This window comes from Littorina saxatilis, linkage group LG9 (assembly GCF_037325665.1).
Source record: "Littorina saxatilis isolate snail1 linkage group LG9, US_GU_Lsax_2.0, whole genome shotgun sequence".
Taxonomy (NCBI): domain Eukaryota; kingdom Metazoa; phylum Mollusca; class Gastropoda; order Littorinimorpha; family Littorinidae; genus Littorina; species Littorina saxatilis.
Window position 1 is genome coordinate 14,180,374 of NC_090253.1, and position 132,646 is coordinate 14,313,019.

At 43.4% G+C, this 132,646-nt stretch overlaps 5 protein-coding genes and 1 long non-coding RNA gene across 7 annotated transcripts; 3 read left to right on the forward strand and 3 right to left on the reverse strand.

Annotated features, from left to right (window-relative positions):
- Positions 1-3,875: 3,875 nt before the first annotated feature.
- On the reverse strand, positions 3,876-4,310 carry LOC138977100 (ubiquitin-conjugating enzyme E2 variant 2-like). The gene has a single exon (XM_070350010.1). The coding sequence runs from the start codon at positions 4,308-4,310 to the stop codon at positions 3,876-3,878; it is 435 nt and encodes a 144-aa protein (XP_070206111.1).
- A 6,336-nt stretch (positions 4,311-10,646) lies between these two features.
- Positions 10,647-34,753, forward strand: LOC138975367 (inactive peptidyl-prolyl cis-trans isomerase FKBP6-like). The gene is made up of 14 exons (XM_070348028.1): positions 10,647-10,856; positions 14,353-14,455; positions 15,484-15,714; positions 16,876-16,965; positions 17,383-17,514; positions 25,594-25,664; positions 26,317-26,376; positions 27,258-27,317; positions 27,667-27,864; positions 28,291-28,400; positions 29,068-29,159; positions 30,132-30,222; positions 32,485-32,611; positions 33,019-34,753. The coding sequence occupies exons 1-14, from the start codon at positions 10,833-10,835 to the stop codon at positions 33,070-33,072; spliced, it is 1,443 nt and encodes a 480-aa protein (XP_070204129.1). The 5' UTR covers positions 10,647-10,832; the 3' UTR covers positions 33,073-34,753.
- On the reverse strand, positions 18,952-23,437 carry LOC138975373 (uncharacterized). Of its 2 annotated transcripts, none has more exons than XR_011458631.1 (5): positions 23,005-23,437; positions 22,392-22,507; positions 21,364-21,426; positions 20,916-21,009; positions 18,952-19,156 (listed from the first exon to the last, which is right to left on the reverse strand). It is a non-coding gene; the product is annotated as an uncharacterized lncRNA (long non-coding RNA). The 2 variants fall into 2 exon arrangements; XR_011458630.1 differs by having other exon boundaries at positions 22,392-22,494; positions 23,005-23,435.
- Positions 34,754-36,848: 2,095 nt separating the features above from the next.
- On the forward strand, positions 36,849-77,461 carry LOC138975368 (inactive peptidyl-prolyl cis-trans isomerase FKBP6-like). Its single transcript, XM_070348030.1, has 14 exons — positions 36,849-37,058; positions 40,326-40,428; positions 43,124-43,354; positions 44,629-44,718; positions 45,693-45,824; positions 53,189-53,259; positions 53,922-53,981; positions 55,511-55,570; positions 71,632-71,829; positions 72,574-72,683; positions 73,330-73,421; positions 74,036-74,126; positions 74,843-74,969; positions 75,741-77,461. The coding sequence occupies exons 1-14, from the start codon at positions 37,035-37,037 to the stop codon at positions 75,792-75,794; spliced, it is 1,443 nt and encodes a 480-aa protein (XP_070204131.1). The 5' UTR covers positions 36,849-37,034; the 3' UTR covers positions 75,795-77,461.
- A 418-nt stretch (positions 77,462-77,879) lies between these two features.
- LOC138975348 (ribosomal protein S6 kinase-related protein-like) lies at positions 77,880-109,150 on the reverse strand. Its single transcript, XM_070348013.1, has 14 exons — positions 108,916-109,150; positions 107,955-108,143; positions 107,472-107,555; positions 106,537-106,605; positions 97,855-97,927; positions 97,132-97,239; positions 95,977-96,017; positions 95,548-95,575; positions 94,682-94,771; positions 94,254-94,342; positions 91,655-91,765; positions 89,360-89,461; positions 87,705-87,806; positions 77,880-86,815 (listed from the first exon to the last, which is right to left on the reverse strand). The coding sequence occupies exons 1-14, from the start codon at positions 108,967-108,969 to the stop codon at positions 86,756-86,758; spliced, it is 1,200 nt and encodes a 399-aa protein (XP_070204114.1). The 5' UTR covers positions 108,970-109,150; the 3' UTR covers positions 77,880-86,755.
- Positions 109,151-115,825: 6,675 nt separating this feature from the next.
- Positions 115,826-121,673, forward strand: LOC138975369 (zinc transporter ZIP1-like). Its single transcript, XM_070348031.1, has 2 exons — positions 115,826-117,726; positions 118,264-121,673. The coding sequence occupies exons 1-2, from the start codon at positions 116,961-116,963 to the stop codon at positions 118,740-118,742; spliced, it is 1,245 nt and encodes a 414-aa protein (XP_070204132.1). The 5' UTR covers positions 115,826-116,960; the 3' UTR covers positions 118,743-121,673.
- The last annotated feature ends 10,973 nt before the right edge of the window (positions 121,674-132,646 follow it).

Sequence of the window (132,646 nt, forward strand, 5' to 3'; positions counted from 1 at the left end):
CAGAAGCTGTTTAAATACAAGCATGCATTTCATAGTATGATGTAAAAAAAAAAACCGCCACAGACTGATGATGGCACAATATTCTAATAAGCAGTGGCATAGCAAAAGAGTCTAACAAAGTCAACTTAGTTCAATACATGTACAGTGGTACCTGTGCTGTGAGGCCCCTCTGATGAGTGGACACCTCCCGTGAAAGGACACTTTCTTGAGTCCCTTTGTCTATTATCTTTACCAAAATCTACCTGTCATGACAGGCCACCTGCAATGTAGGGACACGTTTAACCGGTCCCAAGGGCGTCCTTTCATCGCAGGTACCACTGTGTTCTGATGCCTACTCCTTGGCGAAGAGTAAGACTGTCAACTCATGCTATGTGTTCACCTCAAAAGTAATCTCTGATAGTTCGCAAGATGATACAGTGTGGAAGGGCACATTTTCCCTGCAGTCAACCCACGTACCTTTTTAGACCTTGCTTTTTTAGACTTTCATTTCATACTCATTTCCTCTGTAAAATGTTCTCTATTTTAAGACTTTCTCCCTTTTAACCTTCGGCGGATCACGCTTTGGACTACACAGTCCGGATGATGTGGGTAATGTACGACCCATACTTTCCAAAGAAGGATTTAACGTAAAAAGTATGGGTCGTACATGACCCATGCCACCCGAGTAGGAATAAACGTTTTTCCGCCTCTTTGCAGACCATAGGTCGTACACGACCTACGCCATCCGAATAAGGATAAACAGCGTAAAATTCCTTGTGTAATTCCATATGGGTCGTCCACGACCCACATAATTCGGACTGTGTAGTTCAAATTACGTCATCGTTTATTTACAAAGATAATCGTTCAAACGTTGGGCAATGGGAAGGTCATATGGTGATTGGAGATTACATGAAGTCTCAATTAAAAACGCCAAATAGTTTCAGAGATAAAGACGTCCACGACCCACGAAGCACACTGAAGGGCTTAAGGCATGATTTTCTCAGATTTGTTTAGCTTTCAAAAAGGGATTTCAACTTCCACTGTACAGCTATCAAAAAAGAAAAATAAGTACTATACACAGATCAGTTTCACTTTTCTCCCACCAATAGGGATTTATGCTAAGTAAAATGTATGCTTAGCTTTTCTCCTTTCTTGTTGAAGTTTCCCTACTTAAACCAAACAAAAATTACTTTTCCTATACTTTTATGAAGCAGACTTCATCAATGACTCTTCTTTCACTAGTTTTACTAGCAGTGCAACAGTTACATTTCAGAATAACAATTTAAATTTACTCAAGCATACACCTGCCATAAAACAAAGAAACAACAACAAAACCATTCAAAAACAAAACAAAACAAAATAAAACAAAACACATGTTACATATTAATTCATCAAGCAGCATAAATATCAAAGCAAGAAAAAAAACAGTGCTAGAGTCTTCCCATCATCTCTGACAAACACATTATTTTAAAAGTAAAACACCAAAAACACACCCAAACAAACAGAAAATTAAGAGAGAGAGAGAGAGAGAGAGAGAGAGAGAGAGAGAGAGAGAGAGAGAGAGAGAGAGAGAGAGAGAGAGAGAGAGAGAGTGTGTGTGACTGTGTATGTCACTATGTGTGTGCTGTGAGAGTATAATTTCAATACCAGACTGAAGGAGGTGTCACCTTTCTTATTAGACTGGACAAGGCTCAAATAAACAAGAAAATCACAAAAGAAAACAAAGCAGAAAATCAACAGCCAATGGATGAAACACTGCAGTGGTGTCAGTGAGTGTTTCATTGTTTTACACAGCAAAAGAAAGAAAGAAAGAAAAAGAAACCAAAAGTCATCTTTAGCAGAAAAAAGTGACATGACAGGCATGCCCTCCTTTCCGTCATTGTGCAATAATAATAAACAGCTAGGGTAGGCGACCATAATTAACCTTTTCGATACCTGTTTATGTGTCCATGAAGCATAAGGCCAAAAAAAAAATTGTCTGTTTCTGGTCACCCGACGGACCCTAAATTTCGGCGCCGACCCTAAACTTTTTTTTTCCAAACTCAAAATGTTTTATTTTTATTTTCGGTGGTAAAGGACAGGGTGAGAATATGAACAACAAAAACGTGTGAAAACGAAAGTCCGCTGACGATTTGTAAATGTGTTGAGTGTCTTGTCTCTATGTATAGTGAATCCAGTCTCTTTGCGCGATTTTTAAAGTTAGTTTTATTGGTCTACATTTGGGGTAAAAAAAAAAATAAAAAATAAAAAAAAATCCCTACCTACCGACCCTATTTTTTTTAGCCATGTTACCAGAAACAGACAATTTTTTTTTTGGCCTAACCTGTATTGTCAACTAACAGTGTGCCCTTGATGTATCTGAATACATGTAGGAAGGTTTCCGCCAGTTATCTCTCTGAGGGTTTGGGTGCGTGCCCCTTGCGGGGACAAAAAACATCGAGGTCACAAGCAGGGTCAAGGGGAAGGTCGGCTGGGCGGACAGGAGTATGACGGCTTACTAGTGCCAAAACATGGTGTGACCCATTATCACGTGATAATTACTAATTAACGCTGTCACTGTCAGTTACTGTTTTCATCTGTTAGTTACTAATTTTCACGGGAAAATTACTAATTTTTAGTTTCGGCACTAGCAATCCATCAGGAAGTGAGCCAAAACTAAAAATTAGTAATTAACAGTAATTTTCCGGGGAAAATTAGTAATTAACACGTGAAAATGGTAATTAGGCCTAAAAAAAAAATAGGTGTGGTTACGGTAACCCGACCTACCCTATTTTTGGGGGCCGACCCTATAACTTTTTATTACATTTGTCAAAAAAAACAAACCAAAAAAACCAACGAGTGCAGAAAACGCAATGAAAGCGACAGCGCTCGAGTCGCACACTTATTTCCCTGTCAAGTAGGTTTAATTTGTACACATTAGAAAAAAAAGTTAAAAAAAAAAAAGTGATTGCCTACCTTCGTACCCTATTTTTTTTTGCTATGTTACCTTAACCACACCTATTTTTTGTGTGTGCCTTATCCCTTAGGTAGTACGCCGTCATACAGGAGACTACAATAGGAAGGTTTCCGCCAGTTATCTCTCTTTGAGGTTTTGGGTGCTTAGAGAGTACCGTACCCCTTGCGGGGGCAAAAAACATCGAGGTCACAAGCAGGGTCAAGGGGAAGGTCGCTAGGCGGACAGGAGACTATTATAAATGAATACAATACATTATACACACCCACTGTTTGTTTGTTGCTGTTTTTTTGTTGTTTATTCAGACCGAGGTTTGTTTCCTATGAAGCAGTTTAAGCAGGCAGCAAAAGGGTAACTGCATTTATTATAATTAGATAAGGGAGCAACGGCCATACATATTTCATGAAGATCTCACTCTTCACAAAGCCAATCATAGAGTGATACACATAACAACAGTCTATGGGCCAGTATGGCAGGCTTGTGTAAACAAACAGGTTTTCCATGATGCTATAGTGTATCTTAAGCTGCTAATTGTGTGAAAGAGCCTGCAAAGCAACACCCTGGAGTAATTATTTATAAAACATTGGTGATTTGATCTGGTTACTGCAGTTCTGTCATTGTCAAGACCAGACACAGAACTCCGAGTCTGAGTGTCCATTATTTTTGTCAATGAAATATGACAAGTTTGCAAGGCTTGTATTACTTCACGTGCATGGAAATCTACCCAAGGTAACACTCACAGCATCCAACACTGTTTCCAGAGGCGCACTATTCTAAATTTAGCTGATGGATTAGTAGTGGTACAAATTCGCGACGCTTTCACTGTGATGTTCCCAAGTCCCATATGCTGCACGCCGTCGCTAGAAGTAGAACATGTGGGGAGAAGAAAAAATCGTTGCCGTACTCTGGAACTCGTTAGTACCAGCAGAAGTCGAGAGTCAGTTCAGTACGTCACCCCTTCGGCCGGTTGAGGAAGCTTGTAATTCTCCTTCATTGCCATCGTATCACGAATACTCGCCAAGAGGATCTGGATTGTCATTTTGCGAGACCACTGCCTCAGCGCCGGCACCTTGGATGGGATGATCGCTCCTGTATCCTTGTTGACGCAGGAAAGATTAATACGGGTTTTGAAACGAGCGATGGGAGGGTCGTCGGGGTAGTTGTCGCCACAGATAACTTTCAGCTGATAGATCCGACCTTCAAATGTGGTCCTCAGAGGGCCGATGATGGAGCAAGTCCAATGTGTAAGTGTCATGTCTTCATCGTTGTCTATCCCCCAGCTCACCATGCCATCATTAGCGCCTCCTTTCTGCCCTTCTTCCAGTTCATCGAGCAGTCGAAAGTTGCGAGGAACGACGAAGTCGCTCGAGTTAGCCATGTTGCGTGTTTTGGACACTTCCTCCCGGAAGCACTTCAGAGGGGTAGTGATTTTTTCCAAAATGTAGCGAAATGTAGCAAAAAGTAGCGAAAAGTAGCAAAATGTAGCGAAAAGTAGCGAAATGTAGCGAAATGTAGCGAAATGTAGCTCACCAAATGGCCCTGTCACACGACCGTTTTAAAGCCTGCGTATGCCGACGTATGGGACATTTGAATAAGTACGCTGGCGTACGTCGAATACGTTATGGGTACGTTTTGTATACGTTAAGAGGACGCTGAAGCACCCTGGCATACGTCGTAGTACGCTGAGCACGCAACAAAGTTTTGTGCATGCACAAAAATTCTCGACGTATGGTCAGCGTACTACGACGTATGCCAGCGTGCTTCGGCGTCCTCTTAACGTATACAAAACGTACCCATAACGTATTCGACGTACGCCAGCGTACTTATTCAAATGTCCCATACGTCGGCATACGCAGGCTTTAAAACGGTCGTGTGACAGGGCCATTAAAATACACGATTTAAATGCTATTCGTAAATGGTTTGCCCCAAAAGGGATCAACAGTAGTGAAACTGTTACTTGTTCTCATGAGCTGAGTTTTGTGATGATGATGATGATGATGATGATGATGATGATGATGATGATGATGACGATGATGATGATGACGATGATGATGATTTCCGTGAAAACAATGTAATGCCCAATTCCATGAATGTTGTGCTAAAGGATGATGATGATGATGATGATGATGATGATGATGATGATGATGATGATGATGATGATGATGATGATGATGATGATGATTTCCATGAAAACACGGTAATGCCCAATCACATGAATGTTTTGCCAAATGGCAAATTTCTTGAAATTGCAAAGTTGATTCATGTTCTCCAGAACACGGCAATGTCAGACAGAGTTGAAAACGTCCCCCCTGGTCCGAAAGAAAATTGTCTTCTTCATTGTTGATAATGCAGAGAATGTGACCAGGAGGGCCCAAAACAAACCTTCTCAATTTGTCGATGACAGAGGTGCTTGGGGTAGTGGCCCAACCAGCAAAAGTGTTTGTGTGCAAACTGATGGTACTTTAAAGCACGTGAGCTTCAAAAATGGCATGTATTGTCGTGAAAAGACAGTGCAGAAGAAGAGAGAGTATATCCCCCTTGTACCCCAACCAGCCGACCAGAAACAGTAGTCACACTACACACTACTACGTAAAACACAAGACATACACTGTTGATGAACCATACGAGAAGCGGGTATCATGGCTGTCAGGTAATGTACCAACAATAGCTGTCCATGAGTACAAAGGGACCAATCCTCCACAAAGAACACATGGCAGGACGATCACTGGAAATCCTGGCCCTTACGTTAGAATTCACCCCAAACAGATGCATAAAATAAAGACTGATCTTTTGAGCAAACGACCAGCTGAAGTGTATGCAGGCAATCCTGAAAGTGACACGGAGGTCTTTGAAGGACCGAGAAATAAACGCTGCATATATAACGCGAAGGCTGGGATGAGAAAAGAAAATCAACCCCATGCACACAACGACAATTTCTCTGACCAAGTAGCTGGTGTCGAAGAACTACAACATGTCTTACCTTTCATTAAACTGGTTGTTCGCCAAAGTGGCAAAGTGCCGTGCATAGTTTTGTACACAGAAGAACAAATCAGTGATCTACGACGCTTCTGTTGTTCACCCTGCTGCGGCACAAGCGGACAGTTTTGGGTGTGGACAAAACTTTTAATCTCGGGAGCGTCCACGTCACTGTTCTTGTGTACAAAAACCTGGCATTAATTAACCGCAAGACGGGAGACCATCCTCTATTTTAATTTGCGGGCCTTTATTTTTACACGGGAATAGTGACACTGCCACATTCAGTGTCTTTTTCCAGTATCTGGCAGGCCTTTTTAGCAGATTGTAAATAGTTACCTGTTCTTGGCAGTGATGAGGAAACTGCGATGAGAAAAGCAATGGGGATGGCGTTCCCCGGATCTCTGCTTATGTGTTGTTCGCTTCACCTGCAGAAAAACTTCTCTGCGTCATTGAAAGACAAAGTGGGTTTGCCGAAGTCACAAAGGCAGCACTTCGAAAATTTGATTTTCGGGCGCAATGGAATCCTGGCGTCGACTGATGACCAGGTCGAAGCTGAAGACAGTTTATGCATGGTTTCTCCCTCAGACTCGGGTGTTCAGAAGTATGTGGACAAAATGACACCACTGCTTTTGCAGAATGTTGCTGCATACACAGGAATGAAAAACCTACTCTTGGCACCCCATATTAAACTATGTGTATCTATGTTTATATCAATAGTAAATGTCTATGTGTTTATTGTTAGTAAATGTTCTACGTTACATGTATTATGAGTGTATCTTAGGTCTACATATTAATCTAGCTGGATGATCTCGGCATAGCACACCTTACTTCATTAAGCTACAAACTATTTGCTATTACTATTATTATTGCTATTATTATTATTATTATTATTATGAACCAACCACTTCCTTCGCTGCACCTGCCCACCTGCCGTGTTTTCCGCCGACGGGGCCGAAATCGCGTGTGGCCCGTGCACTTGTAAGTTATTCCTTACTCTTTAATTATTTACTATTATTATTATTATTGTTATTACTATTATTTTTATTATGAACAAATCATTTCCTTCGCTGCACTCGCCCACCTGCCGTGTTTCCGCCGGCGGGGCCGAGGTCGCGTGTGTCCCGTGCGCTAGGCTTATAGTTAATGCCACGTTACATTCATATACTCCATGTGTCACCTTAGGTGTATATATTAGATTAGACAGCCAGCCTCTGCCTACCATATCTGAGACGTCCGTCTCTTTTGGGAGGAGGAGGGTGGCCTTTGTAGCTGTGCGAGAGTATGCGAACGACTGTGTATGACAGTGTAAATAGCCTATCCTCTTTTTCTCACCCCCACCCCAGAGGGGGTTACAGAGACACATCTCTGGCCTCCTCACCTGACCCCCTTCCCATGCCTCTGTGGACAGAGGGTGCCATAAAGGCGTTGATGAATAAACCGACATAAAGTCGCAGCCCTGTACATATGTTTTTAACCGGCCAGTATAGGTCCTAGGGAGGACCGGGTTTGCTTTTCGCCAGTTGACTAGCCGCCGAATCCACAAGTACGTAGAGGGTGCCTCGGCTTCTCCACCACGACCCTCCTTGGTCTGACACTCACTCCTTTGCCATGATCAGTCGGATGCCACTTTCACAATTTTATTCTAAAGTACCAACAAATCAAATCAATTCCCTTCCGGAATAGCAACGTTCCACGTTTCTTGAATACAAAAGCATTTCTGCCTCGGAATGAAAGAATAAATCTCTACAATCGTGTATCCCCTGCAAGGAATTGATTTTAAATCCTGTTCTTCCAGCATTTCCATTGCGGAAAGTAAAAGGTTTTTTTTGTTTTTTTTTGTTTTTTTTTGTTTTTTTGTTGTTGTTGTTGTTGTTGCTCATCTTCACCCAGGCACACATCGTAGAGCTTCGGCTCTGATATCTTTGACCCAAATTGCTCTAAGCAGAGAGGTCGTTAAACTGTATTTTCGTCGGCTACTCTTGGCAAACGTTCGCTGGACAAACAACTGCGAGAGCATCAACCATGTGGCGTGCTCAAACAGGCTGTTAGCTGGAAGTCTCTCAAACTTGTTGAGTTGGTGAATAAACTGCATGCGGTTGTTCGCCAACAATACCGCGAAGTAAAAAGGTCGTTCGTAAATGTTGGGGAGTTTTCTTTGACGCCACAGTTTGACAGATTTGTTGTCTCGCGGGACATTTGGTTGTTTGAAGATCAGGGCAAAAGGAGCAAACGTTTCAAAAATTTCATGTCTGCATTGGTACTGACAGACGAACAAGTAGTCAGGAGCACGGACGGATGCAGAACTGACATCCCGTGCACCAACATATAAAGGCAAGAAGCCAGGTCAAGTTATACGGAAACAATGTGCCAAAACCACAAGCACACCGAAGAAAAGAACAAGTCGCGAAAGGCGAAAATACAACATTTAGTCAAGTAGCTGTCGAACTCACAGAATGAAACTGAACGCAATGCAACGCAGCAAGACCGTATACTCGTAGCATCGTCAGTCCACCGCTCATGGCAAAGGCAGTGAAATTGACAAGAAGAGCGGTTTAGTAGTTGCGCTGAGAAGGATAGCACGCATTTCTAGTCTGTACCTCTCTTCGTTTTAACTTTCTGAGCGTGTTTTCAATCCAAACATATCATATCTATATGTTTTTCGAATTAGGAACCGACAAGGAATAAGATGAAAGTGTTTTTAAATTGATTTCAAAAATTTAATTTTGATCATAATTTTTATATTTTTAATTTTCAGAGCTTGTTTTTAATCCAAATATAACATATTTATATGTTTTTGGAATCAGAAAATGATGGAGAATAAGATGAACGTAAATTTGGATCGTTTTATAAATTTTTATTTTTTTTTACAATTTTCAGATTTTTAATGACCAAAGTCATTAATTAACCACCACCCAGCTGAAATGCAATACCGAAGTCCGGGCTTCGTCGGAGATTACTTGACCAAAATTTCAACCAATTTGGTTGAAAAATGAGAGCGTGACAGTGCCGCCTCAACTTTCACGAAAAGCCGGATATGACGTCATCAAAGACATTTATAAAAATAAAAAAATGAAAAAAACGTCTGAGGATATCATACCCAGGAACTCTCATGTCAAATTTCATAAAGATCGGTCCAGTAGTTTAGTCTGAATCGCTCTACACACACAGAGACAGACAGACAGACAGACACACATACACCACGACCCTCGTCTCGATTCCCCCCTCTATGTTAAAACATTTAGTCAAAACTTGACTAAATGTAAAAAGGTCCCCTTCTTCTCCCAGTGGTGCACTCTGTGCCAACAAAAGGGTTAAAACCATAGACAGTGACTTTGACTCTGTGACACACATTACACACAGTACATGAGCGAAGCAACAAGAGGCAAGGGGGGTAAGATTCCCGGTAAAAAAAACGCTCACTGTGCAGAAACAGACTGTCACATCAAGCAAACAATATGCCAAAACAAGTGCAAACAAACGGGTTGAAACCAAAGACTTTGACTCTGTGACATCACACATTGCAACAAAAGACAGGGTGGTCAAGATTCCTGGTCAAAAAAAGGTCAAGACCGCAAGCACACAGAAGAAAGGCAAGGGGGTCAAGAGGGACAAGTGCAGGAAGTACACAAAGGTCATCACCATGATTGACCAGTCGTCATCAGACCTAGAGTGAAAGTGATCGTAAGCCGATTGCTAGCCAGAGTGCTTACGGGCACTCAAAGCCAGCCTGTGGTGGTTGTTGCGAGTAGCAGCAGAGGGTAGATTTGACTGATCCTTTAGTGTTTTTTTGGGTTTGTATATATTTTGGATTTCGTGGATTTGTCAATATTGTGGCTGTTGGATTTGACTGATCCTTTAGTGTTTATTGGGTTTGTATATATTTTGGATTTCGTGGATTTGTCAATATTGTGGCTGTTGGATTTGACTGATCCTTTAGTGTTTTTTGGGTTTGTAGATATTTTGGATTTGAATGATCCTTTAGTGTTTTGGGGGTTTGTACATATTTTGGATTTCTTGGATTTGTCAATATTGTGGCTGTTGGATTTGACTTATCCTTTAGTGTTTTTTTTGCATGTATTATGTACTCTGATCACTTATTACTATATATTGGAACGGTGATAGGGACAAGTTGTAAGCCATACTTGTATGGTCTTATGCAGAGTCACATATATCGTATACGACTAATCAACGTCCATCCTTTTGAACTACACAATAAGGCCAAAAAAAAGAGGTCTGTTTACGGTAACATAGGCCAAAAAAATAGGGTCGGTAGGTCGGGATTTTTTTATTTTTTTTTCCCCCCAAAACCCATATTTTTACGTTATTTTGCAAAAAAAACCAAATTTTTTTTTCCCAAATGCCCCAAAAAAGTCTAGGGTCGCGCAAAAAAAATAGGGTCGGTCGGGTTACCGTAAACACACCTATTTTTTTTTTGGCCTAAACAGTATCAGTCTCTCAGTCTCTCAGTCTCTCTCTGTGATCTCAATGTGTCAACTCCATATTTTATACTTTGGATTTAAGCCTTATCACTTACCTGGGCATGAAAGTCAAGTGTTCAGTATTACAACTTGATAATCTGAATCGATAACTACGAAAATTGTTGGAGCTCCAAATTTTCGAAAAGTTCGTTTTTATCATGTTCCATTTCGCTACATTTCGCTACATTTCACTACATTTCGCTACATTTCGCTTGATTTCACTACATTTCGCTAACTACCGCTTCAGAGTTGAGCTTGCCTTCAGAGTTATCTTTCTTCTTCTTGCCCTGGACAGCACTTGATCTCTTTCTTCTTCTTGCCCGGCGGGACAGCACTTGATCGACGTTCTATTCACTGTTTCAATGTGGTACAAGATTGCAGAACTTTGTTGATTGAGAAAAAACCCTGCTTTTACTGCTGTGAGAACGAAGTGCAACTGTTTCAACATGGACCCATACGGATATCTTGCGGTATGTTATACTGATTTCAATGCTTACACTGAAAGTTTGATACCTGAACTTGCAGCTAGAGGGAGGACGTCAGCCGGCTTCGTTTATCCCACACAAACTTAATACTGACTATTCCCCTCCCGTACAAACTGCTGCTGGTCGAACTTTGGAACAGCTAAAGTTCAAGATTACCTGGGTGGAACATGTATTGCCCCCTTGGATTTTAATTTGTGATGAAAATTAAGATAAAAAAGATCATAACTGTACTGCTTGAAATTGGCGGGGAAACATTCAGTCTAAAGTTAATTTTGGCTGACGCCTGGCTGACGTCCTCCCCATATAGCTGCATGTCTGATACATCAAATGATGCACGATAATTTGGACACGCCAGTAAATATACAGCCTATACTCATGTGACATTGCTCGGTGCGTTTTTGGATAAATCGAATTTGGGTGATAGGCTTAGTCACATACATGTCACATGAGTATTGGGTGCTGTATTTACTGGCGTGTTAATTGGGGAAGAAACATATTATATATATCCCCCTCCTCTCACTACCCATCAAAAGGGAGTGTGGGTTATGTTTTATCATTGTAAATTGTTAATTCATAGCTCAGAATCCACTACAATTTAAGCCTCCAATTTTGCAGAACCTACTCTTGTAGGCATAACAAGTCATTTTAGATACCTTTGAAGTTTTGGAATGATCTGTACAGATGTGTTTTATTTACATGGGTTTTAGAAGGAAGAAATCGGCACAGCGATGTTTTCGAAGAGAGCAAGGCAACTCTGTCGATACTACTTATGCATTTGCTCGTCATTTTTGTTGATCAAATCACCAAATTAATTAATTATGCTTGAATTTGGAGCTCAATCCCTCAATTGATTTCATGATAAATTCTCTTTGGTTTGATTAAAAGGACTTACATACATGTATCAAGAATAAGTCAATACTGCCACTGGATTGTGAGCTATGAATTTGAATTACAACGCCTAAGTTCAATATTACGGAAGTCTGATCCTAGTTCTTGTAACACTGATTCACACATGTACAAAGTTCCCTGAAAACAGAGTATGCATGCATCAATCTTTTTGAGATTCACATTTGTTGTCCAGGCAAAATGAATGTATACATACTAACATAGTGATGTACAAACTATACAACATGCACAGAGAAAACAGCGAGTTACTGAGTTATAGAAGTATTTTTTCTTTATTCTTTATAATAAATAAAACAAGAGGCGAAGCCTTCAAGGCTCACGTAAGAAATCGACAAACAGTAACACAAACTCAATCACTTCGTCACACATACACACACACACACACACACACACACACACACACACACACACAGTAAGCGGCATAGGTGACACTGTGCAAGAAAGCGAGACACTAGATCTAGATCTGAATGGCCGATTTCGAAGAAAAAACTAGTCTCGGCCCGCTCATAATAACAATGACCGAGACTTTCAGTAATTCCTTCGCGTGACGTCTAACCCTCTTACGTCATGTGATGTCTTCAAATGTTGTGACGTCTTCAAATGTTAAAGTTTCTACCACAGACATACATACATACATACACACGCACGCACGCACGCACGCACAGACAGACAAAAGTTAGCATCGCATAGGCTACACTTACGTGAGCCAAAAAGCATACTTGAAACGAAGTTACAGTTAGACTGATACATGCACAGGCGAATCGCTTAATGAGTTAATCTGACTAGTATCCTCATTGCATTTCTATCTTGTGTACCGTCTAACTTTGAATTTCCGGTATTTGCAATTGCACTGATTGAAAACAAAATTGGCACTGGCTGATTGATACATGACATTCTACTTTTACTTTTAGTCTCAAACTCAAAGTCAGAGTTCATTAAGAAAGAGAATTGTTCCTCGAATATATATGGTTAAGAAATACACATGTTTGATGTATGTAAAAATTGTAATTGACATGAATACTACAGACTGTTTCCTGGCTTGAATCTTCGACTGGTCACTGTTGACTAGTTTCTGGACGAGGATTTGTACTTCTGTAGAAATAAATGATCTATCTATAAAGGGTATAAAGCCACCCTCCGGTGTGTGGTTTACGCACGCTAAGTAGCAATTATGCAAGAGATCTGTAAGTTTCAATGAAATGTTGTTGAATGCTATTGTGAAGGTGTCCCATAAGGCTTTTAGTGAAAGATGTCATCGTTCTGTAAACATCTTCAGGGCCTAGCATTGTATTTGTAAGCCGTTCGGCTTACTTTACGCCGAAATAACATCTCCAGTACGCGGAACTCGATTTGGTGTACGCCGAAATGCAAAAACCTGTTATTACCAAACGGTAAACCCAAACAGTCCCAGCTTTCGTTTTGTGCGCCGTTCGGTTCAATTCTCAATCGGTTTGACAGTTTGCTTGAGCACGAACTTCCTCTGGCATCGCACGAGCTTGCTTTGTGCCGGTGTTTTGTGGCTCTAGACTTGAAATAATGTCTCGAAGCGACATTGTTGAACGTGGTCAGCCATTCAGTGACAAAGAATCCAGGTATCCTGGAAGTGGGAAGTGCGCTTTCAGGCCAAATGACACAAGATTGTCAGTTTTCTTTCTGTGTTTTGCTTGTTGGTGAAGGCATAATTTAGTTGCTCAATCTTCTTTGGGGGTTGTCATTTTAGGTAAAAAATCGCAAAAAAATCTTCAAATTTTCTATTTTCAGAGTTTTTTTTTCTATTTCACCACTATTTATATTTCTTCTTTTTTTTCCCCCACCAGGGGCCAGACCCCCGCCTTTGTAAGCTGAACTCACTTTTTCCAATGCTAGGCCCTGCATCTTGTGAGCAGTGATGGCGCTAGTACTTTTTTCAAACCAGTACGCAAACTTTCATGATGCAAACTGTCCAGAAAAAAACGGTAGGCAGGTCACGGGAACCAGTAAGAATCCAACTCAGAGTACTGTTTGGCGGGGCTGTAGCTCAGTCGGTAGCGCGCTGGATTTGTATCCAGTTGGCCGCTGTCAGCGTGAGTTCGTCCCCACGTTCGGCGAGAGATTTATTTCTCAGTCAACTTTGTGTGCAGACTCTCCTCGGTGTCCGAACACCCCCCGTGTGTACACGCAAGCACAAGACCAAGTGCGCACGAAAAAGATCCTGTAATCCATGTCAGAGTTCGGTGGGTTATGGAAACACGAAAATACCCAGCATGCTTCCTCCGAAAACGGCGTATGGCTGCCTAAATGGCGGGGTAAAAAACGGTCATACACGTAAAATTCCACTCGTGCAAAACATACGAGTGTACGTGGGAGTTTCAGCCCACGAACGCAGAAGAAGAAGAAAGAAGAGTACTGTTTATAATGTTTTACCAGCAAAAAAACCCGGTAGGCGGTAGTTCTAAAAATCAACCGGTAGGTCATACCGGCAGCCAATTTTGTTCCGGTATTTTCTCGTTTCAACTGGTAAAATACCGGTAACGCCAATACTATGTGAGGCGGAGTGGGTCTTTAATGAAGGCAATCACCACATCTGTTTTGACAGGATGAGGGATCGGTGGACCTGAAAGAAGGCATCGACCTGCAGGACCTGAGGGATCCCAACAAAGGGGCCGACTTTGAGATTGACATAAGCAGCGTCAAACCAGGTTAGCGTTGTGTGTGTTAGGCAAAATAAAAAAAATAGTCTGTTTACGGTATCCCGACCGACCCTATTTTTTCGCGCGACCCTAGACTTTTTGGGGGCATTTGGGGGAAGAAAAAAAGTCTTTGTTTTTTTGCAAAATAACTTAAAAATATGGTTTTTGGGAGAGAAAAAAAATTTATAAAAATCCCGACCTACCAACCCTATTTTTTTTGCCTATGTTACCGTAAACAGACTATTTTTGTTTTGGCCTTATATATAATATAAATTCCTTCTGTTCCTGACTCACAGCTCATTAATCAAAGGCATTCCAATGGATATATCATCATACGTTTCAAGATCTCGTCCATGTTAAAGGTTAAACATGAAATCTTAATGAAAATGTGGTAAAACTAAGTACATTTTAACGGACTTCATTAGCTTGAAACCAGGTATGTGCTGAATCCCTTGGATTCATGACTCGCTCAGTCGCTGCTGATGGATAAATGTCATTCAAGTGGACATCATCATAGATTACATGATCTCCTCCATACCAAGGCTGAAAATTAAATGAAAATCTGCTTAAACCAAAAGTTGGGAAGAAAATCAAAATGGGTAATTAACTAATTTCAATGGACTTCAGCAGCTTGAAAGTGAAACAAGGTAAGCGCTGAATTCCTTAGATTCCTGACTCGCAGCTCATGGATAAATCATTAAATGTCATCCGAGTAACGTATATTTCAACATCTCATCCATTCTAATTTAAAGGCTTAAGCTGAAAATTAAATGATAACCTGGTAAAACCAAAAGTTTGGAGGAAAACAAAAATGAGTATCCTGTATAAATTCCTTGGATTCCTGACTGGCAATATCTCATGGATAAAAGTCATTCAAGTGGATAGTCATAAATTTCAAGACCTCATTAATTTTGTATTCTGAATCTGAAAATTGGATAATAATCTGGTACGTGTAAAACCAAAAGTTTGGAGGAAAATGAAAAGGTGCTGAATTCTTTGGATTCCTGACTCGCAGCTTGTTGATAAATGTCTTTAAGTGGATAAGTCTGACACAAGCAACAAATACTTCCCCGGGGAGGAGGTGTACCATAATCTCCTGAAAGTGGACCCCGAGGTGGGGGATACGTGCGATCGCGAGGGACTGGAGACGTTTGAGGTACTGGAGCGCCGCATGGAGGACGTGACGGAGAACAAGGACGGCGGTGTCTTGAAGATGGTGCTGGAGGCTGGCACCGGCTCCGTGGCACCGCAAGGTGCTCTGGTCAGAGGTGAGTCGTATGTGGTGTTCTACGTTCTCGGACCTTCTTTATACCCCATAAGTGGGGGGAGGGGGTGTTAGGTTCACTTTATCTGTCTGTTAGTTAACTCTTTTTTGTTGTTGATTGGCATCACAAATAAGTGTAAGCGTCGTATGCAGGACCAGTGTTCTAATAGAGAGTAAAAGTCTTTCAAGAACGAGACCACCTCAGAAAACACAAAACAGAACAAACAAGAAACAACAACAAAACAGCCAACAGAAGAAAACTAAGATATTAAAAACAAAACGACATCAACAACAAATGTTGAAATGAATACACTTTCAACAAGAAAAAAACAAAACAATACACTTTCAACAAGAAAAAAACAAAACAACCCAAGGAGGTAAAAACAAACGTGAATAAAGAAAACAACGGCTGTTGGTAAGCTGGACTAGCAATACATCATTTCATGATCTGTCACGGCAAGGTTGTGTCAACCGCAACACGGTGGCCTAGTGGTAAGGTGTCCGCCCAGTGAGCGGGAGGTCGTGGGTTCGAACCCCGGCCGGGTCATACCTAAGACTTTAAAATTGGCAATCTAGTGGCTGCTCCGCCTGGCGTCTGGCATTATGGGGTTAGTGCTAGGACTGGTTGATCCGGTGTCAGAATAATGTGACTGGGTGAGACATGAAGCCTGTGCTGCGACTTCTGTCTTGTGTGTGGCGCACGTTAAATGTCAAAGCAGCACCGCCCTGATATCACCCTTCGTGGTGGACTGGGCGTTAAGCAAACAAACAAACAAACAAAGGTTGTGTCAGTGTATTCAGAAAAACTGTGGCTTAAAACATGAATAAAAACAGCAATATTCCAATGTAGCTCATGTGAAATTCACTGTCTCACCGTGTGAACTGAATCTCAAGTGTTTTCTTTCAGTATGATGCAATACAATAGAATAATACTTTTATAGCTCAAAAGAGAAATTACATTGTGGCTGAATAAACATACAATAACATCAATACAAACAACAATCACACACACACACACACACACACACACACACACACACACACACACACACACACACACACACACACACACTTCCATGGGGCCAATTCTGAAGTGTGCCATCAAAATGTGAGACTTTCATTTGATTGTTCAGTCTGGGACCTGTGATTTTGCTGTTCTTTTCAGTGCACTACAATGCCTACAAAGAACTGGATGACGAACCGTTCGACTCCACAAGGCTACGACATGAAATTGAAAAGTTCCGCCTGGGCATAGGTTTGTTGCCTTGCTAGTTGTGTATTGTCTTGATTCCTATACCTTGATTTGAGTCTGTGTCCACATTAAAATGTTCTTTTTAAGATTTTGTTTTTATTTCAGTGTTTTGAAGAGGATTTGTATGATCGTATTTGATAATTCAGTGGAAAATTGAAGGAAAAAATTCGGAGCATTGGTCCAATTCCTGGAAGAAATGTATTTCACTTCTCAGACGTAATTTACAATTTTAACTTTTTACCCAAATGCGACTCGTGTAGTGATGTACACATACTGATCAAAAGAGGGATTAAATGTTATCTTGACTTTTCCCGGGTAAACGTAAAATCCCTGATAGAACATTAATGCTCAGTATTAATTTACTGTTTTCCCAAGGTATTGCACTAAATTTTCCCAAGCTCTTTTTGTTGTTGTCACCAGATGGCACTGTGGCAGGACTTCACGTTGCTGTGGCGACCATGAAGAAGGGAGAGCGCTCTCGCTTCATCTTCAAGCCGAACTATTACTACGGGGAGCTTGGCTGCCCTCCACGCATCCCGCCCAACTGCGCAGGTTGTTGATTGCTCTCTTGTCAAGGTTTTGTCTTAAGCGGGGCTCACACACAGGCGGAGCAAGCGGAGCAGGCTGCTCCGATCCTGCTCCGCTCTCCACCTGCCCTCTCACACACAAACTCCGGTTCCGGAGCAGGCTGCTCCGATCCTGCTCCGGTAGGGGATTCCCCTATGATATGACGTAGTTTCTCCACTCGCGCTGTCTGATGAAAAATATTTTTACACGTGGATAAGCAGTGGCGGGAAAAAACACCGTGATGTTTACCAAAGGAGACAAAAGTCTTGTCTTTTATCGCAATTACTGAACATATTTCTAAATGGACTCTGTATAAGTCAGTGTGTGTGCGTGTGTGCGTTTTACTTTTAGAGCTTTTCAGACACAAACTATGTGAGTGTGGGGGTCGGGTGAAGAGAGAGGTGGACTAACAACTGTCAACGGTTGGGACATGTTTTAAGTTTTGGTTCTTTTTTGTTTTATCGAGTTATATCCGAAGCTTCAAAGATGTTCAATGTGTATAGTTACACGAGCTTCCATGGAATCCATTCTTTTCTTTTAGATCTACTCTTGCAGACGGTTAGACTGTTGCTTTATGTTACGCGCAATATGGCTTTGATTTAGATTTAGTTTTTTTTATTTTGTGTGTGGTTTGATTTAGCTTCATTCTACTCAGAAGAAATGTTTTAAACATGATTAACAAAATATTACTTTATGGATGTTTGCAAATAGAGACGTACGTGTGTCAACAGCGCAACAAGTTTCTAAAGAGGACGATATAGAACGCTCAATCAAGGGCGGATCAATTCACTTTGGAGGGGGGGGTTACAAAACGACTGCGAAGATACAAGTTGACGGCGCCGAAGGCGCCTAAGTCTCTAGGGGGGTCCGGGGGCATGCCCCCCCGGAAATTTTTTTAATCCAAAGAAGCAAAATAGAGCTATCTGGTGCATCCTGAGCCAATAAATTACCTCTTTTTTGGGGGGGTGGGGGGGTTACGTAACCCGTGTAACCCCCCCCCCCCCAGATCCGCCCTTGCCTCATGGCCGGACCGTATCAGGTTGGGGGGGCCCCCAATTGTGTTTGGGGTTCATTAGTTGAGGGCGCTAGGGAGGTCTGGACGTTTTGAAATGTAGATGAGAATATGTGGAATCTAGCTGGCGCGTTCTCCGAATATTTGTCATGATTTCTATTTCATTTTCACCCTTGGAGGAGATACATGTTCAGGCCGGGGGGGGGGGGGGGGGTGACAGGAACCCCCCCCCCCCCTCCCGGATCCGTCCTTGACGCTAGACAAAAAAGTATCTGTGCTGTAGCTTTTTTTATGTTTTATCTTACCCTCATTTTTGAATGTTGTTTTCACACACACACACACACACACACACACACACACACACACACACACACACACACACACACACACACACACACACACACACACACTTTTGATCCCATTCCATGTACTGCGAAGACTTTATTCAGGGTTTTAGCTAGTACTTAAACATCCAATTTCAAAGCACAAGTCTGAGCTGAGAAGAGATATGCGTAAATGTGTAAAATAATGGTGATTTGTGATCAAAACACTTCACAGGGAAGTCTTATGTATGTGTCTTCCATCGCCCTGGCAACATCAGAACTCCACACCAGCCTGCAAAAGTATAAACATAAAGGGTGACCTGGAAAAGCTGTTATGTAAAATAAGATCATCTCTGCCCTTAGACACATACACCAACAAAAACAAAAATTTGATTTTGTTTTTATTTAATTAAGAAACAAATTTAAGATAATTTTATTCCAGCTGAACAGAACTGCTTTCAAAATAAGGACTGGGCCTCTAACGGTATGTTACTCCTCATATTACAGACACCACATGTTTGTCTAGGTATATATGGGTAAAATAAGACCATCTTTAACATGGGCACATACTTCTGACTTATTTCAGTGAAGAGTGGAGGATGTGTGATTCATTACCTAACAGACACTGGTGTTAACATGTGAAATTCATTAAGCCAAAGATTCCCACTATGCACAGAACACTACCAGGCTATCATACTTTTGGTATGCGTTCCGGTAGAAGGTTACCCTCATTTTGTTTAGTTAGAGAGATCTATGATAGCTGACATTTTGGTTCAAACGTCATGGAATGTATCTTTAAGCTCTTATAAGGAAAGTTTGTCTTGTCACAAACCATGCAAATCACATTCCTACCTCCCAATGTAAGACTTTCTTTAATCTGAGTATCTTCCATTTAATAGTACGGCAATTAAACAAGAAAAGTCACACTCTGCATAGCGACACAACTCGATGCAAGTCTTCTTCTTCTTCTTCGTTCGTGGGCTGAAACTCCCACGTACACTCGTGTTTTTTACACAAGTGGAATTTTACGTGTATGACCGGTTTTTACCCCGCCATTTAGGCAGCCATACGCCGTTTTCGGAGGAAACTCGATGCAAGTCACACATTGCATAATAACTCTCTGCAATTTAACCTCACAATCTGAATGGAGATAAATACCCTGACATTTAGTGTTAAAATTTTGTTTGCATGAAAAAAACACCTGTACCGTAAACTACCTTGTATTCGCCAATCCCCCGTATGCACTAATTTTGCTCAAAAGTAGGGGCTCGTGAAAAATCGTGGTATTTGATCACTGGTTATGAGAATGATAGTAGGATTTGTTAATGTGCAAAACATGTCTATACCCTCATGTTTCTCACTATGTGATACACTCGTTCGTGTGTGTGCAAGTGCTTCGCCCGAATGGAACATGGACACCTAAACAAAGCAATACCTGTGTGTCATAGTTTTAGAACAAATGCTCATATGACATATCGCAAATGAAAATTATGACTGAAGATCTGCTTTGCATATCTAGCGTTACGAGCAGCAGCCCTTGTGTCGGGACAAAAGTCATAAACTTGCACAATGAAACATTATAACTGCATTCAGTTCCGTTTTCCTGATCAAAGAGGGGGGAGGGGGGAAATGTAGGCTATGTGTCAAACACAGCAACGTTTTATTAGAAAATAAAAAAATAAAAACCCACACAGGTCAGTTTACTTGATCTCTTTAAATCCCCCAAGGTCGACCTCGTAAACCTTCGATGAGTCTCTCAAATATTTGTCCACTTTTGACATGGCTATCCAAAGACTACAGTGGCAAATGTATGAACTCAGCAGTATGTCTGCATTGCAGCCTCTTGTCATTATTCACTCGGCCAATATCTCTGTATTTTGTGAAGAGGATTAAAAACAAAATAAGCTGTCGGGTGTTTTTTTTTTACACCTTTGGATGTGGGGGTGGGTGATTACAAGGTTTGCTCGATACTGGGCGTTTACAAGGAAGTTGACTGTAATTGTATATTTGAATTCATCAGTTTGTTCAGCTCTATGTGTTTAAAAGTTTACCTTCATCATTTTGACATTCTCGTACTCAAGTCACACCTCAGACAATGTAGTAGACTCCATTGATAGGCGATGTGGTGCATGGGAGAACTGCAATCTGAAGAAAAGATTAAGAAAGAATACACAGAGGAAGAATAGTCACAACAACATTAGCATTACATGATTTTACTCAAAGAACATTTAATCATAAAATAAAGATCAGTGTCATGTCAGTGATCTAATGAGTTTGGGGAGATGGAAAGGGTGGGGGCTGTAGAAGGGTAGTTCGGGAACTGATGGAAGTACGGGTGGGGATAAGCTGGCTATGTACACAGTTTGAAACTAATCAGCATGGTCATCTATAGATGTAGTGACTGGTGCAATATTTAACGAATTTAAAAGGACGACTCTGAAATGTATCATGTGAACCAACTTCTCAATAAACTAAATGAAGACCAGTTTAAAAAGTTACCTGTTTCATGTGTTGGAATACTTTTGGTCCCATCACATCTCTGATGTACACTCCATAGACGCACTGTAGTAATAAAAAAACCTGTTTAAGGAGAAAAAAGATTATGCAGGGAGGAAGAACAGTAAGAACAACAGAATCAGCAGGAACATTCACTAATCTTACTCCACATAACACATAACACTGAATCTCAGTGAAGAGTTAGTGATCCAAATATTTTAATGAAACAGAGAGACACAGAGAGATTGAGAAGGAGACAACAGCTATGTGCATGTGCGTGTGTGTTTGTGTGTGTGTGTGTGCATGTGTGTGAGGGGAAATTTAGTCATTGAAAACTAAACACTTTCTACTCTTCAATATCAACAGTCATGGACATAAGATTAAGAGCCACTGGGAAAGTTGGACATGAACATGTTATGTTGCAGGTGAGGAGGGGGGGGGGGGGGGGGGGGGGGGGCTGGAGGGTCTTTGTTGTTTGTAGATTATAACTTAGCACAAATTCCTGTTTTGTAACACTGTAATGTATAAGCAGAAATGACTGTGGAATAACTTTCTTCTGTTATATCAGTATGATTATTTGCAAAGTTACCCGGATCATTGTGGCATCCTCTTGATCCAACACGTCTGAGACTTTAGTAGACGTGCCTGTAGAGGGAAGGGAAGGGGGTGGAGGGTGGGCATAGAGAGTGTCGGTGTAATATGAAGGAGGGAGGGAGAACCATTGGTAAATACAACTCTTATGATATCAACAGTTCTGAAACTATTTGAGCACGAGTTCCCCATTACCACACAAAGGTGCAGATAGCAACAGATGTTACACCGAGAGTGGGGGGGGGGGGGACTTTTAGAGGGTTAGTTGTTGGACTGTAGTATCTGAATAGCAGTGCTATGGGGTGAGGGTGGTGCTGGGGCGGAGTATGTATCGTATGTAACTTGAATTGGATATTAAATAAGCATGATCACTCAGACTAGAGCTAAAAACGGTGTTAATCTTCACAGACATTACATAATATGAATTCACAAGCATGTACCTTTTGTTTTGCCCTTGAGTTTGGTAGAAGGCAATATTGAGTGTCGAACACAAGTTGCATTGATCACTGACACTGCGTCACACTGCGGTCAATCTCCTCTGATCTGCAGATTGCACCTGCACAAACCCAAACAATGTTATGATCGCAAAAAGCCTGCATGCATAGCCAATGGATCTAAGAACACAAACACTCGATGGATCTAATTAGAGAGTCTGCAAACGAGTCATTTTACGTTGGAAATTCAATGACAATCTGTCAGTCAATGAAGCAGATAGATCTGTCCCTGCGATTGTTTTTGCAAGCAGATAAATGTTTGAACTTCACTTATCCCCTTATCATTCAACAAATTGATATCTTGCATGATGAATTTTGTGCCGAGGAGCTGAACAAACAATCAAAATCAAGCAAGTGGTACATTCAGAAGACAAACTTCAGTCGCAAAAACAAACTGACGAGAAAAAACCTAGCTTAATTACTGCTGTATTGATTTCGGCCAAACCAACGCATTTGCATACCGAAGTCAATCCTCCTTTGATTCCAATCATTGTACATGATCTTAATGCAAAAACACTGATATACGAAAACGAGCTGATCGAAATGGGTAACATCGCACCTGCATTGACTGTACTGCGAAAGCGAAGGTCGTCTGCGACTGGAGGTTTCGAAGTTGAACAGCAGCGTTTCTTCACACTCAGCTGTTGGCTTCCTCGGAAAAGTGAAAAGCGTGACTTGAAATCTAGCGGAAACCACATTCTATTTTTCCGTTTCGGCATTCTTGTGTAAAATCCATGAAAAAGTTCTTTAAAAAAAGGCGGCCGTCGTTATTTGGGATGCCACCTAGTGTCACAATACTATTTCCGGAGAAAGTGATGAGTGCGCTGATTGGCTGCACCGCTGCACCGGAGCCAAAAAATAGAAACGTGTCCTATTCCTTGCTCCGCACCGCACACACAACTTTCTCCACTCCTGCAACGGAAGTAGCGTCATCTCTCCGCCTGGTGCAGCCTGCTCCGCTCTTGCTCCGCTTGCACCGCCTGTGTGTGAGCCCCGCTTTAGGCTGAGAATAATAATTCAATCGTTCCAATTTCTTGACTGACCCCTTTTGTTTTTTACGGACCCTAGAACTCACCCTTTCACACACCAAAAAATAACAAAACAATGAAAAAGGACAAAACTCGATTCTTCAGACTTTAAAAGGAAAGTTACTTTTTTCTGACTTCCAGGGGACACAGCTTGCACGATTACCAGCCAACAAAAAGTATCGTGTGCCTACCCGGTAGTGTAAATAGGAAAACAAAAGTTGATCAAAATAGTTGCTGACCTTTATTTTTGGAGCCTTGTCGTCAGAAACAAACGACGTATATTTTGGAGCCTAATTGTCTCGTACAACCCCAGCGCCGCAGTTTGGCCACAATATATTTCAGCAGTGATGACTCACACTTGATTTCCTTGCCAAAGGAAAGAATAACTCTTTAGCTATGATTTAGAGAAAAAAGTCTTCAAGGTCGCTGGTTCAATAGATATTATTATTATTATTATTATTGTGATCATTTTTATGCGCCTAATCTAGATATAGCCCTAGGCGCTTACATATTAATTTCTGCCGTTTGAAATGGAATTTTTTACAGACAGACAGACAAACAGACATTTTTTACACACAATATATAACGCATTCACATCGGCCAGTAAAGCTCAGTAGCCTATTAGGCGAGCATTCACCTTTCACGGCCTTTATTCCAAGTCACACGGGTATTTGGTGGACATTTTTATCTATGTCTATACAATTTTGCCAGGAAAGACCCCTTTGTCAATCGTGGGATCTTTAACGTGCACACCCCAATGTAGTGTACACGAAGGGACCTCGGTTTTTCGTCTCATCCGAAAGACTAGCACTTGAACCCACCACCTAGGTTAGGAAAGGGGGGAGAAAATTGCGGCCTGACCCAGGGTCGAACACGCAACCTCTCGCTTCCGAGCGCAAGTGCGTTACCACTCGGCCACCCAGTCCATACGGCCACCCAGATATAAGCTCCTGAAGATCGAAATTAAGAATGTGTGGGACTGGTAGTTCAGCAGTCCCTGTAAATATACTAGACTGATATGACTTTTGTTATGTGTGAATTAGTATACCTTTGTGTATGCATGTGTGTACAAGGGAACGCCCCTTTTAAGACCGAAAAAAAAATCTGTCTCAGACAATCAAGTCTTAAGAAGGAAGGAGTCTTCTTCTTCTTCTTCTTCTGCGTTCGTGGGCTGAAACTCCCACGTACACTCGTGTTTTTTGCACGAGTGGAATTTTACGTGTATGACCGTTTTTTACCCCGCCATTTAGGCAGCCATATGCCGTTTTCGGAGGAAGCATGCTGGGTATTTTCGTGTTTCTATAACCCACCGAACTCGGACATGGATTACAGGATCTTTTTCGTGCGCACTTGGTCTTGTGCTTGCGTGTACACACGGGGGTGTTCGGACACCGAGGAGAGAGTCTGCACACAAAGTTGACTCAGAAATAAATCTCTCGCCGAACGTGGGGACGCACTCACGCTGGCAGCGGCCAACTGGATACAAATCCAGCGCGCTACCAACTGAGCTACATCCCCGCCGGAGGGAGTCTTAAAATGGGGGTAAATTTACTGGGATTATGAACAGAAAACGGGGTCTTATAAGGAAGCGAGTCTAATCGGATCTAATCTAGTCTTTCTAATGAGACGAAAAACCGAGGTCCCTTTGTGTACACTACATTGGGGTGTGCACATTAAAAGATCCCATGATTGACAAAAGGGTCTTTCCTGGCAAAATTGTATAGGCATAGATAAAAATGTTCACCAAAATACCCGTTTGACTTGGAATAATAGGCGTGAAAAGTAGGATATGCGCCGAAATGGCTGCGATCTGCTGGCCGATGTGAATGCGTGATGTATTGTGTAAAGAAATTCCATCTCACACGGCATAAATAAATCCCTGCGCCTTGAATATGTGCGCGATATAAATTGCATAACATAAAAATAAGAAAATAAATAAATCCCTGCGCTTAGAACTGTACCAACGGAATATGCGCGATATAAGCCTCATATTGATTGATTGATTAATAATCGGATCATGTCTTATAAGGGAGTTTCTACTGTATATGTATTTATACCATCTCTGAAGTCCTCTAGCTTCCCTGTTGATAAACTGTTGCTTCTGTCTGTGTGTCTGCTAGTGCTGTTTGACATTGAGCTGGTGAGCTTTGTGGAACGTGAAGGGGTCGACGACTACTACCAGATGACAGAGGTGAGTTGACGTTCATTGTGACTGGCGTGAACGCCTGGAGGTAAGGACGTCTTGTCTTCATGCTTGAAGGTTCAAGGTTTGAATCCCGGCTCAACCTGCTGGGTTAAGGTTGGAGATTTTTTTCGATCTCCCAGGTCAAATTATGTGCAGACTGGCTTGTGCCTTATAATAATAATAATAAGGGTATTTATAGGGCGCAAATCCTAAAATAGTTCTAAGCGCCTTACAATCTTAGATATAATCATCTTAAAAACAGCAACAACACACAACGTAAGCGCCTTAAATCAATCTTAAGTATATTAATCCACCTTCGTGTTTACACACAAGGCTAGTTAAATATCCACTTTAAAGATTGTGTAATCTAGGTCAGAATTCTTATAGAATAATTGTCTGCCTACAATGGCCGCCGAAAAAACCCACAGGCCATACACGTATGCCACTCGGGCGTAAAAGCGAGTGCACATGGGAGAGGAAGTCCACTCAAACAAAAGAAGAAGAAGCTTTAGTTCAGTTTGACTTTGATGAAGGACATTTACGGGTCCACTATACAAATGATTGTTATTCATCAGTTTAGACATGCTTCATATTTCATCTTATGTTTTGTCTTGTTAGAAATGTCTTGGTACAAATGTCTGATGTCTGTTCTTTGCAGGGGGAAAGGAAGGGAGTGACCTTTGCTTTTGTGTGCAAGGTTTCCAAGGCGGAAAGAGAGGTAAGAAAAAAGATCCTCCCGCTCTCCACAGCACATAAAATTATACGCATGATTATATGTACGCACGCTCACACACACACACACACACACACACGCACACGCACACAAACACAAACAAACAAACAAACAAACAAACAAACAAACAAACAAACAAACAAACAAACAAACACACACACACACACACACACACACACACACACACACACACACACACAGACACACACACAAACACATTGATAGGTATATATTTAACAAAACCTTTTTAATTCGAAAAGATCATGTGCAAATCATCATACTACAAAGTATTGCAAAAATGTTCTTGAGATGACCCCAGAATTCTTGAAGGTACACATGTATCTCCCTTCCTGTTCAAACAATCTTATACACCATCTCACTTCTCTTTACATGGAATTCCTAAATTTTCCCACTTGGATACATGGCCCAAATCAACAGACTGTTTGCTTTTTTTTTTTTTTTTTAATTTCTTTTGGGCTGAATTAATTCGCGGATTCATACAGGTGTCGCCAAGACAATAAATTCGGAAAAAAAGAATAAGAAAAAATACCCTGCTTTCCACGGAAATTAGTCAGACTGCAGATTGTTTGGTGTGTGTTCAAGTCCAATTTCCTATCCAAGAACCCAACAGGTCTTTGATGATTTAATTCTGATATGGTTTACATGGGACGTTATATGTATTTGTATGAAGCCATCAGCATTCCTTTATCTTCTGGAGACTTTCTTTCTTTCTTTATTTGGTGTTTAACGTCGTTTTCAACCACGAAGGTTATTTCGCGACGAGTTCTGGAGACTGGTTTGAAAGACAAGCTGTTATATTCATGATTTTATAACTGTACTTGTTTGTTTGTTTGTTTTTCTTTCAGGAAGGTAATCAGCTCTTCAACACAAACATGATCCAGAGAGCTTTGGCTAAATACAAAAGGGTAAGTATTGTTTGGCTAGATACAACTAAGAGGGTAACTGCAATGAGGTCTAGGTACGACATGGTAAGTACATTGTGGCTTCTCTAACAAAGCAACCAGTCAAAGTAAGATTATATCTGTGCATGGCTCTCCCTTTTTTTGCATCGTTAGGTGGGAAGTTTGGGGGGAAGTTGGTTGAGTATCACTTTCTGTTTTTTATTATAATTGTTGTTAAAATGTTGTTATCATGTAGGCAAGGCAGCAGAGATCAGGTGATGGGGGAAAGTTGGTTGGAGATCACTTTCTGTCTATTTTTTTTTGTTTTTGATCATACAGCTGTCAGTTCTAATAACTTTGACTGGTCGCGCAGGCAGCGAAGATCCTGGACGACTACCACCTGAAGACGGACGAGGAGGAGGCGGAGCAGAAGAAGCTGCTGGTCAAGGTCTACTCCAACATCGCCCTGTGCTGTCTCCGGCTCAAGCAGAACGGCACCTGCATCACCTGGTGCCACAAGGTCATTGAACTTGACCCCAGCAATGTCAAGGCCTACTTCCGCAAAGGACAGGTGAGGGGGATTTGAGCGACGTACGCACTGCCGGGTTTACTGGCATGAGATTTTGCGGTGCGGATATCCGGCATTTAAAAGTTTCTCTTGACATCCTAAGATTTGAGGGTTTTGCATCTTTTTCTTTTTTTTAACATTTTTTTTTAATTTTTTAATTTTTTTTTTAGGGGGGTGGGGGGGTGGGGGAGTAGGGGAGGTGAAGGAAGGCAAGCTTTCAGGCTTTTGATTATCAGAGTTATCCCTGACAGCTTTCTTGGGGACAGAAGAGAGAGTTGGGTGAGGACCAGACTGTTCACGTCCATACCCACCCCCCCCAAAAAAAAGGGAGCTGCTGCCAGGTTTTGAAAGATTCCAGAAGCTGACCAGACTCCAGCTGCATGATAAATTGTTGTGTAGTCTGATTATTTCTTTTCTTTTTTCACACAGGCTTTGCACTCGATGTCAGAGTTTGAAAACGCCAGGACCATGTACAGGAAAGCACAGAGGCTCAACGAGTTCAGCCAGGAGATCATAGAAGCTTTATCCAAACTGGAACAGTGAGTGGGAATTTTTTTCAACCAAGCGCATCATTGAGGAGTATGTGTTTAGTCAGATAAAATGCATTTTTCCGTTCACAAAATATCCTCATGCTTTATTTATTTCTTTAAATTAAATTTTTAATTTGTTTAAAAATATTGTAGACCCTCTGTAGAGTTTTACAGTTTTACCCCCTTATTTACAAACACAGCTCCATGACCATGTCAAAGAATCACGGTGTGGTATGTTTAAAGGAAACATCAGTTGATCCCCTGGGTTGTAGAGACAAAACACAGCAACTACCAACCTCTCTTCTGGTGGCCTTGTATGATACCCAGGGTTGTAGAGACAAAACACAGCAACTACCAACCTCTCTTCTGGTGGTCTTGTATGATCCCCAGGGTTGTAGAGACAAAACACAGCAACTACCAACCTCTCTTCTGGTGGTCTTGTATGATCCCCTGGGTTGTAGAGACAAAACACAGCAACTACCAACCTCTCTTCTGGTGGTCTTGTATGATCCCCTGGGTTGTAGAGACAAAACACAGCAACTACCAACCTCTCTTCTGGTGGCCTTGTATGATCCCCTGGGTTGTAGAGACAAAACACAGCAACTACCAACCTCTCTATTGGTGAGACGACCAGAAAAATGAGCGTGTTACCTTGATTTGCCATCCAATGTTTCAGAGACATAAAGAAGTTTAGAATCCAGTCAGAAGACTACAGAAGGATGTGTCAACGTATGGTGTCACTGTCTGCTTCAGATGACAGCAGAACAGGTCTGTTGCATGAACATCTTTTATCGAACACATCCCCCCCCCCCCCCCCCCCCTCTATTTTAATTTATCTTTCAGGGTCCATGTTGACCAGTAACTTCGCCATATTTTATTAATAAATATGCCAAAATATCAGAAATGAAATCAGCCCTTTTCTTTCAGTATCTTGTTTTATTCGACGCTCTGTTCATAGTCAGTAAGTTTATGTTTGTTTTAGGCCAAAAGAAAATAGGTCTGTTTACGGTAACCCGACCGACCCTAGTTTTTAGGCCCGACCCTAATCTTTTTTTTGGATCGTCTGAAAAAAACCAAAACCGCATCCAAAATAGAGCTGTTTGCGCTCAAACAGCAGACGACAGAAGGGAGGTAAGCTCAAAGTACTGTTTATAGTTATGTTGGGCAAAAACAGGGAGTGATGAGAAGAAATGAACTGTGAAACATCATAGAGAGGGGAGAAAAAAAAAAGAAAAAAAAAATGAAGAAAAAAAAAGCCGACCTACCGACCCTATTTTTTCACCCTATGTTACCGTAAACAGACCTTTTTTTTTTTTTGGCCTTAAATCTCCATCTCTGTTAAGACCTACATTCTTCAGATTTGTGGATGTCTTAAAGATATAGGTACCGCTGTACTGCTCTGAATAATTACTAGTATGACCACTGTCTTTCTTTTTCTTTTAACTCATTGTCTCCCAGGTACGGATTTATCCGTACCCACTCATTACTCTATCTGACCAGGTACGGATATATCCGCTCAGACTGTTAGCTTCAGTCGCTTCCTGTAATGTCCATCTAACGCTTGCATTCCAACGTGTTGATACACAGTTACTACACAGTTTCTACAATTCTGAGTAACCTGTTGCAGCACAGCTGGTCTCGGCTAAAAACAACTTGGTCAACATAGGTGGGGTAGAAAGTGTTAAGGCGTCACAGAGATTCTGTTCAAATTTATTCATTCATTTATTTGTTTATTTCCAGCACCAGACAACAGGGAAAGCCAGAGAGAATCGAGTGACCCAGAAGAAGAATGTTCCGCTCGGTTTCGGGAAACGGTGATTGAAAAACTGGAGTAAGTTTATGATTGACATGTTTATTTTGAATGCTGAAAGCAATAGACAAGATTATGAGCGAAACAGTCGCACAAAGCGATAGCAAAACGTAATTAATCTGTCAGCTGTACCTCTCTTTTATTATTTTTAGGAATTAGATCATCCGCTATTAGGGGTATATCAGGAAATTTGAAAGAAAGAGACTAGATCTGGCATCCCCAGATTGCCCAAGATTTGCAGGATTTTTTTCAAACGTTTTCAATGAATCGTGCTTTCAAGCTTTTCTTAGCCTTTTTTTCTCCATTTTCTCAATCTAATGCCTGCCTTTGAAAGAAAGAGACTAGATCTGGCATCCCCAGATTGCCCAAGATTTGCAGGATTTTTTTCAAACGTTTTCAATGAATCATGCTTTCAAGCTTTTCTTAGCTTTTTTTTTTCTCATTTTCTCAATCTAATGCCTACCTTCAGATGTCACCGTGGATATGCTAAGCAAATAGACTCAATCAGGGTGCAAACAGATACTTAAAGGGCAGCTGTCGGGTTGCCTGGTCTCAAAAATGCGCGGAGTCGCGTGCAAAAACGCGTTTAAGAGTTTTCCGAGTTGATTCAACTTAAGACTGTTGATTTGGTCCAGAAGAAGACACTTTCATCATTAGTTTGAAACCATTAAAATGCGTGAAACTTTCTGCTAGTTCTCACAATCCGCAAAAGAACGAAGCAGTTGGCAGGCCGAAACGACTCAAAATCCGCGACCGACAACTCTGTCAGCACAAGAAAGACGCCGCAGCGTTAGACTGCTGTGACGTCACTCGAGGAAGCCGATAAGGCCGCTGTGAAGTTTACAGTACAATGTAGACTACAGCTGGACATCTGTAATGCTGTACGCGTGATTGATTCTTGCACAAAGTAAAGTATTAGGATGGTGTTATCTTCTCAAGACCCACGTTCCCATTTTCTCTTCTTTGATCTGACCGACTGCAACCTTTACAAGTCATTTCTAAAGTGGTTCACATGCTGTTGCTACTCCTCCAGTCCACCCGGTTAAACCATAAAGTTGCTCAACCACAGACCCTCGTGTCCCTTGTCAGCAGACACTGTACACTTATGAAGAAGGTCCGCTTGAGGTGTCACACCAATTACCGTGTACGTGTGAGGTACTGAATTCAAGACAAAAGCCAACTCTGTCGGTGGGAAAATCTAGGAAAGAGATGATGATAATACATCTTCAGTTACTCACTCAAGTAGATAGACGAGATAAGATAAAGGGAAGAGAGACGGAGACAAAGATGAAACAGTGGATCTAGTGTGGAAAATGGGGGAGGGGGGTTCGGCCGCAAAAAATCAAAGATGAATTTGTCAAACTGTGTTTGTGATGGTTATCGTGCGTGTGTGTGTGTGTGTGTGTGTGTGTATATGTGTGATAACACGTGTGTGTGTGTCTGTGTGTGAGTGTGTTTGTGTGTGTGTGTTTGTGTGATAACACGTATGTGTGTGTGTGTCTGTGTATATGTGTGATAACACGTGTGTGTGTGTGTGACGGTGTGTGTGTGACGGTGTGTGTGTGTGTGTGTTTGTGTGTGTGTGTTTGTGTTCCTCGACGCGTGACAATATCTGCCAATAAGTTGAACAAAAACAGGGTTCAAGTGGAACAAAAGCAGGAGGGGGACGGAAGACATGTTATGAACTCCGTTTTTTACTGCGAAATTTTGGCCTGGGAGAAGTCACCCCATCCTAAGTTTCTCTTCACCTACCCGTGAAGTATGCTTGAGGGCTTGACTAGACAACCCGATTGCGCCCATTACACGGCATAAAGAGAGCACCGTTCAACCCGGCCGATTCCGCGGCTGACGTCATGCGTCCAAGGGAAGTAATTTTCGAGCGGGCTGCATTGACTCGGCCAAGAATGCAAACTTTCTTCGATTAAAGACATTGTAGCATGTCTAAAGTCTTCGGACTTGTGTTATCAAGCTGTCAAAATCACCAAGTAACTTTTAAGTATAGTTTCAGTTACATGATAACTCATTCTAAGGAACAGATTTTGAGAGCCACAACCCGACAGCTGCCCTTTAAAATGTTTAAAAGGATGAAATCAAATAGCTCAATTCATTTGAGTGTATTCAGCTTTTTCTGGCCTTTCAGTTTTGTAAATGAAACAAGGTAAAGTTTTTTCTAATTTAACTTTGATTTTTGAGGAGCTGAAGAGTATGACAGTAAATATTTGTGGAGATGTTTTGGTATAGATTTGTCAGGCTCACTGACAGTTTGATGGGTTGTTTTTTCAGGAAATTTAAAAGCGATGCTGAAATAACAGAAATGCCGTTCCCTGAGCAGCCTCGTACTTTGCCAGAGATCGAGTGCATTGTGGAGGTAGCGGGTATCTTGGGTTTGAACATACAGCGACACGGAGCGGTAAGTCCCTGTTTGTGGGTCACAGTGTGTGTGTGTGTGTGTGTGTGTGTGTGTGTGTGTGTGTGTGTGTGTGTGACTGTGTGTGTGTATGTGTGTGACTCAGTGTTGTGTGTGTGACTGTGTGTGTGTGTGTGTGTGTGTGTATGTGTGTGACTCAGTGTTGTGTGTGTGACTGTGTGAGTGTATGTTCAAGTGGGTGTGTGTGTGTGTGTGTGTGACTGTGTGTGTGTTGACTGTGTGTATGTGTGTTCAAGTGTGTATGTGTGTGACTCAGGGTTGTGTGTGTGTGTGTGATTGTGTGTGTGCTTAATAATGTGTCTCTTTAAGAAAATAAGGAGAAAAATACAACAAAGACACTGAACATTGATGATGAAAGCCTTGAATTCTCTGGGTTTTTTTGTCCCCAGGGCAACGCATCCCGTATGGTGGTTGTGAAGTCAAAGCAACAGCTGCAGTTCTAGTGATGTGACAGTCTTCAGTCTGCCTCTGTTCATCACTGTCTTGTGTGTGTGTGTGAGTGAGTGCGTACGCGTGTGTGTGTGTATATGTGTGTGTGTGTGTGTGTGTGTGTGTGTGTGTGTGTGTGAATGAGTGAGTGAGTGCTTGAGTGCGTACGCGTGTGTGTGTGTGGTCAGTGTCCTTCTTTGGACAAGAAATCTCAGGTTTTCATTGCTGCTGTGTATGTATGTGGCATATTCTAACACTAGGAGTACCGGGTTACCGTGGTTGCAATCAGATCAGGCAATCTTGTAGACGGACAAGACAGACACACAAAGTGACTACTGAACATAAAATGAGTATTACTTTTTTGTTTTTATGTTTTTGTTTTTTGCAAGAAGCAGCAGAAAATACAATTTTTTTCTGTAAATACGAAAACAACATTCTTGGTGTCTTTGATTACTTTTTGTAGTTGTTCATTTTTCATTTTGTGTTAATTGACATTCACTCAGACATCATTGTGTTTGGTTTCTTATCACCAATAAGTCATCGGTGCTGAGAGATGACGTAGAGAATTAGCTCTTTTGAATGTGTGATTTTTGTATCCTTTTTGTATCGTTTTCGCCCATGCAAAAGTTCATCCAACTCAAATTTTGTAGATATGGCTGGGAATTTGGTTTATCAGAAAAAGTGTCCTTCTTCTTCGTTCATGGGCTTAGACTCCCACGTTCACTCATGTTTTTAGCACGAGTGGATTTTTACGTGTATGACCGTTTTTACCCCACCGATTTTGGGGGAGGCATGCTGGGTATTTTTGTGCTTTTATAACCCATCGAACTCTGACATGGATTACAGGATCTTTTTTGTGCGCATTTGATCTTGTGCTTGCGTGTGCACACGAAGGGGGTTAATTCACTAGCAGGTCTGCACATAAGTTGACCTGGGAGATCGGAAAAATCTCCACTCTTAACCAACCAGGCGGCAGCGACCGGGATTCGAACTCACGACCTCCCAATTAGAAGGCCGACGTCTTACCACCACGCCTCTGCGCCCGTCGAGAAAAAGTGTCAATGATGTTCTTGTTGACATTTTAGACTCTTGTGCCTTTTTTTAATTTTTAAAAGTTTTCCCAGAGAGATTTGTCCAGTTAAAAAAAAGAGAAATAAAAAAAAAAGATTGTTTATGGATATTAATGAAAATTACTATCAAAGTGGAAAAAACACAGTGTTTTTGTCCAAGATCTTCTTCTTCTTCTTCTTGTCGATCACTCAGATGGAAACGCCGGTTCTCTGCGCAAATGTTGCCGTGCGCTGTAGGTCGTCCAGACTGCCATAGAGCTTCCCTTGCACCGTGGTCGCCTCCGCCCAGATCTGGCTCCTGAGGCCATCGTGTAGTGGGCAAGTCTGCAGCAGGTGTTCCGTTGTCATGCTGCCTGTTTGACAAGGGCACTGGTCTGACTGGCCAATTCTGAACTTGGTGAAAAGATGGTGGTTCATTCGGTTGTGGCCTGTCCGCAGCCTGAATATGAGGACCTGCTCAGACCTTGTGAGCAGGTGAAAGGCATCGTTTTTGTTGTAGTGTGGGTGACACTGTCCAAGATAATTATCTCTTCTTGTACATTGTATGAGGTGAAAAAGAGATGTAAACACATGTAGTTTTTTTGTACTATTTTCTTCTTGTATTAAAAAACCCCGAAGATATTAATATGCATTTCAATTTGTGTTTTTATATCTTTTTTGCATTTTTTTGTGTTACTTTGGACTCTTCGTTTACTTCGAATTCTTTGTCAGTGAATCTTTAAATTGCTCACTCTCTCTTATCTCTCTCTCTCATTCCTGAACACACACACACACACACACACACACACACACACACACACACACACACACACAGAGACACACATACACTTTCTGTGCAGCTGATAACAAGACATAGACACTTTTTGCTGAGACTGTATTATGAATGCCAGCAAAACTTGCACAAAAAAAAAAAAGAAAGAAAGACCAGACGGTCTGTATTCAACTGTCTTTCTTGTAATAATACACAGATTCCTTTGGTTCACACGCTTCAGTAACATACATACAATGATTTCTTTCCTGAATACATTTCACAGCTTACACAGTGCACAACGAGAATCACAAAACATTCAACATTCAACATTTTTTTTTTTACAATTTTCAGATTTTTAATGACCAAAGTCATTGATTAATTTTTAAGCCACCAAGCTGAAATGCAATACCGAAGTCCGGGCTTCGTCGGAGATTACTTGACCAAAATTTCAACCAATTTGGTTGAAAAATGAGAGCGTGACAGTGCCGCCTCAACTTTCACGAAAAGCCGGATATGACGTCATCAAAGACATTTATCAAAAAAATGAAAAAAACGTCTGAGGATATCATACCCAGGAACTCTCATGTCAAATTTCATAAAGATCGGTCCAGTAGTTTAGTCTGAATCGCTCTACACACACACACACACAGACAGACAGACAGACAGACACACATACACCACGACCCTCGTCTCGATTCCCCCCTCTATGTTAAAACATTTAGTCAAAACTTGACTAAATGTAAAAAGGTCCCCTTCTTCTCCCAGTGGTGCACTCTGTGCCAACAAAAGGGTTAAAACCATAGACAGTGACTTTGACTCTGTGACACACATTACACACAGTACATGAGCGAAGCAACACGAGGCAAGGGGGGGTAAGATTCCCGGTAAAAAAAAAACGCTCACTGTGCGGAAACAGACGGTCACATCAAGCAAACAATATGCCAAAACAAGTGCAAAAAAACGGGTTGAAACCAAAGACTTTGACTCTGTGACATCACACATTGCAACAAAAGACAGGGTGGTCAAGATTCCCGGTCAAAAAAAGGTCAAGACCGCAAGCACACAGAAGAAAGGCAAGGGGGTCAAGAGGGACAAGTGCAGGAAGTACACAAAGGTCATCACCATGATAGACCAGTCGTCATCAGACCTAGAGTGAAAGTGATCGTAAGCCGATTGCTAGCCAGAGTGCTTACGGGCACTCAAAGCCAGCCTGTGGTGGTTGTCGTTGCGAGTAGCAGCAGAGGGTAGATTTGACTGATCCTTTAGTGTTTTTTGGGTTTTTATATATTTTGGATTTGACTGATCCTTTAGTGTTTATTGGGTTTGTATATATTTTGGATTTCTTGGATTTGTCAATATTGTGGCTGTTGGATTTGACTGATCCTTTAGTGTTTTTTGGGTTTGTAGATATTTTGGATTTGATTGATCCTTTAGTGTTTTTTGGGTTTGTACATATTTTGGATTTCTTGGATTTGTCAATATTGTGGCTGTTGGATTTGACTGATCCTTTAGTGTTTTTTTGCATGTATTATGTACTCTGATCACTTATTACTATATATTGGAACGGTGATAGGGACAAGTTGTAAGCCATACTTGTATGGTCTTATGCAGAGTCACATATGTGATATATATATATATCGTATACGACTAATCAACGTCCATCCTTTTGAACTACACAATAAACAGTATCAGTCTCTCAGTCTCTCAGTCTCTCTCTGTGATCTCAATGTGTCAACTCCATATTTTACACTTTGGATTTAAGCCTTATCACTTACCTGGGCATGAAAGTCAAGTGTTCAGTATTACAACTTGATAATCTGAATCGATAACTACGAAAATTGTTGGAGCTCCAAATGTTCGAAAAGTTCGTTTTTATCATGTTCCATGTCGCTACATTTCACTACATTTTGCTACATTTCGCTTGATTTCACTACATTTCGCTAACTACCGCTTCAGAGTTGAGCTTGCCTTCAGAGTTATCTTTCTTCTTCTTGCCCTGGACAGCACTTGATCTCTTTCTTCTTCTTGCCCGGCGGGACAGCACTTGATCGACGTTCTATTCACTGTTTCAATGTGGTACAAGATTGCAGAACTTTGTTGATTGAGAAAAAACCCTGCTTTTACTGCTGTGAGAACGAAGTGCAACTGTTTCAACATGGACCCATACGGATATCTTGCGGTATGTTATACTGATTTCAATGCTTACACTGAAAGTTTGATACCTGAACTTGCAGCTAGAGGGAGGACGTCAGCCGGCTTCGTTTATCCCACACAAACTTAATACTGACTATTCCCCTCCCGTACAAACTGCTGCTGGTCGAACTTTGGAACAGCTAAAGTTCAAGATTACCTGGGTGGATCATGTATTGCCCCCTTGGATTTTAATTTGTGATGAAAAATAAGATAAAAAAGAGTTCTGTACTGCTTGAAATTGGCGGGGAAACATTCAGTCTAAAGTTAATTTTGGCTGACGCCTGGCTGACGTCCTCCCCATATAGCTGCATGTCTGATACATCAAATGATGCACGATAATTTGGACACGCCAGTAAATATACAGCCTATACTCATGTGACATTGCTCGGTGCGTTTTTGGATAAATCGAATTTGGGTGATAGGCTTAGTCACATACATGTCACATGAGTATTGGGTGCTGTATTTACTGGCGTGTTAATTGGGGAAGAAACATATTATATATATCCCCCTCCTCTCACTACCCATCAAAAGGGAGTGTGGGTTATGTTTTATCATTGTAAATTGTTAATTCATAGCTCAGAATCCACTACAATTTAAGCCTCCAATTTTGCAGAACCTACTCTTGTAGGCATAACAAGTCATTTTAGATACCTTTGAAGTTTTGGAATGATCTGTACAGATGTGTTTTATTTACATGGGTTTTAGAAGGAAGAAATCGGCACAGCGATGTTTTCGAAGAGAGCAAGGCAACTCTGTCGATACTACTTATGCATTTGCTCGTCATTTTTGTTGATCAAATCACCAAATTAATTAATTATGCTTGAATTTGGAGCTCAATCCCTCAATTGATTTCATGATAAATTCTCTTTGGTTTGATTAAAAGGACTTACATACATGTATCAAGAATAAGTCAATACTGCCACTGGATTGTGAGCTATGAATTTGAATTACAACGCCTAAGTTCAATATTACGGAAGTCTGATCCTAGTTCTTGTAAGGCCAAAAAAAAAATAGGTCTGTTTACGGTAACCCGACCGACCCTATTTTTTTCGCGGGACCCTAGACTTTTTTTTGGGGCATTTGGGGAAAAAAAAAAAATAATCTTGGTTTTTTTGCAAAATAACGTAAAAATATGGTTTTTTTGAGAAAAAAAAAACAACAAAAAATCCCGACCTACCGACCCTATTTTTTTGGCCTATGTTACCGTAAACAGACCTATTTTTTTTTGGCCTAACACTGATTCACACATGTACAAAGTTCCCTGAAAACAGAGTATGCATGCATCAATCTTTTTGAGATTCACATTTGTTGTCCAGGCAAAATGAATGTATACATACTAACATAGTGATGTACAAACTATACAACATGCACAGAGAAAACAGCGAGTTACTGAGTTATAGAAGTATTTTTTCTTTATTCTTTATAATAAATAAAAAAGCATACTTGAAACGAAGTTACAGTTAAACTGACACTTTGTACAGGCAAATCTCTTAATCTGACTATTATCCTCATTGCATTTCTATCTTGTGTACTGTCTAACTTCGAATTTCTGGTATTTGCAATTGCACTGATTGGAAACAAAATTGGCACTGGCTGATTGATACATGTTCTACTTTTACTTTTAGTCTCAAAGTCAGAGTTCATTAAGAAAGAGAATTATTCCTCGAATATATAGATAGATGGTTAAGAAATACACATGTATGTAAAAATTGTAATTGACATGAATACTACAGACTTGTCACTGTTGACTAGTTTCTGGACGAGGATTTGTACTTCTGTAGAAATAAATGATCTATCTATAAAGGGTATAAAGCCACCCTCCGGTGTGTGGTTTACGCACGCTAAGTAGCAATTATGCAAGAGATCTGTAAGTTTCAATGAAATGTTGTTGAATGCTATTGTGAGGGTGTCCCATAAGGCTTTTAGTGAAAGATGTCATCGTTCTGTAAACATCTTCAGGGCCTAGCATTGTAAGCCGTTCGGCTTACTTTACGCCGAAATAACATCTCCAGTACGCGGAACTCGATTTGGTGTACGCCGAAATGCAAAAACCTGTTATTCCCAAACGGTAAACCCAAACAGTCCCAGCTTTCGTTTTGTGCGCTGTTCGGTTCAATTCTCAATCGGTTTGACAGTTTGCTTGAGCACACACTTCCTCTGGCATCGCGCGAGCTTGCTTTGTGCCGGTGTTTTGTGACTCTAGACTTGAAATAATGTCTCGAAGCGACATTGTTGAACGTGGTCAGCCATTCAGTGACAAAGAATCCAGGTATCCTGGAAGTGGGAAGTGCGCTTTCAGGCCAAATGACACAAGATTGTCAGTTTTCTTGTTTTCTGTCTGTGTTTTGCTTGTTGGTGAAGGCATAATTTAGTTGCTCAATCTTCTTTGGGGGTTGTCATTTTAGGTAAAAAATCGCAAAAAAATCTTCAAATTTTCTATTTTCAGAGTTTTTTTTTCTATTTCACCACTATTTATATTTCTTCTTTTTTTTCCCCCACCAGGGGCCAGACCCCCGCCTTTGTAAGCTGAACTCACTTTTTCCAATGCTAGGCCCTGCATCTTGTGAGCAGTGATGGCGCTAGTACTTTTTTCAAACCAGTACGCAAACTTTCATGATGCAAACTGTCCAGAAAAAAACGGTAGGCAGGTCACGGGAACCAGTAAGAATCCAACTCAGAGTACTGTTTGGCGGGGATGTAGCTCAGTCGGTAGCGCGCTGGATTTGTAGGCCGCTGTCAGCGTGAGTTCGTCCCCACGTTCGGCGAGAGATTTATTTCTCAGTCAACTTTGTGTGCAGACTCTCCTCGGTGTCCGAACACCCCCCGTGTGTACACGCAAGCACAAGACCAAGTGCGCACGAAAAAGATCCTGTAATCCATGTCAGAGTTCGGTGGGTTATGGAAACACGAAAATACCCAGCATGCTTCCTCCGAAAACGGCGTATGGCTGCCTAAATGGCGGGGTAAAAAACGGTCATACACGTAAAATTCCACTCGTGCAAAACATACGAGTGTACGTGGGAGTTTCAGCCCACGAACGCAGAAGAAGAAGAAAGAAGAGTACTGTTTATAATGTTTTACCAGCAAAAAAACCCGGTAGGCGGTAGTTCTAAAAATCAACCGGTAGGTCATACCGGCAGCCAATTTTGTTCCGGTATTTTCTCGTTTCAACTGGTAAAATACCGGTAACGCCAATACTATGTGAGGCGGAGTGGGTCTTTAATGAAGGCAATCACCACATCTGTTTTGACAGGATGAGGGATCGGTGGACCTGAAAGAAGGCATCGACCTGCAGGACCTGAGGGATCCCAACAAAGGGGCCGACTTTGAGATTGACATAAGCAGCGTCAAACCAGGTTAGCGTTGTGTGTGTTAGGCAAAATAAAAAAAATAGTCTGTTTACGGTATCCCGACCGACCCTATTTTTTCGCGCGACCCTAGACTTTTTGGGGGCATTTGGGGGAAGAAAAAAAGTCTTTGTTTTTTTGCAAAATAACTTAAAAATATGGTTTTTGGGAGAGAAAAAAAATTTATAAAAATCCCGACCTACCAACCCTATTTTTTTTGCCTATGTTACCGTAAACAGACTATTTTTGTTTTGGCCTTATATATAATATAAATTCCTTCTGTTCCTGACTCACAGCTCATTAATCAAAGGCATTCCAATGGATATGAGGCTGTGCCAAAAGGTGCTCTGTCAGAGGGGGACATTTTATAAGAAAATAAAAGTAACAGTATCATTTCAACACTTACACAATGTGAAAGAATAGTCATTTGGACATACAATTCCAGTCTTGAAAAGATAACTCAGTAAAGCGACTTTGAGAAAATGATGTGTAATCGTAATTTTTGGGAACCTGTCGGATGTAACAATGGACATGAAAGACAAGTAAAATTAGTTGTAAACCTATATCATTTGAGCAAATTTTTACTTTTTATTTTATTTTTTTCATTTATATAACCATGTAGCAGGTGTTTAAACTAAAATGTACTGATTGCTGATAGAAACTGAACACAATATAGTGCAATGATGATGTCATGTGTTGCATCCGACAGATAGCAATTACTAGCAGTTTGAATTCAAGAACAGCAAAGCACAGTTTTGATCAAAAACCAAGTTTATTCATTTGGTGAAGTCCTTTCATTGCTGTCAGAAACAATAACATTGATCATGCCTGGAGAAAAGATTGCCAGCCATACCATTCATCTGTCGGAGGTAACATATTTTTAGAATGGACACAAATGATGATGTCATGTGTTGCATCCGACAGTAATGGTGGGAATCGCAAACTTAGCCCGTTTGTGGAAAGAAAGGGACATTTTGATCCGTTTTTAGCTCATATCGTGCTGACTGATGAAGGCCAGAGCCAAACGTTCCCACATGACACGAGCGAAGCCGTGTCAAAGTTTCGGTTGACAGTTTGATATCTGTGTCAGGAGTTTCGATCGACGCCTGACTTAACACTTTTGAGGCAGTCTTTGTTATTTTTGAGTTTGTTTCCTGCATATGATAGCCGTGTAAACTGTTTAACACGGTTCCAAAGGTTATTTTAGGTTTCGAACTTTCACTCAGTATTTTTTGTTTTTCGGGTTGAACTTTCTGTTGACCGCAACTTACAAGAAAAAGCTGACATGGAACTGATACTTACCGCTGCGTGTTATCGACGCCATCTTGGAGGGAAAAGTGCGCGAAAGGCATTGTGGGAAGGAATGTCTTTTTACTGCGATGCGACAAACATCCGGTAGAAGTAAAATCGCGGCCAGAATTATTAAATGTTCGATCGAAACACTCTGACATGACGAAGTTACTCCGTAAAAAACATGCCTGATATAAAATATATACAACAATCAGTGCTGTTTTCACCGTTGCTAAACGTCAAACTAAGATTGCAGCACTTGTTTCTGTGTTCTTCTAGAGAGATTTCTGGAGCAAATCACTGCCGTCAACCTTTTCTGCTGGTGTGACATCTGACATGATAGGTTACGATCGTAACAGCTTTTAAACAAAACGTTTTTCACACATTTCGGGAAGAATTTTGTTCTGCTTTTTACATTGATTAAAAAGCTGAATCTCTCCTCTTTCACCCATCTACAAAAAAATGACTCTCAACTTGAAAGATAAAAAACAAAAAATCGTTGTTTGTGGGTCCCCTAAAATGTCCCCACTTCCGGATCAACATTCGGACCTGGATCTTGTAATTATTTTGTATTTTAACCCTTTCAAAGGCCAACATGCACCTTAATGTTGTGCATGTTGTATCTTTGATATACTTTTAAGCTAAGTGAGGCTAAATCAGGAAAAATGTATGATTACAAAACAAAATATCAATGTGCAAATTTGACAGGGGTCTCCCAGAGCACCTTTTGGCACAGCCTCATATATCATCATACGTTTCAAGATCTCGTCCATGTTAAAGGTTAAACATGAAATCTTAATGAAAATGTGGTAAAACTAAGTACATTTTAACGGACTTCATTAGCTTGAAACCAGGTATGTGCTGAATCCCTTGGATTCATGACTCGCTCAGTCGCTGCTGATGGATAAATGTCATTCAAGTGGACATCATCATAGATTACATGATCTCCATACCAAGGCTGAAAATTAAATGAAAATCTGCTTAAACCAAAAGTTGGGAAGAAAATCAAAATGGGTAATTTCAATGGACTTCAGCAGCTTGAAAGTGAAACAAGGTAAGCGCTGAATTCCTTAGATTCCTGACTCGCAGCTCATGGATAAATCATTAAATGTCATCCGAGTAACGTATATTTCAACATCTCATCCATTCTAATTTAAAGGCTTAAGCTGAAAATTAAATGATAACCTGGTAAAACCAAAAGTTTGGAGGAAAACAAAAATGAGTATCCTGTATAAATTCCTTGGATTCCTGACTGGCAATAGTCATAAATTTCAAGACCTCATTAATTTTGTATTCTGAATCTGAAAATTGGATAATAATCTGGTACGTGTAAAACCAAAAGTTTGGAGGAAAATGAAAAGGTGCTGAATTCTTTGGATTCCTGACTCGCAGCTTGTTGATAAATGTCTTTAAGTGGATAAGTCTGACACAAGCAACAAATACTTCCCCGGGGAGGAGGTGTACCATAATCTCCTGAAAGTGGACCCCGAGGTGGGGGATACGTGCGATCGCGAGGGACTGGAGACGTTTGAGGTACTGGAGCGCCGCATGGAGGACGTGACGGAGAACAAGGACGGCGGTGTCTTGAAGATGGTGCTGGAGGCTGGCACCGGCTCCGTGGCACCGCAAGGTGCTCTGGTCAGAGGTGAGTCGTATGTGGTGTTCTACGTTCTCGGACCTTCTTTATACCCCATAAGTGGGGGGAGGGGGTGTTAGGTTCACTTTATCTGTCTGTTAGTTAACTCTTTTTTGTTGTTGATTGGCATCACAAATAAGTGTAAGCGTCGTATGCAGGACCAGTGTTCTAATAGAGAGTAAAAGTCTTTCAAGAACGAGACCACCTCAGAAAACACAAAACAGAACAAACAAGAAACAACAACAAAACAGCCAACAGAAGAAAACTAACTAAGATATTAAAGAACAAAACGACATCAACAACAAAACAATTTAAGTCTTTACTTAAATTTGGTTATGACCTGGTTCAGCTGAGACCTCCGTAAGACAATCGGAAAAGCTAATTTGGTCGCTTTTCTGTAGAAAGTCAAACCTACGATAATTCAAGGGAGTTAAACCTCCCAACTTCCTTTTCCGTCTTGAACGCAGCGCGAGAAGACGTGTTTTTCGCGGACGAAAATTATACAAGAAAAAAACAAAACGACATCAACAACAAATGTTGAAATGAATACACTTTCAACAAGAAAAAAACAAAACGACATCAACAACAAATGTTGAAATGAATACACTTTCAACAAGAAAAAAACAAAACAACCCAAGGAGGTAAAAACAAACGTGAATAAAGAAAACAACGGCTGTTGGTAAGCTGGACTAGCAATACATCATTTCATGATCTGTCACGGCAAGGTTGTGTCAACCGCAACACGGTGGCCTAGTGGTAAGGTGTCCGCCCAGTGAGCGGGAGGTCGTGGGTTCGAACCCCGGCCGGGTCATACCTAAGACTTTAAAATTGGCAATCTAGTGGCTGCTCTGCCTGGCGTCTGGCATTATGGGGTTAGTGCTAGGACTGGTTGATATCACCCTTCGGGGTGGACTGGGCGTTAAGCAAACAAACAAACAAAGGTTGTGTCAGTGTATTCAGAAAAACTGTGGCTTAAAACATGAATAAAAACAGCAATATTCCAATGTAGCTCATGTGAAATTCACTGTCTCACCGCGTGAACTGAATCTCAAGTGTTTTCTTTCAGTATGATGCAGTCAATAGAATAATACTTTTATAGCTCAAAAGAGAAATTACATTGTGGCTGAATAAACATACAATAACATCAATACAAACAACAATCACACACACACACACACACACACACACACTTCCATGGGGCCAATTCTGAAGTGTGCCATCAAAATGTGAGACTTTCATTTGATTGTTCAGTCTGGGACCTGTGATTTTGCTGTTCTTTTCAGTGCACTACAATGCCTACAAAGAACTGGATGACGAACCGTTCGACTCCACAAGGCTACGACATGAAATTGAAAAGTTCCGCCTGGGCATAGGTTTGTTGCCTTGCTAGTTGTGTATTGTCTTGATTCCTATACCTTGATTTGAGTCTGTGTCCACATTAAAATGTTCTTTTTAAGATTTTGTTTTTGAGTCACTTGAGAAAAAGTGACTCTATGTAATCGGTCAGTGTTAGTCTGTCCGGCCGGCCGGCCATTCGGCCGTCCGTCCGTAGACACCACCTTAACGTTGGACTTTTCTCGGAAACTATCAAAGCGATCGGGCTCATATTTTGTTTAGTCGTGACCTCCAATGACCTCTACACTTTAACGATGGTTTCGTTGACCTTTGACCTTTTTCAAGGTCACAGGTCAGCGTCAAAGGAAAAATTAGACATTTTATATCTTTGACAAAGTTCATCGGATGTGATTGAAACTTTGTAGGATTATTCTTTACATCAAAGTATTTACATCTGTAGCCTTTTACGAACGTTATCAGAAAAACAAGGGAGATAACTAGCCTTTTCTGTTCGGCAACACACAACTTAACGTTGGGCTTTTCTCGGAAACTATAAAAGTGACCGGGCTCAAATTTTATGTGAACGTGACTCATTGTGTTGTGAATAGCAATTTCTTCCTGTCCATCTGATGCCTCATATAATATTCAGAACTGCGAAAGTGACTCGATCGAGCGTTTGCTCTTCTTGTTATTTCAGTGTTTTGAAGAGGATTTGTATGATTGTATTTCATAATTTAGTGGAAAATTGAAGGAAAAAATTCGGAGCATTGGTCCAATTCCTGGAAGAAATGTATTTCACTTCTCAGACGTAATTTACAATTTTAACTTTTTACCCAAATGGGACTCGTGTAGTGATGTACACATACTGATCAAAAGAGGGATTAAATGTTATCTTGACTTTTCCCGGGTAAACGTAAAATCCCTAATAGAACATTAATGCTCAGTATTAATTTACTGTTTTCCCAAGGTAATGCACTAAATTTTCCCAAGCTCTTTTTGTTGTTGTCACCAGATGGCACTGTGGCAGGACTTCACGTTGCTGTGGCGACCATGAAGAAGGGAGAGCGCTCTCGCTTCATCTTCAAGCCGAACTATTACTACGGGGAGCTTGGCTGCCCTCCACGCATCCCGCCCAACTGCGCAGGTTGTTGGTTGCTCTCTTGTCAAGGTTTTGTCTTAGGCTGAGAATAATAATTCAATCGTTCCAATTTCTTGACTGACCCCTTTTGTTTTTTACGGACCCTAGAACTCACCCTTTCACACACCAAAAAATAACAAAACAATGAAAAAGGACAATTAAATTACATTCTTATCCCAACTCACATACAGCAATTTACTCCAGTTTAGTGCTAGGACGCTGAATAGCATCGCCTTGGTAACAAGGGGAGGTCACCCTAAAAAAGAGCTACCTTGACCCCTTAACATGACAAAGTCACGCGTGACTTCCTGACCTTGCCGCCATCTTTGAATCATTCACTCTCCAGCGATCTGTGTCTACAGACGTGTTTTGATTTTGCTCCGGCTTTCAGCCGGTTTGTCTGACTTCTGCCTTTGTCAGACCCTGCCTTGGTACTTGCACACGGTCCCTCTGCTCCTACTGTGTGTTTGGGTGAGCTTTTTTGTCGTTTGTTATCGTTTTGTGACTTAGGTTTGGTCGAATACTTAGCTTTGTTTACATTTTTTCCGTTCGCCATGTCGGATAAGGAAAGAATAAAAATGCTAAGTCGGTGGCCGAGCCTTCTCCCACAAAGAAGCCTTCTCGTAAGTCGTAGAGTTCGGCATGTTAAGCTTTGATTAAAGTCACAGATCCTTGACTAAATCCTCGTTTGATGTGCGATAGACTTACCTTATTCTCCGGCTATGCCTAGTTTGCCTTCAGCTGCTTCACCGGTCTTGTCCGGTTCAGGCCCTGTTAGCGAGAAGCAGGATGTTTATGCTATTTTGCACTCCTTGAGTGCTTAGATATCCTCTCTTTCAGCCGAGTTTTCGTCTACCAAGGCTGAGATGTGTCTTTGCCTTCCGGTGTGGGAGGTGTGCGTTCCCTTGCCAGGGTGTGTGTCCGCCTTCCTCCACTTTTACGTCCGCCGACGTTCACGCCTCGTTTGAGGGCAGCCGTGGTGTTTCCCTGCTGCGTTCCCAGGCCTCTTGGACTGACGACGATCAAGGTATTTATACTTCGCCAGTAACCGGGTTCTCCGGCCAAAACGAAGTGCGTGTTTGGAGAGAGTAGCCACACCGGTTCGTGTGCGCGAAAGCTTAGGCCCTAGGTCTACGTCGTTCCGATTGAGTGAACGTCTAGATCGAGGGAAAAGCCCAGACACGCGTTCGGTCTCTGACCGAACAGGGGAAGTGCGTCCTCCGACACTCCCTAGAGGAGCGGTTGGTGCGGCAGCACAGCTTTCCCCGCTTCCGCCTTTCAGGCAGGAAGCAGTCCCTAGGGACGTACCGCTTGGGTATAAAATCCCTCGTGGGCGTCTCTTCCGGGCGACACTTCGTCGGACTATGGTAGTCACGGCGGAAGTGTCTTGCCTGACTTCACGGAAGTGAGGGACTATGAGTCGGATTTTGGCACTTCCGTCCAGGGTGACGAAGATGTCAACTTCCGCATACCGACTAAGCTTCCGCAAGCTCTGGCTTTAGCGGAGGAAGTGGCTTCACGGTATTTTGAGGAGGGGGTGTCATTCCCCGCTTCCGCCCTCTGGGCAGGAAAGCAGTCCCTAGGGACACACTGCTTGGGTATCGCATCCCTCGTGTGTCGTCTCTTCTGGGTTACGCTTCGCCTGACTATTGTAGTCAGGGCGGAAGTTCGTTGCCTTGTTGCACGGATGTGCGGGATTATGAGTCGGATTTTGGTGCTTCTGTTCAGGTTGACGAAGATGCCAACTTCCGTGTACTGGTTGAACTTCCGCTAGCACTGGCTTTGGCGGCGGAAGTTACTTCACGGTAGTTCGAGGAGTGTGCGGCAACACTTGTAGGTTTGTTGCCCAACCTCCTTCCGCTTTGGGGGATTCCCGTTCTGCGAAGGACTGGTAACAGCAGTTCCGTTTTCGGAAATTCCCGTTTTCGGAAATTCCCGTTGGTAGCGTTTGAGCTGTCTATGCTACTGACTACTGGGCAGTATGGCGGTGCGTTTCACGCTGTACCGTGGTTAACAGCACAAGGTCTGGCTCCTGATTCAGCGCAGCCTTACCGTGCTTCTTTGTTTTTAGCCTCAGCTTTGCCTGCTGGTTTGGCTAAGAGGTTTACACTGCTGCATATTTCAGTCAATTTGATTGGCTCGTTTGCCTTGCCTCGTTTCACTTTTCCGGAACTTGCAGTCCTTAGGCAAGATGATACAGCAGAGACAGAGTAGTCCCGTTTTCGGAGAATTCTCTTTTGTCTTTGGAGTAACTGGCTTACGTTTGCTTGAGTTATCGTCTCTCTCTGAGACTTTGCAGAGATCTCTGGCGAGATTGATCGCGTCGTCATTAGACCCATTCAGGTTTCGTGACGATGCGGTAGAGAAAGTTGTCACTATTCTGGTAGGGAAGACGGCTACAGTAGAACAGTATGTTATACTGAGTCCTCTTTCTTGTCTCTGGGGGAATAAGCACATGATCTTTTCAAGTTATCCTCTGTTTAGGAAACTTTGCAAGATTTTTTTTTTTATAGAGCTCTATCTTCTCTGCTCTTGTTAACTTCGAGTTTCGTCGTGACGCACGGGAGAAGGATGTCATGTCGCTTCTAGCTGCTTTGGCTAAAGTCTTTTGAACAGCGGAGCCTCCCAGCGCTTTTCTTGGCACATTGCTTGGCTCAGGTTGCAAACAAGAGGCGGATCTACTCCGCTCTTTGCTTTTTGTGGTCCATCTTCTGGGAGAAGCTGTGATCTGCGTCGGCTGGCCACATTTGGCCTTTATTTAGGCAAGATGCGGAGCTAAGCAAACACACATTGGGTTAAACCCTCTGCCTTAGGCAGCTTCGCGGTATGTACGCCCATCTTTGGTGCGGCATACCTCTTATTTTTCACCTTCTAGGGTGAAGTTGCTAAGGCCTCAATTTTTGTTTTTTGCCTCTGTGGTGAAAAACAAGGCAAGCTGTTAAAACTTTCTCAGCTTTTACGGCTTACAGAATTGCGCTTTCTCATCAGGGTCATAAGCTTTGGTTTCTGACAAGTCGCCAGAACATGTCCAAATTATGGGCTCACATTCTGACTAAATTTTTAGGCTCACTGAGCCATTGCTCGTAACCTCTCAGTCGGAACTTTTCCGGCTAAGCCTACCTCTTGAGGCAGTGGCTTCTGTCAGCGACTTTCGCTGCGCAGCACAAAGGACTCGCAGGAATTCCTTAGTTTCAGCTTTTCTTTCTAAGAGGTTACGGAAAGAACTAATCACCATCATGTGGCTAAGCCTAGGTTTGGCACAGACGTTTTTAGCATTGGGGTTGTTTTTCTTCCACACGCAAAGACATACACCGTCGTTTGGCGGGTACGCCCTTCACAGAGAAGGGTGGACAGGTTGCAAAGTCTGTTTCGTACTCTGTCCTTGATAAAGAGAGCGGCTGTTCGTGTTCTGACCTCTCTTTTTGGCCAAATGGAATCGATGGCCACTCTTGTGCCCTTAGGCAGAGTCCACAAGCGGCCATTTCAGGCTGCCCTGAGTTCGCTGTGGAAGCCTTCTCTTCAGGGCTGGGAGACAGTAGTCTCTCTTGAAAGCTGGTGTCGGCACACAACGAGGCAGTGGCTGCTCCCTGGGATTTCACAGGGAGTGCCAATTTCGTTTGCCCCCCCCCGGACGAGTTTCTGTTCACAGACGCGTCTATGGAGGGCTGGGGTGCCTATCTTTCTGTTCACACTGCGTCAGGTCTGTGGAACGAGACGCAGAGTGGGGGGCACATTAATGCCCTAGAGTTAGAGGCTGTTTTCCTGGGACTCCAATCGTTTCTGTCTATGGTCAGGAACGAATAAATTGGGGTTCGCACAGACAACACGACCATGTCGGCCTTTTTCAACAAACAGGGAGGCACTTTGTCTCTCGCTCTTCTGTCAGGTCAGGTCAGATTCTTGCCTGGGGCAGCCAGCACCTTATTCTGTTGTCAGCGAAGTACGTCCCAGGCATACTCAACGTTCTTGCGGACTACTTCAGTCGCCCGTAGTGTACGATGCACACGGAGTAGTCTCTGACTCATCAGGTCCTACAACGTCTGGGTGGCATTTCGGCAAGCCTACAGTCGATCTGTTTGTGACAAGATTCTCCTGCAGGCTTCAGGTCTTTATCTCCCCCTTTCCAGACCCAGAGGGGAGGGAAACAGACGCCCTCGAAGTAAACTGGTCGCGTCTGAGCCTATGCTTTCCCCCCTTTTCATCTCTTGGGAAAGGTTCTCAGGAAGGCGGAGCGGGGACAGCCTTGCTTGGTGTTGGTGGCCCCTTGGTGGCCCAGCCAACATTGGTTCCCCGTCCTCCTTCGCCTCGCAGACGGCCCTCCATTCTTTCTAGGTCGCTGCGCCGTTCTGGCTCCTCAGACGCTACTTTAGGCTTTGTCCAAAAGGCCCACAGGGAATCGACCAGCACTGTTTATGCGTCACACTGGTCAGCTTGGACAAAGTGGTGCTCGGAGAATGGAGTTACTGCTACTTCACCTCGCTCTATGCATGTAGCAAATCATCTCTCGTGTTTGGCTGCTCAGGGCTTGGCTCCTTCTTTTTTTGAGAGTCAGGCGCTCAGCCATTTCTTCTACTCTGAAGCAATTAGGGCATAGCATTAACCTGGGCAGTGTAATTGCTAGTGTTCTTAAGGGGGCAGCGATTGGTTTTACGAAGGCTAAGTCCCCTCTTCCCGCGTGGGACTTATTTTTTTGGTACTCAAGTTTCTAGCCTCTTCGGATTTCGAACCTTTAGCTTCAGCGAGCTTAGCTAACTTGACTCGTAAAGCCTTGTTCCTCGTTTTGTTAGCCTCTGCCCGTGGAGGCGGTGAGGTGCACGCTCTTTCAGGCCTGGCTAAGGATATTTCTTTTGAGAGCTATGGCTCTTTTGTTTTAAGATTTCGGCCGGAGTTCCTTGCCAAAACCAAAAACAAGGTCTGTCCTCCTCTGTTATTCGCATTCCTCCTTTAAGTAGGATTCTTGCGTCTGGTGACCCTGATATGGTCAATTGTCCTGTTTGTACTCTTACCAGCTACTTATCCCGTACCACGCCCATTAGGTCTAGGGACCAAAAACTGCTCTTCATCTCAGTTGGCACTGAAAGGAGCAAGGACTTGTCGCGGGTCACTTTGGTAAGATGGGTCTCTACGCTTATTAAACAAGCGTATGCGTGGTGGCACAGACAAGTTGGGATTGGGCATTCTGTCCTTCCTATGAAGTTGTCAAGAACTCATGAAGCCAGAGCCTGGGCTACTTCTCTGGCAGTCCTCCGCTCAGGCGTGCTGGCAGAGGTCTTAGACGCTGCCTACTGGAAATCGCAGGGCGTTTTTCATCAACTTTTACCTGCGAGATGTGGCCAGCACTCGTCATGGTGGCAGTAGCTCCCTACCAGCCTTTGTCGCTGCTGGACAAGTGGAATTTTGTTTTCCCACCTCCTTCATTAGCATTCTGCTGTATGTGAGTTGGGATAAGAATGTAATTTAATTGAAAATTTTCATCTAAATTTTAATTTGATTATATACTTACCCAACTCACATAGTTGATACCCGCCCGCCTGCCCCGCTTTTGGGGTTTTTATGGGGTTTTTTTCCTAAAAAAGAGGGAAATTTTTCTATGTTCGCTTTCGATTGAATGATTCAAAGATGGCGGCAAGGTCAGGAAGTCACGCGTGACTTTGTCATGTTAAGGGGTCAAGGTAGCTCTTTTTTAGGGTGACCTCCCCTTGTTACCAAGGCGATGCTATTCAGCGTCCTAGCACTAAACTGGAGTAAATTGCTGTATGTGAGTTGGGTAAGTATATAATCAAATTAAAATTTAGATGAAAATTTTCAAAACTCGATTCTTCAGACTTTAAAAGGAAAGTTACTTTTTTCTGACTTCCAGGGGACACAGCTTGCACGATTTCCAGCCAAGAAAAAGTATCATGTGCCTACCCGGTAGTGTAAATAGGAAAACAAAAGTTGATCAAAATAGTTGCTGACCTTTATTTTTGGAGCCTTGTCGTCAGAAACAAACGACGTATATTTTGGAGCCTAATGTCTCTTACAACCCCAATGCCACAGTTTGGCCACAATATATTTCAGCAGTGATGACTCGCACTTGATTTCCTGGTCAAAGGAAAGAATAACTCTTTAGCTATGATTTATAGAAAAAAGTCTTTTAGGTCGCTGGTTCAATAGATATAAGCTCCTGAAGATCGAAACTAAGAATGTGTGGGACTGGTAGTTCAGCAGTCCCTGTAAATTATTATAAACTGATATGTTATGTGTGAATTAGTATACCTTTTAAGACCGAAAAAAAAATCTGTCTCAGACAATCAAGTCTTAAGAAGGAAGGAGTCTTCTTCTTCTTCTTCTTCTGCGTTCGTGGGCTGAAACTCCCACGTACACTCGTGTTTTTTGCACGAGTGGAATTTTACGTGTATGACCGTTTTTTACCCCGCCATTTAGGCAGCCATATGCCGTTTTCGGAGGAAGCATGCTGGGTATTTTCGTGTTTCTATAACCCACCGAACTCGGACATGGATTACAGGATCTTTTTCGTGCGCACTTGGTCTTGTGCTTGCGTGTACACACGGGGGTGTTCGGACACCGAGGAGAGAGTCTGCACACAAAGTTGACTCAGAAATAAATCTCTCGCCGGACGTGGGGACGAACTCACGCTGGCAGCGGCCAACTGGATACAAATCCAGCGCGCTACTGACTGAGCTACATCCCCGCCGGAGGGAGTCTTAACATGGGAGTAAATTTAGTGGGATTATGAACAGAAAACGGGGTCTTATAAGGAAGCGAATCTAATCGAGTCTAGTCTAGTCTAGTCTAGTCTAGTCTAGTCTAGTCTAGTCTAGTCTAGTCTAGTCTAGTCTAGTCTAGTCTAGTCTAGTCTTTCGGATGAGACGAAAAACCGATGTCCCTTCGTGTACACTACATTGGGGTGTGCACGTTAAAGATCCCACGATTGACAAAAGGGTCTTTCCTGGTAATATTGTATAGGCATAGATAAAAATGTCGACCAAAATACCCGTGTGACTTGGAATAATAGGCCGTGAAAAGTAGGATATGCGCCGAAATGGCTGCGATCTGCTGGCCGATGTGAATGCGTGATGTATTGTGTAAAAAATTCCATCTCACACGGCATAAATAAATCCCTGCGCCTTGAATATGTGCGCGATATAAATTGTATAAAATAAAATAAAAAAATAAATAAATCCCTGCGCATAGAACTGTACCAACGGAATATGCGCGATACATGTATAAGCCTCATATTGATTGATTGATTAATAATCGGATCATGTCTTATAAGGGAGTTTCTACTGTATATGTATTTATACCATCTCTGAAATCCTCTAGCTTCTCTGTTGATAAACTGTTGCTTCTGTCTGTGTGTCTGCTAGTGCTGTTTGACATTGAGCTGGTGAGCTTTGTGGAACGTGAAGGGGTCGACGACTACTACCAGATGACAGAGGTGAGTTGACGTTCATCGTGACTGGCGTGAAAGCCTAGAGGTAAGGACGTCTTGTCTTCAAGCTTGAAGGTTCAAGGTTTGAATCCCGGCTCAACCTGCTGGGTTAAGGTTGGAGATTTTTTCGATCTCCCAGGTCAAATTATGTGCAGACTGGCTTGTGCCTTATAATAATAATAATAATAAGGGTATTTATAGGGCGCAAATCCTAAAATAGTTCTAAGCGCCTTACAATCTTAAATATAATCATCTTAAAAACAGCAACAATACACAACGTAAGCGCCTTAAATCAATCTTAAGTATATTAATCCACCTTCGTGTTTACATACAAGCACAAGGCTAGTTAAATATCCACTTTAAAGATTGTGTAATCTAGGTCAGAATTCTAATAGAATAATTGTCTGCCTACAAAGGCCGCCGAAAAAAAACCACAGGCCATACACGTATGCCACTCGGGCATAGAAGCGAGTGCACATGGGAGAGGAAGTCCACCCAAACAAACAAAAGAAGAAGATTTAATTCAGTTTGACTTTGATGAAGGACATTTACCGGTCCACTATACAAATGATTGTTATTCATCAGTTTAGACATGCTTCATATTTCATCTTATGTTTTGTCTTGTTAGAAATGTCTTGGTACAAATGTCTGATGTCTGTTCTTTGCAGGGGGAAAGGAAGGGAGTGACCTTTGCTTTTGTGTGCAAGGTTTCCAAGGCGGAAAGAGAGGTAAGAAAAAAGATCCTCCCGCTCTCCACAGCACATATACGCATGATTATATACACGCACGCACGCACATGCACACACACACACAAACACACACACACATAAACACACACACACACACATAAACACATTGATAGGTATATATTTAACAAAACCTTTTTAATTCGAAAAGATCATGTGCAAATCATCATACTACAAAGTATTGCAAAAATGTTCTTGAGATGACCCCAGAATTCTTGAAGGTACACATGTATCTCCCTTCCTGTTCAAACAATCTTATACACCATCTCACTTCTCTTTACATGGAATTCCTACATTTTCCCACTTGGATACATGGCCCAAATCAACAGACTGTTTGCTTTTTTTTTACATTTAGTCAAGTTTTGACTAAATGTTTTAACGTAGAGGGGGGAATCGAGACAAGGGTGTGGTGTGTGTGTGTGTGTGTGTGTCTGTCTGTGTGTCTGTGTGTGTGTGTAGAGCGATTCAGACCAAACTACTGGACCGATCTTTATGACATTTGACATGAGAGTTCCTGGGAATGATATCCCCGGACGTTTTTTTCTTTTTTTCGATAAATACCTTTGATGACGTCATATCCGGCTTTTTGTAAAAGTTGAGGCGGCACTGTCACACCCTCATTTTTCAATCAAATTGATTGAAATTTTGGCCCAGCAATCTTCGACGAAGGCCGGTGTTCGGTATTGCATTTCAGCTTGGTGGCTTAAAAATTAATTAATGACTTTGGTCATTAAAAATCTGAAAATTGTATAAAAAAACAAAATATATATAAAACGATCCAAATTTACGTTCATCTTATTCTTCATCATTTTCTGATTCCAAAAACATATAAATATGTTATATTTGGATTAAAAACAAGCTCTGAAAATTAAAAATATAAAAATTATTATTAAAATTAAATTTCCGAAATCGTTTTAAAAACTATTTCATCTTATTCCTTGTCGGTTCCTGATTCCAAAAACATATAGATATGATATGTTTGGATTAAAAACACGCTCAGAAAGTTAAAACGAAGAGAGGTACAGTAAAGCGTGCTATGAAGCACAGCGCAACCGAGCCAAACAGGCTCGTCACTTTCACTGCCTTTTGCACTAGCGGCGGACTACGTTCAGTTTCATTCTGTGAGTTCCACAGCTTGACTAAATGTAGTAATATCGCCTTACGCGACTTGTTTCTTTTTTTTAAATTTCTTTTGCGCTGAATTAATTTGCGGATTCAAACAGGTGTCGCCAAGACAATAAATTCGGAAAAAAGAAAAAGAAAAAATATCCCGCTTTCCTCGGAAACTAGTCAGACTGCAGATTGTTTGGTGTGTGTTCAAGTCCAATTTCCTATCCAAGAACCCAACAGGTCTTTGATGATTTAATTCTGATATGGTTTACATGGGACGTTATATGTATTTGTATGAAGCCATCAGCATTCCTTTATCTTCTGGAGACTGGTTTGAAAGACAAGCTGTTATATTCATGATTTTATAACTGTACTTGTTTGTTTGTTTGTTTTTCTTTCAGGAAGGTAATCAGCTCTTCAACACAAACATGATCCAGAGAGCTTTGGCTAAATACAAAAGGGTAAGTATTGTTTGGCTAGATACAACTAAGAGGGTAACTGCAATGAGGCCTAGGTACAACATGGTAAGTACATTGTGGCTTCTCTAACAAAGCAACCAGTCAAAGTAAGATTATATCTGTGCATTGCTCTCCCTCTTTTTGCATCGTTAGGTGGGAAGTTGGGGGGAAGTTGGTTGAGTATCATTTTCTGTTTTTTATTATAATTTTTGTTAAAATTTTGTTATCATGCAGGCAAGGCAGCAGAGATCAGGGGATGGGGGAAAGTTGGTTAAGTATCACTTTCTATGTTTTAACATAGAGGGGGAATCGAGACGAGGGTCGTGGTGTATGTGTGTGTGTGTGTCTGTCTGTGCGTGTGAGTGTGTAGAGCGATTCAGACTAAACTACTGGACCGATCTTTATGAAATTTGACATGAGAGTTCCTGGGTATGAAATCCCCGAACGTTTTTTTCATTTTTTTGATAAATGTCTTTGATGACGTCATATCCGGCTTTTCGTGAAAGTTGAGGCGGCACTGTCACGCCCTCATTTAATCACATATTCTTACTCCAATTCTTATGAATGCATTGACTTTAGTCCCACATGCTAGATGTCGAAAAAACCTCTCAAATTACCTGCCCTTAGTAGGGTGGTAACCAAGCTAAAAGCGACGCCATAGCCGTTGCTATGGCCTGACCTTGCTTGGTTACCCATAACACCCTGCGCACCACGTGAGCGCCAGCATCCGTAATAATCATTCTCGACTTTCGACAACACACGGTGGACGTGTCCGAATTTCGCTCTCACTTTTGGCCTTCACATGCCTGCTCGTCCGTGAGACTAGCCGGTTCTTGGGGGTCTACCTGTCCGTCTACCTTTTGGGTGAGATCTTTCCTTTTTACGTTTGGAATGTAAATGTTGATAGCTTTGTTTTGAACACGCACGCAGATAATTTTGTTCTGGGTGACTGTTTTTCGCCGGTCTTAAAATGGCCGACAACAAAGCTAAACTGAGTGCGAGACTGGAAGGCGACAAGGCTCTTAGCCCAGTTAAGAAAGCTAAAGCTAAGGGTAAAGCCAAGAGCGTTGATTTGCCTATTATGCGGGTAGAAGATCCGTCAAATAGCACTTCGTTTGATGTTCCTATCCCTCCGAGGACGGGTTCCGTTCGCTCACAGCTCGCGTCCCCTGATGGGGGTGAGGAGCCGGGGCCTTCAGCCCTGGGCTCGTTAAAGTCCGAATTGTTTGATTTTATTTCTCAACAGTTTGCGTCTCGCTCTGGGGTCCCTCCTCTGCCTCCGGCGGTAGGGGATCCTTCCTCCCTGGCTCGGCTGGGGTCGTCGTCGTCGTCGACTCCGGCGACTCCTGCGGATGGGGGGGGTGGCCGGGCGGCCATTTCTTCTGCGCACTTGCTTGGTGCACCTGACCAGTTCGGGCCTTCCCTCTCTGCCTCTGGTAGTGCTGCGGTTGCGCTCGAACACTCTCTCCGTAAGGAGAGGGGGTCTGCTTCCTCTCTTTCTCTTCCCGCTCAGCTTGCTTTTAGCAACACTGCAGTGGGAAGTCAGCTCTCTCCCCTTGCGGGAGAGGGAGAGAGGGGGCCTGGTAAGTCACAGCCTGGGTTTGATCCCACCTTGTCCCACTGGGGGCAGGGGGCTGTGTTAGCTTCCCACCCTTTCCCGCCCCCCGGGCGCGTTGGGGTGGCGGCTTTCCAGGCTACGTTACATACCCCTTCTCTGCTCCATTTGGGGCAGGGTGGGGGGGTATCAGTGGCTCACTCTTTCCCGCCCGCTGGGCAGGATCGGGTGGGGGCTGGAGCAGCGTTCCACCCTGTCCCTCCCTCTGGGTCGGACGGGGTGGGCGCTGTTGGACTGTCTTCACAGTCTGTGCCTCTATTGTCCTGGCCCGACAGTCGTCCTCCTCCCCTATCGGGTTGTGTGGTCGGTGGGCTATAGGATTACGGCAGGTGGACGGAGGGGGGTCGGCCGTTTTTCGGTTCGTCTCTCTCCGTCGCTCTTACTGCTGCGACGAGCCACCCCCCTCCTCATCTGGGGGTGGCTTGGCTCAGGCCTTGCTACACAGTGGGGGTGCTATGTACGGCTTTCCAGGCTACCTTACATACTCCTTCTCTGCTCCGTTTGGGGCAGGTGGCTGTGTTAGCTGCCCGCGCTTGTCGCGGGTAGCGGTCGCGAAACAATGAGCTTGACTCTCTTTTGTTCTCGGCAGGGTGTCTCGCACAGTGGTCAGGGAACAATGAGCTTTGCTCCGTTTTGTTCTCTGCACGGGCTGTGCCGGCTGGCTACATGGTCAGGCGGAGACAGAACGTACCCTTTCTCTCCAGTCTCCCATTCTTTGTGTTCACAATGATCTGCAGGGACTCGGCTTTAGTATCGCCTGGCCGGTGGTCATTGTCCGTAGCCAGCGTAGGTCACCCCCCCCCCCCCCTCCTAGGGGTGGGTGAGTGATAGGGCTACTTGACTTCGGCAGGTGGACGAGCGAGGATCGGCCGTTTACGGCCGTTTCTCTGTTTCAGTCCTTACCCCGTCTTGGGGTTACGGCCGTGCTGGACCGCCCCCCTCCCCGCTTGGGGTGGGTTGTGGTCATACCAGGTAGTCTGGTTCTTAGCACTGAGATGCTTCTCTCGCACAGCGGGTGGGGTAAGACGCGCCGGGCCCGGCTTTGTCTTGCTTCTCCACTCTCTCTTCTTCTTGGCAGAGATCTGTGCCAGTTACCAACCCCTCTTCCCCCCACCTCTGGTTCAGGTGGGCGGTTTTGGGTTGGCAGTCAGAGACTGATCACGCTTTTCATCCACACTCTTGGCGGGTTATTGGCAGGAGATTTAGTGCGCGACCTCCCCTGCCTCCCCTCCTTTTGTGTTTTACACAACTGGTGGTTAGGTTCGGACTTCTTGTTTAAGGAGGGGGAGTGTATAGGGTTGCCTACTGATTGTAGGCTTCCCATACATAGAGCGGCTGCTGTTGCAGTTTACTTTGGCCCGGATAGGTTGGGGGTGTCTCTCTTCCTTCCTCTTCCGGGATGCCTTTGGGTTTTCACAGGCTTTCTCGCAATTTGTTTCATTTGCTGAGTCTGCGGTGATTGCCTGCCACATGCCACACTTTTTGGCTTGATCCGCACTTTAGGATAGTGGTCTTCAGCCTACACCTTTCCCGCTGCTTTTTACGCAGGGGACTGCTGGCCTCGGGGTTTCAGGCTGCTTCGTCCTCACTTTTAGTGCGGAAGAAGATAGCAGGGAATTTTTCAGGCTCAGGGTCTGATCCGGACTTTTTTATGGCCAGGGGTTAGTTTCTGGCTTCTCTTACAGACCACAGGGAACATGGAGTTTTCATGATATTACTCCTCCCTCTCCTCTCTGGAGGAGATAGGATGGCATGGTTTGGAGTTTTCTGCTTTGGCTGAGACTCTCTTCTGTGCTTTCTTATAGGCAATCTTATCCTCCCGGAACGCTCTTTTGAGTTAGGGAGGATGCCTTGGATAAGGCTTTAGCCAGGCTGCTGGCAGCTTGGGCTAGGGTCGTCACGGAGCGGAGTGGTTTCTCTGTGACGTTTTAGGCCCACACTGTTTTGGCTTGGTGTGATCTCCTTCCTTTACAAGGGGTTTGATTTCATGCTGGTTGCAGGAAGCAAGGGTCAGGCTTTTTCGGGGGTTGTTGAAACCTACTCAATAGCTGGAATCTTTCCCTTCCTTCTTGGACCTCTGGCGGCGCATTTAGGCGCTCCCAGTTGCAAAGGGGTGTTTTGGTTCAGTGTCGCCTCCCTCTCTGCGGGAGGTGGGTCGGCATGGGCTAGAGCTTTCAGCTTTGGCTGAGATTTTCCTCGGTGCTCTCACATGAGCTTTCCTTCTGTGTTTCTGCACACAGGAAAGGGCTCGGTTTCTGGGGGTGTTGGTCTCTGGACTTTCTCGGGGGCTGGTTGAGCTTTTTCAAGGTCAATCAGCTTGTCAGCTGCACTTTCTTTTGGTGTTGAACCAGGTTTTTTGCCTGGTGCTCTCAGTAACCAGGCTAAATTCCGAGCTGTCCTTATCCCAGGTTTTTACCTGGGCATGCTGTTCGACTTTGTCTCTTGGAAGGTTTATTCTTCACACAAGAGAGAATAGGGAGGCTATAAGCTCTTTTCACTGCCAGACTGGCACGAGAGCAGGCCTCTGCGGGGTCTTTAGACCCGATCTTCGGTCGGACGGTATCGATAGCTATACTGGCTCTTTAGTCTTTCCTCAAGTTTTTTCGGGGGTTCGGCCTCTCAGGTCTGGGACATGAGGGTCCTCCTCCAGAGTGGGTTCCTCCACTCGGGAAGGTGGCTGGAATCCTTTTGGATCGCTCAGGGGACTTTTTTCCCTAGCTCTGTTTCCCCCTGGACTTAGACCGCTTTTTGGATGCGTTTTCGTCTAGATGGGGCCTGCAATGGTGATTGCAGTCTTGAGGCTGTGATGTAGACGTGAATCCTTGGGCTTCTCTTTTGCCTGAGGTTAGGAGCAGTGGCTCTTAGTCTACTAGCCTTTCCCTTTTTGCTATTTACAGGCATGGCCTGTTGCATTCGGGCAATTCTTCTGTTGCTTCTTATGTGAACTAGCTGGGGTGAGCAAGTTCTCGCTCCCTGTCAGACAGAGTATAGGGGATTCTGATTGGGTTTCACACTAAATCATTTTTCTCAGGGGAATTTCTCCCCGGCCAGCTCTGCGATCTGGCCGACTCGCTCAACAGGTCCTTTCAGGGCTTGCACAGGGGTTGGCCCTTCTGCTGACGGGTCCGGAGGCGTGCTGTTTGTGTTTTAGATCATGGGTTCTGACTCTGGTCTTTGGGAACGAAGCATATATTTCCTCCACTTTATCTGTGTATGCTCCTTTTTTGGCCCCCTTGGCCAATTGGGGATTTAGAGCGGGGGTGCAACTCCTTAGCGCCCCTCTCTCAAGCCAGGTGGTTTTTCACCTCTGTTTCAGTTTTTGGCTTTGGACAGCTGGGCCTCTTCTTTGAGGTTCCGGCTTATCGGCTATCTCAGCTGTTTTGAAACAAATAGGCCTCTCTTCTGTTGCTCATGGCGCTCTTGTCGGCATGATCAAGGGACCTTGTTTTACGAGGTTTAGAGGCTCCCCCTTGTTTAGCGCGTGGGACTTTGTTCTACTTACTCTGGGCCTCAGCCCTATAGGGCGGTGAGGCACATGCGTTTTGGGGTTTGCCAGAGGATGTAGCCTTAGGGCTTTTGGTTCCGTTTGTTCACGGTTTTTGGCCAGGTTTTGGGGTTTCAGAAACCTGGTCAATATCCTCTGGTGTTTGATTCCCTCCTCTTGGGAGGATTATCGCTCCGGGAGATTCGGATTTTCTAACTGTCTGGTTGGACTTTTTTAATCCCTTTTTTGACGTTACTGTCTTTTGGAACCACGAGCTTTAGCTCAGGTTCTTATTTCTTTACAATGGAGCGAAAGAGACGTCTTTTATTTGTCTCTCTCTAGGGGCTCTGCTACATTCATAGGACAGTCCTATGAGTGGTGCGTTCCGAACAGGGGGGGGGGGGGGGGGCGTTCAGTCCTCCCTCTATTCCTTTTCAGGCGTTCGGGAGTCTGGTGTTCTTCTCTGGCTGGTGGTGTTCCTCTCGCCTATGCGAGGTTTGCCAACGGCTCGGGTACAGATTTTGTGCTTCTTTTATTGCCGTGTTGCGTTCTGGTCGCCTAGGCGAAGCTTTGCAAACGGCTTACTGGAGATCAGATGATGTGTTCATCGGTTTCTATCTTCGGGATATCTCCTGCACGCGGCTTGATGGCTCCAGTTCATTGCTGGTTTTAGTTGCTGCAGGGCAGGTTCTTACAAGGACATAAGTAGGTTCCCTCCACCTTTAGGAGGAATCTGCATTCATAAGAATTGGAGTAAGAATATGTGATTAAATCGAAAATTTTTAATTAAATTTTGATTTAATATAATATACTTACCCAATTCTTATAGTTAATACCCTCCCATCCGTCCCCGCTGGATTATGTCCTTGGGGGTTTGTTTGACAAATAGTCTCGAATGATTATTACGGATGCTGGCGCTCACGTGGTGCGCAGGGTGTTATGGGTAACCGAGCAAGGTCAGGCCATAGCAACGGCTATGGCGTCGCTTTTAGCTTGGTTACCACCCTACTAAGGGCAGGTAATTTGAGAGGTTTTTCGACATCTAGCATGTGGGACTAAAGTCAATGCATTCATAAGAATTGGGTAAGTATATTATATTAAATCAAAATTTAATTAAAAATTTTCGAATAAATCTCAGTCTTCTTCTAAGCCTTTCTGGAACAAGAAGCAGCACAACTCCTCTCGTCCTAAGGAACAGGGAGATAAGGCCGCACCAGCTAAGGGTGCTCCTTATCCTAAGAAACCCTCGTTCGGGAAGGGGAGGGGTGGGGCTCGAAAGCCCTCCCCCCAATGAGGCTCTCCCGATCACATCACCCCTGTTCCCCCCACTCTTGTGGTGGCGGGGGGCCCCACCAGGGCTATTTCCATGTGGCAGGCGTTAGTGCACAGCCAATGGATTTTACGGGTGGTGCGATCGGGATTCCGGCTGTTGTGGGAGGGGGAAAAGGCTCCCTTGACCAGGGTTCCTCCTCCCTTTCGTTTTCCGGCCAGCCAAGAGGCCAGAGTGGCCATAGAAACAGAGATCAGGTCTCTTTTGGCCAAGAAGGCTATAGAAGAGATTGTGGATCACTCCTCGCCGGGGTTTTACGGACGCCTGTTTGTAGTGCCCAAGGCGTCGGGCCGCTGGAGGCCTGTTCTCGATCTTTCGTTCTTGAACAAGTTTCTTCGGAAGATCAAGTTTCGTATGGAAACACCAGCTTCGGTCAGGGAGGCCCTACGCCGGGGAGATTGGGTGACTTCGGTGGATTTGACGGACGCCTACTTTCATATCCTTATGCATCAAGTGGACAGAAAGTGGCTTCGTTTCCGCTGGGGTCATCGGATCTTTCAATTCAGGGCTCTGCCCTTCGGGCTGTCCCTGGCCCCGTGGGTTTTCACTTTGGTGATCAGACAGCGCTGATCAGGCAAAGAGGTATTCGTCTACGGACGTACCTCGACGACTGGTTGATTCTGAATCAGGGTCAATCAGTGTGCCACTTGAACACTCAGGTAGTGTTGAACCGGGCTCTGAGCCTGGGGTTCTCTGTGAACCAAGCGAAGTCGGAATTGACTCCCTCGCAGAGGTTTGTTTACCTCGGTATGGCGTTCGACACTGTCGCTTGGACGGTCCGGCCTACGCAGGAGAGAATTCAGAAGCTTCATGCTCTCATTTTGGCCGTGGCTGGCAGCCAGCAGGCTTCGGTGAGGGTCCTTACCTCGATTCTGGGCCAAATGGAATCTATGGCAACTCTGGTTCCCTTAGAGAGGTAGTACAAGAGGCCTTTCCAGGCTGCGCTCAGCTCTCTCTGGGAGCCGGCTTCGCAGGATTGGGACAAAATCGTCCCCACGCAGGGATGGTTCAGTCACGCGACTGCTCGGTGGTTGGACCTAGACTGGATCTCTCAGGGGGTTCCCATCTCTCTGCCCCCTCCGGACATAGACCTATTTACGGATGCGTCAATGGCCGGGTGGGGGGCTCACATCGGGGGCCAGGCGGCCTCCGGTCTTTGGACTCAGTCCCAGCGTCTTTGGCATATCAATCGCCTGGAGTTGGAGGCGGTTTCCCTCGGTTTGCTTGCGTTTCTCCCTCTGGTGGGCGGCAGACATGTCCGGTTGCACACGGACAATACCACTGTCGCTGCTTACATCAACAAGCAGGGGGGAGCTCGGTCGTTTTCCCTGTCAGACAGGGCGTGCGAGGTTCTGGTGTGGTGCCACTCGCATCGGGTCATGATCTCAGCAGAGTTTCTTCCGGGCAAGCTCAACGCACTGGCGGATGCGCTCAGCAGGTCCTCTCAGGTGTTGCACACCGAATGGACGATCACTCATGGGGCGCTCCAACGCCTGTGGGCACAGGTGGAGAAGCCCATGATCGATCTATTTGCAACGAGGTTTTCAAAGAGACTTCCCATTTTCGTGTCTCCCTTTCCGGACACGGAAGCTTGGGCAAGCAATGCGTTGGAGATCTCGTGGAGCGGCCTTCAGGCCTACGCATATCCTCCCTTCCCTCTGCTCAGCAGAGTGGTGAGGAAAGCCGAGCTGAATCGTCCGGAGCTCCTGCTGCTGGTAGCCCCCTGGTGGCCTTCCCAGCAGTGGTTTCCAGATCTGCTGTTGTTGGCAAAAGGAGTTCCGATCCCTCTAAATCTAGTGCGGGGAGAGCTCGTTCAGCCAAGAACAGGCATCCCGCACAGAGACCCGCAGGCCCTGCGCCTACACGTTTGGAGACTGTGAGGTCGGAACTGCGGAAATCTGGCGCTTCAGACTCGACGCTGGATTTGGTTTTTAAGGCGCATAGGTCCTCGACTGCGTCTGTGTATGCTTGCCATTGGGCTGCCTGGGCCAAGTGGTGAAGGGAGGCGGGGGTCAATGCTGTGGCCCCGCGCTCTTTACAGGTGGCAAATCATCTCTCTTTTTTGTCTGCGCAGGGCAGTTCGGCCTCTGCTTTGAGAGTCCGACGTTCTGCTATATCTGCTACTCTGAGACAGATAGGCAGATTGATTAACGTTAACGGAGTGATTGCTAGTGTGATCAAAGGGGCCGCTCTCCAGGAAGCGCAGAGACGGACCTCTGTCCCGGCATGGGACTTATTTTTGGTTTTAGAATATTTGCGGTCTGCGGCGTTTGAGCCTTTGCAGGCTGCTAGCCTGACTGATTTAACACGCAAGACGGTTTTTCTGCTTCTTCTGGCTACCGCTCGGCGAGGCAGTGAGATACATGCCTTGTCGGGTTTGTCGGAAGACATCGCGTTTGAGCGCGATGGTTCAATGTCACTTCATTTCCGGCCTGGTTTTCTCGCGAAAAATCAAAAGCCAGGCCAATCCCCGCCCGTGGTCCGAGTCCCCCCGCTTGGGACTATTCTAGCTTCGCACGATCCTGACTTAGCTAACTGTCCAGTTAGGGCCTTGAAGTCTTACTTGGCTCGCACTCAGTTGGTTAGGGCCAAAAGCCAAAAACTTTTGTTCATTTCATTGAACACAAAATATGACAGGGACATATCGAAATTGACCCTTACAAGATGGGTGGCGACCCTCATTAGACGAGCATATGAGTGGTGGCTCTCTCAGGAGAGGGGGGGGGCGTTCAGTCCTTCCTCTGACATCAGCTCGAGTACATGAGGCCAGAGCCTGGGCGTCCTCTGTGGCCGTCTTACGTTCAGGGCGATTAAGCGATGTCTTGCAGACAGCTTACTGGAAGTCAGACGATGTTTTCATCAGCTTCTACCTTCGTGACATCTCTTGCACGCGACTGGATGGCTCCAGTGCTTTGCCGGCTTTGGTCGCTGCAGGGCAGGTGCTTGCAAGGACATAAGTAAGTTCCCTCCGCCTTTAGGAGGAATCTGCATTCATAAGAATTGGAGTAAGAATATGTGATTAAATTACATATCTTACCCAACTCACATATAGCAATTAACCCTAGTTCAGTGCTGGTAACGCTGTACGCGTCCCCTTGGTAACAAGGAAGGCGCCTCTAAAAAAAGAGTGACATGAGACCCGTAAGGGTGTCTAAGCCAGCCCGGAAACGAGACTGCCTTCCGTATGCGCGCGCATACACCGCCATATGCAATTCATTCCAAAGCTCAGCGCCAGTGAGACTGGTCGCATTTGATGTACGCTCCGGCTGTTTCAGCCGTTTTGACTTAGTCTTTTGACTTTGTTGTTCCTCTTGGTATCTTCTTGCATCTGGACTTCTCTACTGCTGTTGGGGTGAGGTCGTTCTTGTTTATTCTTGATTTTGGCAGCGTTGTTGGCCGCTTTTTGGACTTGCAAAAATTTTTTCAAATATTTTTCGTGAGTCTTTGTTGTGTCATGGCCGACAATGCCAAGAAGAGGTGTACGCCTAAAAGGTAGCTGCTGCGCCCACTTCTTCTAAAGAATCTTCTAGGAAGACTAAACAATCCGTTTCTGGTGAAGATACTCTTGCAAAAAATCTTTTGATGTGTTTGTTGATTTGCCCGCTAAGCCGGTAGACAAGACAGCGGCCATTTTGTCGGCTAAGCCGGTTGACAAGACCGCTCACGTGAATAAACCTGCTAAGGGGGATTCTCCCCCTGTGGTGCCGGGGTTGGCATCCGCTGATGTTGCTGCTTTGTTGTTATCTCTTAGTTCGCAGGTGTCTACTTTAGCGGCCGAGATTACTTCGACGAGAGCGGAGCTTCGTTCTCTTCCCTCGGGTGTGGCTGGCGTCTCTTCGCTTGCCAGCGTTCGCTCGTCTCCTGCCACTACAGTCACGAGAGCGGAGGTGCATGCCTCTCAGGATGAGGAGATTGTGCCGTGTCCGCTTTTGGGTTCGCATTCCGGCGTTCCGTCTCGTACACAAGGTATGTCTGCTGAGTTAGTAACCGGGTTCTCCGGCCAAAACTTGGCACGTGGTCAGGAGCGAGTAGCCTCAGGCGCATGGCGGCCGGGCGAAAGTTCTTATCTCTCGGCTGACTCAACCCGCTTTGGCGGCCTTTCAGTGGGGAGTAAGAGCCCTGGTACACGTAAGGAAGTTCCACTGCACTCTGCTCAGTCTGGGGACGGGGGCGAGTGTGTGTGGCTTCCGACCCCGCCCTCTGGGCGGGGGGTAGACAGTAAAGCTGGTTCTCTGCTAGACAATGGTGTCAGTACGGGAGTCAGCTTTCGGATTGCATGGTAGTGCAAGACGACTGGTTTACTGTGTGCAAAGCTAGGTGGTGCTTGGATCGACCAGGAGTGTCTTTCTGGGTGTCACCTTCCTGATTGCGATTGCGAGCATGAAGGAGAGGTTAACGAGGGTGCGTCCACGGTGGTGGACGACTCCCAGCTTACTTGCCGTTCAAGTTGTCCAGCGCAGTGACGTGGGCAGCGGAAAACGGCATTTAGGCACTGTGTGCGAAACTAGGTGGTGCTTGGATCGACCAGGAGTGTCTTTCTGGGTGTCACCTTCCTGATTGCGATTGCGAGCATGAAGGAGAGGTTAACGAGGGGGCGTCCACGGTGGTGGACGACTCCCAGCTTACTTGCCGTTCAAGTTGTCCAGCGCAGTGACGTGGGCAGCGGAAAACGGCATTTAGGTATTGTGGAAGTTGGTGATTCTGGGATCGACCGCGAACGGCTTGGCCGGGAGCGTCTTTCCGGGGGTCACCTTCCTGATTGCCATTGCGAGCATGAAGGAAAGGATAACGAGTGCGTCCACGGGGATGGACGACACCCAGCTTAACTTGCCGTTCAAGTTGTCCAGCGCAGTGACGTGGGCGGCGGAAAACGGCATTTAAGTTTTGACCGGAAGGGGTGGTTGAGAACAAAGGGGTAACTTACTCTACCTCTATCTGGTTCCGACTTCTGGAAGTTCGGAGGAACAGGATGTTCTCTTCAGCTTCCTGGATTTGTTGTCCATTGCCCTGGAGTTGGCAATTGGCCGCGTGTAGCCGGGTTCTCCGGTGAAAGTGGTGTACGTTCGCAGGAGGAATGTGGCACGCATTTTCGTGGCTGGGCAACGTAAGCTTCCGCCCTGGGGGCAGGAGGTTGTTGGTCTGAGTGATTCTTGGATTGACCATGCAAGTCTCTCTGGGGGTCACCTTCCTAACTTTGTAACCAAGTAGGAAGGAGAGGATTGTGAGGGTGTGTCCACGGTGGTGGGTGACACCCAGCTTAACTTGCCGTTTAAGTTGTCCAGCGCAGTGGCCTGGTCAGTGGAAAACGGCATTTAGGTTTTGACAGGAACGGGGGGCAGGTAGCGAACGGAGGGCTGGTTCTTTGTTGGACAGTTAAGTCAAACAGGGAGTCAGCTTCCGGATTGCACGGTTGTGCTTGACGGCTGTTCAGATGAAGGTGCTTACGCATTACTGAAGAGCCCTGATTTTAGGTTCCGTTTCATGTTAGCAAGTGCAGTGGTGCTCGCAGCTGAAATGGTTTGAGGACTACGGGATCGTCCGGTGTGTTTTTATGCTACCTGTGGGTTCTGATGTTTACTAATCCACGGCCGGTTCGCTTCCGCTTTTGTGGCTGTGGCTTCCGGTACAGGATGGGATAGCCTTCTACCGTTAACACTGGGGTGTTGGTAGTCGGCACCTTTCAGCCTTTGGCTGTCGGTTCCGTCGCTGCGGTTCCTTTGCTGTTATTCAGGCTGTGTCCACTTCCTTTTCCAGTTTTCCCGCTGGAAGGAGACAGGTGGATGGAGTTTTGGTCATGGAGTTCCGGTGTTGAATTTTTTCAAAACTTTTCCGATTTTTGGCAAGTATTGCCTTATCGGGATTGGTGACTGGTTCTCATCATTTCGATGATTGTTATGATGCTTTTGAACGAGGGGAGGCTTATACTTCAGCTGTGTCGCTGTTCGCGGCATTTTGAGGTTGATTTGAGCCTTCTGAGGAGAATCTTTGAGTGTTAAGTTCTTAGATCCTCTGGCGGGGTTTTTTGTACTTGTGGAGTTTTCACAAGCGAGTCTTCTTTGTCACCACTACCTGTGTAGACAACGTTCGACTTTATACCTGCGGCGGCGTTGCTTTAGCTTGTGTCTTACGCTTAAGAGCGTGTCACTCGCGGAGCGCTTTCTGTAGGCTTCGGTTAACTCCAAACTTAAGAACTTAGGTTCTCTGTTTTTGTTCTACGGAACCGCCCTCGGGTTTGGCTAAAATCCATCTGGATTTGGATAGCTAGGAGAAAGTGTCTGTAAGATCAAGATCTCCTAGCTCGGGGAGTTTGTGGCTTCGGGTTTTTATGATGGGCTCGTTTGAACAAAACGCGCTTTTACTCTCGCCTGGGTGGTTACGTTCTAACTGGATATCTTTGTGGTCTGACAGGACGCAGATACAAAGGAGTTAACTTTGCCGGTTTTTTACCTGAGGGTAAGCCTCTGCCTTTAAAGTTTTGTTCTTTTGGCTAGGCTTTAATCTCTTTCTTGTTTGAAAGGTCTCTTTTTGAGACCCCTTCTATGCACGCGGGCTTTTATCTATCTAAGAGACGCTCACGGTAAAAGGGAAGCGCAAGGCAGGCCTTGGCTGTCGTTTGTTTCCAAACGAAAAGCTTCAGGCTGGCTGTTATCTACTTTAGCTTTTGGCTCTATACCCTCGCTTTCACAGGATCTTTCTCATAGATCGTTTTGGCGACCTGTTGGTCGCACAGTACGGGTCTTTGCTATCTTGGTTCCAGACCTCTTAAGGCTGGCAAGAAGGCGTCTTTGCTTTCTCACATTCCAGTTACACGGATGTCTTCTGTAAGGATATTCTTGGGATACTTAGGGGCTTCCGCCTCAACTCTGGATTTGATTCAGAGTCTTTATAGGGGTTTTGGGCGTGTTTGTTCGCTTGTCACTTAGACTGGCTTGGTTCGAAGCGCTTATTTCTTACGGAATGAACTCCTCTTCTCTACGTGTAATGAGGTGGCGATCCACCTATTCTGGGTTTCCGTTTTTCTTTCATGTCTTATTTTTAAGACTTTATGTAATTTCTGTCACTTTGGTACGGCTTGGTGCAGCGTTGCTTTAACCCGTTTCAAGGCTAGCCTGGCGGATCTACACGGAAAACGGCCAAGCTTACTCTAGTAGCTTCTGTGAGAAGTGGGAGTAAGCATACTTTCTGGCTATTTTGAATATGGACATCTTTTCAAGAAAGACTGATCTATGGCTTTTGGGTTCCTTCGAAATTTTCTGGCATTTAAGCAAAAATGGAAAACAAGCTTCGAGTTGCATTTTCAATTCATGAAGCAAGGGTGTGGCTCCTTTAGAGTCACGTTTAGTCAATTAAAACTTTTCGGGTTTCGAAGTTTTTTCCGACTTGCACGGATCTTGTTAGATCATTGAATCAAAGGTTACTTGCCTTATCTTTCATCTCCATCGTGATTCTACCTTGGCTTTTATGCGGAAAACGGGGAAAACCAGCTTCCAATTGTATTTTCAATTCAGGAAGCAAGATTTTGGCTCCTTTAGAGTCAGGTTTGGCTCTTTTAATATTTCGATTTTCGAAAAATTTTCTGACTTTCACGGACCTTGTTAGATCGTTGATTTAAAGGCCATTTGCCTTATCTTTCGTCTCCGTCTTGATTTAACCTTGAACGGTTGGAAATGACGTTAAACACTGTTTTAGGGTGGGTACAGGTCTATCTACTCTGGTAGGGGTATGACTTTTTGAAGTCAACCTTACCTAGATGGACTGCTACACTGGACTCTTGCTCCTGGGGAGCTTGATGTGGTTATTTGTCCCGTGAGGACTCTCAGAAGGTACCTGTCACGGACTCGGCATTGGGTCAGAAAATCTGAAGCTTTTATGATATCACTTAGCACAGCAAGGTGTAAGGATATTGCGAAAGTTTATTTAACCAAGTGAGTCTCCACTTTGATCAGACAGGTGCTTACCTGGTGATTAACACAGTCTGGAGATGTTAGGGCAGTTTTGCCTCTCACCGTATGAGGCAAGGCCTTGGGCCTCCTCTTTGACAGTCCTCTGGTCGGGCCGTTTGGCTGAAGTACTGGAGTCGGCTTACGGGCGGTCTGAGGAGGTTTTTATTAACCTCTCCCTCAGAGACGTCTTGGGACAGGACGGCAGTTCCGCGTTACCGGTTATGGTAGCCTTGGAACAGGTTCTAATTTCATGATTTCTCTATATACCCGCCACCTATAGTAGCAATCTGCTATATGTGAGTTGGGTAAGATATGTAATTTAATCAAAAATTTTAGTAATAAATTTTCATTTGATTAATATACTTACCCAACTCACATCGTTTATTCCCTCCCGCCTCCCCGCTGTGGTGGGTGTTTGGGTCTAAAAAAGGAGTGAGTTGGGCTTCGCTTTAGAATGAATTGCATATGGCGGTGTATGCGCGCGCATACGGAAGGCAGTCTCGTTTCCGGGCTGGCTTAGACACCCTTACGGGTCTCATGTCACTCTTTTTTTAGAGGCGCCTTCCTTGTTACCAAGGGGACGCGTACAGCGTTACCAGCACTGAACTAGGGTTAATTGCTATATGTGAGTTGGGTAAGTATATTAATCAAATGAAAATTTATTACTAAAATTTTTGATTAAATCGAAAATTTTTAATTAAATTTTGATTTAATATAATATACTTACCCAATTCTTATAGTTAATACCCTCCCATCCGTCCCCGCTGGATTATGTCCTTGGGGGTTTGTTTGACTAATAGTCTCGAATGATTATTACGGATGCTGGCGCTCACGTGGTGTTATGGGTAACCGAGCAAGGTCAGGCCATAGCAACGGCTATGGCGTCGCTTTTAGCTTGGTTACCACCCTACTAAGGGCAGGTAATTTGAGAGGTTTTTCGACATCTAGCATGTGGGACTAAAGTCAATGCATTCATAAGAATTGGGTAAGTATATTATATTAAATCAAAATTAATTGAAATTTTGGCCAAGCAATCTTCGACGAAGGCCGGACTTTGGTATTGCATTTCAGCTTGGTGGCTTAACAATTAATTAATGACTTTGGTCATTAAAAATCTTTCTTTTTTTATATAAAACGATCCAAATTTACGTTCATTTTATTCTTCATCATTTCCTGATTCCAAAAACATATAAATATGTTATATTTGGATTAAAAACAAGCTCTGAAAATTAAAAATATAAAAATTATGATCAAAATTACATTTTCGAAATCAATTTAAAAACACTTTCATCTTATTCCTTGTCGGTTCCTGATTCCAAAAACATATAGATATGATATGTTTGGATTAAAAACACGCTCAGAAAGTTAAAACAAAGAGAGGTACAGTAAAGTGTGCTATGAAGCACAGCGCAACCGCTACCGCGCCAAACAGGCTCATCACTTTCACTGCCTTTTGCACTCGCGGCGGACTACGTTCAGTTTCATTCTGTGAGTTCCACAGCTTGACTAAATGTAGTAATTTCGCCTTACGCGACTTGTTTATTATAATTGTTGTTAAAATGTTGTTATCATGCAGGCAAGGCAACAGAGATCAGTTGATGGGGGAAAGTTGGTTGGAGATCACTTTCTGTCTATTTTTTTTGTTTTTGATCATACAGCTGTCAGTTCTAATAACTTTGACTGGTCGTGCAGGCAGCGAAGATCCTGGACGACTACCACCTGAAGACGGATGAGGAGGAGGCGGAGCAGAAGAAGCTGCTGGTCAAGGTCTACTCCAACATCGCCCTGTGCTGTCTCCGGCTCAAGCAGAACGGAACCTGCATCACCTGGTGCCACAAGGTCATTGAACTTGACCCCAGCAATGTCAAGGCCTACTTCCGCAAAGGACAGGTGAGGGGGATTTGAGTGACGTACGCACTGCCGGGTTTACTGGCATGAGATTTTGCGGTGCGGATATCCGGCATTTAAAAGTTTCTCTTGACATCCTAAGATTTGAGGGTTTTGCATCTTTACACCCCCGGTGTAGGGGTGTGTATAGGATTCGGTCGATGTGTTTGTTTGTTTGTTTGTGTGTTTGTGTTCGCATATAGATCTCAAGAATGAACGGACCGATCGTCACCAAACTTGGTGAACAGGTTCTATACATTCCTGAGACGGTCCTTACAAAAATTGGGACCAGTCAAACACACGGTTAGGGAGTTATTGGTGGATTAAGATTCTACAAGGACTTATAGAGGGACATATTAATGGTCAAAGGGAAATAACCTTCTCAGTTGGTGGCAGTGAGAATGGTAAGGACGGGGGTGTTTTTCCTACCTCGGAGGAATTTCTTGTTTTCTTTTTTTTAAAAATGTTTTCTTCTTTTTTTTTTTTATGGGGGGGGGGGGGGGGGGGAGTAGGGGAGGTGAAGGAAGGCAAGCTTTCAGGCTTTTGATTATCAGAGTTATCCCTGACAGCTTTCTTGGGGACAGAAGAGAGAGTTGGGTGAGGACCAGACTGTTCACGTCCATACCCACCCCCCCCAAAAAAAAGGGAGCTGCTGCCAGGTTTTGAAAGATTCCAGAAGCTGACCAGACTCCAGCTGCATGATAAATTGTTGTGTAGTCTGATTATTTCTTTTCTTTTTTCACACAGGCTTTGCACTCGATGTCAGAGTTTGAAAACGCCAGGACCATGTACAGGAAAGCACAGAGGCTCAACGAGTTCAGCCAGGAGATCATAGAAGCTTTATCCAAACTGGAACAGTGAGTGGGAATTTTTTTCAACCAAGCGCATCATTGAGGAGTATGTGTTTAGTCAGATAAAATGCATTTTTCCGTTCACAAAATATCCTCATGCTTAATTATTTCTTTAAATTAAATTTTTGAATTTTTTAAAAAATATTGTAGACCCTCTGTAGAGTTTTACAGTTTTACCCCCTTATTTACAAACACAGCTCCATGTCAAAGAATCATGGTGTGGTATGTTTAAAGGAAACATCAGTTTGCCCTGTACACTTGTGTTGGACCTGTAACTTTGAAGCTCACTTGTATGATCCCCTGGGTTGTAGAGACAAAACACAGCAACTACCAACCTCTCTTCTGGTGGTCTTGTATGATCCCCTGGGTTGTAGAGACAAAACACAGCAACTACCAACCTCTCTTCTGGTGGCCTTGTATGATCCCCTGGGTTGTAGACACAAAACACAGCAACTACCAACCTCTCTTCTGGTGGTCTTGTATGATCCCCTGGGTTGTAGAGACAAAACACAGCAACTACCAACCTCTCTTCTGGTGGTCTTGTATGATCCCCAGGGTTGTAGAGACAAAACACAGCAACTACCAACCTCTCTATTGGTGAGACGACCAGAAAAATGAGCGTGTTACCTTGATTTGCCATCCAATGTTTCAGAGACATAAAGAAGTTTAGAATCCAGTCAGAAGACTACAGAAGGATGTGTCAACGTATGGTGTCACTGTCTGCTTCAGATGACAGCAGAACAGGTCTGTTGCATGAACATCCTTTATCAAACACATCCCCCCCCCCCCCCCCCCCCCCCTCTATTTATCTTTCAGGGTCCATGTTGACCAGTAACTTCGCCATATTTTATTAATAAATATGCCAAAATATCAGAAATGAAATCAGCCCTTTTCTTTCAGTATCTTGTTTTATTCGACGCTCTGTTCATAGTCAGTAAGTTTATGTTTGTTTTAGGCACAAAAAAAAAGGTCTGTTTACGGTAACCCGACCGACCCTAGTTTTTAGGCCCGACCCTAATCTTTTATTTGGATCGTCTGAAAAAAACCCAAAAAACGCATCCAAAATAGAGCTGTTTTCGCTCAAACAGCAGACGACAGAAGGGAGGTAAGCTCAAAGTACTGTTTATAGTTATGTTGGGCAAAAACAGGGATTGATGAGAAGAAATGAACTGTGAAACATCATAGAGAGGGGAGAAAAAAAAAATGGAAAAAAACAAAAACAAAAACAAAAAAAACCCCGACCTACCGACCCTATTTTTTCACCCTATGTTACCGTAAACAGACCTATTTTTTTTTGGCCTAAGGCGTCACAGAGATTCTGTTCAAATTTATTCATTCATTTATTTGTTTATTTCCAGCACCAGACAACAGGGAAAGCCAGAGAGAATCGAGCGACCCAGAAGAAGAATGTTCCGCTCGGTTTCGGGGAACGGTGATTGAAAAACTGGAGTAAGTTTATGATTGACATGTTTATTTTGAATGCTGAAAGCAATAGACAAGATTATGAGCGAAACAGTCGCACAAAGCGATAGCAAAACGTAATTAATCTGTCAGCTGTACCTCTCTTTTATTATTTTTAGGAATTAGATCATCCGCTATTAGGGGTATATCAGGAAATTTGAAAGAAAGAGACTAGATCTGGCATCCCCAGATTGCCCAAGATTTGCAGGATTTTTTTCAAACGTTTTCAATGAATCGTGCTTTCAAGCTTTTCTTAGCCTTTTTTTCTCCATTTTCTCAATCTAATGCCTGCCTTTGAAAGAAAGAGACTAGATCTGGCATCCCCAGATTGCCCAAGATTTGCAGGATTTTTTTCAAACGTTTTCAATGAATCATGCTTTCAAGCTTTTCTTAGCTTTTTTTTCTCCATTTTCTCAATCTAAAGCCTGCCTTCAGATGTCACCGTGGATATGCTAAGCAAATAGACTCAATCAGGGTGCAAACAGATACTTAGAATGTTTAAAAGGATGAAATCAAATAGCTCAATTCGTTTGAGTGTATTCAGCTTTTTCTGGCCTTTCAGTTCTGTAAATGAAACAAGGTCAAGTTTTTCTAATTTAACTTTGATTTTTGAGGAGCTGAAGAGTATGACAGTAAATATTTGTGGAGATGTTTTGGTCTAAATTTGCCAGGCTCACTGACAGTTTGATGTTTTTTTTCTTCAGGGAATTTAAAAGCGATGCTGAAATGACAGAAATGCCGTTCCCTGAGCAGTCTCTTAGTGTGCCAGAGATCGCGTGCATTGTGGAGGTAGCGGGCATCATGGGTTTGAACATACAGCGACACGGAGCGGTAAGTCCCTGTTTGTGGGTCACAGTGTGTGTGTGTGTGTGTGTGTCTGTGTGTGTCTGGGAGTGTGTGTGTTCAAGTGTGTGTTTGTGACAGTGTGTGTGTGTGTTCAAGTGTGTGTTTGTGACTGTGTGTGTGTATTCGTGTTCAAGTGTGTATGTGTGTGGCACTGTCACGCCCTCATTTTTCAATCAAATTGATTGAAATTTTGGCCAAGCAATCTTCGACGAAGATTTCAGCTTGGTGGCTTAAAAATTAATTAATGACTTTGGTCATTAAAAATCTGAAAATTGTATTTTATTTATTTTTCTAAAACGATCCAAATTTACGTTCATCTTATTCTCCATCATTTGCTGATTCCAAAAACATATAAATATGTTATATTTGGATTAAAAACAAGCTTTGAAAATTAAATATATAAAAATTATTATCAAAATTAAATTTTCGAAATCAATTTAAAAACAATTTCATCTTATTCCTTGTCGATTCCTGATTCCAAAAACATATAGATATGATATGTTTGGATTAAAAACACGCTCAAAAAGTTAAAACAAAGAGAGGTACAGAAAAGCGTGCTATCCTTCTGAGCGCAACTGCTACCCCGCTCTTCTTGTCAATTTCACTGTCTTTGCCGTGAGCGGGTGACTGACGATGCTACGAGTATAGCCTACGGTCTTGCTGCGTTGCATTGCGTTCAGTTTCATTCTGTGAGTTCGACAGCTACTTGACTAAATGTTGTATTTTCGCCTTACGCGACTTTTTTTTTGTCCCCAGGGCAACGCATCCCGAATGGTGGTTGTGAAGTCAAAGCAACAGCTGCAGTTCTAGTGATGTGACAGTCTTCAGTCTGCCTCTATTCATCACTGTCTTGTGTGTGTGTGTGTGTGTGTGCGTGTGTGTGAGTGAATGAGTGAGTGGTTGAGTGCGTACGCGTGTGTGTGTGTGGTCTAAAGGTCAGTGTCCTTCTTTGGACAAGAAATCTCAGGTTTTCATTGCTGCTGTGTATGTATGTGGCATATTCTAACGCTAGGAGTACCGGGTTACCGTGGTTGCAATCAGATCAGGCAATCTTGTAGACGGACAAGACAGACACACAAAGTGACTACTGAACATAAAATGAGTATTACTTTTTTGTTTTTATGTTTTTGTTTTTTGCAAGAAGCAGCAGAAAATACAATTTTTTTCTGTAAATACGAAAACAACATTCTTGGTGTCTTTGATTACTTTTTGTAGTTGTTCATTTTTCATTTGGTGTTAATTGACATTCACTCAGACATTGTGTTTGGTTTCTTATCACCAATAAGTCATCGGTGCTGAGAGATGACGTAGAGAATTAGCTCTTTTGAATGTGTGATTTTTGTATCCTTTTTGTATCGTTTTCGCCCATGCAAAAGTTCATCCAACTCAAATTTTGCAGATATGGCTGGGAATTTGGTTAATCAGAAAAAGTGTCCTTCTTCTTCGTTCATGGGCTTAGACTCCCTTGTTCACTCATGTTTTTAGCACGAGTGGATTTTTACGTGTATGACCGTTTTTACCCCGCCATTCAGGCAGCATACGCCGATTTTGGGGGAGGCATGCTGGGTATTTTTGTGCTTTTATAACCCATCGAACTCTGACATGGATTACAGGATCTTTTCTGTGCGCATTTGATCTTGTGCTTGCGTGTACACACAAAGGGGGTTAAGTCACTAGAAGGTCTGCACATAAGTTGACCTGGGAGATCGGAAATATCTCCACTCTTAACCCACCAGGCGGCAGCGACCGGGATTCGAACTCACGACCTCCCAATTAGAAGGCCGACGTCTTACCACCACGCCTCTGCGCCCGTCGAGAAAAAGTGTCAATGATGTTCTTGTTGACATTTTAGACTCTTGTGCCTTTTTTTAATTTTTAATTTTTAAAAGTTTTCATTCATTCCCAGAGAGATTTGTCCAGTTAAAAAAAAGAGAAATAAAAAAAAAAGATTGTTTATGGATATTAATGAAAATTACTATCAAAGTGGAAAAAACACAGTGTTTTTGTCCAAGATCTTCTTCTTCTTCTTCTTGTCGATCACTCAGATGGAAACGCCGGTTCTCTGCGCAAATGTTGCCGTGCGCTGTAGGTCGTCCAGACTGCCATAGAGCTTCCCTTGCACCGTGGTCGCCTCCGCCCAGATCTGGCTCCTGAGGCCATCGTGTAGTGGGCAAGTCTGCAGCAGGTGTTCCGTTGTCATGCTGCCTGTTTGACAAGGGCACTGGTCTGACTGGCCAATTCTGAACTTGGTGAAAAGGTGGTGGTTCATTCGGTTGTGGCCTGTCCGCAGCCTGAATATAAGGACCTGCTCAGACCTTGTGAGCAGGTGAAAGGCGTCGTTTTTGTTGTAGTGTGGGTGACAATGTCCAAGATAATTATCTCTTCTTGTACATTGTATGAGGTGAAAAAGAGATGTAAACACATGTAGTTTTTTTGTACTATTTTCTTCTTGTATTAAAAAACCCCGAAGATATTAATATGCATTTCAATTTGTGTTTTTATATCTTTTTTGCATTTTTTTGTGTTACTTTGGACTCTTCGTTTACTTCGAATTCTTTGTCAGTGAATCTTTAAATTGCTCACTCTCTCTTATCTCTCTCTCTCATTCCTGAACACACACACACACACACACACACACACACACACACACACACACAAGGCACATACACACACACACACACACACACACACACACAAGGCACATACACACACACACGGAACACACACACACACACAAGGCACACACACACACACAAGGCACACACACACAAGGCAAACACACACAAGGCACACACACACAAACAAACACACATACACACACTCCCACACACACACACACACACACACACACACACTGCACATACACTTTCTGTGCAGCTGATAACAAGACAGACACTTTTTGCTGAGACTGTATTATGAATGCCAGCAAAACTTGCACCAAAAAAAAAGAAAGAAAGACCAGACGGTCTGTATTCAACTGTCTTTCTTGTAATAATACACAGATTCCTTTGGTTCACACGCTTCAGTAACATACATACAATGATTTCTTTCCTGAATACATTTTACAGCTTACACGGTGCACAACAAGAATCACAAAACATTCAACTTTTTTTTTTTAACAATTTTCAGATTTTTAATGACCAAAGTCATTAATCAATTTTTAAGCCACCAAGCTGAAATGCGATACCCAAGTCCGGGCTTTGTCGGAGATTACTTGACCAAAATTTCAGCCAATTTGGTTGAAAAATGAGAGCGTGACAGTGCCGCCCCATCTTTCACGAAAAGCCGGATATGACGTCATCAAAGACATTTATCACAAAAATGAAAAAAACGTCTGACGATATCAAACCCAGGAACTCTCATGTCAAATTTCACAAAACATTCAACATACCCGCCCACAAATCCTAAATAATACAAGTGTAGCACAACCATTTGAAACAACCTTCAGTAGAAAATATTTTGTATTGTATAAATCATGTGAATGAATCGAACAAAGCAGAAATAGTAATTGCACGCATGTACATGTAGCTCCAGTCACACCAGTGATTGTGTGTGTGAATGGGGTGGGGTGGGGGAGTTTTTTTTTTATTTTTTTTTAAAGATATTCAGACCTTTTTATAGCAAATCTTAGGCGCAAACGGACTAAATTTGTTTTCTTATTTAAAAAAAAAGAAAGAAAAAAGAAATGTTAAAACTACTTCTACTTGCTCAACTTCTCTTACAGGGGCAGAAGAAAGTAACTGGCATGATTTATAAGATTTAATGTCAATTCTGTCAGAAACACACTGTAGGTGTACAAAACTGGAATAAGTTCATCAAAATCTAAGGCTACATTGCACAACATGTACGTACAGTGTTTATAAAAGCAGAACTATTTTTCAGATACATTGTGTAAACAATTGTGACCCTCCACCACAAAATGAGTCGCATGTCACCTCAAGCGGTTCTGCGCTAGGCTTAATATAAGTCCGGGAAGTGTCTTGTAACAGTGTGAGGGTCACCTTAGTCACAGGCTTATAACTCAAAACTCTTTTCTAAAACGGTTTTCACCACTGGATAGAGCATGAAAAGCTCGTTAGGAAAATGTAACAATATGAAAGTCATGCAAAGGTGACATGTGACTCATTCCGTGGTGGAGGGTCACAAATATGTAATGAACAAACGCAGATCTGTCCAGGCTTTTTCAAGGCACAAAAACAAAAAAAAGTCTGTTTACAGTATCCCGACCGACCCTATTTTTTCGCGCGACCCTAGACTTTTTTTGGGCATTTGGGGAGGAAAAAAAAAAGTCTGCTTTTTTGGCAAAATAACTTAAAAATATGGTTTTTTGAGAAAAAAAAATACCGACCTACCAACCCTATTTCTTTTGCCTATGTTACCGTAAACAGACTTTTTTTTGTGTGTGCCTAAGATGGTCTTTCAACTTTGACACATACCAGGAATCAACAGCCTGGCTGGCCCTTGTGCAGTGTGAACATACATGCATTTTGCCGATAAAAAACATTGGTGTTCAGGCATGGGAATTGTTCGCTGAAAGGCAAATTTCCGCCGAATTTTGTTTTTGTTCCGCCGAACAAGCAAAAGTGTCCGCCGAAAAAGTAAATGAGGGAGGCAAAAATGGTTCTAAAAACTTAATTTAATGGCAAACTCGGAGCTCAGATGACACCAAATTGCACCACTTGGGTTATTTGGAGAGAACAAAATTCTGGTGGGGCATGCCCCCGGACCCCCCTAGTAAGTCTAGGTGCTTCGCGCCGTCGACTTTGCTATTACTTAAATATTTTCAGCCTTTTTGACTGTTTTAAATTCCCATGCCTGGTGTTGGTTAAAAAACAACCACAACTTTTGACAGCAAATACACACACACACACACCACTGCACAGAAAACAGATAGGTCACATGTTTTTTGGTATGTGTCCAAGTGGATTGCTCTTATTCCCCATAAAAGCCAAGAAGGGTCTACAGTGATTAATGACACAATTGCTTGCATGAGATTAGGTACTGGTCACATCCCGACAGATGATTTCTGATCGTTTCAACCTGGGATCTGGTAAATATTCTTGTTTCACATAAAAATCATCAACATGTCATCCATTCTATCATCATGTTCTAAGTTTTCATTGCTGAAATGGCGAAGGATGTTTTGTGATACATGAGTGTACTTCTACAAAGGTGCAAATACCCCAATTCTTTCAAAAATTCATACAAAATGGTTTTTTCCTTTTTCTTTGCCACTGGAATCTCTGATGATGCCTAATATATGATGCTGACAGTCACATAAAAAAGTGCATAAGCAAAGAGTGCTATCAAGCAACATACTAAATTTGCTGTTACACTCGGGAGGAAGACCTGTACTAATGCTGCTAACATGTGGCCGACACCAGGAAAGACGACATAAAAGTACACCATGCTAATACACATAGGTATTCATGTCCAGTTTTAACAAGGCAGTAAATGCCATAGGTCAGTGTTCACAAGTAAGTTTTTCCGTGGCAAAATCAACATTTCATTGTGAGATTACTCTCAAAGACTGTGTATTAGTGCAAATTGATGTTCACAAAAGTGTTAACGCCGCAAATTCCATGCGCTTACCAACAAGGACTTGCATGTGTTATTTTCCCACAAAGGTTTTACGAAGCAAAATCCACATGCTATCGTGCGTTTACTAACAAAGACTTGCATGTGTTATTGTGTGTACAGAAAACCAATATTTGATATACAGCAAGTACTTGGGCAATGGGTAATGGCAACATGATTACATGCACTGTAGTGTAGAACTGTAAGGGGTGTGGGGTTGGGCGATATCCAGGGTTGGGTAGGAAAACAAAAGGGGAACAAATACAATCGTCAATAACATACAGCTGGCAGTAAATACAACTCAACCCCAGTGGCACAAATAGTATACATCCATTTAAACAAATATGAGTGCTCTGTACATTTCTGGGTGAGATACAGGGGTGTACGTACTATTGTAATACGCCACATACTAATGGAATATGCAAAGACTGATATGGTTTCCAAACAAATGTTGGTACACACACACACACACGCGCGCGCAAAGAAAAAAAACCAAATACACATACAGACAAAAACTCAAAACATATACTTTTTTCATCTTTGTCACAGATCTCTTACTTGTCTGGTGTAGCACTGGCGATATGATATCCAAAATCAAAATTCCAAACCCAGAACAAAAGCTTGATTATCAGGTAAATAACACACTCAATCATTATGCATTCCTTAATAATATCCAGAAGGTATGCAGGTAGAGTGTACAACAGCCACAGAGGTATTTAATATACACTTTTCTCAAACAGGAAACGTTCTTTCTTTCTTTATTTGGTGTTTAACGTCGTTTTCAACCATGAAGGTTATATCGCGACGGGGAAAGGGGGGGGAAGGATGGGATAGAGCCACTTGTTAATTGTTTCTTGTTCACAAAAGCACTAATAAACAAGAAGGGCAAAGCCCATACGACTCACATGCTTTACACATTTTTCCTACCAAAATACATGTGACCTTGACCCAAGGTCAAGGTCATCCAAGGTCATGCAACACAAAGCTGTTAATTCAAGACATAGGAAGTACAATGGTGCTTATTGGCTCTTTCTACCATGAGATATGGTCACTTTTAGTGGTTCACTACCTTATTTTGGTCACATTTCATAAGGGTCAAAGTGACCTTGACCTTGATCATATGTGACCAAATGTGTCTCATGATGAAAGCATAACATGTGCCCCACATAATTTTTAAGTTTGAAACAGTTATCTTCCATAGTTCAGGGTCAAGGTCACTTCAAAATATGTATACAATCCAACTTTGAAGAGCTCCTGTGACCTTGACCTTGAAGCAAGGTAAACCAAACTGGTATCAAAAGATGGGGCTTACTTTGCCCTATATATCATATATAGGTGAGGTATTGAATCTCAAAAACTTCAGAGAAAATGGGGAAAATGTGAAAAATAGCTGTTTTTTAGGCAACATTTATGCCCCTGCGACTTTGACCTTGCTTCAAGGTCAAGATGCTATGTATGTTTTTGGGGGCCTTGTCATCATACACCATCTTGCCAAATTTGGTACTGATAGACTGAATAGTGTCCAAGAAATATCCAACGTTAAAGTTTTCCGGCCGGCCGGACGGCCGGACGACTCGGGTGAGTACATAGACTCACTTTTGCTTCGCATGTGAGTCAAAAAATTGCTCCAGGGGCTTGCAACGTAGTACAATATATTACCTTACTGGGAGAATGCAAGTTTCCAGTACAAAGGACTTAACATTTCTTACATACTGCTTGACTAAAATCTTTTAAAAAATTGACTATATTCTATACAAGAAACACTTAACAAGGGTAAAAGGAGAAACAGAATCCGTTAGTCGCCTCTTACGACATGCTGGGGAGCATCGGGTAAATTCTTCCCCCTAACCCGCGGGGGGTGTCAAACAGACATAGACATCTCACCATTGCGAAGGCAGTTCACACACTAACGCCCACTAATAAAGAATTTGAATATTAGGCTTGTACGTGATTGTTTTATCAGAACGGTGTAGAAAAAAATAATAACAAAGATAAAATTAATACAGGAATAAATACATAAAAACAAATAAACAAATTAATTTATCAATTAAAGCAGAAGAAGAACAAACACAAGAAAGAAAGGAGTTTCAGACCCTACAGTTTAAGATACCTCTTTTAGGGTCAGTGTTTTTACTTTTAAATGTTTTTTGGTGGTCAGAAAACAGAGAAGCTGTTGCATAAAAGTTCCCTAAAAAGACAATAAGAAAAACAAGTATTCTGGGCCTCCTTTGTTAAACAAAAAGTGTGCAGAACTTGCCTATTGTTTGTACATGTATGGGCAAGTTATCACACAGAATGTAACTGCATATAAGCAGCTTTTTCCCACCTGTGATCTAGATTACATCGAGTACACACCTCCCTTTTTGAGCCAATTATAAATGATCCTTTACAAATTCATATCTATTATTATTATTGTATGTATACATCAATGACAACTTGAGTATTGAGATGATGATGATGATAATGATGATAACGATGATGATAATTACTTCATGATCATCACAGAAAAAAATTCCATCAATAAATATTTGCACAACTGTAAATTCTCAAATGTTCACATTGTTTAAAAGTCAGTCTGCTTTAAAAAAAAGGATGATACACTTGCAATCAAAGATACCTTCCTTTTCCTGTAAAACCAACCACTGAACCTCTAACTACTGAGCTGAATACAAAATTCCACCCAGACAAATTGTCTCTAAACTGTTTCTAAGTGAGCAACACAGCAAACCCAGGAAGTAAACAAAGAAGACAATGCCATCTCATAAATTTCAATTAAAAAAACAAAATTTAAACATAGGGGGACAAAATTAAGGCTTGATAAAATCCTTCAATGTTATCAAAATTGACTAGTAGCTGCCTCCCTTTCATTTGAAAAAAGAAGAAGAACAAAACCAACTAAACTGAGCTATTCTGAAAACGTTCTAAAGTGAGCAAAATTAACACAACACATTAACACATTGTAATGGCACGTTTTCAAAAGTGATCAGATATTTCATTCTGCTTTCTTTGCCTTTCTTTCTTTATTTGGTGTTTAACGTCGTTTTCAACCACGAAGGTTATATCGCGAAGGGGGGAGATGGGATAGAGCCACTTGTCAATTCAATTGTTTCTTGTTCACAAAAGCACTAATCAAAAATTTGCTCCAGGGGCTTGCAACGTAGTACAATGTATTACCTTACTGGGAGAATGCAAGTTTCCAGTACAAAGGACTTAACATTTCTTACATACTGCTTGACTAAAATCTTTACAAAAATTGACTATATTCTATACAAGAAACACTTAACAAGGGTAAAAGGAGAAACAGAATCCGTTAGTCGCCTCTTACGGCATGCTGGGGAGCATCGGGTAAATTCTTTCTCGTCCCAACCAATATGGGACTTCCCCTAACCCGCGGGGGGGTCTTTCTTTGCCTAATTCCAAGTGTTTAATAATAATTCTATCTCACAAAAATGTGAATGATTTACCTGATCCCAACGCAATACAAATGTGTGGCGATATGGTTAAGTCACAACCTCTTCATGAATTGAAGTTGGTAAAAGGGGAAGTAAGAATTGAAGTTGGTAAAAAGGGAAGTAAGAATTGAAGTTGGTAAAAGGGGAAGTAAGAATTGAAAAAAATTTCCCCAAAAAGTGAAATGAGATTTCATTTTGCTTCCTCCCACCCCCCATCCCCCCTTTTTTGTGTTTTTCAACAGCATGTAAAAATGCCTCCATGACTTCATAGATTAAAGACTATACATAATAAAATAAGTAATAAAGTTTATAAAATCACTTTAAAATAACGTAATCTAAATCTCATATAAATTTCAAACCGAATCAAAAATAAGACTGAAAATTTCAGCTGCGAATGATGGTATCCCGCAATAACCACAACACATTACATTCAGCAGATTTCACTGTCATGGTTCGTTGAAAATCAATTGCAAAAGCAAGATAAATACACACAAGAATTAGATTATGACTGTATAACCATTGTCAAGAATCTGACCATATTTTCCCCAGTGATCACTGCATCACTAGTTTTCAGCTACACAGAAAACATAAACATAACTTTCAGCTACACAGAGAACATAAACATAACTTTCAGCTACAAAGGGAACATAAAAATGTGAGGCAGTTCATCATTCTACAATAATCGCAAGTGTCGATGTTGAACACTTGTACACAAAACCCTGTAAAAAATATATCAGCTGGCAGATCTGATCTGTATACAATTTTGTACTATTTATCTTCTGATTCCAACCAACAAAATACAGGAAATCACTGCTTAACTGGTTGCTTAGCCAAGAAGACGAAATTACTGTGCACTGTGTAAAACTATCTTCTCACAATTAGGAACAGGCTCTGTTTGTGAAAATAGCAACAGGTTCATAAAAATGTATCATCACTTCGTTAGGCGTGCAAGACTGATGATGTGACATGGTGAATTGCAGCAAAAACAAATCATCTTAACGGACATATTCTTAAACTAGGACAGCAAGTGCAGACAACTCATTCAAGCTCTCCCTATCACTGGTTTTCATCATATGAATAGAAGTTTTGCGGAAATAACTCGCTGTCCTGCTTTAAGATTGTGTCAGTTGAAATGATTCATTTTTGCTGCAATGGACGTTTTCCGGAAATAACTCTGTCAAGATTTGAAAACGTTGTGGAAGAGTTGTGCTTCGCTTTTCTTGTACAAACAGGAAACACGTGCTCGGACAGATAAAACTACCATCGCAGCGAATAACTGACTCCCATGTGTATGTTATGCAGTTTCCAATTGATATAATGCCTTTTTTTGTGAGAATCTTCATATCAGAGCCAAGTTTCACTGGCCTGCTGTGATCGCTAAGCACACCTGGCAGTTTTCCGAACTCCCGTGACCTCGACCTCAAGCAAAACTCAAGTGACCTCAGGCAAAACACATTGTCGGCTGTCACTCAGGGCAAGCGATCATTGCCGCAACAGATTGTAAACTCTGATGTGTATATTTTTGAAAGAAAGGGGGACTTACACATCGGAGTCACTTATTTGCTGCCATCGTGGTTTTAATCTGGTCGACCATGTGTTTCCTGTTTGTACAAGAAAAGTGGCGCACAACGCTTCCATAACACTTGATAATCCTGACAAGATTCATTTCCGGCAAACGTGTATTGCAGCAAAAATGAATCATCACAACTGACATAGTCGTAAAGCTGGGTGGTAAGTGCAGACGTCCATATCAAGCTTCCCCTATCACTGGCTTTTGTCATCAGGATTACCTCCCCGCCCATGGACTCAAGCACCCACAAATTAATCTGATAATCATGTAACACAGATACTTATGTTGGATACATGCAGAAAACCATCATCAAATTTTGATTCTGGAACATTTCACAACACGATGAGAATGAGCTACCTGACTGGTATCAACCCAAGGACAAACACATGAAAAACATGTACACCAGTCTAAATGAAGTGGCTTGGCTGTTTGGATCAAGTCATATCAATAAAATACAAACTTGCATCCAAAAATCATCCCTTCAGCAGTGTAAAATGTACAATGTACATAAAATACGTTCATAAGTTTTACTCAGATACATACTTAGCTACGTGGACATTACAGAGTCTTTTCAATTCCGAATATTTAATTCACCAACAACTGTCATGTGTCCGTCAGAATTAAAAGATATTTCCTTTCACTTTCCTAACCTGGAAAATGACCCTCAGTTTTCCCAAACCTTCACAGCTCATGAAAACCCCAGCCAAATCTTGAATCCGACACAAATCTGCTGAAAAAATGTCCCAGCACACCCGACATAAAAATGAACTGAACATTTTCTCTTGTGTGTCTGCCAGTTTTCGGAGACAGTCAAACCTGTCTACAACAACCCTTACAACGGGCTGACCAGAAGTGGTTGTAATCGACAGAAGGTCACTATCCTTCTTTTTCTTCTTCTTCGTTCATGGGCTGAAACTCCCACGTTCACTCATGTTTTTGCTACGAGCAGGTTTGAACGTGTATGGTCGTTTTTGCCATATGCCGCTTTCAGGGGTCACTATCCACAGGTGTATCATACAGAAAAAAAAGTTTGTCGGGGATCCTTTGTGATGGTTGTTATGGGCAGGTGGTGTTTATGGAGAGGTGGTCGCCAGGGCAGGTTCCACTGTATAAGTCGGTGCCGTGACTTTGCAGGAACGGAATGATGAGCAAGAAGACGCTCTGTGTGTGTGTCATACAAATGACGCCACTGTGTCGGGGGGCAGATTCCATTTGCAGTTGACGCTGTCAAACTGAAAAAGTAAAAACATAAAAAAATTAACACTTTATTTTTGTTTGTTATCGATACATTTATTCAAGCCAAATTCATAATAGGTCTTGCACTTAATATGTATTCAAAACCACATAAAATAAACACCTTTTCACATTTATTTTTATAGGCACACTTGTTCAGGCCAAAGTCTTCATTGCTCTTGTATTTCACATGCATTCAAAACCAAATGTGTATTACATGCCCTCTCTATCAATACTGATTACAAATAAAAAGAACTGAAGAGAAGAAAAACAAATTAATATAATAATAAGATAAATAAAATGAAAGCTGTGAATAAAGCAAATAAGAAATACATTAGCAAATAAACAACTCAAGACAATAAAAGGCCTACATTAACCCTTTCGCTGCCAATCAAAACTTCCTGACTGCCAGGGAATATTGGAGTTCGGGGTGTAATAATTCACAAAAAATTCTAGCTCCAAACTGGCAGTAGGTAGGAAAGTAAAACCTATGTTATTTTTAAAGGAAATTCAACCAAGAATCTGTTTTTAGTATCTAATCATGGAAATAATGCACAAGTGCAGGACGGGTATACCCGTCCTAAGGCAGTCAAGGGGTTAAAAAAAAGCAGGCCTTTTACTGTCAAACTCCTTTTGATCCTGCTAAATAGGGCCCAGTAGTCAAAATTGAGGGAAATAGTCCTGAAAGAAAGGATGAGACCCCCCTGCAGGAGAAGCTGTTTGGCGACCTGGCAGCTCTGAAGACGGCGGGGAAATTGGTTTGCGCCGCAGGCTTGGACGTCTGAATAAGTGAACAAGGAAGAAGTCCAAAAAGCATGGTAAGTGTCATGTTCATTTTGCACAGGGCAAAATACTTGAAATTACCGGTTAACATCGGCCTTAACTCACCCCATTGAACTCTTCTTTCTCTCTGTTCTCCACGAGGTGAGGGGCCCAGCTGATGCCAGACATGGGGAAGAAATCCTCCGACACTTGGGCAAACGGACTTATCTGCAAAACAAGCAATCACATTGTGTAAAATCAACAGCAGCAAAAGACTCTCAATGTTCCATGTCTTTTAACATCCTAGGTATAAGGCCTCCTGATGCCAAAAGGCACACAAGACACTGTGGTGAGGCGATACAAAAGCGTACAAATTCTTATTCACTCGGTAGGAACATGTACAGTTTTCCCCAGGGAGAAAGCAACCTGAATTTTCATGTGTGTATTTTCACAGAACTTATCACCTTCCCTTCCCAGCCTGAAGTCTGGAAGAAGGGCTAATTTCTCACAGTCACACTGTGGCACTTAATAGTCAAGCTAAGCCCACAACCCCCCCCCCCCCTTTAAGAATATTATAAATAAATGAAACTTAATTCGTGGTTTTGACAAAATCAAAAAAATCAAACATTCATGGCAAACGCAATCACAGCCAATAGTTCTGACTGCTTGCCAAAGCTCACAGCAAATATCAATCATAATTAGCTGTAATAACAACAAGTCGCGTAAGGCGAAAATACAATATTTAGTCAAGTAGCTGTCGAACTCACAGAATGAAACTGAACGCAATGCCATTTTTCAGCAAGACCGTATACTCGTAGCATCGTCAGTCCACCGCTCATGGCAAAGGCAGTGAAATTGACAAGAAGAGCGGGGTAGTAGTTGCGCTAAGAAGGATAGCACGCTTTTCTGTACCTGTCTTTGTTTTAACTTTCTGAGCGTGTTTTTAATCCAAACATATCATATCTATATGTTTTTGGAATCAGGAACCGACAAGGAATAAGATGAAAGTGTTTTAAAATTGATTTGGACAATTTAATTTTGATAATAATTTTTATATATTTAATTTTCAGAGCTTGTTTTTAATCCAAATATAACATATTTATATGTTTTTGGATTCAGAAAATGATGGAGAATAAGATGAACGTAAATTTGGATCGTTTTATAAATTTTTATTTTTTTTTTTACAATTTTCAGATTTTTAATGACCAAAGTCATTAATTAATTTTTAAGCCACCAAGGTGAAATGCAATACCGAAGTCCGGGCTTCGTCGAAGATTACTTGACCAAAATTTCAACCAATTTGGTTGAAAAATGAGGGCGTGACAGTGCCGCCTCAACTTTCACGAAAAGCCGGATATGACGTCATCAAAGACATTTATCAAAAAAATGAAAAAAACGTTCGGGGATTTCATACCCAGGAACTCTCATGTCAAATTTCATAAAGATCGGTCCAGTAGTTTAGTCTGAATCGCTCTACACACACACACAGACAGACAGACAGACACACACACACACACACACACACACACCACGACCCTCGTCTCGATTCCCCCCTCTACGTTAAAACATTTAGTCAAAACTTGACTAAATATAAAAACTGGCCATGAGAGGTATGCACAAGACAGTATCCAACTGGGTGGAAACCAAGTACTGGTTCAGATTGGTTGAAATCACAAAACCACATACAAATATAAATTTCAACCAATCCGACCCAGCTCTTGGTTCCCACTCAGTTGGCCTTTTCTCATGCACACCACCCAAGGTCCTCCCCAATCCTGTACCTTCTTCTCAATGAGGTCAGTAAAAACGACGTCCCTGAAGAACGGGAGGTCTTGTAGCGTGTTCAGGTCACACAGTCGCCGCTGAGGGCTCTTAGTCAGCAACTGTGACAACATCATACAAAGGTATGGATAAAAAGCACACCCAAGACACGCCCCCCAAAACACACCAGACAAATAGAAAACTTCTTCAAGCCAGAAAGTAACAAGAAATTCCTCCGAGGTAGGAAAAACACCCCCGTCAAAGGGAAATAACCTTCTCAGTTGGTGGCAGTGACTGAGTGAGAATGGTTATTTCCCTTTGACCATGAAGATGTCCCTGTATAAGTCCTTGTATAATTTTAATCCACCAATAACTCCCTAACCGTGTGTTTGACTGGTCCCAATTTTTGTAAGGACCGTCTCAGGAATGTATAGAACCTGTTCACCAAGTTTGGTGACGATCGGTCCGTTCATTCTTGAGATCTATATGCGAACACAAACAAACAAACACATGGACCGAATCCTATACACACCCCTATACCGGGGGTGTAAAGACAGTGGAAGGAGGATTAGGCACCAGCAGGCCTGCACAGAAGTTGTGTGTGTCCACCCTTAACCCACCAGGCACGGCCGGGTTTCAAACAATCAATCAATACGAGGCTTATATCGCACGTATTCCGTGGGTACAGTTCTAAGAGCAGGGATTTTAATTTTTTTTAATTTTTATTTTATGCAATTTATATTGTGCACATATTCAAGGCGCAGGGATATAGTTATGCCGTGTGAGATGGAATTTTTTTACACAATACATCACGCATTCACATCAGCCAGCAGATCGCAGCCATTTCGGCGCATATCCTACTTTTCACGGCCTATTATTCCAAGTCACACGGGTATTTTGGTGGACATTTTTATCTATGCCTATACAATTTTGCCAGGAAAGACCCTTTTGTCAATCGTGGGATCTTTAACGTGCACACCCCAATGTAGTGTACACGAAGGGACCTCGGTTTTTCGTCTCATCCGAAAGACTCAACCTTCCGCATGGGAGGCTGGCGTCTTATCTACTAGACCATTGCGTCCAACTCACAGACACACAATACTAGGCCACTGCGTCCAACTCACAGACACACAATACTAGGCCACTGCGTCCAACTCACAGACACACAATACTAGACCATTGCGTCCAACCCACAGACACACAATACTAGGCCACTGCGCCCAACTCACAGACACACAATACTAGACCACTGTGTCCAACTCACAGACACACAATACTAGACCACTGTGTCCAACTCACAGACACACAATACTAGACCACTGTGTCCAACTCACAGACACACAATACTAGACCACTGTGTCCAACTCACAGACACACAATACTAGACCACTGCGTCCAACTCACAGACACACAATACTAGACCACTGCGTCCAACTCACAGACACACAATACTAGGCCACTGTGTCCAACTCACAGACACACAATACTAGACCACTGCATCCAACTCACAGACACACAATACTAGGCCACTGCGTCCAACTCACAGACACACAATACTAGACCATTGCGTCCAACTCACAGACACACAATACTAGACCATTGCGTCCAACTCACAGACACACAATACTAGACCATTGCGTCCAACTCACAGACACACAATACTAGACCATTGCGTCCAACCTACAGACACACAATACTAGACCATTGCGTCCAACTCACAGACACACAATACTAGACCATTGCGTCCAACTCACAGACACACAATACTAGACCATTGCGTCCAACTCACAGACACACAATCACTTAGACAAACACACTTTATTTTTTTTTTATTCTCTTTATTTATATAGCGCCTTATCCGAAGTTCAAAGCGCTTTATGCCGTGTGAGATGGAATTTTTTACACAATATATCACGCATTCACATCGACCAGCAAACCTCAAGCCTGTTAGGCGAATGTTCACCTTTCGCGGCCTTTATTCCAAGTCACACGGGTATTTGATGGACATTTTTATCTATGCCTATACAATTTTGCCAGGAAAGACCCTTTTGTCAATCGTGGGATCTTTAACGTGCACACCCCAATATAGTGTACACGAAGGGACCTCGGTTTTTCGTCTCATCCGAAAGACTAGCACGTGAACCCACCATCTAGGTTAGGAAAGGGGGGAGAAAATAGCGGCCCGACCCAGGGTCGAACACGCAACCTCTCGATTCCGAGCGCAAGTGCGTTACCACTCGGCCACCCAGTCAACTTACATGTTACACACACACACATACAGACAAGGACACACCAACACATACACACAGCCATACCCTGTGTACGACGTCCTGGATTTTGTCCTTGAAGGTTCCAGGCAAGAGGTAGTCACACTGAAACACCTTGGTGGCCATGTTGGTGTGATTGTCGGCCGCGTCCACAGGGTACTGCATCACAACACAAAGGCAATGGCTAAAACTGCTCAACTTACGATTGAAGGCACTAGCAGCTTTACAAAAAAAACATACATAAAAAAAATCCCACTCTGCAGAGAAAGAAGTCAAGATGTTCATTTTTACATTAAGTCAAGTTTTGACATAGACGGGGAATCAAGACGAGGGTTGTGGTGTGTGTGTGTGTGTGTGCGTGTAGAACGATTCCAAGACAACTACAAGACCAATCTTAATGAAATTTCACATGCAAGTTCCTGGATATGATATCCCCAGACTATTTTTTCCTTTTTTTGATAAATATCATTTATGACATTTCCGGCTTTTCGTGAAAGTTGAGGCCTCATTTTTCGATTAAATGAATTGAAATTTTGGTCAAGCAATGTTCGACGAAGGCCGGACTTTGGTATTGAATTTCAGCTTGGAGGCTTAAAAATTAATTAATGAGTTTGGTCATTAAAAATCAGAATTTTTTTTTATAAAATGATCAAAAAATAATTTCATCTTTTTTTTCATCATTTTCCGATTCGAAAAACATATGAATATGTTATATTTGGATTAAAAACAAGCTCTGAAAATTAAAAATAAGAAAATTATGATTGAAACTAAATTTCCGAAATCGACTTAAAAACAATTTTATCTTATTCCTTGTCGATTTCTGATTCCATAAACATATACAGTCGAACCCACTTAAAACGAACACGCTAGTTACGAATTTTGACTTATAACGTATTAGTTTTAAGTTCCCAACTGAATACCTCTTTCTTCATGCTTAAAAAAAATGCTTAAAACGAATTCTTTATAACGAATTTATGCTTATAACGAGCACTTTTTGGATTCCCAAGCATGCATAATGTCTGTAATTTACTCACGCTTATGACGAAATCTTTAAACTCGTCCCGAGATCGACATATCATGGGAATTTGAGAAGTTTGAATACATGTGTCAAAGTCTTCCCTTGCGTCGACTGCTTGAACCATTGCTCAACCGATCACTGAATAAAGTTAAACTGATTACACTGTACTCACAAAACAATTTCAAATTTAGAATCAAAGTGATTGATAGCTCAGACACTGAACATGAATGACTGACTGACATTTATTTCCTTCGCGAATACCAAAAACGAAACATCAATGTTTAGAACGGAAGCCATTGCCAAAAAATATAGATGCCAGAGTGGTTTCCCTTGGACAAGGGAAACCACACTCTCAACGTTTGCGTTCGCGATAGTTTATCAGTCAGTCAGTGCTTTCGATTTGGATTTGAACATCATGTTGCAACAACAACAAAAAAAACTAAATTGGCCAAGGTTTGCTACCCGTCGCCAAGCTAAGTGATTCCGGACAAATGATAGGAACAACGCGAATGTGGACAGTGTCAGTGTGTGCGTGTGTGTGACCAAAAACGTAACAACTGGATGAAACATCTGTGTGCTCACTCTCACTCAAACTCAACAATCATCACTCAACATGAGACACACATGAACATGTAACTGAATATGTCACTTTATTGTCTAAACGTGAAGCAGCATGAAAGTTGCGAAAGAAACAAATTGAAACACCATAAAATGTACAAGACTTAAAAAAAAAAAAATAAAAAAAAATAAAAAAAAATCAATCAATTTTCTTAATACGAATTTTGGTTAAGACGAACTTTTTTTTCGATCCCCAGTGATTCGTCTTAAGCGAGTTCGACTGTATAGATATGTTATTTTTGGATTAAAAACAAGCTCAGAAAGTTAAAAAGAATAGAGATACAGAAAAGCGTGCTATCCTGCTTGGTGCAACCACTACTGCGCTTTAATGTCTTCTCAATTTCACTGCCTTTTCAACAAGCGGGGGACTGGCGATACGGTCTTGGTGAAAAAATGCAGTGAGTTCAGTCTCATTCTGTGAGTTGGACAGCTTGACTAAATGTAGTTATTTCGCCTCACGCGACTTATTTTCATGTGTCCTCATGGACGGTTGGTCTTATCCCATATATAAAAGCATGGGCAGATCCCAGTTAGTGAGAAGACCTGTTTTCAAGGGAAGTAACCCACGGTAGAATGATGAAAGGATGTAAAAGAAAAGGTTACTAAAGATAATTCACACTCTTTTTCATCTTCTACAATCTTAGTTTCTCCCCCCCCCCCCCCCCCCCCACCCCCACACACACACACTCTTTCACCCCTCCCATTCTTTCTCTCTTTTTCCCCCTACTGCCCTCATTCCTCTACCCGGTGTCACGAACTGAAAACTCTGCCTGAAAAATCCTTCTCACTGTGGTCAATGCGCATGCGCTAACATGGGGAGATTAATCAGGTCGTGAACAACCTAACCCTAACCCTTACCCTAACCCTAATCCTAACCCTAACCCATGGTTCGTTCGGTCAAAGGGTCGCATTTTTTTAAGTCCAAGATTGGCGCATGCGCATTGACCGCAATGAGAAGGATTGTTCAGCAGAGGTTTCAGTTCGTGACACCGGATGCCCTTCTCCAATTACCTTGCCGACTAGCATGGTGAACATGAGGACGCCCAAGGACCACCAGTCCGCAGCATGGTCATACGGGTACACTGTTAACACTTCCGGCGCTGAAACATCAACACTAGATAATAATAGTAATAAATAATAATACATGTATTAATAATAAAAAAATAAAAATGATAATAAATAGCTTTTGGTTGTTCCATCACATTAGATTTTGTTCAGCCAGGTGTGATAAAACAAAAGAAGTCATGCATCAATACATATGTGGGCGTGCACACACACACACACACACACACACACACACACACACACACACACACACACACACACACACACACACACACACATACACACACACAAACATACACACAAACACTCACACACATGCATACACACACACACACTCTCTCTCTCTCTAACACACACACAAGCACACTCCTCACCCATGTACTGCAGAGTTCCACAGACGGTGCGTGTCTGTCCGCCGCCCTGGAGCCACTTGGCCAGGCCGAAGTCTGTCAGCTGCATGTGACCTGCCAACACCAGAGATGACGATGAAAAACAGCCAAAAAGAAGGAAAATGGCATAAAAAGGTTAACCCCTTTCACAATCAGAAACCAAATACAGTCAAACCTGTCATTGCGACCACCTCTCTAAAAAGAACACCTGCCAAACTGTACAACCACCTTGATGAATCTCTGAAGATTTTTTTCCATATAATTCACCTTTCAATAATAACCACTTTTGGTCTGCCCCTTTGGTGGTCGTTAAAGACAGGTTCGACTACATCACGATTTGACTAAATTTTGTTATTCCTGGCTAAAATGAAAAATAAGACAGGCGTTGATTCACACATAACTATGGCACTGTTTACTGCTTGACTATGAAACAACACCTGTCCAACTTTCAAACATGAGTATGCAGGAAGATTTTCTTCAAAAGACACAACATTCTCACCGCCAAATCATAATACAATAGGAGAGTTTGCTGCACTTACCTCCATTTGCTTCTCATGCTTGGTTTAAACAGTGTTTTATTCAACAATTTATGGATATAATATACATAACAAGCATGTTTAGGATCACGCTTCTACTTTGTCAAACAGAGAGAGTGAGACTGCCGGTAATCACCCACAACCTTTTCATCTTATTTTCAACAACACCAAGTCTGTCAAATGCATTTTAAATGTTAATGATCTGCTAATCAAAATGCTCATTTATTGATTTTAACACTCATTGGTAATTAATTAATTACACCACTCCCACAGTTCTATATGAAAATAACCTGCTGCTCAGAGTATATCACTCACCAGAAGAGTCCAGCAAAATATTTTCCATCTGAAACCAGGAGAAAAAAAGGGTTTTAATCACAATCAGACACGCCGCACAGGAAGAGAAGTACAAATGACAAAATTATTCACTTCCGTACGCTAATCTGCAGCTGTGAAGTACATGTGGAAACACACATTTTTTTATTAAATGAATGAATCGGTTTTGCCGCTGCCGCAACCTTCATGTCGCTACATGGAAACACAGATTTAACACTTTACTTTGGCAGTGTGCAATGGCATACTTCACAGGAATGTTTCTCAGGCTCACGCACATACACACCAAAAAACCAAACCACTCCATAAATGTTTGACTGCTATTTCAAGACAGAGCTGTATCTCATAAAAATGTTGTAAAATGCTTCGACTGATGTGGGTCACGCAGGAAGTTTAGCAATCAAAAATTCGTACCTTCACGTCTCTGTAGATTACACCACTGTTATGCAAGTAATCTGAAAACGAGAAGTTTCAAAGATAAGAACAGTTTTCCCCAAAATTAAAAATAAATCATCAGGATTTCAGTTATATACAGTTGCATAATCATTAAAGCCAAAGAAAGGAGGGAGGGGTGATATTGGAGCAGTTCTGTTTCACCGTTCCACACTGTTCTTCTTCTTCAGCGTTCCAGAATTGTCTAGTGACGTGTGAGCTCGTTTGCCCATTTGGGTTCCCCACACTATACTCTGAGAGCATAGTCAGCTTCACTCCGCTTTCGTTGAGTGGGCATGCTGGGTATTTTTGTGTTTCCATAACCCACCGAACTCTGACATGGATTACAGGATCTTTTCCGTGCGCACTTGGTCTTGTGCTTGCGTGTACACACGAAGGGGGTTAAGTCACTAGCAGGTCTGCACATAAGTTGACCTGGGAGATCGGAAAAATGTCCACTCTTAACCCACCAGGCGGCAGCGACCGGGATTCGAACTCACGACCTCCCGATTAGGAGGCCGACGTCTTACCAACACGCCACTGCGCCCGTCGTTCCACACTGAATTTTGTTTTGCACAAACAGATCCACATCTGAAAAGATAATAATGAAAATAACGAAAAATGGTCACACCCGTTTTCAGCACAGCTTCAGCTTGTCTCTCTTGCTAACACACTCTCTCACACACAATCTATCTCAATCTCAAGCAAACGTGTGTGTATGTACGCACAAATTACTAACACACACACACACTCTCTCTTTCTCACACACACAATTTCTCTCTCACTCTCTCTCTCTCTCTCACCCACACACTCTCTCTTTCTCACACACACAATTTCTCTCTCACTCTCTCTCTCTCTCTCACCCACACACACTCTCTCTTTCTCACACACACAATTTCTCTCTCACTCTCTCTCTCTCTCACCCACACACACTCTCTCTTTCTCACACACACAATTTCTCTCTCACTCTCTCTCTCTCTCTCTCACCCACACACACTCTCTCTTTCTCACACACACAATTTCTCTCTCACTCTCTCTCTCTCTCTCTCACCCACACACACTCACATTCTCTTTCCCCTGCCACCAATACCTACAAATCACTCCCAACTCCACACAGACAGGCACAGTCACACATACCCAAGACCATTGCCATTTCAGAGATGTAGATCTTGACCAGTTGCTCTGGGAAGGCACCATGAAATGTCCACAGCGTGAACAACTCGCCGTAAGGAATGTATTCTAACACTGCAACAACAGGGATACATACCATTCATTAATCCAGAAATATACCTGTACAAATCTCAAAATATACTGGAAGTGTGTGGAGTTTAAAAGATCAAGCTTCAATAACATCCAAGAAAACATAAATGTTAAGTTCGTCCCCAGACAGCTGGATGTCCATACATCCAAATGCTACTCAGTCTCTGGCCAATAAAAAAAAAAAGGAAAAGGATTCTAATGATTTTCTCATGGCTACCTGTCTAACATAAGGGTTTAATATTTAATTGCTCCCCCCCCCTCACCCATTATTATAATGTAAACTCTGTATTAGGTGTGCTTTAAATAGTTTGCATTACAATAAGACAGATTTCTGGAAGTGTCACGACTTACACTTGCAAAAACATAGCACAAGATTTAAATTTCAAGAACTCCTGTTTCCCTGAACCATAAATATTATACAATGTAGCAAAAACACAACACAAGCTGCTGACAGACTGTAGGTTTTCCAGCTTCTGATTTGCAAAGCTGGCTCTGCCATGAGCCAGGCTGAGCATGACAAAATCAAATTGGGGGATGCCTAGCGGGAAAGACCCACCAGGCCAGTTGCAGATGAAAAAGTCACGGAGCCGCAGAGCTTACCTATGTACAGATTGCGTCGTGATTGCCAGTACTCGTAGGCTTTGACGATAAGCGGATGCTCTCCAGCCATTTGCTGCAAATAATTATGTAAAATAAAGGCAAATGTAAGAGCAAAGTACAAAAGAAAATATGCACACCCAAACTAAAACAGCAGCCCCAAAAGTCCAACAAATGGTGTACTCGCCTTTGGCTAGTGATTCTGAACATTTACTAGCCAGAGAGCAAACTTTACTATCCAAACCAACAATTTGTTTCAGCAACTTTACTCGCATTTGGCGAGTAGATGAACATTTCTACTCGCCAGGTTACCAGGTACATGTTTCTACTCGCCATGGCGAGTAAAATACTCGCCACTTTCAGGCCTGAACAAACAAGGAAAATCAGGTAACTGTTCCCAGTAACTTGAGTAAGTCATACTGTTCAGCAAAAAAACAAGAATTTGAAAGTTACAGATCTATACAACACTACAACAGAGTGGCACATGTTCATGCTCCGAATTTCACGTCATATTATTAAATATCATGCACACACACACACACACACACACACACACACACACACACACACACACACACACACACACACACACACACACACACACACACACACACACACACACAGACTACAGAGAACTTAACTTCAAGACAACCGTTACACTAGCTGACAATCCATTGAACCATACACACACACACAGAACCCAGATTTGACTGAATGGTAGCCTTGTCAATGTACTTTGCGCTTTCACACATACACACACTACAGAGAGCTTAGTTTAAGGCCCAGTCTTCCTCAAATGGTTTACAGAACGATTTAAATCTTCTCACAAAAAAAGCAGTTCTAACCTTATGGAACACACTTGTTATAGCATTTAACAGCATTAAATGACACAGTTCGTTTTAATGGCTATTTAGCTCGCGTAAACCACACACCAGATTTTGTGGTTTATTTTACCTCTGAGCCATCATGAACCCGTGTCACACACTTTTCTTTTTTTCACAATTTCGTTGTCAGTTTGTGATTTCAATGTGACTCGCTATATCTGCAATAGCATGTCATTACGTACCTCTGAATCTAAAATGCAACAAACGACTGCGAGTCACACAAACTTATCGGCGGCGGTTGGCTTCAAAGAAAATTGTCTGCTTGCGGAAACACGGCCTTTGAGTGACCTGCTTCCGGGCTCCCTTTTTATATTTAGTCAAGTTTTGACTAAATATTTTAACATCGAGGGGGAATCGAAACGAGGGTCGTGGTGTATGTGTGTGCGTGCGTGTGTGCGTGCGTGCGTGTAGAGCGATTCAGACCAAACTACTGGACCGATCTTTATGAAATTTGACATGAGAGTTCCTGGGTATGATATCCCCGAACGTTTTTTTCATTTTTTTGATAAATGTCTTTGATGACGTCATATCCGGCTTTTCGTGAAAGTTGAGGCGGCACTGTCACGCCCTCATTTTTCAACCAAATTGGTTGAAATTTTGGTCAAGTAATCTTCGACGAAGCCCGGACTTCGGTATTGCATTTCAGCTTGGTGGCTTAAAAATCAATTAATGACTTTGGTCATTAAAAATCTGAAAATTGTAAAAAATAATAAAAATTTATAAAACGATCCAAATGGAAAATTTCCTAAATAAATTATCATTTAATTAATATACTTACCCGAATCACATTAGCATTGAGTCACCTGAGATGCTTATCACTGAAAAACGCTTACCCGGCTAAAGAATTTAAAGGGAAGCAACCCCATCACCAAAACGAAAGTGAAAGTAGCTTTGGTAATGGGCCAGTACACCGGGAGTTACCTCCCATACGGGTGTATGCCACGTCACTTCCTCTAGGAACACGTGCCTATTATCATACGGCTTTAAAAAATCTTAAAACCATAAGCGGGGCAGGTGGGAGGGAATACAGTATGTGATTCGGGTAAGTATATTAATTAAATGATAATTTATTTAGGAAATTTTCCATTTAATATCATATTCTTACTCCGAATCACATTAGCAGATAACATCAACAAGGCGGTGGGCTAGAAATGAATCAAAACTCACCATCAAGTTCTGGACAGGAACTGGCCTGCTGCTATGAGCGCTGGAAGGCCTCTGGAGCCATCCTGTCGAAGAGCTGTGACGTCCCGAAGATAAAAGTTTATGAAAACATCTTCGGAACGCCAATACGCAGTTGTCAGCACCTCCTCTAGACGTCTGGAGCGCAGAACTGCCAGAGAGGATGCCCACGCCCTCGTTTCATGGGCTCGGGCCGAGTCAAGTGGCAAGGAGGGCATAACCCCCCCCCTCTTTGTGCGACTCCACTCATAAGCCTGCTTGATGAGCGAGGACACCCACCGGGCCAACGTTACCTTCGACAAATCTTTCTCGCGCCTAGTAAGGAGAGAGATAAACAACAACTTCTGAGAACTAGACCGAATCGGCTGAGTCCGGGCTAAGTACAGACGAAGTGCCCTCACAGGGCAATTGACCGAATCGGGGTCATCCGGGGCCAACGCGCTGGTCAGAGCCTTAACTCTAACCAGCGGAGAGGCCTGCCCCGGAGACTGATTCTTGGCCAGGAAATCAGGCCGGAAACGCAAAGATGCGGAACCGTCCGGCTCAAAGGAGATATCTCCAGGCTGACCCGACAGGGCGTGGACCTCGCTACCCCGTCGGGCCGTAGCCAACAAAAGGAGAAACAGCGCTTTGCGAGTGACATTGAACAGACTGGCCTCGCTTAAAGGCTCAAAATCCGCAGAACGAAGGAATTCCAGGATTAAAAACAAGTCCCACTTGGGAGCGGGCAAACGAGCTTTAGCTTCCTTAAGAGCAGCCCCTTTAATGACTGCAGCTATAACGCCCCCGACTCGAACAGAACGACCAATCTGCTTAAGAGTCGCCGAGATAGCGGAGCGCCGGACCCTCAACGAGGAGACTGAGGCGCCCTGCGAAGACATGAAAGAGAGGTGGTTAGCGACCTGAATAGAGCGCGGAGCCACCGAACTCACCCCTCTAGCTGAACACCAGGCAGTCCATGCCTTCCAGTGGGAAGCATAAACTGAAGAGGTGGACGCTCTATGCGAGCGAGCCACCAAGTCCAGAGTCAAAGACGACGCCCCAGAGCGCTTCAGCGAGTCCCGAACAACTTCCACACGTGAAGCTTCAGAAGACTGGGCTCCTCGTGTGGAATGCCTGTTCGGGGCTGCACTAGTTCCCCTCGCACGAGTGCGAGAGGAATGGGGGGCCCTTGGGCGAGCCGAAGAAGATCTGGAAACCAGACCTGCGACGGCCACAGAGGAGCGACCAGAAGAAGAAGGGCCGGCTCCTCCATCTCCGCTTTCCGGATTACTCGGCTGAGTAACGGAAAGGGAGGAAAGGCGTACGCCTCCAGACCCGTCCAGGGAAAGTCCAGAGCGTTCACTCGCCATGCCTGAGGGTCCGGGAATGGCGAGACGAACACCGGAAGCCTCTTTGAGTACCTTGTGGCAAAAAGGTCCACCAGAGGCTTTTGGACCTGGGCCCAAAGGCGAAGCAGTGCCCCGTGAGTGATCGTCCACTCCGACTGAAGCACTGTACCGGAACGACTGAGCGCATCCGCCAAAGTGTTCAGCCTCCCTGGAAGGTACCTGGCCGAGATCGTGATATGATGCTGAAAGCACCACACCAGGATCTCGCAAGCCCTCTCCGAGAGAGACGGGGACCGCGAGCCTCCCTGCTTGTTGATGTACGCCGCCACTGTCATGTTGTCTGTAAACAGACGAACATGTTTGGCGTACAGGGAGGGCAGAAACTTGGCCAGAGCTAGAGCAACTGCCTCTAGCTCCAGCAAGTTGATGTGCCACAAGGACTGCTCCGTCGTCCACAGACCGGAAGTAGTCTGAAGATCTGTATGTGCCCCCCAACCCTCCCTGGACGCATCTGTAAAGAGGTCCAGGTCGGGGAGGGGCACGACGATCGGAACACCTCTGCAGACCCACTCCGTGTCCAACCACGGAAGGGTCGCAGACTGGAACCATCCCTGCAAAGGGATGAGGGCGTCCCAGTCCACCAGAGGAGAGTCCACAAACGGCTTCAGCGCGAACTGAAGCGGACGTTTGTGGACCCGGCCCAGTGAAACCAGAAGAGCCATAGACTCCATCTGCCCCAAGATGGAGGCGAGCGAGCGGATGGAAGCCATCAGGAGAGGTAAAGTGGAGCGAATCTGGGCTTGGAGCTTGTCCACCCTTCTCTGAGAAGGCTGGACAGTCCAAGCGACCGTGTCGAAAGACATCCCCAGATAAGTGAATGTCTGTGACGGGGTCAGCTCCGACTTTACCCGGTTGATCGAGAACCCCAACGAGTTGGATTCTCGAAGAACCGTCAGGGTATCCTGCGAACAGCCGCTCTGGGACTGGTTCATGATGAGCCAGTCGTCCAGATAAGCCCGCAGACGGATACCCTGGGACCTCACCAGTGCACAGACCTGTCTCACCACCATGGTGAAAATCCATGGTGCGAGAGACAGCCCGAAAGGGAGTGCGCGAAACTGGTAGATCTGATTTCCGACTGCAAGACGGAACGTGCTTCTTGCGAGAAGGGGGGCTTGAACCGCGGAGGCACTCGGGTAAGAGGCGCCTTTTCCTCCCGCCAGAGTAGACGGAAGCCCGACGGAAGGGCGGGAGGGAGGTGAGATCGGGAGCGCTTCATTGGGGGTGTGGCTTACTTCCAGAGCCGCCACGCCCCCTCCCCGATGCCGTCCTCTTCTTCCCACCACGAGCGGCCGGCGGAGCCTGCCGCTTCTGAGCTGGCTTGGGGTTAGACGATGTCTGAGCCTGCTTCTGTTTAGAAGGCTGAGACTGTTTCACCCCCTTCAGAGTGTAGTCAAGGAACTGACTGTCCTTGTTTGACTGAATCTCCTTCTGTCTGGCATCCAGTGCCAGCGGACAGAAGAGAGACTCCTCTGAGACCGGGGAGACTCTCAAGGTCTCCCTAGTAGCCAGTTCCGTGAATTGGGACTGCGAGAGGAAGAGATCCCTCCTGCAGAGTACCGCTTGGGTGTACTGCAGGGAGGAAAGACGCAATTGTTCCTCATTGACCTTGGCCAATGCGGCCAAAAGCGCAGAGACATCGTCCGCATTCTGTTCTTCACTGAGAGTGAAAGGAACTAGCGAATCGGTCAATGCCCGAGACAGAGCCCGAACGAGAGTCTCCGCAATGGAGGACAGTTCGATCTGCCGACGTCCAACCTCCTCAGCAGAGAGGAGGGAAGCCTCGGAAACCGGCAAAACCGAATCACGCTTGATCGGTTTAGTCAGAAGAGGCAGCAATTCCCGGGAAACCGGAAGGGTAGCCCTAGGGAGTGCAAAAGACGCCAGCCAATTCTGGCTCTGATTGGGCATGCCAAGCTTCCTATTGGCCGTAGGCACGAAGGAAGAGGCTTGGGCAGCTGAAGCCACCCACTGCTGAGCTGATTCCGGAACTGGACCAAAAGGAAGCAGTAACGGAACAGGCACTGGCCGAATACCACTCCCCGCATGTGCTGGACGAACCAGTGAATGCGAAAGTTGGTAAGCCACTGACGGAGACTCGGCGAACCGGAAGGAAGAAACATCCTCCTGTGCCGGCCGGAAGTCCGCCATGGCAGAAGGAACGAATGATGCGGAAGAGTCCGCAGCCACCACCCCTTCAGGAAAATAACGAGACGTTACTTCCGCCGCGACGTCAAGAACAGACTTGAGCTTCGACGGAAACACGCCCCGCGACTCCTCGCTGACCACTGATGGAGCATCAGAATAGTCACACGTGGAACCCTGACCGAAGTCACCAGTTCCGGAAGCAGAAGCATGCCCTGGCAAACCGGAAACCGGAAAAGCCTGAGCACTAACGTCATCCTGCCGCCCAAAATCCTGTGAAGGTAAAGGGTAAGCAGGACGACCATCCGCAAAAACCGGAGCTGGATGAGCTGACGTCACTCCCCCGACTGAGTGGAGTGATGCCTGCTCAAGCCTAGGCGCTTGAAAGCCGGAAGGCGCACGCTGTAATCCACTATCTGGTATCCGGAAGGAACCACCAGAAGAGGAAGAAGCGTTTCCGGCCGAAACCGGAAGTGTAGTCAACGGAACCGCAAAATGCGGAAGTGAAGACTGCACTGGTTGACTTCGCGATCCGGAAGGACCGGAAGTCAGTGAATACTCCATCCTGCCGCGACCGCCATAGCGTGCCGGAGCGGACGGATCATCACTTCCGGCAAGTGCCGGAAATGCGGCAGTCGAAACCGACTGCCGCCGCTGTTCGAACAAGTCCGGGGCCTCGTAGGTTATCGCCGGAAATGAAAGATCAGCAAGGTATCGGTCGTGACCCGATGCGAAAGAGCTGTCCCCCGAAGGAGAACGTCCAGGCGCCTCACGAGGGCTATCGGACCAGCTCTGCTTACCAACCGACGCTGAAGAGGGAGGACGCTGCTCCAAGCCGGAAGTGGAGGACAAAGACACGGAAGCCAATGCCCGGACGTCACTGCCAGATGCCGGAAACGCCGAACTGCTGGCGACGGAACGCTGAAATTCTGCCTGCACCAAGCTGCGGATTTCTGGAACCAGTGACTTTAACAGAGAGGAAACCAACGCACCTTGTCCAGGTGCTAACAAAGAAGACGAAGTCTCCGATGTAGAGACAGGTGCAGAAGTAACAGTAGCGCTAGGCGCCGCAAAAGAAGCAGAAGTAGTAACAGCGCTAGGCGCCGAAATTGGTACAGCCAACAAAGTGTTACGCTCTTGGTCTGTAACAAGTAACGTTGCTTTGGAAGAGGAAGACTTAGCCTTAATTTTCCCCTTGGGGTCCGACTTGCCACGGCGCTTGTCTGAATCAGACATGTTGACAACAACACGTGGCAACGCGAAAAAATTTACTGAAACATAAGTCTAAACGACTGGAAAATTCAGTAAACACACGCACTAATGCGTTAACAAAATACTATAGCTAAACTTGCCCCACAAGCAGAGGCACGGAGAGCTACAAACAAAGTCACACGAGCTAGAAAACTAACTCACACAACAAAATGGCGACACGCAAGACACTGACACAAACGTCAACAACACGTGGCAAAGCCAAAAAGATTTACTGAAACGTAAGTCAAAACGACTGAAAACACAGTAAACACACACGCTTACGCGTCAACAAAATACTAAAGCTACACTTGCCCAAACAGAAAGAGGGCACGCAGAGCTACTAGCAAAGTCACACGAGTTAGCTAACTAACTCACACAACAAAATGGCGAAACACGCAAGTCACTGACACACAAGTCCGTAAAAAACGGACAACGTACAGTAACGAAACAGCGCAAACAACCAACAACAAACGGGAACGAGCTCACCAAACTGTAGGCAAGGCGAGCAGACAAGCTGGGTAACGTGGCCGGCGGGTGTCACTCAAACACCAAGGTCAGCCACAGAGCGTCAAAAAGTAAACCGTCCTCTCCGAGGTGAAAAAGACGTATGATAATAGGCACGTGTTCCTAGAGGAAGTGACGTGGCATACACCCGTATGGGAGGTAACTCCCGGTGTACTGGCCCATTACCAAAGCTACTTTCACTTTCGTTTTGGTGATGGGGTTGCTTCCCTTTAAATTCTTTAGCCGGGTAAGCGTTTTTCAGTGATAAGCATCTCAGGTGACTCAATGCTAATGTGATTCGGAGTAAGAATATGATATTAAATTTACGTTTACCTTATTCTCCATCATTTGCTGATTCCAAAAACATATAAATATGTTATATTCGGATTAAAAACAAGCTCTGAAAATTAAATATATAAAAATTATTATCAAAATTAAATTGTCCAAATCAATTTAAAAACACTTTCATCTTATTCCTTGTCGGTTCCTGATTCCAAAAACATATAGATATGATATGTTTGGATTAAAAACACGCTCAGAAAGTTAAAACAAAGAGAGGTACAGAAAAGCGTGCTATCCTTCTTAGCGCAACTACTACCCCGCTCTTCTTGTCAATTTCACTGCCTTTGCCATGAGCGGTGGACTGACGATGCTACGAGTATACGGTCTTGCTGAAAAATGGCATTGCGTTCAGTTTCATTCTGTGAGTTCGACAGCTACTTGACTAAATATTGTATTTTCGCCTTACGCGACTTGTTTAAAACTTTCAAAACTTTGAGTTGTACTGATGTCTTGATGAAAATAGAAATCTTTTATGATTTAAGAATTTTTGTGTTACAAGCTGTCAATTTATTATCTAGATTTTAAAAGTTAGTTCTAGCGCCAAAGCGAGGCGTCCGATTGTGGTATCAGACAATCCGGCTGGCCACGCAAAAATAAATTCTTTGAAAAATACTCGCTCTTTATGGTGGACACCTACGATGTTCTCAATCTGTGAGTGTTTAAACGAAAGAGTGTTTGTACTGTGTGTAAAAGCCTGACGGTGTCTGTGACCAGAAACTGATGGTTTAAGTGAAGCTGTGTGAGCCTTTAACTTTAAGTGAAGCTGTGTGTGCCTTTAACTTTAAGTGAAGCTGTGTGAGCCTTTAACTTTAAGTGAAGCTGTGTGAGCCTTTAACTTTAAGTGAAGCTGTGTGTGCCTTTAACTTTAAGTGAAGCTGTGTGAGCCTTTAACTTTAAGTGAAGCTGTGTGTGCCTTTAACTTTAAGACGACAGTTACTCTCGTCTTTTGTTCACTCAGACATGTACACACACAGAACCGATATTACCTGAATGGTAGCCTCATCTTTGCACTGTTTTATTGCATTCTCCTTGATTATCTGCTGCTTCTCAAGCACCTGCAAAACACCATCATTAACATACATTAACGTATCGATTGGACATTGGATTTCCCTTCTTTGAGCCATGTGACGTCAGAGGCCTACAAAACTTCATATTTGGGCGTTTCAGGTTGACCGAAACTTCAAAGGAACTACAAAACACACGTCATGTGTTTGATTGCATGTGTGTGTGCTCGTTCAATCGTCAAAACAACAACAAAGTCAGTACATGACGTGTGTTTTGTAGTTTCTTTGAAGTTTCGGTCAACCTGAAACGCCCAAATATGTAGCTTAGGGTATGTGTTTGATTGCATGTGTGTGTGTGCTCGTTCAATCGTCAAAACAACAACAAAGTCAGTACCTGAAAGGAATTCGATCGATACATAAAGGTTATTTGCGTTTTTGACCAAAATATGACATTTTACACAGATCTTGACAGTCATTGTTCACCTCGACCGCTATCGCGGTCTTGGAGAACAATGACTGTCGAGATCTGTGTAAAATGTCATATTTTGGTCAAAAACGCAAATAACGTATATTACCATCAATGGTCACATGATGGAGGTAATTGTGTCGACACCATGAAGATAAAGTCAATGAAAATCAGGTCTTGGTGCACAGACAACCTTCAAGCTGAGGGCCTTCAATAATATATAGCGACCACCAACCCCCTACCCTTTTAAGATCCTACTTTCTCAAACTGTCTCCCTGTGTTGTAAGTTTACCTCCATTTTAAGACCACCCCCCCCCCCCCCCCCTTTCTTTAAAGAACCGTTTCTCTAAGATTATGGACATGTATGCAGACCTAGAAGTGGCAGTGTCACTACTGAATCTGACCAAAACATTGATTAAAAGACTACTCAAACTCAAAATCAGCGACCAACCTTTATAGCGTAAAACTGTTTGTCATCTTCTCGCTGTGCTTTCAGCACATTGCCGAAAGCTCCCTGAGCGATCACCTCCACCACCTGGTAAAAAACCCAACGTACACAGTTACATTGCTGTCAGAGTTTCAGTAAAGAATGATACTTTGCCACAAATACATGTATTTGACACACGCTCACTCACACCAGTGCCCATACACAAACACACACATGAGCAATTCCAAAGCGGAACATGCATACACATTGTAATTTGTATAAAAGCAATGAAGCATACAGAATACAGTGACTTACACACACACACATACACACACAGAGTGACACACATGCAAACGTACACATACACAAAGCCACATACACAAAATGTGATTCACACGCATTGTAACTGAGTAAGAAACAAACACACAGCAGCATAGACATACCACACACACACACACAATGACAAACCCGTCAAACCAACAACAACAAAAGTAACAAACAACGTACCTCAAAATCATGGTCCTCAATCTCCCCCCTGAGAGGAAAGTGTGGCAAGAAGAGGGCCTCGGTGACCGGTATCTTGTGGTCAACTTTGTCCTGTCCTTTGCCGTGCTTTCCATCCTTGTGCTTGTGGTCGTTGAGTCGCTGTGAACTGCGGGACTTCTCTCGCACAAAACTGGCGTCAGGAGACAGACTCTGCAAAGTTTTTCTGATCATGAGCACATGAGAGGCAGTGGACCAGTGTGGGGGACCTGGGAGTGTGACTGACTCATCAGTTCTCAAGCCACTTTGTTAAACTTTAATATTACTTTTTTTTAGGATTACGAGCATGGATAATGAAATGACCTCTAGGCTCTATATATATTGTAAATTCCTTTTCGACAAAAATAGGTTTTCTAGATCAATTTGAAGCTGAGAAAACTTCTGTTTCCATTCCAGGAATATCATCAGCAACTCACTGAAGTATGATGCGGTTGCTGTTGACATCTTAGTCTTAGGTCATTCAATGATTAACATTATAACACATTAACTTATTAACAAGCATCTTGATTCAATGAATTCTAGTTCTAGTTCTACAAACAACAATTTCCATTTTCCATTTGATAGAACTTAGAAGATCTGTCTGGTGCATGGTGTGAACTTAGTTACATGAAGAAATACTTGCTTCTATTTCACCTTGAGTGGATACACATTTTGACATTGACAATCAACGATATAAGTTGATTTAATAGGCCTACTTCCACCTAATCAACCACTGAACTAGGCCTATTTTCACAAAGTCTGTACACTCAATGCTTATAAATTATTTCGAATTTTTACACACACACACACACACACACACACACACACACACACACACACACACACACACACACACACACACACACACACACGTTCACACACACACATACATGTATACATTGAAAGTCAACATCTCCTAGAATAATACAAAATGACAAACACACACCTGTGTATCGGGAACTGACTGCGCTTTCCGTAACTTGTGTTGGTTGTTCCCCATTTTCCATCCCCCTCAGTCACCACCGTGCGCCTCTCCTCCGGTTAAAAACAACTACTGCTTCGTCTGTGTCACATTTTTGACGAGCAGACGGCCTGGAATTTTAGATGACACCCAAGAATTCCGCGCTGAAGTCATTTTTTTACTCCAATTTATGTCATCTTTGAAAGCCTGCGTCGGTCACTTTTCTAAAGAGATTCGTTAGAACTAACCGATAACAGGAATGACCTACGTATTTCAAAATGAAAGAGATAGTAAAATTCACTTTGCTTCAGAAAAATAACAATATTTGAAATATATGTATACCAAAAATAATTGGTATAACTACGTTTTAGTTTTCTGTATTTCTCTTTGTTATTGTTAAAACTGTTATCGAGCAGTCCTGGTTTTATCTCAGCCTTTTCAGAATCGGAACAATTTGAGAATACTAAACCATTTGAGATTTCATTATATTATCAGCACGAACGGCTTAGCAGCGATACTGGAAATTGTGGTCCGCTGTTGGATACATTTAATGTCGGCAAATTTTGATATTTAAAAAGAGTAGACATTAATTCTGCTTCGAATATAACTGTTGCATGTCTTTATTTGCATGCATCTTTTCCCCAAGTGAAGAAGATCATTGAAAAAGCTCCACCCAAATCCTGTATTCTCGACCCAATTCCTTCAGAGCTATTAAATGAGTGTCTAGAGGAATTACTCCCTGTCATTACTGACATCATAAATCAATCCCTCACATCCGGTCAAGTACCCCCTTCTTTTAAGCATGCAGTAGTCACTCCCCTCCTGAAAAAAGCTAACCTTGACATCAACACTTTCAAGAACTACCGCCCTGTCTCCAATTTGCCTTTTGTTTCGAAAGTCCTTGAAAAAGTTGTTTTGGCCCAATTGTCAGAGCATCTCGCTAAGACAGGTATGGTTGAACCATTACAGTCCGCCTACCGCGCAGATCACAGCACTGAAACAGCCCTACTTAAGGTAGCGAATGATCTTCTCACTGCTTGTGACAGCGGCTCTGTTTCGCTTCTGGCCCTGTTGGACCTATCCGCAGCGTTCGACACCCTTGACCACGATATACTGCTGGCAAGGTTGAACACCACATTCGGCATAACAGGCACGGCTCTGGGGTGGTTCTGCTCCTACCTGACTGGACGCACTCAGGCTGTTGTGATCCAGAATAAGCACTCCGAGGACACCATATTAAAGTATGGTGTCCCACAAGGATCTGTGTTAGGCCCAGTGTTATTCACTATGTACATGCAGCCGTTAAGCAAAGTCATAAAGCACCACAATGTCCTGTACCACATGTTCGCAGACGACACTCAACTACAAAAATCCGCACACACCAAACAGTTTACAGAGTTAGTGCAGTCAATAGAATCATGCAGCGATTCCATCAAACAGTGGATGACAGTCAACAAGCTCAAGATGAATGATGATAAGACAGAGATCATGCCAGTTGGCAAACAATCAAAGTTAAAGCTTCTTTCAGAAACATCCAGTCTTACCCTTTCTGATACCACAGTCACATTCAGCACCAAAGTAAAAAACCTGGGTGTCCACCTTGACAGTAACCTGTCAATGGACGCCCACATCAACTCACTCTGCAGAACCGCCTTTCTTGAAATGCGGAGGATTAGCCAAATCAGACACCTTCTTTCCCTCGACGCAACCAAGACACTGGTTTCGGCTTTTATTTTGTCGAGACTGGATTACTGCAACTCGCTCCTAGCCGGCCTCCCAGACGCCAAGCTAGACCGCCTACAGCGCATCATGAACAATGCAGCACGTCTTGTGCTGCGCAAGCGCAAGCGCGACCATGTCACCCCTCTCCTCATGACCCTTCACTGGCTACCAATCAAAGCACGCATTACATATAAAATAGCTACCCTGTGTTACCGTAGCCTTCAAGACTCTGCCCCTTCTTACCTGTCTTCGCTCTTAAAGCCACACGTCCCCACACGCAACCTCAGATCCGCTGACGCAGGGCACCTTGTTGTCCCACGCGTCAAACTGAACGCTTTCGGCAAGCGCGCCTTTACCTACACAGCTCCCTCTATTTGGAACTCTCTGCCCATGTCTGTCCGCCTTTCTACCTCTCTCCCTTCCTTCAAGTCCTCTCTAAAAACACACCTCTTCCGGGAATACTTCAACCCCTAGCCTGTGCGAGTGATTCGATGTTGTCCGTGTGTGTGTTTGTGTGTGTGTGCGAGTGAGCGACACGAGTATATGCGAGTAATTGGTTGTGTGCACTGTTCAGTATTTGCCACATTAAGGAGAGGGGTCGCTTGCCATCGTAGCGCGCTGTGGGCCGGCTGGGGGCGGGTTGCTTGCGAGGGCTGTATTTTGTACATTGATTATTTGATACATGTATAATTATTAAATGCGTCTCCAGGAATATGTTTAGTTTAAATCTTGTGTCGATACTATTTAATTCTGCCTCGCTATTAGCCATTGAGTAAAACTGTTTTATCACCATTGCTTTATTGTTGTTAATTCGTCTCCAGAAATATGTTTTGTTTTAATCTTGTGTCGATACTATTTAACTCTGCCTCGTTATTAGCCATTGAGTATAACTGTTTTATCACCATTGTTTTATTGTTGTTCTTTGGCCATTTACGTTGAATGACTTGTTATACATTGACATTGATAGTTTTATTCTTCTTCTTCTTCGTCGTTCGCTAGATAGTTTTATTATAAGAACCTTTTTTTTTAATTCCTATTAACTCGATGTTCTTTAACTATGTTTGTAAATTGTTAGAGGATCTTTTAGTAGAAGTGTTTAACTGTCGAAGCTGCTTTTACCTAAGAGACCGACTGTATATTGTGCTGTTGTACTTGTCAGACTTGATTGTACCAAGTCCTTCACATGTTGTAATGCGCTTAGAGCCAAATATTTTTGTTTTTTGTAAGGGATAGGCGCAATATAAATACACTTTATTATTATTATTATGCTTCACCAAAATGACACCAGGCAAAACTGGCCGAAAACCCACTAATAAACACAGATAGTTGTCATGCCGCGTGTACCCAAACTCGCACGTACACACACTCGCTAATACACAATGACACACACAGACACACAGACAGACACACACACACACACACACAGACACACACGGCCCGGCACACCGCGGCCGCTGTGACACTGCGGACACACCGGGCTGTGCGGACACACACACTGACACTGACACGGCACACACACACACACACACACACACACACACACACAAACACACACACACACATACACACACACACACACACAAACACACACACACGGCACACACACACCGTGACATACACACACAAACACACACATACATACACACACACCCGGCACACACAAACACACACACACGGCACACACACACTGACACACACACACACAAACACACACATACATACATACACACACACACACACACTGACACACACACGCGCGCCGCGCGGAGAAAAATCAAATTAACAAGCAAAATCGACACCAAGAGTTGGTTTACCTTGTTTATTATCACTGACAAGCAACAACAACATCAACAACAAATTTAATAGATACATTTAAAAAAAATCCAACAACACAATCAAACCTAGCTGTTACGCTGTTTACCAACCATTATCTTGATCGTGCAACTTAGTAACTCATTGACCTCTTGAGCCGCTGTGACCTTGCTGATGTCAATCTTATGACATGCTTTTCGACCTGACAGATCCTGTTTTTCAGTCTGATTAGAAACAGGAAGTAGACAAGAAAGGTATGTTTAATGCATAAAAATAAAAATATAAAAATGAATAAATCCCTGCGCTTAGAACTGTACCCACGGAATACGCGCGATATAAGACTCATATTGATTGATTGATTGAATTATTGACAAAACAAAACGTTACGTTCACAAATATATCGACCCAGCGGTCTTTTAAGTGCACAGACAAACACTAATTGCACAACACTTTTTTCCTCACACACACTGTGTGTGTGTGTGTGTGTGTGTGTGTGTGTGTGTGTGTGTGTTTGTGTGTGTGTTTGTGTGTGTGTTTATGTGTGTCAGTCAGTGTGTGTGTGTGTGTGTGTGTGTGTGTGCGGGGTGGTGGTGTGGTGGTGGTGTTTGTGTATGTGTATGTGTATGTGTGTGTGTGTGTTTTTGTGTGTGTGTTTATGTGTGTCAGTCAGTCAGTGTGTGTGTGTGTGTGTGTGTGTGTGTGTGTGTGTGTGTGTGTGTGTGTGTGCGGTGTCAGTGTATGAGCCTAGTGTGTGTGTGTAGACGCAAACCTGTGCCGGATCAGTTCAAATCTTTACCTTCGCTTGTACCTGAGTGGCCTGTTGATTGCAAATCGGATACATATTTGGGAGTTGGGCTTGAGCATACATCCTAAAAGCGTAAGGCAAGTCCGGCTTCGCTGTTTACCTGAGGCTTCAAACAAAAACAATGAAACCTACAATAGCCGCAAAGAGAGATAAAAAAAAAAGTGTTACACAAAACCTAGAGAAAAAAAATTTAAAAAAGGATACAGATAAATATAAAATATAAGAAAGAAAAAACAATGATTGTCAAAATGATTTATTGCAATATTCAATAATAAAACAGATAATACGTACGTACATACCACTTTTTAAGTTTATCTTGAAATTTATCTATCATTCACAACCCTAGATTTTCTTTTTTCAATTTTTGCTAGAGGGATATAACTCGTGTTTTGGGTTGGAACAATGAAAAACAAACAAACACGGCGGTAAAACTATTACTCTGTCCAGCTAAGATTTCGAATTCTTTCTGCAGTAAAACGTTGTAAATAAAGATATATATACAGAGATAATGATGGTTACTACATAGAAAAACAAATACATAAATAAACAATAAATAAATAAATAGATGAATAATCGAATAAAAATAAATACATACGAAATAAAGGACTTTTACTTCTACCGACAAATAGAGAAATAGTTGGATAATTGAATGAATAAATGAATAAGTAAATAAATGAAAAAAATAATAAAAGAATGAAGAAATAAATAGATAAAAATAATAAATAAATAGATCAATCAATCAATCAATCAATCAATGAAATAAAATATGATGTTGAAACTTTTATTTCGGCTCATAGTTTTCGACCTCAACTGTGAAAAGGTTCAAAGCCTTACATTTGAAAATGTGTTGATAAAATCAAAACAGATACGTAATTCTAGATAGAACGTCGAATCGTCAACATCACGGGGAATTCCCTCCAGGTTTTGGCCAGTCGACTTCACTGCGTATTTCAGGACATACCAAGGGCGGATCTGGGGGGGGGGGGGGGGGGGGTTACACGGGTTACGTAACCCCCCCCACCCCCACCCCCCCCAAAAAGAGGTAATTTATTGGCTCAGGATGCACCAGATAGCTCTATTTTGCTTCTTTGGATAAAAAAAATTTTCGGGGGGGCATGCCCCCGGACCCCCCTAGAGGTTTAGGCGCCTTCGGCGCCGTCAACTTGTATCTTCGCAGTCATTTTGTAACCCCCCCCCCCCTCCAAAGTGAATTGATCTGCCCTTGCATACAAATTGAGCTGACCCCGTCTGACACGAGAACAATTACCGTTAATCCGATAAGAATTTAGAGGTTAAAAAAACCCCGTTTTTGGACTCTCAACCACCTTTACAGTGCGGTGTATTTTGTACGTTGCTTGAAAAGAAAGGTAAACTTGAAACTTGTCCTGCAAGAAACCTGCTCTTGCGTTAAAAACCTGGATCAACGCGACTTTGCACCCCGAACCAGGGTTTCCTGCCCCTTTTAAAGCTACCGCCCTTCTCGTGTATTTGACTATAGGGAAAATCGTTGGAACGTTGTTATTGACAAAGTTACGTTACAGTCACAAATATGAATCATTCGCTCGGCTTACTGGCGCGAGTGGGCGAAAACTGAAATGCATCAAGATAAGCTTATTGTGATATTTGTTTGTGAATTGTCTGTTCACTTAAAAGACCGTTGGGTCGACATATTTGTGACTGTAACGTAATTTTGTCAATAACAACGTTCCAACAACTTACCTTTCTTGATTTTAGATTCTGAATTTTGGAACGTTGGCAGTCTCTTTGTTTTTGGATATAATAGGGAAAATCGCAGTAGATTTGTCCAGTCTTTTACTTGGTACATGAGTATGCTATGTACCCTTTTACTACTTGGACTCACACCGCAAACCCCCCACAGCCTGCCTGTTTTCTGGGAGTAGTCTTATAGTGAATACATTTAGCAGATTGACAATTTTAAGGGGTCTTTGAGTAACAAAAGCAATTCATTAACACTGAAATGCCCTATTTGCACAGAAATCACCCGGGCTGTCGGGGAAGGAAAGTTTAAGCTTTACGCCCTCACGGCAAAGCCATTAGGGGCATGTGAGACGAGAAAACCCGGCTTTGTATATGGAGAAACAAAATTTGAATTAAAATAATGAAATTAAAAATGCAGAGGTGGTTTGGGGGGTGGGAGGGGGGGGGGGGGGGGGGGGGGGGGGATTTTGGGCATGCGCCTGATAAGTGGAAGGACGCTCTTTAGTACCCCAAACAAAAGCCTGACCATATCTGAGAAGGTGAGCCGAACTGCTTTTAAGGGAAGGCCGGACTGTGATAATATGCTTCAAGGGCTTTAAGTCAAATATCAGGCTAAGCTCACGCTTGTATTTGCTGTGTAGCTTCTAAACGACCGGGAAATCGTGTCGTCATATATTGATATAATAAACATGCTGTGAGACAGAATTGAAGCATCTTTAAACCGGACGAAAACACCCGGAACAACGACGCAGGTATATATATTTTCACACTGGGTGCACCTACCAACGCCCTAAAACTGTTTGTCCACTGCACATGTCCGGTTTATATATATATATATCGTCTACCCCCGTGGAGTCCTTCATTTGCCGACCTGTTGTGTTATGTGCATTCGTACATGTTATTGCATGGACATATTTTCGTGACACCAGTGCAGAAACTGTTAAATGTTTGTGTAGTTTGCACATATCACTGCCTGGTAAGATTGCCGTTGCACCAGTGCAGAAACTGTTTGATGATTGTGTAGTTTGCACATATTACTGCCTGGTAAGATTGCCGTGGCTCCAGTGCAGAAACCGACTGTTCAATGTTTGTGTAGTTTGCACACGAAGTTACTCGGTCCGATTGCTGTGATACCAGAGACTTTGAAATGTTTGTGTAGTTTGCACACGTTACTATTGCCCGGTCAGATTGCTGTGATACCAGAGACTTTGAAATCTGTGGGTAGTTTGCACACGTTACAATTGCCCGGTCAGATTGCTGTGATACCAGAGACTTTGAAATCTGTGTGTAGTTTGCACACGTTACAATTGCCCGGTCAGATTGCTGTGATACCAGAGACTTTGAAATCTGTGTGTAGTTTGCACACGTTACAATTGCCCGGTCCGATTGCTGTGATACTAAAGTCTTTGAAATGTTTGTGTCGTTTGCACACCGTCGTTACTATTGTTATGATAACAGAAATTTTAAAATATTTGCGTAGTTTGCACACGCTACTGTTGCCCGGTGAGACTGTTGTGATACCAGAAACATATAACATAGTTGTGTAGCTTGTTTCTCAATGACTGCCTGCTCAGACAGCTACGCTACCAGAAACTTTGAAATCGCGGAAAAAGACACCGGTGCTAATTGAATTGTGTTTCTTGTCTACTAGAAATCTGTGGGTTTACGGAACGCCAAGGCTCAAAAATCAAAAAGACAAACAAGAACATAATTATACAAGACAAATCAAAGTTGATATTCAAGAACAGATAGACTGCCAACGTCCCAAAGTTCAGAATCCAGAACAGGTACAGAAGGGCGAAGAAAGCAAAACAAAAAGCAAACAAGACAAAACAAATGACATTTGACATTGGCATTTAAATAATTTTGTGTTTGTCTTGGTGAGCAAAGATCTCTTCTGTTTGTTTAACATCGTGTGTCTCATCAGCAGTCAATAATAAAAAAAAAAATTAAATTAAAAAATCAGCCCAAAATGGATCCGAGGTCAGAGAAGGGCATCGTCTTGGTCATCTTCTTCCTCATCACCATCATCCCGGGGATGCTCCCCATCCTCCTTTTCACGCGCTGTCGCTCCAAGGTCAACTCCACCAGAGGTCAGACCGTCCTCTCCCTCCTCAACTGCTTCGCTGGCGGGGTGTTCCTCGCCACCTGCCTGCTCAACCTCCTGGTGGAAGGCTTTGAGCAGTACCAGGACTTCAAAGAAGTCGCCAGCTTCCACAACGACTACCCCTTTTTCCACCTCGCCATCGCCGTGGGATTCTTCTTCGTGGCCCTGGTGGAAAGGGTGGCCGTGTTCCTCTCCAGGAAGACCCCCGTGATGTGGAAGATGCACCCCGGCGTGGGCAAGGGCGGGCGGATGGATCACTTCGGGCACTCCCGGGAAATCGTGAGGTCGGGCGATTCCGGGCACGCCGGGAATATCTTGAGCTCGGACTATCTCCAGAACTCCGGGGAAGGCGTGAAATCGGGCGATTTCACGCACTCCGGGCACTCCGGGCAAGTCGTGGGAATCTCTGGGAATCACGATAAGGTGAACAGTTTTGGACATTCTCATAGAGTTGCACCCGACACGGGCGTTGAGCTGACTGCAGCGAGGACAACTGACCTGATAGTGGGTAATAGTCTCACCACCGTCTCCGTCATTTCTGGAACAGAAGCACAGATTCCCTCCAATACCACAGCCAGTAGCCCGCAGGAGCAGGGCGAGGAGAAGAGGAAAAATACAGGTGATGAGTCAGGTAAAATATTGTCTGATTTTAAAAGTATTGAGCTAATTTATATTGTTTTTGTCAAATGTGTGTCCGTCTGTGTGTGTGTGTGTGTCTGCGGCTTGGATGAGTGTGTGTGTATGTGCGTATATGGGCTGGTGAATTTATTTTGTTTTGGCCGGATGGGATAAGTGGGTGCGCACGTGATTGCTTATAAATGCTTTTCTGTCGTGGTGGATTTTGTTTGGGTCGGGTTGGGTAGGTAGATGCGCACGTGTCTGCTTGTGAATGCTTGTCTGCCGTAGTGCTAGAATCGAACAAACGTCTCTATCTATATATATGTCTGTACAAAGGAGAGCTTCGGCGGCGCTTTTTGTCACACGGCTCTATCTGTTTAATTATCTGACTGCACAGAGGTGCGGTTTGCAGCTTAGTCCGACCTGAGAGCCGTCATGCTGTCCATCACCCACACGTCTCTACTCTGTATAACTATCTATCCGTACAGAGGAGCGGTTTGCAGCGCAGTCCGTAACGTAGCTCTATCTGGATAATTATCTGTCTGTACAGAGGATCGGTTCTCGGCGCAGTCCGGCCTGAGGGCCCTGGTGATGCTGCTGGCGCTGTCGTTCCACACCATCTTCGACGGCCTGGCTGTGGGGCTGCAGGACACCGACGCGGACATCTGGACCACCGCCGCCGCCATCTCCATCCACAAGATCATCGTGGCCGTGTCCCTGGGCCTGGAACTGGCCACCGCCCTGGCCTCCAGGCCTCTCAAGGCCTTCCTCCTCCTCTTCGTCTTCGCCCTCATGGCGCCGCTCGGCCTCGCCATCGGTATGGGCGTCACTTCCGGTCACGTGAACGAGCGCGCGCACCTGCTGGCCGGAAGCTTGCTGCAGGCGGTGGCGACGGGGTCCTTCCTGTACGTCACCTTCTTCGAGGTGCTGGCCGAGGAGCTTGGTTGTGCCAGCAGCGTACTCAAGATCGTCGTCACCGCCGCTGGCTTCGGCGCCATGGCCTTGGCCAAAATATGGGACACTGACTAAGGTCGTAGGCGTATTGGCCCTAGCCAAAATCTAAGACACTGACTAAGGTTGTGGGCTCCAGTACCCTGACCAAACTCTGAGCGAAGGCGTCATTGCCCTGGCCAAAATTTGAGACACTGAATAAGGTCGTAGGACGCTAGGTCGTAGGACGCTGACTCAGGTAGACATAGGTGCCATGGCACTGGCTGAAATCTTTGACACATGCTTTACATTCTGCGAAAAGTGAATTGCGCCATAACCCTGATGAAATTTACTGACGGCGTAGGCCAAACATGGGACACTGACTAAGGGCACAGCTCTGACACTTAAGACAAACCTTGAAGAGTGGATTCACTGACCGTTGAAAACTGCTTCAGTTATCCAAGACAGCATCGACGTTTGTTTGTTTGTTTGGTTGGTTCAGGGCCGAGGTACACGAACCGAAAAAGAGTGCCACCCAAACGGGAGAGAACAAACCGCGGGTTCTGATTCGTAGAAATCACAACACATCTCAGTTTCAACCAATCCAACATTGCGGGTGGCTCCCGTTTGGGTGGTAACTTTCTCGTGCACCTCAGCCCTGATCACACTTTAGTGTATTTTTTGCTAAAGAGCGTCAAGGGGAATGTACTCGCACGTGATATGTGCACACGCGCCATCGCGGAGACACGGCCGCTACCCATGGATTTAAAGTTGGTTTTGTTATCAATTTACGGCCAAGGACTATGTAACTATACAGATATGACATTTTACGCATGAAAGTTGCTTGCTCGGCTTTCTAATAAAACATATACGGCTTGGATGGACTGGTAACTATTTCGATTATTTTTGTTCCACAGTTGTGTGAAGAGTCAGATCTTGTTGGAAAGACTAAATGTGTTAAAGTTTAAAATGTTGGTCATTTTTTTCGATATCTTTTCCTCGGATAAGATTAAAGGCACAGTAAGTCCTTCCCGTGTAAACGGTGTCCCTCACAAAGTCAGATCTGACCAGGCTTTTACATGGGATGAGGCCATCGCTCCATTTGGACACGTACCAACAGTCAACACACTGACTGCTTCTTGCGCAAAGTGACACTTTTTGGATGAAATAATTTTTGAAAAATAGTCACTACATCTCAATCTGTAAAATCAATTCATACCAAAAAAAAAAAAAAACATGCACAATTTTCCACAGGCAGCAGTCAGTATGTTGATTTTGGATATCGCCGCCATCTCCATCCACAAGATCATCGTGGCCGTGTCCCTGGGCCTGGAACTGGCCACCGCCCTGGCCTTCCTCCTCCTCTTCGTCTTCGCCCTCATGGCCCCCATTGGCCTCGCCATCGGTATGGGCGTCACTTCCGGTCACGTGAACGAGCGCAGTCAGTATGTTGATTTTGTGTCAAAGAAGAAGGAGGGGCTTATTCCATATTAAGTCGTGATCACATGGTTGACTTACAACCAACTTGTGACCAACTTTAGTCGTTTGCTCCCGAGTACCTTCAATCCTCCCTGGACCTGTACACCCAGCCCTCCGACCGTCCCCTTCGTTCTGCTGCTGACCCACTCCGCCTTCACATCCCTCGCTCGAAACTCGCATCTGCTGGTCAGCGTGCATTTCCCTCCGCGGGCCCCTCCGTCTGGAACTCAGTCCCTGCCGCTTGAGCTTCGCCAGAGCCCCTCTCTTGACGCGTTCAGGAGTAGGTTGAAGACTCAGTTCTTCCCGTAGCTGGCTTTTGTTTGTTTTGTTTGTTTGTTTGCTTAACGCCCAGCCGACCACGAAGGGCCATATCAGGGCGGTGCTGCTTTGACATATAACGTGCGCCACACACAAGACAGAAGTCGCAGCACAGGCTTCATGTCTCACCCAGTCACATTATTCTGGCACCAGACCAACCAGTCCTAGCACAAACCCCATAATGCCAGACGCCAGGCGGAGCAGCCACTAGATTGCCAATTTTAAAGTCTTAGGTATGACCCGGCCGGGGTTCGAACCCACGACCTCCCGATCACGGGGCGGACGCCTTACCACTAGGCCAACCGTTCCGGTTCCGTAGCTGGCTGCGACTTTCATGTTCGACGTGATGTGTTGTGCCCCAAAAGACATTCTTGTGCTGTGCTCTGTGAGAGGTGTTTTCTTTGTGCTTAATATTATTTTGTTTGGACCTAGCTATTGATGTGTACATTGTTGTTAAACAGTTGTTTGTTGTATGTTTATCAGGGTTTGCTAGTGTGTGATAGGGTTCGTGTCCGTCTGTAGATGTTAGTTTCTTTGTTAGTCCTGTGTTGACAACTCTTCGACAAGCGCTTAGAACTGTACCCTCGGAATACGCGCTATATAAGCTTCCTATTGATTCATTGATTGATTGATTGAAAATCGCTCCCGAGTCGTTGAGGCCGAATCGGCAAAAAGTCATTTGAACAGCCCCAGGCCAGCGATTTTGAAATGACTCGGCCGTGACTCGTCAGCGACTCCAAAACTCAGTTGAGCACTGCTCGACTCGGCCGTGACTCGTCAGCGACTCCAAAACTCAGTTGAGCACTGCTCGACTCGGCCGTGACTCGTCAGCGACTCCAAGACTCAATTGAACATTGCTCGACTCGGCCGTGACTCGTCAGCGACTCCAAAACTCAGTTGAGCACTGCTCGACTCGGCCGTGACTCGTCAGCGACTCCAAAACTCAGTTGAGCACTGCTCGACTCGGCCGTGACTCGTCAGCGACTCCAAAACTCAGTTGAGCACTGCTCGACTCGGCCGTGACTCGTCAGCGATATTTTCTTATCGCGCTTACCGATTGGTTAGCTCTAGCCACTTTTGGATTTCGTCTATTAAGAAATTCATTCTGATAGCATGGCCAGATTTTTCTACATTGGTTTATTTTGACTCCTGGCCAAATATGCTAGCGATCATGCAGGGCTCCCCACGGAGGTCCCTCCTGGAAGTTCCCGGGACCCCCACTTTCAATTTTTAGAGGGTCCATGAACCCCCACTGCAGAATTTAAGAGAGTTACAAGGCTCCAAAAACCGAAATGTCCCGGTGTACTTTTAAAATATTGTGGTCTCGCATAGTGTGCTATGTACAATAGCTTACCATTGCAGCCCGTCGCGATATAACATTCGTGGTTGAAAACGACGTTAGACACCAAATAAAGAAAAGAAAGAACCATTGCAGCCTGAAAAAGTATATACGGTACGCACGATAAAGGAAATTTAGAGCGTCGTCCCAGGACCCGCTCTTTTAAAGTTTAGTGCGTCCCGGGACCCCTTCCATACATTTCCAGGACGTGTTTTGGGCTTCTAGTGCATATAGGACGCAGGGACGCGCACTGAGGGGAGCCCTGTCATGAGCAATATCTTCTTCTTCTTCTTCTTCAGCGTTCAAGAATTTTCTGGTTACGACGGTGTGAGCTCGTTTGCCCATTTGGGTTCCCCACACTATACTCTGAGAGCATATAGTCAGCTTCACTCCGCTTTTGTTGAGTAGGCATGCTGGGTATTTTCGTGTTTCCATAACCCACCGAACTCCGACATGGATTACAGGATCTTTTCCGTGCGCACTTGGTCTTGTGCTTGCGTGTACACACGAAGGGGGTTAAGTCACAAGCAGGTCTGCACATAAGTTGACCTGAGAGATCGGAAAAATCTCCACTCTTAACCCACCAGGCGGCAGCGACCGGGATTGGAACTCACGACCTCCCGATTAGGAGGCCGACTAATATAAGAAGCGAGCGTTCATTTTCCTCCTGGGTTGCTGGTGAAATGTTGAACCAAGTTCTCCATTAAATACAAGACTTTCCTGCCGCCTAGACAGTGAACGTTGGGAGCAATGTGACTAAAAGTTGTCACTGTATGAGGAGCTGAACTTGTGATAAATATTGAAGATCTGCGATACTGAGTTTATTATTTCACTTCAGTCTTTCTTTATTTTCGTTATCTTAACTGATAAATTAAGACAAGACAAGACAAAATGATTAATGTCAAAGATGTACAAACATCATTTCTAATTTCATGGATTATGAGGCTGCTGGACGGAAGTAACGCAAAGTGGCAACAAATTCCATTAGCATCCTTTTTAAATCTGGGCGAACGCTTATGCTGTCTGCGCTCAAATGTGAGTGCAGAAAATTTTAAAGGACTAGGTGCCATAAAGCAATATTTCTGGAAACAAGCTTTTATCACCTGGCTAAACAATAAACACAAGATCAAAGAAATAAGCAGTAATGAACAGCAGATAAGTGTACGCAATCAAACCTTATGGAATAATACAAATATAAGGTACAGGAAGCAAACGCTATACATGAATGACTGGATAAAGGCTAAAATATGCGTTGTTAAAGATGTTTTTAACGATAACGACATGTGCTCTTTTGAGGAAATATGTGAACGAACTGGATATAAACAGTCTCGCCTATTTGAATATAATGCAATACAGACTGCCATTAAAGCTCTATTATTGCGTGATACGGGTCAGGCCCGTTCTGATCATATGCCATTTATACAATTATCTCCACGCCAAATTCGCATAAAGATGTTAAATTATGAGATAAAGGAGCCAAGCTCAGCTGGATTTTGGTCGAACAAATTAAATATTACATTAGAAGATAAACACTGGAAATTAGCTAACGAATGCTCGACAGAAACCCGTCTTCGTCTATTGCATTGGAAAATTTTACACAATATATATCCCACCAATATTTTGCTACATAAGATGGGAATTCGTCAAACAAATCTTTGTCAGTATTGTAACGAAACCGACTTCATCGAGCACTTTTTTTGGCAGTGTAGAGCAGTGCAACCCATATGGCAGGAATGTCAAGGGTACATATTTAAATGTACAGGCAAAAATATAAAGTTAAGCTGCGAAGAGGCTCTTTTTGGGTATTTCACACGTGATATCCCCAGAGAGAAAACCTTCATAATTAATCACCTTATATTGATATCGAAAATGTGCATAAGCCAGTTTAAGTACGGAAATCCAAAAACTAACATGAAGATTTTATTTCAGAACCAAGTTCGACTTCGAAATTTCTAGTAAAATTGAACTGTGTATAAGAATATAGATAACTAGTAGTATAGTGCTGTTAATGTAAAGATATCTATATATGCGCTGTATGATGCTGTGCTGAAAACTTGTACTGTAATTGGTAATTTGTAAATTCTCGCCTTTGTCTATTGAGCGTTGGATTAATTAACTTGTTATGTATTGTCCCGCTGAAAATGTATTATATAACAGAATTATGGGAACAACAACAACAACAACACACACACACACACACGCACACACACACACACACACACACACGCACACACACACACACACACACACACACACACACACACACACACACACACACACACGTACACACGCGCACATACACGCAAACATTAGTTAAATTGTTGTTGAATTAAAAAGTAATTTAATGGAAATGTAACCTGTAATGTAAAAGAAAACAAAATTAAAATTTCATTAAAAAAAAGACCAATGAAGAAGGATATGCTCACCGCCCAAAAAGAAAAAAAAAACCAAAAACAAAACCCAGAGGCAAAAAAGATGGGTTGAAGCAGCCTGCATGCAACTGAGGTCAACAAAAATAAAAAAAAAAAAAAAAAAAAAAGACAAGACAAGACAAGACAAGACAAGACAAGATTAGATTTTCATTGTGCATAAACATGGACATTTTGCTTTTGGCAGAACATCCTATTGCTTTTGGAACAAACACAAAGTTAACGATCAATAAGCATAATCATACACAACCACACCAATACAATCAGGCCACAAAAGGTACACTGAGATCACACAAAAGGAGTAAAAAACCATTGTCATAGTCTTAACCCCTTCACTGCCACAGTATGACAGTCTTAACCCCTTCACTGCCACAGAATGACAGTCTTAACCCCTTCACTGCCACAGTATGACAGTCTTAACCCCTTCACTGCCACAGTATGACAGTCTTGACCCCTTCACTGCCACAGTATAACAGTCTTAACCCCTTCACTGCCACAGTATAACAGTCTTAACCCCTTCACTGCCACAGTATGACAGTCTTAACCCCTTCACTGCCACAGTATGACAGTCTTAACCCCTTCACTGCCACAGTATGACAGTCTTAACCCCTTCACTGCCACAGTATGACAGTCTTAACCCCTTCACTGCCACAGTATGACAGTCTTAACCCCTTCACTGCCACAGTATGACAGTCTTAACCCCTTCACTGCCACAGTATAACAGTCTTAACCCCTTCACTGCCACAGTATAACAGCATTTTGGTATTGCTGTGTGCCAGGGCAAAATTTTGCTTTCTTCGATAGGTTCACTAATCTGTTCACTGCTCGATCATTTATTGAGACATCTCTTAGATCTTTGGCATGTGTTTTGCTTTTACCCTTGGCTATTATGTGATAACATGATTATTGGACTTTGTTTGTGATTGTTATAGTAAAAGTTGATATAATGACCATTTTGTCAAAAAATGACAGTTTCCGAACATTCACACACACATTGCAGCACATAAAACCACACAAAACACTGCTAAAACTGGTGTCAAACATCAGGTACTCACATTACAGCACATAAAAGTGTTCTTCTGTGTGGTTATCCATAAATAACTTCTTGTAGAGCTTCTAGAACACTGTATCTGTTCAGAATAAAAACTAAGTTCACCACCATATTGCCCAACAGACAAGCAAATGAATGGTTATAACGTAAACAAATCATGAGCAGTGAATTGTCTCCCTTGCGAACAAGCAAAGTCACCATGATTCCTTATAGTAATAACTGTTTGCAAACTGGCAGCTTTTTTGTGTGCATTCCAACTGCAGTAGTTCAAGACCCTATATTATATGATAGCAACAATCCATATGCACTGGATCGGGTGTAAGATATTAACTTAAATAAATGTCATCATATTAACAGCTATTGTGTTTTCAGCGTAGCAATAGGGTCCGATTTTAGACGAGACAAGTATAATGCCGACGAGTCGAAGACGAGTCGCATTCTACTTGTTCGAGTCTAAATATTGAACCCTATTGCTACGTTGAAAATACAACAGCGATTATATAGCTGTTCTGACCTTGATTTGTTGTTCCAAACTTACAAAATGACAGTTTTTGCGTCGATGCGTTGATCTCAGGTTTTGATAGCAGACGCCGTTTCTTATGCGCATTAGTTTTGCGCAGGCGCCACACTGACTTTGGAAAAAAACTCGATTTGACAACACAGCTGTTAAACAGCTTTTTATTAGTTCATTCGTATACAACAAAAAGAAGTTTGAGTTTTTTTTAATTTTGAACAAGACTACTTATGAAGAAGACCAAAACACAACATCAACGGAAAACTAGAAACAACTGAAGAACTAGGATGCAACAAGGGGAGGAGAAGAGAACAGCTAATCCGTACAACGCGAGCAGACGGCAGCGAAGTTTTCAGTTTGGGTGAATGGCATTTATACTTGTCTCGTCATGAAGCGAATTTTTCAACCTCAGCTATAAACGACTACATGAATGTTAGTGCCATGGGTTGTACATCAATACTTCAGAGGAGACGTGGGGTAATTAGTGTGGAGTTACGAGATAAGAAAAGCCGAATGCGAAAGTTTGTGTCAGTCGGCAACTCACACAGGCACACAAAAGCGACTGTTCCGTTTTACTCCCCTGTTTGTACTACATCTTTCGACTTTGGGCATTTTGTGGTGTTTAGGGACAGAAAATAATTGGTTTAGTCCTGTTTCATCGGGAAGTTAGCAGAAAAGGGTATGCTATCGACATTTGTAAAGCTGAAAAACATTCCCGAGAAGAATTTCAAGTTGTCAGTGTATGCTGTTGTCGATTTAAACATCGTGTGGTACAGATGGGTACACCGGAACCATGCGTCTTTGTTATTGCCAATATGCTTTTGGATATTGGCAAAAATGGCCGACTTCCGTAGCATTATGCTTTGATGATCGGAAGAGACCATCCAATCACAGCCCCCGAATTCCCCCACGTGTCCATCAGAATAGCTATATCAATTGATCACTGATCATATACCCACATTTTTTTTTTTTTTATCGCTGGTGTTCCCCGTCAGTTCAAAGGTAAAGTGAAGAAAACTGATCATATTCCAGGCTGGCTATAAAATGGCAGTTTTGTCTACAGTATATTAACAACAACAAAATCCAATTTGTTTTTCAATTTGTTTTCAGTTTTGTGTGTTGGGAATCAAAATAAAGCAGACCTGTTTCTGATTGCCTCGGAGATTTCTTCTCTTTTTTTTTATGAAGAAAGATGAAGAATGAAAAGTCTTCTTTTTCAAACTATTCTTATGAAATCTCTCTCTGTCTCTCTCTCTCTCCGTCTCTCTCTCTCTCTCTCTCCCTCTCTCTCACACACACACACCTGAGACACACACCGCACACACACACACACTGACACACACACACACACAAACACACACACACAAACACACACACAAACACACACACACACACACTGAAACACACCGTCACACACACACAAACAAACAGACACACACACACACACACAAACAAACACACACGCACACAAACAAACACACACACACACACAAACACACACACAACACACACACGCACTAACACACACACACACACACACCGGCACACACACACACACACACACACACACGACTGGCACACAGACTAAGTCACGGTCACGGTGACGCTGTCATGCGCGCACTTATCGGGAAAAACGATCAATACTTATACAATTACCAAACGTATTGATTTAAAACACTCATGCACTAAGAAATTATATAGTACATAAAGCTCCTGGTCCCTGATCCGGCAAGAGTTAAGAATTACAAGTGTGTGACTGTGCATTACTGGCGCCCAACGAAGTGCAAATGATCTGAATCGGGGATGGATAATTAATTATGAATAGGCAAATAAACCAAACTGAAGAAAAAAAGACGCACCTCACGGCAGGCGGCAATGATTAATTTATGGCAGTATCGCGTTGCCGTATTTTACAGCCTAGTTTTGCTTTGTGAGCGCAGTTATTTTTGGCCTCGTACCTCCGACTCTACGCAGACAGTAGTCTGTTTTACATCCACTACCACAAAAAGGACCGCAACTTGCTCAACGTTCGTTGCAGATGAACTTGCTAAGCGGCCTCCAAGATATTGCAAAGGAATTTACAGTACCTAAAAAACATTATCTCTGAATGAACCATCTCAGGGGTCAAGACTTTGATCAAGACTTTCTTTAACAGTGCGTTGGGGTTCTGTTCTTCGTCTTGACTTTATAACACTCTGTAACGAGGGAGGGAAAAAAATCCGCGTGTCTCGCACGCGGGCAGACTCGACTCGCACCCCGTCTGTCTGGCTAGCGGGAGCTAACTCCGTCAGTCGATCGTCTGCTCGGCTTTTTCTGACTGTTTTGTCTTCCTCGTTCGTTCCCCCGACCAGTCAGTTTGTCAGTCAGTGGGACGCTGTTTTGACATCAGTGTGTTTCAGAGAGAGGGGGTTAGCAAAAGAGAATGGCGCACAAACTCAGTGATCTACTTGGTGACACGCTTATTCGGAGCAGCGGGGAAAAAGTTCAGACCAAGTCTTTGTGTGGGAAAGAGAAGATTGTCGGACTGTACTTCGCGGCTGAGTGGTGCCCGCCGTGTAAAGGCTTCACACCGAAACTGAAGGAATTTTACAAAAATTTCAAGAACGGGACGGTGCGCCCTGCCAACGTGGGAGCTTTTGAAATTGTGTACGTGAGCTGGGATAAAGACGAAGCTGGGTTTCGGGATTCGCTTACCTCCATGCCATGGACTGCTCTACCTTTCTCTGCGAAAGACAAAAAGGTGAGAGGGTTTATACCACGGTCTTTCCTGCCCTTTCCTGCGCCGGTAGATTACGTTTTGTTACAATCATGTAGACTTTCAACTTTCGAAGTCTTACTGATTCAGGCTTACGAATTCTCAACTTACACTGACGCGAATTCCAAATATTTTAAACATCTGGAGTTAAATGTACATTGATCAGGTTACGAAAAGAAGTTTTTACGAAGACGGCCAGCCGCACACACTGACGAATACGAAGCTTTGTCACATTTTAGTGTCATTTGCGCTAAGGTTACAAAGTATAACACGTGACTGTTGCGAACTCTCACAATCATAATTACTAATTTTTATGTCAGTCTTCCGGTTGGATACCGTCGGCGTCACTGTGTTGCACGGCGGCAGTGCACAAGTTTTCCATTGAATATCAGTTTCAAGGCCGCGGCAAGTTGTCAAAACTATCGCATGTTCAGTACATTGCGCTTTGCAGAAGGACTGTCTCGAGACTTCGGCTAACTCTCAAAAACTGTGTTAAAGCGAAAAGGAAATGCACGTCAAGTTAGGTGTATGGCGATTCGGGTCAAGGGTAACCTTCTTCCCCCATGCCAACTCCTCCACCTCCCACTCCTCCCTCTCTCTGTCTCTATCAGTTCCTTTCCGAGTAGTCTGTGGGTGCGTGTGTGCGCGCGTGCGCGCGTGCGCGTGTGCATGTGTTTGCCTGTTTTCAAGCTATTGAAGCCGCATCTCTGTCAAGGTAAAATAACGTTTTAAATAGTATACAACAGAGAGCTAGAGAGAGAGACTCTGAGAGAGAGAGACTGAGAGAAAGAAAGAGAGAGAGAGAGAGAAACTGAGAGAGAGAGAGAGAGAGAGAGAGAGAGAGAGAGAGAGAGAGAGAGAGAGAGAGAGAGAGAGAGAGAGAGAATTGAATTGAATTGAATTGAAATTTATTTTACGAGGACGTTTGTGTGTGTGGCAGAGAGAGAGAGAGAGAGAGAGAGAGAGAGAGAGAGAGAGAGAGAGAGAGAGAGAGAGAGAGAGAGAGAGAGAGAGAGAGAGAGAGAGAGAGAGAGAGATCAAATCAAATCAAATCAAATCAAATCAAATTTTATTTTTCGAGGGTTGTGGCATAAGCAATACAACGAGCTTTTTTTCAACCAGCCCTCGCCCAGAGAGGGGACTAATCTAATCACTTACACGGATATTAACGTAGAAAAAAAGGTAGAAAAAACAACAACTTATGAATATTTACACATTACATATTATACACAAATATAAAGCGTCGTATATGTAACGTAGTGAAAACAATGCTGAATACACATGTATGCATGAGTAAATGTGTTAATAAAGCTTTGAGTGTTTTTGTGTGGATATAATGAACACTGAATCACTGATGCTTTGGACAAATGAAAATATAACCAAACGAAGTCTTCCATCACTGTGATCAGGGCCGGACTAGGCGAAGAGGAGGGGGGGGGGTTGCCAGTGGTGGGCCAGGGGGATGTCCCCCCTGGCGGCAGGGGCGGATCAGTTCATTTTATGACTGGTTTTTTTCAAAAGTATATTGTGAAGATATGGGTGTGAAGGCGCGAAGCGCCGAGCCGACGGCGCGAAGCGCCTAGCTTGCTAGGGGGGTCCGGGGGCATGCCCCCCCGGAAAATTTTGAAAAAAAGAATGCAAAATGGTGCAATCTGGTGCATTCTGAGGATGATCATTACCAGTTTCAGGCAGCAGATTTTGTCACTGATTAATACCCCAAAAATTGAAACTCAATGTAAAATAAAGAAATGCATACCTCATTCAATATTTTTATTTTTTGGCTGGGGGGGGGGGGGGGGGGTCCGGAAACCCTAGAACCCCCCCCCCCCTCGTTGTGGGGGTCAGGGGGCGAAGCCCCCTGAAGCTGACGGGTAGGTCATATTCTGAGATAGGAAAATGGTCGCTCCTTGCATGAAACGGCATAAAATAAGCAATAATAAAAAAAAAATTAAATAAGTAAGGTACATGTTTAGGCTAGGGGGGGGGGGGGGGGGTTGCGCAACCCCCATAACCCCCCCGGTAGTCCGGCCCTGGTGATTTTTCGTAATTTAACATTAAATACAATGAAAGGTGTTTTTTGAAAGTATTAAGACTCATTGGGACTCTCACAAATTCCGGGAGAGAATTCCACAGGACGCTACCAGAATAGGCTAAGCTTGATTTGAAGAGATCTGTCCTTGAAATTGGGACGTTAAACTTCCGGTTTGGTTGGACTTTAAAGTTTGCGACGAAAGTTCGTGGTGCACGGCCGGAAAGTATTTTGTGAAGGAGCACGCCTTCATTTAATTTAAATCTTTCTTTTAATGGGAGAATCTTCAGTGTTGATATGGCTTTAAAACCCGATATTACAATCAAAAGGGTCGCATTTGACAAGAATTTTCATTGGCCAGCCGGGCGAGTTGCCAGGCGGTCTCTACTAGCCCGGCGGATTTTTTTACTCGCCCCTGGCGACCGGGCAGACGATTTGGCCATCCCTGTAAGCCAGACACGAGAAAAATGGCACAGTCACAATGTCGTTACTTTACTGGTATTTAAGGCACAAAAAAAAAAAAAAGGTCTGTTTACGGTAACCCGACCGACCCTAGTTTTTTCGCGCGACCCTAGACTTTTTTTTTGGCATTTGGGGAAAAAAAAAATAATAAAAAATCTTGTTTTTTTGGCAAAATAACGTAAAAATATGGTTTTTTTGAAAAAAAAAAAATGAAAAAAAAATCCCGACCTACCGACCCTATTTGTTTGGCCTATGTTACCGTAAACAGACCTATTTTTTTTTTTGGCCTAACCTTCTCGTGTCTGGCCACCATCTCAGATCTGGCCAGGCTTTGTATATCCCTCCACTTGGACACATAGTAAAACTCAACACCCCGACTGCTTGCTGTACCGCAACACGGTGGCCTAGTGGTAAGGCGTCCGCCCAGTGAGCGGGAGGTCGTGGGTTCGAACCCCGGCCGGGTCATACCTAAGACTTTAAAATTGGCAATCTAGTGGCTGCTCCGCCTGGCGTCTGGCATTATGGGGTTAGTGCTAGGACTGGTTGGTCCGGTGTCAGAATAATGTGACTGGGTGAGACATGAAGCCTGTGCTGCGACTTCTGTCTTGTGTGTGGCGCACGTTAAGTGTCAAAGCAGCACCGCCCTGATATGGCCCTTCGTGGTCGGCTGGGCGTTAAACAAACAAACAAAAAGACTGCTTGCTGTGGTGTGCTGGATTTTTTGTAATGAATTCATTTTTTTTAAAAAGAACACTTGTGGCCTTTACAAAAATTAATTTATAAAGAAATCCAACTATGCTTATTATTTATAACTCCCAGACACTTTACACGGGAAGGAATGTACCTTTAAATAGGACCTGTCTGCGTCTCTTTAATTGAATGAGCTGCATCTCTGATGAAGTTCTTTGTCACGCACCTGGATTACTGCTAAGCGAGGGGTATGAGTCATGGATGATTTAACCTCGCTGACACCGTCCGCGTATTGATCGAACTTTATCCTTGGCATTGTTTCTGCTGTGGGCCGGTATGATGATGGCGTTGGCACATGCTTTTATGATGTAGGAAGGGCGGGGCGGGGGGGGGGGGGGTTGGGGCGGGAGGGGGTTAGAGTTTAAGTGTTGATGGTGTGTACGTGTGTGTGTATGTGTGCGTGCGTGTGTGCGTGCGTGCGTGCATGCGTGCTTGCGTGCGTGCGTGCACTATCAAACGTAACTTAAAGGCACAGTGCAGCTCACAGCCTTCGTTTTGCGTTTTTGTTGCAGCTGAGTGCATTTACAGTTCAAAAATCCTCCTATGGTAGTAAAACAAACCCAAAACTACCCAACGACGACATCTGTGAAGCTCGACAGTTTCTTGTTCACGCGAGTGCATAAATTAACCTAGTTATTACGTGGTGTTTGGTCGGAGTTCGATTCAACTGAGTGATTCCGGCCTCCATTTTGTTTTACACAAACTCATGATGATGTCTGACATAGTTTGCTAAGTGACGTGTCTTTTTGTGCATGATGTGGTGATCTACCTGATCTAAATTTAGATCCAAAAATAGGTCAAGACCAGCCGGGTCCGAGTACGAAATTAATTCGTAAATAAATCGCAGTTCTTGACTCTTTGGCTGCAAGGGGCTCCG

Coding starts and splice junctions, on each gene's coding strand:
- LOC138977100 (XM_070350010.1), bottom strand. CDS start 4,310: ATGGCTAACTCGAGCGACTTCGTCGTTCCTCGCAACTTTCGACTGCTC.
- LOC138975367 (XM_070348028.1), top strand. CDS start 10,833: ATGGACCCATACGGATATCTTGCG. Junction 27,865..28,290: donor CCTACTTCCGCAAAGGACAG/GTGAGGGGGATT, acceptor TTTTTCACACAG/GCTTTGCACTCGATGTCAGA. Junction 28,401..29,067: donor GCTTTATCCAAACTGGAACA/GTGAGTGGGAAT, acceptor CCAATGTTTCAG/AGACATAAAGAAGTTTAGAA.
- LOC138975368 (XM_070348030.1), top strand. CDS start 37,035: ATGGACCCATACGGATATCTTGCG. Junction 45,825..53,188: donor CATCCCGCCCAACTGCGCAG/GTTGTTGGTTGC, acceptor TGTGTCTGCTAG/TGCTGTTTGACATTGAGCTG. Junction 74,127..74,842: donor ACGGTGATTGAAAAACTGGA/GTAAGTTTATGA, acceptor TTTTTTCTTCAG/GGAATTTAAAAGCGATGCTG.
- LOC138975348 (XM_070348013.1), bottom strand. CDS start 108,969: ATGGGGAACAACCAACACAAGTTACGGAAAGCGCAGTCAGTTCCCGAT. Junction 89,462..91,654: donor TCCAGGACGTCGTACACAGG/GTATGGCTGTGT, acceptor ATGTTGTCACAG/TTGCTGACTAAGAGCCCTCA. Junction 86,816..87,704: donor AGAAAGAAGAGTTCAATGGG/GTGAGTTAAGGC, acceptor TTACTTTTTCAG/TTTGACAGCGTCAACTGCAA.
- LOC138975369 (XM_070348031.1), top strand. CDS start 116,961: ATGGATCCGAGGTCAGAGAAGGGCATCGTCTTGGTCATCTTCTTCCTC. Junction 117,727..118,263: donor AAATACAGGTGATGAGTCAG/GTAAAATATTGT, acceptor CTGTCTGTACAG/AGGATCGGTTCTCGGCGCAG.